Consider the following 144,179-nt stretch of genomic DNA (forward strand, 5'->3'; position numbering starts at 1 on the left):
ACACAAACTTTGATTCCTCTCGGACATATACCTAAGTGTTTGCTGAGTCTTACACTAAATATATACTTAATTTTATGTGAAACTGCCAAACTGTTTTCCAAAGTTGCTGTACAATTCTGAATTCCCACCAGCAATGAATGAGAGTTCCTGTTGGTTTGCATTCCCACCAGCATTTGGTATGATTGTTTTTATTTTCACCATTCTCATAGGAGTGTAGTAAGAATATATTACTTTTAAATTTAAGAAATGAAAAGAACTGAACAGCACTGGCAAGTATAAGGCAAATAGATTATCTCCTAAGCTGCAAGTAGGTGGAAATATAAATAAGAACTATTTTCGAAAAATTCCACTCCTACAACCAATATTTCCTGAGCACCTGTATCTGCTGTGCTCCTCGTATGCACGTTTCAAAGTCTTAGGAATGTTCATATACTTTATGATTTTACTTTTCATTTTGTCTACCCGATTTTCTACTTATCTATAATGCCCACAGTTTGTTTTTGTAACAACACTAAAACGTAATAAAAGTAGAGCTCAAAAAAGATAACATAACTCTATATAATTACTATTGATAGTAATAACTTGTTATTCGGAAAACATTGTCCTCTACAGACACAGAGGAGGAAGTCCAGATGGAGGGCTCTCGGTTACAGAACTGAGCCTGATGTTCCACCCTCCATCTTTGTTTTGTCATCCATCAAAATCAGGTAGAACAGTTTACTGCCTACAAATGCCTTGTGAGTACTTGACAATGAGAAATTAATTAGAGAAGATATAAGGGCCAATTGATTTTCTGGCTGCCAATTGTCCACTTTGCAGATTATTTATGGGAGCCAGAAAGAAAACAGAAAAAAGGCAAAGAAGTGCGCCTGGGCTGGAAGGCAACAAGGGGCTGCCCAGGAATTCAATTACAATAATCCCTGCTGGCTCAGGACTTCCCTGCAGCTTTGCCATGTCCTTCTTGCCAAACCCGGGCCACCTGGGCCAAGACTAGGCATGTAATGCATTAGCATCCCAAACACCTCTTTCTCCTGATTTTGTATAGATTGTCAACATCTTCAATGGCACAGAGAGAGCAGCCGCAAGGAAGTCTCCTTTGAAAACAGAAATTCATATAACAAAAAGGCTGACCAACAGGGTCCCAGAATGAAGGAAAATCAGGAATTATTCTCAGGAATTCTATTTATCCCAGGAAAGTGTTATATTCAAAGAAAGGCTTACATTTCTCCCCAGGGCAGTCTTATGTTGGCTCCTGACCCCAATGCTCCTAAACCAGGTGAAATTTAACTAATTGGCTAGAAATGCTTCTTGTAATTCTTTTGTACAGGGTTCTAATCATAAAGGCCTAGGATTTGAAGTTTGGTTGAATATAGGGTTTTAGATTTTAGTCACATTTCACACTTAGGACATAGAGGCCTAGAAAAGGAAAGGACAAGAAATGACAATGATGTCAGAGCAGAATCACAATCAGAAAGCATAGTTTCAGACATCCAGTCTATAACATGGGTCAAATTTATTTATTTTACACATTTTTTATGTCCTCCTCAAGGACAGCTATTCAAATTGCATTGCTTTGGAGATTACTGCCCTCACCTACAACAAATTGTGTTTTTAATGACATTCCCCTGCAGAAATGCCCTTTAAGAAAGGAAAAGAAACAGGGAAAGGAAGGGGGGGGAGGAGGAGAAAAACCTCCAAAATGCACATGAAAAACTGTTGCAAAGTAACTGGGGGAAAACACTTTTTCTTTAAAGCTGTTTTTAAGAATAAACATCTCATTCATCTCATTCTTAATGAGTTCCAGCTGATCCTAAATATTTCCTAGTTTCACCGTATCTTAATTGTATTCTAGTATTCCCGTTGTATGGAGCAAGATACATAATAGAGCTGCAAATTAACTTCAATTCCTCAATCAATTTTTAAAGAATCAAATTCAGCCACACTACTTCAACTACCAGTATTTACCCAAAAACTACTGTTGTGAGTTTGGCCTTCAAAGTAAGTGAAACTAAAAAGGGTCCAAGAAAATAGATGAGATTTCCAGAAGCAAAATAATGGATTTTTCTAATTTCCAAAGAGTTCAATCCTGGCTCTATGAAAATACATTGAAGTCCATTTATGACTACTTAAAATCCTATTTAATTTTTATGTTATTACCCACATTTAAGGTAGGGAACACCTAAAAATAATAGGTCTGACTGATGCAACCCGTCTTCTTTGAGTACTAGCAGAGTGACTTCGAATGCTGGATAAATCCTCCTGGTTTCCCTATGTTTCCTTAAAATACCTGAATGAATAATTTTATTTCAGGACTTCATAAATAATAATAACCAATAATTATTATGCCCTAGCTACGTGCCAGGCACTCTTTTAAGAGAATAACGTACTAATTCACTTAATTCTCAAGCCTATGAGGTAAGTACTACTGTTATCCCCAATTTACAGCTAAAGAAACCGAGGCAAAGTAAGGCTCTTAGATACAGGTTGTCGAAGTCATGCAGCCTATAAAAGTAGAGCTGGAAAACAAGCCCATGCTCGGGAAGAAACAAAACCCATTTGTGGACAAATTGTATAGAGTTTATTAAAGAGTTAAGTATGCATGTGAATAGAGAAGGATATTCAGTAAATGACTAAGAATTAACATGGATAACCATGGTCTGGATTTCTTGTTCACTCCACATCACTGATAGCTTTTGTTAAAGCTATGAGCAAAAAGTGATTAAGAGCAGATCTTTATCCTGAGCCACACTCCTGTCTTCTCCCTGATGCTTACTGTAGCTCTTTTTCTGAAGCTCCCCATCGGCTACTCATCCATGCCACCCTTGTTTGGACCACTGAGCACCTTTTTTTAATAACGAGATCTCCTGCAAAGAGTTTTAACTCCTTTCTACTACTGCTCAAATTTCAGTCATTAGAGGAGAGAGCTTTATTGTCATAACTACAACAGTGTCGTGTAAGCTGCTAGTGCTCTAGCTATTGGTTTCTACCTTCACCAGCACTGAATGTGTAATTCCTTCAACGGGCATGCCCTTTGCAAATGCCTTCTGAGAACCTGTGACTATCCTCTGGGTTTTACAGTCTCCCTGGCTTTGATAGCACCCAGCTGAAGGGCTGCTCATAGACCAGAGCTTCGTAAACACTAATAATGTTCAAAAGAATCACCAGTGGCTCTCATTAAAATGCAGATTCCAACTCAGTACCTATGGGGTAATGCCTGAGATTCTGCATTTCTAACAAGCCTCCAGGTGATACTTAACACTGCTTTAAAGACCACACTGTAAGAAGGATTTGTCATTTCCTCCTTAGCAGTTTTTTTTTTTTAATCTATTAATGCCCCAATATCCTCCTTCCATCTCCTGCCCTGGCTGCAATACAGGGGTTAGAGTATTTTCACATGCAACAAATGCTGTCTCATCAGGGTTTTTTTCCCCCATTTCTATGGTCACCAACATGTATGTTTCTATGACCAAATAATCTAGAAATTTTCTCAAGGTAGTAATTCAAGGCAAATGAAAGAGTGAGAAAACCACCAGAAAGATTACCCTTAGAAATATTTAATCCATAAATAGATAGGCTGGGAGGCTGCCCTCTCCTCAGCTCATATTTATTCTTCTCTAGCAGCTGAAAGTGTAACCAGGAGGAAATGGAAAATAGATGCAAGGAGGGCTTTGCCCAAGAGAGCTTTCATCAGTGAAGTACCCAAGTAATTACTGCACCTGACAAATTTCTACTCCTTGTTTTAGCCCAGTTTTAATAAAAGATTCAACAAATGGTTTGTATTACCTGGCATTGCCTTTAATTTCATCAAGCTCCAATATGAAGACTTGCCACATTTACGCTAAACTGCTTTTTTCTCCTGAAATTCATTTGTGAAGGCAGCCGCTGGGGCTTTAATCATCTTTGCTGCAATCTTTCATTTCTAACCCACTGTGACTGATCATGGCTCTCCCAGGCCCCCCTGCAAAGTAGGCAAATTCTCCTCCACGTCAGTCCCAGGTAGTCAAAGGTAGAGGAAGCATCTACTAATTAATGAACTGAAAGGCCATTTCAAATGCTCTGGCTATAAAGACTTAGCATTTCACATTCACCGTAGGCCACATCTAAAAGGTAAGGTCCTCCCACCTCCTGGACCAGCCTATATTTCACTGAGACTGGGAATAGCAGGCAAACTCTTGGCATTTCAGAGGTTCTGTTGAAATCTGGGGTAATGAAATGCTGCTCATGTTTGAGAGCACAAAGCCCTTAGAATAACCTTGTCAGTATTAAAGCAGATCACAGGAGTTCAAATCTCAATCACTGAGGTGCCATTGTCTCAAGAAGCACTTAGGAAACCCCCGAAAATGTTTTATGCCTCCAGGATAACTCTTTCAGTATTGACGCTACTTTAAAAGTTCATTTCCTAGGACTTTCTCTAAAAACCCGTAGGCAGCAGGCTCATCCTTTTTGCGTGATTTGAAGAGTATGTAAAACTCAACCTAAGTTCTGGTTCAAGATGGTGAGGGAGGAAGATCCTGAGCTCACCTCCTCCCACGGACACACTCAGGCTGCAGCTAGGTAGGGACAAATTTCCTCTTAACCTAAATTAGGGGGCACCTGGGTGGCACAGTTGGTTAAGCAACTGATTCTTGGTTTCTCAGGGTCCTCAGATCGAGCCCCGCCACAGGCTCCACGCTCAGCAGAGTCGGCTTAAGGCGGTCTCCTCTCCCTTTGCCCCTCCCCCTCTCTAAAAAATGTATCTTTAAAAAACCACCACCACCTAAAGGCAGGCTGAGTAAACCACACAGCAGACAAAGGGGAAGAAAACCACACGGAAGTGGGTAGGAGAGTCTGGGACACAGTCTCATCATAACCGCCCCCCCTCCCTCCCCCGGCATAGAGACCCATAATCAGGAGAAAACCCCAAACCTAGAGCTTCTCAGGAGCAAAGGGTTCGAACCCCACGTTGCCTACCTCAACTTTTAGGGCCTGCCGCCGAGAGACGAGCCCCCAAGACATCTACCTCTGAAAAGCAATGGGGCTCACATCCCAAGACTCGGAAGACTGAAGTGATAAGAGGAACTTCTCTGCTCGGGCTGGCACTTGGGCACCCACGCGCCCGGGTTTCCCGCCCAGACTTCGGCTCACCGGCTTACACTGAAGCCGCGGCGGGAGGGGCAGGCATCTCACTGACCACACCCATCTCGGACCGGGAAGCGCTCGCACATGCCCACTGGCGGGCGCCACGTTGGCGCTCTCCCCTGCCCGCGCGCCAGGCCCCCCCCCCCGAGGGGAGCGGGCACACAGTCGCGCCTCCGATGTTTGCGGCTGCCCCCTAGGGGACGCCTCTTGATTGCATGGCTCTGGAGGTCAGGAGAGCTTGCATTCCCAGTCCCCGGGCACTTGTAACTATCAGTGCCACCCAGAAAGAAGTTCATACGTCTGTCCGGCACCTTGATTTTTGCAGGTGTTGCCAGGGGACGCCTCGACCTCCTCCGGCTCCGGTGGCCACTGGGGTTTATGCTCCCGCGTAGAAAGTTCTTGAGCAGCTACCAGCTCCGCGGCACAGCCGATACAGGAGCTCCTTCTTTAAGGCCTACTAGCTAATCATCATGACTGCAGCCTGAAGGGCAGGCTTCTAATTAAACACCCATTTGGGAACTGATTGTCATTCTTTTCCGGAGCCCCTCAGAGGGTGGGCGCTATCTTGATGCTCTCCCTCTGCCTGGCTCCAGAGGGCCGTGTCTCCTGGAGTGGAGCTTTACACACAGCTGGTGCCCTGGTGTTTACATCTGGCACCCCAGTTTTTGCAGTTGTTACCCAAGAAACATCTCTTAAAAGCCTGGATCGGGTGGCTGGGGTGGGGGGGGACTTGCATTCCTGGGTCCTACAGGACTGTAGCAATTGGAGAGATGGTTCTTGGCAAACTGCCACCCCAAGACACTGCACAGACAGCAGATTGAGTCTTTCCGGGAAGGCAGTGTCTTGGTCTGGCCTGGGGCTTCAGCCTGAAGGGCAGCCTCAGGTTTGGCACACATGTAGCAGACAGCAGAGTTGCTTCCATGGGGCCAAGGACCTTCCTTTGAGCACACACTCATCAGAGAACTGTTTGGATGAGGCCAAGAAACAACAGTTGGTATTCAACATATATACTTGGCCAAATGCATCTGTCCATTTACAAGTGACCTGAATTGTCTTTGTTTACACCTATTTATGGACATAAATAAAGTTCTAAATAGGTTAGGAAGCAAAAAAAATGCTGGTTTATAGCTCTTGCAACACGGTAGTCTCCTTACATACACACGGACTGAGTCTTTCCAGTACTTTCTGGGCATCCTCAGAGATGTCTTGCATGGGTTCCAAAAACATGTTCCATTTGTTCTTCCACTGTGGCAGCCAGTGGAACGTCAGATGTCAGCTAAGACATCTGAAGATGGCTCTGCGGCACTGACACTGCTGTGTGCCCCGTTAGAGAGCCATCTTTTCTAGTGCTCAGTCCTCCAGGAAACCGTGAAGCTTCACATCCCAAAGTGTGGTTCATATCCTGAAGACGGCATGAGAGCCCTGTGTGCCCTTTGCTCTCCTTTGGGCCATGTTCCAGGCAGAAATGCAGAGATGCTCTCTCTTTCCTTAGAACACAAACCTAGTGTGTGATGGACTGAACTGAGGGGTCAAAGCTTCTTGCCTCCTTCATTTCTCCATCTGCGATCCAGGTATCTGAATCAAAGTCATTGCAAAATCCAAAAACATTTGTGACATTATTATATGTAATTTGGGGCCTGATATTAATAAGGTGGATTAAAGATCTCTTCTAAGAGCTTAAATTTTGAGAGAGAGCACCCAGAATGGTAACTCAGATATAGATTCGGTGGCTATGTTCTCAAGGTGTAGTGGGCAGTTCCTACATCAAGCAGTCTGCCTGATAAACATGCTCATCTTTAGGCAATGTAAAAATAAAATGAACAGAATACTGTGAAGCAAGGAGTACAGGAAGGCTCAGCAGGGTCACATCATAACAAGGCAGAAAGGACATAGAGATTTTGTTTTTAACATTTCTTCTTTTCCTTTCCTTTATGGAAAAATTTGCTAAAGAATATGAACTTCTAAGTGCTCCTTCAGGCAAAAGTACTGTACATGTTCATATTTGAATTTGATACTAAATGCATCCCATACTTAAATTCTTTCCTAGAGAATTGAATTTCTAGGAAATTCATACCCATGCCCATACAAAATTATGGGTTAATTTTGGGCTAGCCAGTTGTAGCCTTTTTTCCTAAGTACTGACTGGCCAGACATCCAGAAGGAGAAGGGGGGGGAGGACACAGGAGGCGGCAGCTTTCTCTCCTCCCCAAGACAGGCAGGACCTATTGATACTATGGACTCTTCTATAACAGAAGCCTACATATTTTCAAAAATGAGGCAAAATCTAAACATTTCTTCTGCCCTAATTACATTTATTCATAGAGATCCCCCCCCAAAAAAACAAGACTCTCTGGAGAGCAAATACCCACCTCATAGGACATTTTGTAATCCTCACTTGAAGTGAATTCAGTATTAATAGTTTTGACATTTATTGCTGACTTGAGAATCTGTGGGGAAGGAGACTACAAAAAAATAAACAAAATACATCTGACGCTTCTCAAGAACGGGGGTCATAAGAGCCACCTGAGCAGTTTATAGGAATAGAGATTGGTCTTGCTGAGCTTTAATGTCTATTTGCAATTATTATCATAGTATAATTCTATGCATCTATGGCTTTTGCGATGCAGCTCAGAATTCCTGTTCTGCTGCATTCAGCAGAGCGTCATCCTGCAACTTGCAAATGAATTGTGGGTGTAAGAGACAGCGTGAGAGTTAAGGGTTAAGAACTCCGGTGGTATCACTTGTTTCCACTCGCTATCTTGCATTCCTGCCATTTGACATTTGAAGAGCAGACTCTGGATAGCTGTTGGCCCAAGGAGGATGAGAAACTCATGGAGCAGACCCAAACCCAACCTGAACCACAGCCTGTAGCCTGCAAACCAAAGTCTAGCCTCCCCCAGTCAAAGTGCACCAAACCAACAGACCTGTGAGCAAGTCTGGAGGATGCTCAAAATGCAAGACTATTGCCGAAATAGCTGAGCAATACACTCCACACCCCTACCCTCATATAAGACATACATAGTCCTTCACCCTCAGAGGCTGAATCCATGGAATGTGATTGGAATTAATTTATGATCTACCTAAAAGGGTCTAGAACAAGCTTCTCAAATTTATGCAGCAGTGGGCAGGCTCCAACTACTTTAATTCTACAGCACAAACTTGCAGAATGGTACAGAAATTTACTGTATGATTGTCTATTTATAATTTCCACTTTGTGCCAGTATATAAATTCTATTCATCTCTCCATTACTAGCTCATCATGAGATTACATGATCACTTAACACATCAATTCTTCAAAGGGGACAATTTCAATTACATGGAAGCCTCCCAACATTGTCATTAAGAAGGAAGCATAGTAGGCGGCAAAATCCCAGGCTAGATATTCATACAGAAGAACTAATGATTACCTCCGAAGTCCACATTTCCTTAATTATAGCATCACGTTCAGTAAAGTTAAAGCTTTGTCAGCCATCTGCCAGAATCTCTGAGCTGGAAAGGTTTATGCATTGATGGGGGGAAGGGAATTTGTATCATTCAAAATTGATATGTTGTACAAGGGAAGGTTACCATCAAAAGGCAATGAAATAGATTTGCACTAGTCTTCCTTTTTAAAATAACAAATTCTCCCAAAAGAGAGAAAATAAATAGAAGAGCAAATCATCTCTGTCATTACATTTTCCTAAATTCTGCACTCTTGTGATACCCAAGAAGAATTCACTCTACAGAATGTACACTCAAACATGAAACAGCTTGATTGCTAGTCCTGAAAAATGTGTAAGTTAATGACAATTCTCTATCAAGCAAAGATCAGGTTCAATGATGTTTCAAAACAATGTCTAATTTTTTTTGCAGGGCCCAGATAAGATATCAAAAATAATTTCAGCTAGTGTTCCTTGGGCTGGATGTGATAAGCTATGACCTAAATGAAAGAAATACTACAGTTTTTCTGTGATTATTTCCCCTCTGAAAGATAAATAAATCTAATCTAGACCTTTTACAAGACACACTATTAAGCTGGGCTCAATACTGCTCTATAAACTGGAGAGGGTTGGCCTGTGGGGCTGGGAGGGGGAGAATGATGGGGACCAAGAGATTATCCAAAGTCTTTTCCTATCAGTACCAGACGGCCCTGTCACTCAACTGACTGTATTTTCTCTCCATATTTGGGAAGGAGAGATATATTTTCCAGGGAAAGCATTCTGGGTAAAATATTATTAGACAGCATAGCTCAATGGAGAAGAATGTCAGCCTGGGGCTGAGAAATCTTGCTTCCTGTCCTAGCTTCACCACTAATTTTCCCTGTAGCTTTGGAAATGCCTGACCCCTCTGGGTCGCCATTTTATCACCTGTAAAATGGATAACCCCTAAACTACCTCCCTCTAATGAGTGTGGATAATTAGCATAAAAAGATGTAGAGACAATGCTATGCAAACAATATTATACCAGCTAAGTGATGCTCACCAAAGAAAAATGTGTCCTCCTCCCTATTTGTATTTATTATTTGCTTAAATATAATTATTAATAAGGTGGTAGGTAATACTGGCCAAAAGACAAATGAGCCACTCTAAATGGTTCTGGCTGACTTTTGTCAGAATCGCTTTTTCAAGAACAGACAGCCAGTGGGTTTTACAATCTGTCTGAGTTTACCCTTCTGGAGTCACTATCCCAAACTGTCCACCATCTTTCTAGTCACAACCAGCCCTCTCATACTGCAACTGTACATTTTCCATTTTGGTTCATGCTCGTTTCTCTATCTAGAACCCTTCTACATTACAGGCCGAGGCAGAAGTCTCTGGTGGGGACCCTCTTCCCAACCCTGGCACACACAGACTCCTTGAATGTGCTTCCTGTGTCTAAATTCCAGCCCCTCCCCAAATTCTTTCCCAACTTCTCTGGCAGTAGGCTTTCTCAGCCTTCCTCCTGGTGTCACTTACCCTCCCTCAGGACACACCAAACTAGCCCCCACCTTGCCACTCAATTTAGACCAGCCCATTCCAGGACCTCTACACCTGACTGCCTTTGGCTTCAGCTGATCCCAATGGTGGCTTCTTCAGAGTCAATCTGGAAGGAAGAGTGGTTCTCCTTGAGGGAAAGGGTGATTAACTCCCTTCACTTCTTCCCGCCAGCTGGGGGGTATCCTCCTGAGGAACCCAGAGGAAAACACAGCTGGTCTCCACTATGAGTCATCACCTTTTGGAAGTCTCCTGGACCAGTGTCTCTGAAGACCCTGTTCTCTACCCACAGTTTCCTCCACAGTCTTATGTATTATTTTTACTATTAATATTTTAATAAGAATTCATTGCTACATCACACAACCTAGGAATCAACTCAAAGGACTGCTTTTAGGAGCCCAGCTTAATCCAATACCCAAATTACTTCCCCCTGGCCATATTATTCTGAAAGCACACTTGCTGCTGCCCTGGATCAGTTTTTATATAATAGAAATTTGTATTAACTCCTGGAGACAACTAAGATGCTGACTGGTGCAAAGTTCACCCCAACTCTCTGATCACCAAGTTTCTGCCATGGTAGAGGGGATGGGAGCTTTGGTTCATTCCACCAACGAAGAATAATTCTAAGTGTGAGTGTGTGTGTTTCATAAGAAAGCACATGACTAAAATCACTTGCATTTATAAACAAAGTCCCCCAAAGACCTAAAGTGGAAAAAAAAAACCTGTGAATTTTCACAAGTGCACTTACTTGATGAATTGAGAGTCCCAATAGGTTCAGCGAGGGTGTGAGTATCTCAGGAGAGTCGAGCTAATGTGATTCACCTTATCTGACTCTTTCCCATTGAATTAATGGAGGATTTAATTTAGATTTTGAAAAACATAATTGAAATATTCTTATGCACAGAATGATCCAATAAAAACAAATTCATTGCTATATCACACAAGTCTGAGATAGGCAAATCTAAAACCTTTCTATGGGCCCTGTGCACATTTTTATAAAAACAAAGCAGACAAAAAGAGCATTTCTGTATCTTTCTCATAGAACGGAAACAGATGGTTTGTACACAGGCATTTTATAAGTACTACATTCTTCACAGATATGAAAATTTAGGCTCACTGGTGAGGGATTGATTATCCTGTTAATATCCCTGTTATATTTCTATTTTTCAAACTTTTTAATTTTGTCTTTTTCCCTATTACAAAAATTGAATCTTTGGAATTCCAAAATGCCTAAATCTGTTAAGTCGACAAATAAGTGTCCTGGATTTTCAGAACTTGTTTTTAATGCAAAGGGATAGATGAATCTGAGATAAAACCCTTCAACCCAGGCTTTACTGTTAACAACTTCGCCACTGACCCAGTGTGTGACCCAGGGCACATCACTTACCCTTTTGGCGCTGTGTTTCTTCACCTGGAAAATGAAGGTACCAAAATCAGGGCTCGCTGCTTCACAGGGCTGCGAGGAAAAGTCATGATTAATTCATTTCCCACACTCAAAACCAGAATATATATATTTTATATATAAGCAATGAAGACACAGGTGTTTGAGGATTCTTAAGTTAATGAGCTAAAGTATTACTCAGCTTTCAAACGAAATTGCAGACATATTTCAAGACTTGGGAATTATCAACCCTTAAAGAGGAAAGAAGATTCTCATTGGAACTTCACGTGTATGACCGTCTCATCATGCACTAACTGCCTGAGCTCAGAAAAGACACTAACCCTACCAATCTTTCATTTTCTCCATCTTCAAAATGATGTGGTTGGATTTGCCGTTGCTATGTTCCCTGCCATGCCGGAAGTTCAAGGATTTCTATCATCGTGAAGCATCTAGTCCTCTCCTCCATACACATCCTTAGAAATTGCTTTATTTTACCTTACAGCTTACTTTTTGGTGGTCACATTTCTAATGGTACACCAGAATTATTTCTATATGCAGTAAGTTGGGATCCCTTTTGAAGAATATTTACTATGTTTTTTTATTGTAAAATCCACAAGAAAATTATATGGAAATGAATTTAAAGAGATAGTAACCTATTATCTTACGTATCTTGTGAAAATAATTTGGTGCAGTTTCCTCCACAGTCTTATGTATTATTTTTACTATTAATGGTTTAATAAGAATGGGTTTCTGCTATATATTTTTTACAAAATTGTCTTTGTTTTTATGGTCAGCAAGCATAGATCTATCTCATTCTTTCTTAGCGACTGTATTAGATTCCTCTATGAGCCTGGACATGCTTTTGGTAATTTTTTTGGTCTGATTTTCCCTAATCAAAAATCTCCTATTCAGAATACCCCTATATACATCTTTGTATAAGTAAATGAGTATTGCAGAATAATTAACCCAAAATGGGAACTTAAAATCATATTTTAGGATGTGTTTTGGTTTATTAATAAACCAACATGTGAGGGGCGCCTGGGTGGATCAGTCATTAAGCGTCTGCCTTCAGCTCAGGTCATGATCCCAGGGTCCTGGGATCGAGCTTTCTGCTCGGCAGGGAGCTTGCTTCCCCCTCTCCCTCTGCCTGCCGATCTGCCTACTTGTGCTCTCTGTCAAATAAATAAATAAAATCTTTAAAAAAATAAAAATAAAAAAATAAAATAAATAAACCAACATGTCAGTATCCACCCTTGAGTCAAATATGGCACAACATACTGTCCTATAAGGCAAATGAGGGGTATGCAGAATGCAAGTTGTTATATATGATAAATATATAATAGCCAGTTGCCTCAAAATGATTATATCTTTTTTAAAATGTCTACCCCCTTTGTTTGCTATAAATATTCATTTGGATACATAAAATATACTAAGCAGCATTTTGTCTGCATCCCATCAAGCAAATTCACTGAGGCGTGAGGGCTATATAAGCAGTGGAGTGGAAGACCATGCTATTACATGGATAAATGCTCCAGAGCTACTGAAGCAAGACAAAAACAATCACGGGAACATGGATTTCAAAATATGCTGAAGCAACCATATTTGGGGGATTGGGGGAAAGGAAGGGGATTGCTCATAAATAGGAAAAACACAGATGCCATGATATTCCATGAAACTGAGTGTGTTTAGTCTGATTCAGATAAATTGTTACTGTTATGCTATCTGCCTCTCAGATATTTTAAATTCATCAAGAAGCCATGGTCAGTTAACAGATGTATATAATGGAACGTTTTATAGGATGATTTTCTTTTAATCACCCAAAGGTCTAATAGGGTGGTTGGCCTGCTTCCCTAATAAAATTTAAAGAGCTTTGCCTCAGGTCAAAGTGAAGTCGGCCATCCTATGAGGAGTTCATCTGTGACATCCATAATAGCTGCCCAGTCTCAAGAGACTATTTGAGATTACTGCTTCTGACAGAAAATAAATAAATAATCACACACACACACACACACACACACACACACACACACACACACACACACACGGAGGGAGGGGGAGAGAGAGAGAAAGAAGCATTGCCAGCAGCCGCAGTTTCCTGACCAAACAAATTTCAGCCTGTAGCCTGTGCCTTTGCCTTATTAAGGCCTGAAAGAGCAACACAGCTCCTTCTATGTCCTCCTGGCTTGGCACATCGCATGACTCCTTCCTCACCCAGCGCAAAGGCCAGAGAGTTTTCCCATGGAAGAGACCACAGCCAGACTCCAGCAGCTCCAAGACTCTCTGCGGTCTCCATCCTTAGCCCTTGGCCTGTGGCCTTGACTCTCTAGTGTGGTCCTGTCTGGTCCCTTTCCTACCTCTCTGCCTCATCCATGCCTCTGTTGTATTTTACGCTTGGTTCCTAGTGGCAGTTTCAGCCTTGAATTCTCGTGAATTAATCCCTCAGGCTCATTCTCCAATGCTGAGCCCAGGTCCCCATCTGGGAGAAGATTGAAACTGCAGAGTTGTCAAGTCTTTCATTGGCCAGTCACACATGGTGCATGACTGCAAGGGCACATACACACACACACACACACACACACAAGTTAATAAATGTACCTGACCATGTATGGGTGAACCTGCCGACTTACTTTGACAAGTAAAGCTCCAAAGACTTCCCCAGGTTTTGGTGTCTCTCCCTCTGTCTTACACTTATTTTCTCTGTGTGGGCACCTTACTATGCTCCTGGTGATAAGGTGAGATGGACGTGGAAGCTCCAGTCCTTCAAGTTCAAGGCCAGCAGGTAAACATCTCTGACTCTGTCCCTGTGTTCTCAGGAACACATTTGATTATATTTTACTGGTTTTCAATCTGCCTCAAGACATTCCCTGATCCAACGGTTGTGGCCAGAAAATTTTAAGCACTGATGCCTCCCAAATTCACGGGCACTGAAGCACAGGGATTGAGGATTGGAGAAAATCTCCAGGGAAACTCTAAATTTCTTGCTGGAAGAGAATGAATACTGGGCTGAATGATCAAGGACCTGTACATGAAGATCACCAGATCAATCGCTTCATATTTTTGCGCCAATTATATAAATTAAGAAGCAGTTCTATCAAGGCCGTCTAACAACTTGCAGAATCAGATAGTACGAAGCCTTAGCAATCATCTAGCTCCTGGCTATTCAAAATGTGCTCCCCAGACCAGCAACAACATCACCAGGAAGCTTGTTAGAATTGCAGAATCTCAGGCCCCCCGGACCTACTGTATCCGGATCTGCATTTTAACAAGACCGCCAGTATGTAAGGTTTAAAATTAATGGTCCAAACTTAACTCTCAATTTACAGATATGGAAACTGGGACAAGGCAAATGAAGAGCCTTGCCCAAAGTCATACAATGAGTAAGTGTACAACCGGCGTGCAAAACAGAAGCCAGATCTCCAGACAGGTGTGGGAGGATTTACTTCAAGTTCACACCACCTTGCAGGGTGAACTTTTCAATCAATCATAATTACGTTTTAAGTTATTTTTTGATATTAAAACATACAAATCAGGATATAAGTCAGTATAGCATAACGCTTCAGAAGCACAACTCTGCAATCAAAAAGGCCTTGACTTGAATCTCGGCTCTAGCATTTTCTACCTCATAAACTTGGGAAAGTTATTTGACTGCTACAAAACGCAGTTTCCTCAGGGCACCTGGGTGGCTCAGTCGGTTAAGCATCTGCCCTCGGCTCCGACTGTGATCCCAGGGTCCTGGGATGGAGCCCAAAGTTGGGCTCCCTGCTCATAGGGGAGTCTGCTTCTCCCTCTGCTTGCTCTTCTCCCTGCTCGTGCTTTCCTCCCCCTCCCTATCAAATAAATAAATAAAATATTTAAAAATAAATAAATTCAGTTTCCTCATCTATCTACCTTATAGAATTATTATAGGAATTGAAAGAGATGGGGTACCTATGCATATGACATACACTTAAAGCTTAATATTTTGAATACATAGAGCTCAAAAATATTATTTCTATCATTATTTTTCATAGATTAACTTTTTTATCCATTTATTATTTGTGTTTATGTCTTTTCAGACATTCACTTCAAAGATGGATAAAAATGAGTGCCTGCCTGGGCCTCTGAGTGGCACAGTCGGTTAAGCATCCGACTCTTGGTTTCAGCTCAGGTCGTGATCTCAAGGTCTTGAGATCAAGCCCCACATCAGGCTCCATGTTCAGCATGGAGTCTGCTTGAAATTCTCTCTCCCTCTCCTTCTGCCCCTCCCACTCATGCTTGCTCTCTCTCACAAATAAATAAACAAATCTTTAAAAAACAAAGATGAGTGCCTGCCATCAAGGAGACTATATTCTATCAGAGTAGATAGAATAGCAACAAATTGGACTGTGGCAAATGCAAAACCATCAGCATGAACAAAGTGCCACAAAAGCACAGAGAAGCAGCAATTAATTTCGTCTAGAAAAGGAGAGTAAGCGTCCTCAGAAAAAATCACATAGCCTTTACCTCAGTGGGGGTTTGGGAGTTCATCAAGGTATTCAATTAAATTTAGTTTTAGAGGAATTGACATACACTTGATATTGATGGTTGAGGGCATTAAAATATAAATAAGCTAGCACCCCAACAGAAGTATAGAATCAGGAAATACAGAGCTGAAAGGGACATAGGCTGGAGGCTGAGATGTTAACCCAATACTTCCCCCACTCCCTTGCTGTTGAGTGCATCCATATAACTAGTTTTAAGTGATGAATGGGGCAGAAGTGATGTGAACATTCCAGAACAGAGCATAGAAAAGAAAGCCCAAGGGCACAAATTCCCCTGGTGCAAATACAAGATGGTAGAACTTCCGTGATAGTGTGGAGCAGGGTCCCTGTTAGACACCTTGTATGAGTGGGGAATACATTTGGGTGGTGGTAAATCACTCAGACTTGGGAGTTGCTCGTTACCATACGATAACCCAGAACATCCTGACGCACGCAGAATGATGTTTATCGAGAGTGACTCCTCATTTTAAAGTGGAAGAAACCATGGTGTCAGAAGAAGGAGTAGGAGAAAAGATTGGCCTCAGGTAAAGTGGGAGGTGGGGGCTGTTGCTAAACCTACACAAACGTGCAACTAAGCTGCACTTTCTAATATTTTCCCTGCTCACACGTCAGTATTTTCCAGAATTTAATCTTAAGATCATACTAAGGACATACACCCTCCCTTGGCCAACAAAACCACAATATGTCATTGGGTCATAGTGCATTTCAAGGTTACAAAAACAGTTATGAATCGCCTTAAGAAAAACAAATCCATCTGTGTGTCTTTGCGCGCTACTTCAAAGCCACTCGACCATCTGAAATCAAACTTCTAAGGATTAAATAGGCTACAAGTTTGAGACCTAGAGAATGTCACTTTTAACCTCTAGCAAATTTTCACAGCCAAATGGTAAACTCTTCCCAAACGACATTTCTAACGGGAGGCCGACAGACTTCTAACTAAAGCAGTTACAGTGTGCCACTATAATAACCTACTTCTTTTGATTGCATTTATTTTTAATGATTATTTTCCCTGCATGCCAAGCCAACCTGTGCTGCCAACTCAGAACGAGGGGGAGGGGAGGAAGCAGAGGACCATGCACGTTGTCTTGGGCTGCACTGCCACCTAGAGGTTGCGCTGGAGAACTGACGCATTGCTCTTCAGAAAGACCTGTGGTCGCCGTTAAAAGGGGACCTTTCTCCGCTGCACCCTGCTGGCTCAAGGAACTGAAATAATTCCCTAAATTCACTGAAACAAAATACATTATGAAAAAAAAGCATGACCCTGCGTGTTTTCGGTGACAAATTATGGTCTTAAAGAAGGAGCCCCTTTAAGTCATAGTTGCAACCGGCACTTGGGAACTGCTTTTCTCTCAACAGTTATTTTCAGCACGACAGTTACATTTGATTTGCAACCTGAACTGAATTGACAGAAAATCATTTGGAAGTGGATTGTTACGAAAATCTGAATAGGTCTATATGGTCGGAACTACAATTCAATTGCAAAAATAAAATTTATTCAGAACTTATTGAGGCTTGACTCAAGCCAGGAGGTGTATTGTGGGGATGGAAAGGAGGACACGGCCAACACCAACTTGGTGAGAGCCTAAGTTCTGCAAAGGAGAGAGTTTGACGGGAATATTCTTAATTGTCACAATTTTGAGGACAAATTCAAAATTCTTTTGTTGTTGATGGCAATGTCTTTGACTTTCTCCTCAGGCAATGTCAACTTGTATACAATGCAAACCATTTTGAATAAACGCGAAGGACCTGTATTTCATGAGGAAATTATTTTCAACTGATTAATACAAGGAGCACACAGGTTCAGGGGAAAAGATAATTTAGGCAGGTTTGGGGAAAGATAATGATTTAGCCAACATTGTCAATACTTTCTTTTCTTAAGACTTTATTTATTAGAGAGAGAGAGAGAGAGAGAGAGAGAGAGCAGGGGGAGGGGCAGAGAGAGGGAGAAGCAGGCTCCCTGATGAGCAGGGAGCCCGATTTGGGGCTCAATCCCAGTACCCCAAGATCATGAGCTGAGCCGAAGGCAGTCGCTTAACTGACTGAGCCACCCAGGTGTCCCTCAATGATACTTTCAATATGAGAGGGGCAGAAATCTGAGAGGAATCATTCAAGAGCTCAGGGGTTTTTCAGCTGCAACCTCTTTGTGACATTTTAAGCCAATAACGATGGGCTCCTCTTCAAATTTAAGGAGCACATCTATGTTCAAACTCTGGGGATGACAGATCACATGGCTGTCGTCATTTGCATCATCTGCCTGAGATCAAAAAGTGACGTGGAAAGGACAACAGAGAAAAGCCACAAAAGGGGGAGGGGAATGTATTTCGCAGCACAAAAAGCTTATTGCCCATACAAGGACAAAATTCAAAAGTAGGCAAATTGTTAATTCCACTCATTGGAAGACATGGTCATTTCCAGAAGGGCACAGTTAAAATAACTATTTTCATTTTCGAGTACTTGTTATGGTTCCTTTACTATCTTAGTGCTTTACTCATTTCGTCCTCAAACAAGCCTATGTGGTGGGTACTCTCAATATCCCCATTTTACAGATGAAGACAGTGAGGTCCCGAGAAACTAAGCAAACTTACAGGGAGAGCCTGAATCCAAACCCAGGTAGTTAGTCTGTCTTCAGAGTCTGTACTATACTATTAAACTGTCTCATTCAAGAACACTTTCTATAAGGAAGGCAACTCAAGAAACCTGCTGCTTTTTTCTGTGCAGTTGTTGAAGATGGTTCCTCCACTTAATGAAACCCATTGCCTTCCTGAGGACCATTCCGGCTGCCACTCTGTAGCTTTCCTTTACTGCTTGGATGACCATTCAGGTCCGAACACCTCTGCTAACAGGAGCTATAAGCCCCATCAGTGTTCTGGGACCTAATGGCTTTTTCCCCTGGATCCTTCTCTGGAGCTGAGCCAGCCCATTCTTCAGCCACCCCACCAGGAACTTCCCTTTCCTGCCCCGTGTACGTGTGTGCCTTCCCCTCTGAGGCCTTGGGCCAAGGTGACTTTTCTGAGGTCAATTAGTATACCCTGTCTGAGGGAGACGTTCAATAAATACTTGAATAGGATCAATGAAGGTATTTCTGAAGCTTAATCAAGCCAGAGGCATTTTCGATATTGATGGAGTTCCTGGCAGCACTTCTAACCTCACCCAAGATCCCCGGTGGCTGAAGATGGAAAGTGGTCAATTGCCTACACGCATTCATTGTTCTCCCTAAGATGTCCTCTGGGAGAATTGGAACACTAAAAAGCTTCAATAATAAGGATTTTATTGGTTCCAAAAAAAAAAATTTTTTTTTTCAGCCAAGGGAAATAAGGCTCATCTGCAAATGTCATTAAACTAAATGTCCCTTTGTTGTACCTTTTAGATCCTTTCTGGTGAGGGTGAAAGGGAGGTCATTTAATTGTAATTCCCAGAAGCTGCCACTCTGCATACAACATGTTCAGTTGCTTTAATTATTAAATCTCATGCTATCAGGACATAATAAAATCTAAATTATCCATGGGGCTGGGGAAAAGGAAAGTAGAGGGCTATGAAATCTTTCCCTTGGCACACCCCTAATATTATCTATCAGGTTCAGGAGTATTGAATAAACAAAAGAATGAACAAAAGAACCCACAAATCAACCAATGAAGACACAAGTGAATGAAGGAACCACATATTCTGGGCCAACCGAAGGTCAAATGTTGTTAAGAGGCAGCCGCACTACTACATCCAGACAATGGACAACCATGTAGACCATTCCCTTCTCATACCTAGGCAATGTCTGCAGCCAGGTGCATGCTGTCTAGTGACCTGGCTGGCCTGACCAGGAGTTGGCGCGCTCCAGCAAGCTGAGCTCCAGAGAGTCCGAGAGCATTCATGGCACTGTGCCCAAGAGAAGTGCCAGAGATAGAAGCCAGAGGAGTCTGTCTAAAGTAGGTTGTCAGGACAAAGGAGGCTGGTGGTGGGTATTGAGAGTCAAGAGAGAGCCAGGGTGAGGATCCAAAATGCAGCAAGCCAGAGAAGATGAGCCAAGCAGATTGGAATTGATGGGTAAAAGGGCCGTTTTTGCCAGCACCAAGACCACTGGTATTTTGTTTGGCTGGGTTTTCTTTTTGCTTTGTGATTTTTTTTTTTAAATGGGCAATACATGTACATGAAGCAAACCTCAAAATGCTCCAAAGGGTATACTGAGGGATAAGCTCAGTCTCACCCTTGTTTCCTAGCTCCCCAATTTTCTTCCCCCGATTTTCTTTTGGATCTTTCCACAGGTAACCTGTACCTATATAAACATATATGTATCTATAACCTTTATATCACAAACCATATCATATTATACGTATCAGTCTATATCTTTCTTTTTCACTTAACAATGTCTTAGAAATGATTCCATAGCAGTATATTCAGAGTTGGGTTATTCTTCTTGAAGGCTACATAATATTCCATTGTACAGGCACACCATAATTTATTTAACCCATTTTTAAACGTATTTTTTTTAAGATTTTATTTATTTACTTGACAGAGAGAGAGACAGCAAGAGAGGGAACACAAGCAGGAGGAGTGGAAGAGGGAGAAGCAGGCTTCCCGCCAAGGAGGGAACCCAATGCAGAGCTGGATCCCAGGACCCTGGGATCATGACCTGAGCCGAAGGCAGACGCTTAACGACTGAGCCACTCAGGCGCCCATAAATGTATATTCAGTTCCCATTCCAAACTTTGTTACAGCAGATAACGTCGCAATGGTAAGCATTTTTCATGTGTGTGAATATATCTGTAAAAGGGAAACTTCCAGGTAAAAGAGTGTATTCAGGTTCTTGAGAGCCCGTGATCTCCATACCACATTTTCCCCTTGAATCCTGGCTGGAAGTATTTCAGAGAACTTTCCTACTCTCTTCTGTTTGATTTATTCAGCTCTATTCATCTTGGCCAAGGACCCCAAAATAACCCAAAACAGAACCCTCAAGATCACTCATTCTTTTAATAATTTAAAATTTTGGCTTTCAGTTCTCTGAAGCCAATCTAAATTATTGCCTGATTCTAAAGACTTATTCACATTTCCTCTCCTCACAGTTTTGCCTATGATCAGTTTCCTGCATTGAAAGTATAACACAAAGTTGTCACCGTAGATGTCACCTGTCCTTGATGGCCTGTTCTGAAAAGTGGATATACCTGTGGGTGGGATGGGGAAATCACAAAGGTTCCTAACTTAACTGCTAGACTGTGAGTTCCTAGAGGTTAAAAAATTGTATCATATTCACCTGTTTCTTTCTCTCCTCCCCACCACCCACCCTACTCAACACTACTGGCTATAGCAGAAATTCTGGAAATGTTTGGTGTCTATATTATTCTCCCAGGGCAACTGTAATAAATTACCATAAACTAGGTGGCTTAAAACAACATAAATTTATTCTCTTACAGTTCTGGAGACCAGAAGTCCAAAATCAAGGTGTTGGTAGGCGCATGTTATCTCTAAAGGTTCTAGAGGAGAATTTGCCCTATACCTTCATCTTAGCCTCTGGTGTTGCTGGAAATCCTTGGTGTTCCTTGGCTTGTAGACACATCTCTCTAATCTCAGACTGCATCATCACATGAAGTTCTTCCTGTGTGTCTGTCTTCTCTTCTTATAAGGACACCAGACACATTGGATTAAGGACCACCCTCTCCAAGTATGACCTCATCTTAATCTGAGTACATCTGCAAAGACCCTATTTCCAAGTAAGTTCACACTGAAAGTTAGGATTTCAACATATATTTTAGGGGGATACAATTCAACCCACAACAGTGACTTAATGGAAAAAAATAAGTAAGTCCATATTTCATAGAAAGAAGAAGAGAAGGAAGGAAATTAAAAAGGAAGGAAGGAGGGAAGGCAAAAAGAAAGGAAAAAAACTGGATTTTTTTTTAAGACTTGAAGTATATCAGTAGGAAAAAAGCCACATTGAGTAGGTTTTCTTTTTCTTTTTTTTTTAAAGATTAAATTTATTTATTTGACAGAGAGCGAGATAGCGAGAGCAGGAACACAAGCAGGGGGAGTGGGAGGGGGAGAAGCAGGCTTCCCGCTGAGCAGGAAGCCCGATGTGGGACGCGATCTCAGGACCCTGGGATCATGACCTGAGCCGAAGGCTTAATGACTGAGCCACCCACGCGCCCAGGTTTTCTGAATTTACGTTGTGATGAGTCACTATGTGATTTGTATTCCTTCATATAACAGATTTACATGCACAGTTCTTTCCCAAGACCAATAGTTAATTTCCTAAGTCTTTGCCATTACATGGCTTACTTTTAAAAAATTACCTGATGGTTAATACATTTATGTTAAAAAAAAGAAACGCTCAAAAAAAAATTACCTGATGGCAAGTACTTTGCATTAAATACCCAGAGTACAGTAGGTTAGGGTCCTATTTACTTGTTTGTTTTTGAGGGAAAGAATTTTACTTCTATGCCTAACAGGGGAGTCGCTAATGACAAGACCATATGCCTCTAGTTCTTTTCTCCTCTTTCTGCCTTGAAGCAGAGCCCCGACGCCCTCACGCCCTCATCTCTGCACCCAAGAGAAAGAAAGAGGAAAGGAAAGAAGAGAAAAGAAAAAAAGAGAGAAAGGAAGGGAAGGGAAGGGAAGGGAAGGGGAGGAGAGGGGAGGGGAGGGGAGGAAGGAAGGGGGGAGGAAGGGAAGGAGGGAGGGAGGTAGGGGGAGGGTGGGCAGGAGGGGAAGAGGGGGTGGGAGGGAGGGAGGGAGGGACCCTGTGTCCAGCTCTGAAGCCACACAGATAATCACGAGGCTATCCCTGAACACAGACTATTACCTCACCAATTAAAAACAAAGTGTCACCAGCTAGACCCCAAGACACGACTTTTACTGCCCACCTGCTAGTACTCATTGACCTTGGTCCCACATTCTTCCTTAAGCTCTTCTTTCTAGATTATCTCTTAGGTAGATGGAAAGTGAAGCTGCCCCTGGAGCGAGGGCGACTGCCTCGACAGAACCTCCGGCCAGTCCAGACCACCCAGACCAGTTTGAGCTTAACCCCTGACTCCCACCTGCACAGATGGACCATGGAGTGACCTCTAGAATGACCAACAACTACCTTTACCTCATTGTAATACTAAAATCTCTGCCCAACAAGGAGCACAAGCCTCATTTACATAACATACTACGTTTGTATAGGCATGTTTCTTTAAGGTGCATGCGACCTTATGCCTGCCTCTACATACAATGACAAGGCTTCTCTATCTAAATATTCATCCTAACCCTAAATAAAAGAACCCCATCCACCCTTGCTCAGGGAGTCACAACTTTGGAAGTCATTCCCCATGATCTCCTTATTTGCTGCAAATCGTTTTCTTTGTGTAACAACTCAACCTGGTACAGTTTCTGACTCACCAAGGAGTGAAATTACGTTGGTTTGTTTACAGAGGTGCTTAGCACGGATAATCTCCAAAATCCCACTCAGCACTGGCATTAATCCTATCCCGGACATCCATTCACTGGATTAGGTCCACAGACAGGATAGTGTTTCTTCTGCTCACTATCCAGTTGGGAAATCAAGAACCAGTTCTTAGGAGAACTTGAAGGCTTCCGATACTCAAGACTTCCAATACCCAAAACCCTATACAAACCATCCTCATTCTAAAACAACTGTTAAGAGTCCTGGCCTGCCACAGGGAAAAAGGCACTCAGTTAGCTTCTTGAATTTGAATCAGAACAGTAGCCACAGTACAATGTTATCTGCTCTTTCTGGGTTCAGTGAGTCAAGACAATAGAAAGAAGTTTCCTGTTGCTGTGCCTTTCTTTTTTTTAAGTGAGATATTTTCTTCTCCAAGACCATTTAGACTCAATAAATTTGGGTGACCTTTGAGACTTACATTGTCTGAGATAGGGTGCTATCGTGGAAAGACTCAAACAGACCAGGGTTGGAATCCCAGCTCCGTCACTTAGACCCTGAATCCATTTAGCTAAGTCACTTGGCTTGGTTACACCCATTTCCTCATCTGCTAAAACAGGAGTTACTGCAAGGAAAACAGGAGAAAATTTGTAGAAAGCTTGTAGGACACAGAAAACACTTAGGAAATATGAGTTTTCCTATCTACAATAAGAAATATATATCCTCTCTGTGACTTGCCCAAATCTGAGCTGACCACAGGTTTGGTTGATGCTCCATTAGTATGCTCTGGTAAATATCTTTCAGCCCTTAGGATAGACCATCTGCACCAGGTCAGTTATACATGCTATATGTTTTTAGTAATTTATCTGTGTACTTGCTCAGTGCTCCCACTGAAATTCCATCAAGTCTACAATCTCAGGAGTTTTAAACTCCTCAAAGGGCCATATCTGTTTACAGCCATTTGAATAGCCTCTAAAATGGTAAGAGGACAGAATACACAACCCAGTAGCTGATGGAGAAACCCGTGGGAATGCATATTCTCCCTTGCTACACAGCTGGAATTTCCAATGGCTCCATTGTCTCCAGTACTGAGGGGACGGCCTCTTTTGTGATCTTGTTAACTAAATGATGTTCTTCAGGAAGAGGGAATATACCTTTTTTTTCCTTTCTGCCCAGACTTCCAGAGAGTACTCCCCCTAATCAGTGCTGTTGTGAAGACCGTTTTGTCTGTAGTTATACTGGAAACAGGGTTTACCAAAGATTGGCAATCTGGGAGGATATACTGTGAGCTGGGTACCGGATGTCTGCAGCAAATACAAATAGCAGCTCATATGCTCTCTCTCCCTCCCTTTTTTTTTTTTTTTCTAGCTCCCTATGGCCTCCCACCATTTCCCAAGAGAGGTAAAAATAGAACACTCCTATGGGATGGAATGAGCAGCTAATCCAAGCAGCAGGGCATGAAGGAGCAAGCAGGAACTTCACCAGCACAAGGCAAGGACAGGAATACACAGATGAGGATCAGGGCTGGGTTTACCCTACCATTCTGTCCTCAAATAGATGATGTAATGGCACTCCGTGGTGACAGCTCTCTTAAGTCACACTGCTCCAACATAGACCAGTATCCTCTACATCTGGTGACATCTCTCAGCCTGGGATCTTCCTTCACCATCTGTCTCCCTGGGGACTGGACTTTATATCATCCTGTGCTGAAGGTCTTATCTCCTGTGTTCCATGTCACATACTCTTCCTTTGTTGGAGCAAGTTCTCCTCAAGCTTCTTTGAAAAGGTGTATAGTGTATGAGAGAGAAGGTTTTTGAGACCTTAAATATCTTGAAAATGTCATTATTACTGACCTAGTTTAGCTAGGTATAGAATTACAGTTTAGAAATAATTTTCCTTTGGAAATTTAAAGGCATTGCTACAATGTCGTTTTGCTTCTGGTATTTCTGTTGAAAAATGAATAACAATTCTTATTTCTGTTTCCTATTTTTTTTCCTATCTGCAAACTTGGGGAGCGTTTTTTCACTGGGCAAAGGGCCCTAATGACAATATGCTCTATGTCCATCCGTTCTTCTGGGTTTTAGATAGGCTTTTTCAATCTAGCAACTCATGCCTTTCAGTTCTGGAAATTTGTCTTGAATTATTTGACCATGTCATCCTGTTTTCTCTGATGTCTCCTTGTGGAATAGCTATTTTTTGGATGTTGGATTTCCTTCCTCTCCTGGTTTCTCTTTCTTGTATGTTTCTTTCTGAATGACTCCTCAAATTTATCTTCTAAACTCTATAATTTACTTTTTTTCATACTTCTGCTCCCATGTTTTTAATTTCAAAGAGCTTACTTTTGTTCTTTAAATGTTCCTTATTGATAGTAAGTTGTTCTCATTTCATGGCTGCAAATAGCTTTGTCTATCTCTCTAAATATATTCATGATAGTTTTTTTCCTTTTTCTGCATGGGCTCCATTTCCCCAAGTTGATATTTTCCTGTCTTATTTGGTCTCCATTTTCCAAGATAGAGACTTGCCACAAATATCTGGTGATCCTTGGATTGTTCAGGGGAACTAAAATCCTGACAGAAAGTGTGGGGAGTGACTTGCCAACTTTGAACTTTACTGTAGGGTGATGTGGCAGGTTTGTATTTGCTGGAAGGATGTCTGATGTCAGTATCTTAAAGTCTTCCCCCTTGGCTGGTCATACTCCAGGGAAAAGTCTTTCAATCTTGGGAAGATAAAGGTGTCAGTGTCCTGAAAGCTAAGTTAGGAACATCAGCTTTTGGCACCAAGCACCCAGAATATGTAGTGTCACTTAATTCCCTCATTTTTTGAATAGTACCAATACTCAGCTGTGTCTGGCATCCATGCCCCAATCTAGCAGCTCTGTTTTACTCCAGAAAAATACATCTCCAGATTTTGGTCTGGATAGTAGTGGCATAGCATGAGAGAACAATACTTAAGGACAGAACTGCTTCTCCAACTGCTTTCACCCCACCTTCCCACCTCCCACCAGTTACAGAGGTACCTGCTTCCCTAGTTCCTCAGCCTTTTGGGTAATTCACAATGTAAATCTAGATTATTCTCAGCTTTCTCCCACTGCTGGTTTAGGATTCAGCTTCCTTAGGTTGTTAATTCAGTTCCTAGTTTTCCTTCTGCTTTTCAGCTTCACAATTTTGTTGTAATTGTCTTCTGTCCTTGTGGGTCTAACTATCTGAAAGAATATCCATATGACTCTAGTTTTAATGATACTTTAAAGAGGAGAAAATTTATATGCTTTCACACCCCAGAAAACATTCAATATTTATGATTTTTAACCCCATCTTATCCTCAATCTTATGCACCCTTTGCCAACTTGTGGAGGTTTTGCTGTCAATTTATTTTTGCTTTTATTTTGAGGGTTTAAGGGCTTTATACCTTCCTTACTTCCTCAGCCAGTATTCATGGCTATAAGAAGAATCATTAAATCAAGCTAGTTTCAGAACTGCGGTTTTGAGGCAGGAGTTGGGCTCCAAACACATTCCTGCGAGGGTCATATTTTATCCTTAAACTTCAGCATACTTGATGGTCAAGAATGGCTGGGCACATGCATCCCTTTTCTTCTGTGAGATTTATCTTGCTAACACGTAAAACAGTATCCATGGTGTAAGCACCATGCTTCCCTTGCCTGGAGCCTTCAGAGTGTATCAGTAGTAAGTAGTACATCAGGGATATAGGGCAGACCAGGGCAACCAAACCCCTCTTCCCATGCCAGGCTTCCAGGATGAAGCAGGACTGAGCTGGAGTAGAGAGAAGACTAACACCACTAGGTCAAACTTGGAGTTTTGATTGCTTTATGGGAATTCTCATCTGAATATATCTTCTTATCCAAGGCCAGAGGTTCTTACTTGGGGCCATGGGCCCATTGCCACTATAGGTAGAAATCCGTATTTCTAACTTGGGACAAAAATTCCATGTTTATTTTCACTAACTAAACTCTAACTGAAATTTAGCATTTCATTTCATATAAAATTCTGGCAACAAAATGCAATAATGTCATTGCTACCTGTGACTGTGCTATCAACAAAACCATGGATATTCATAATTTAGATTGGTGCAGACATCTCAAAACACAGTTTACTTTCATCACTACATCATAAGTATGGTGGCTACTAGATCTATCACCAGATCTTGTGCCAATAAAGCAATACAAATATTGTGTTATCACAAAATTTTTAAAATATCTTGGGAATAGTCTTTCAATAGCATTGGTTTCCTTTATTAGAAACATTATTCTGAGGGGTTCCTGGGCTTCAAAGGAGTCTGTGGCACAGGAAAGCTGAGACCCTGATCCACAGGACTCAGAAGAGTCATGAGTCTGATGAAGTGTACTCCAGGGTGGAGAAATTTTACTTCCACTCAGTCAAGTTTAAAGGGCTGCAGGAGGCCATCAAAAAAAAAAAAAAGAAATCTTCCATTTGCAACAACGTGGATGGAACTAGAGGGTATTATGCTAAGTGAAATAAGTCAATCAGAGAAAGACATGTATCATATGATCTCACTGATAATGAGGAATTTGAGAAACAAGACAGAGGGATTATAGGGGAAGGGAGGGCAAAATGAAACACGATGAGAGAGGGAGACAAACCATAAGAGACTCTTAATCTCAGGAAACAAACTGAGGGCTGCTGGAGTGGAGGGGGATGAGAGGGACGGGGTGGCTGGGTGATGGACATTGGGGAGGGTATGTGCTATGGTGAGCGCTGTGAATTGTGCAAGACTGCTGAAACAAATACATTCTATGTTAATTAAAAAAAAAAAAAAAAAAAAAGGGCTGACGGAGGCAGAAATCATCCAGCATGGCAGGTACACAAGTCAGCTGAGGTAAAGTGCTATGATGGGCACTCCAGGGAGGCATCATGGAGGAGAGCTACAGCTCAGACTTCAGGCTCTGAGGAAACTGCCGGGAGGAACCGAGACACCCAGGGTGGACAGGAATTGGGTAAGCAAATGGACACGAGCAGACAGACGGTGGTGCTCCAGGCAGGAAGCAGAGCTGGAGTAAAGGGTGGGAGTGAGAGGGTACGGCATGTCTGAGAAGAGAGTTTCCCGAGCCCAAATGTAGACTTTGAAAAGGTGGGGACAGGGGAGGAGGAAGCAGAATGTGGATCTTCTTTGTTCACAAATTTGTTGTCAACCCCCCACTAGAATGTAATCTGCTTGAGGGTCTACCTTATTCATTCTCCATCCCCAGTGTCTAGAATCATAGTGAATGAACAGGTAGGAGCCAGATCACAGAGGGCCTTAGAGATCATGGAAAGTTTGGGAATCTCATCTAAGAGGGAAAACATCTGTTTCTGGAATCAAGAAAAGAAAATAGTTGTGGTGAATTAAAGAACCCACAAAATGACACTGGAACTACCCCTCAGATACCCCTGAAGGGATCTTCATCCAACTCTTGAGTTCTGCCCTGCTGCACAGCAATGGGACTATGTGCCAGAAAACTTGCATGGAAAATTTTCCAGAAAGCCAAAAGCCAAAGGTACAGTGAGAAACTCTACAAAAGTCGATGTCAAATGCTATGAAATGTGGCTCATGAACTGCCAGCCTGAGAGGTCACAAGTTAAAGGACCTTACAACTAAATCCCTATTCGACTGAAATTTAAGAAATATAAATTCATAAACCCAATACACAGATGCAGAAAAAATAAAGGAAATTGGGTAACTATTTATAGAATTTTGCGTTTGAAAATTCACCTTACCCTGCAATTTTGAGTTGAGGCATTTTTACCTGTTTTCCATTTTCGTCTATGAGAACATATCTTAACATCTAGATCTGGAAAGAAAAGATGTTATTTTTACTTCAAAGCTTGCAAAATAATATGCTTTCCTGGGAATTAATTCCCATCTTGTGGATGGTTGGATATATCCACCAGAGATCCTTCTCAACAGGCTACCTGTCATGGTATAAACATAAAGGTTACTTTCTATTTAGTTCAAGAGCCCCATTACCCACCACCATGTCTACTGTCATTTAGATTGACACTCTCAATCAGAGCTCTGGTGTTTCCTCCATCCCTTCAATACTTGATCCAATTAGACCTTAAGAAATGGAGGTCCTACACCTGTAAGGACTCCTTTCACAATTTTCCATTTTAACTTTCAGACCTTCATTTTTCCCTCAATGATTTCCTCCTCTTTCAATCCATCTACACAATATCCTATCCGATGTGATACCCAACTTCATGTCCATCGAAATACCAAGAATATATATGGGAAGTTGTCAATGAACTTATGTTAAAGTGAATCCTCTACAATGCCCCATGCCCCAAGTAATTTGGTAAATTTGAGTACTGCTACTCATTGATGGCAGTTCCTAGGGTCCCGAACAAAACCAATGCAATCAATGGTGCTTTAAAACATCTTTAAATAAAAAATAAGGTAAGATTTTATTATTTGAGAGAGAAAAAGAAGATGAGTGAGAGGAGTGGCAGAAGGAGAAGCAGACTCCCTGCTGAGCAGGGAGCCAGACACAGGGCTCATTCCAGGACCCTGGGATCATGACCCGAGCTGAAAGCAGACGCTTAACCCACTGAGCCACCCTGGTGCCCCCAAAACATCTTTTAATTGAGGGTGATCAAAGTGCCAGGTACTATTCCAAACCTTTTATATCCATTAACTCATTTAGTCCTCATAAGCAACCCATGAGAATGGTACTTTTATCCCTATTTTATCAAAGAAGCCCCAGGGGTACACAGAGGGTAAGCTGCTTTTTCAGTTATACCCCATTAGTAGGAGTATGAGGCTGGGTTCATACCCAGGCAGGCTGGCTGCAGAGCCCAGACCTGTGGCCATTAAAATATGCTGCCTCTTATTACACCATCCATGACTACTATGTATGTGCATCTGTGTGCAGAAACTCTTTGCAAAGCCTGTCTTATTTAAAGTTAATTATCTGCTTAGCCATTCTAGCACTGCATACAGCAGAAAGGAGCAGCAGCAGACAAAGGGCTCAGGGCTCGGGGCATGTATCTAGTTCAACAAGTACAAGGGCAATAATGATGCTGCTCAGTTAAAAAGAGTCCTATGCAAGTGAGAGCATGCAGCCTCAACCTAGTTTAGGGGCTGAGAGGGAAGACTTCCTGAAGGAAGTGATGTTTCAGCTAAAATAGGAGGATGAGCGGGAGTTGGCTGGGCAGTGTGGGGGATGGAAGGGGCAGAATGGGTGTCCCAGAGAAAGGGACTAACCTCTGAGGTCATGAGGATGGCCAGGGCACATCCTGAAATTTTTCTACACAAGCCTCACTATTTCTAGCTGCCACACCCCAAACTGGTCGACCTGATGCCCTGCTGGCCAAGAGGACATGGCTGGGCCATAGCACCAAATGCCACATATTCACTCTTTCCTCCAGCCAGCCAGCTGCCCAGGCCAGAGAAGACAAGTGTTTTAGAGGCATGGTTTCATCCAGGCACATCCTAGAATTAAAGTTACTTCAGGGATGCCTGCAGTAAAGCTGAAGGAAACACCCCAAAGGCCAAAGGAAGCGTGCTTTATTGAATTTACAATGCAGAAAATATTTGTAGTTCCTTAGACATTTGCATTGCTATAAAATTACACTTTATGGTATAATTATTAATGGTTTGAAGAGAAATAAACAGTATAAACGAAATACGGCTGATACTATGAAAATGTAAACCATATAAATCAAAATCATGAAATAATTATTCAATACTCAGAGGCCTACTTAATATATACATATGAAATTTCTTACACATATATACAAAAGCCCACAAAAGCCTTCACTCTGAAGCCAATCACTGTACAAATATGAAAATAAATCTTTATCTTTTAACCTCAATTTTATCTTCAGCAAGAGGGTTGTGTGACTTGGGTTTATGCAAATCACATTTGGTATTAAATAATCAAATGTCACATATGTCATATAAAGCAGCAAGTAGAAAAAATAAATTATGAAAATGCATGAGGCTAAAAGTTAACAGTGAAAAATGTCTCCTTATCCAACATTCTTTTCCATGATGAAATTAAAATATTATCCAATGTGTCAGGATACATAAAAAAAAAAAAAGGAGCACTGTATAATTGTGATTTTAAAAGCCCTCAAAGGAAAAAATGAGTCAAGATGAGTTAGTTGCACAGGACTATGTGGTCTCCTTCCCACTTGGTACAGTGCACCGAATCCGAGGGGACAAGGCCTGCAAGGCCAAGCTGCTTGTTTTGCAGATGAGGAAACAGATCTAACGTGGGCTGCTAACAGGTCTGAGACTACAGGCTAGTTAACAGCAAAGCTAGCATGATAATCCCCTTTGACTAGTATTCTAGTATCAAATATTTGAAAAAAAATGTTCTGGGTTATCTACAAAGTCAGCTACCATGTGAATCTTTGTCAGGGAGTTTCTTCTACAGCTTCGATCTGAGCATGTGATTTTTAAACATTTTTTTACACGTTATCTTTTGAGACTCTGCAAGGACAAGACAAGTACTTTTAACCAGGGGGTCTCAATCGTTCACTGAAACAGAGCAAAGAGCCGGGGCTCCAGAAGGATCTAAGAGCACAGTTCAGATTCCCACACTGTAACTTTCCACCTGGCTGTGTCTGGAGGATGCACCCCTCTGCGAGAAGCAAACAAGTCACAGACACTCAGTACTCTGGGACTGAAGACCTGACAGGCCAGGGATGTTTGGGATTTAACTATTGCAACAGTTCTTCATCTGGGTTGACTTTTTGGAACTGGTCCCCGTCAAATTGGTAATGGATTTGCTGTCATCTTCATCAGTCCTTTTTTTCACTTCCCTGGGGGGTGGGGGGGGGAGGGAGAAACAGAGACAGAGAGACAGAGAGAAAATGAATTACTGAGGTACAAAACTAAACCACAAATGGTTCTGTAAAATTAAAACAACACTGCTGAGCACTTGCTGTATGTCATCCAGACATTGTTCTAAATGCTTTGTAGGTATTGACCGTCTTAATCCTCACAGGACCATGTGAATTTGTTGGGCCCCATTTTATATGTAAGGAAGCAAAGGCAAAAAAAAAAAAAAGGTTAAGCAATTTCCCTTCAGTTACTGGAGAAGCTGCAGAACTGGGCCTGGAACCACGCCTGCGCTCTGAGTACCAGGCCACGCTCACCACGCACAAGGCAGGCACACACGAGACACGTGTGCACAGGTGCATGTACGCACACACGCACACACATAATCTACTATTGCTGTCTCCTGCAGTTTCACATGCTTTCCAGTCTGTCACACGCACAGCTCACTCCTTAGCACTCTGGGACCTGGCTTCCATCCCCGACTAGCGCTTGCTGACCTTAACAAAAGCAATGATGACTTTAAAATCACTCTTTAATTATACAAGATCATGAAGATAATGATAAATGATTAAAATCCAGGGGAAAAAAAAAAAATCTTCCTTTTGCCTCTTCCTAAATTTCTTTTAGAACTAACAGCCAGAGGCTACAATGGCAAAAGATCTCTAAGATCTTGGGAAGACCTCCTAGGGACAGTATCCTTCCAAGTATATTCCCAGGGATGCCCGTGAAACAAGCAGACCCTGAAGTCCCACCTTAGACAAGACCCTGAATGGCAATCTTGACGGTGACAGCTCATCCCCAAGAGGCCCCCAAACAATCCTACCTTCCCCAGCAGTGCTTGGGGCCCCCCATTAAGACTAGGGAGCCCCCACCAGGGGCTCTCCCTCCGCAGTACCAGCTCTGTGACTGCTTAGATCGAGAGAACGCGGAGGAACGGGTGGGCTGGGGCTCCTGGCCAGGTGTTAAAGCTGCTCTCGGCTGCCAGGGCTCCTCGGTGGAGAAGGCCACAGAGTGGCCCTGAGGACATGCTTAGCAGCCAGAAGGACTAGGACCCTGGTGGCAGACGCCCAGCCGGAGCCCTAGCCCCACGACCATCTGACCGAAAATGCACGAGACACTCCAGGCAAGAGCAGTCGAGGGACCTTCCAGCTGAGATCCAGCTTATTCCGGTAATCTCAAGAAATTAAAAAGTGGTAGCTGTTTTAAGCAAACACGTCTGAGTTTGTTACACAACGGCAAATACCTGAAGCTACTAAGAACTGGCATAGTCCTAGTACAGCAATGTGGTTCAGTGTAAATGTGATGTAATCCACATATGTGACCTTAAATTTTTTAGTAGCCACATTTAAAAATGTAAAAAGAAACAGGTAAATTTAATTTTATTAACATATTTTAACTCAGCATAACAGATATATTATCATTTTAGCATGTTCTCAATAAAAATAATAATGAAGTATTTTACGATTTTTATACTGTTTTCAAAATCTATACCTAGAACACATCTCGATTTGGGTTCGCCACACTTCATGTGGCTTGTGGCTACCAAATTGGTCAGCACGACTCCAGACAGTGTTGGTATGTGCTAACTTTTGAAAACCACTATACTGTGAGTTGGAAAGAAGACATCTCAGCAAAAGAAAAAAAAGAGGGAGGAATTAATTCTTGCTGAAGGCCAGCTAATAAATGCTATACTATACATTTTCACATTTTTCTTATTTAATACACATAAACAATCACACAACATACACACACACACAACCCTGACAGATGACAGGTGAGCATTATTGTCCTTACTTCACAGATGAGGAAACAAAGACTCAGGAAAAGAAGGAAGGTACACAATCCAACCTAGAACACTCCATAAGACTTCAGTCTCCTGACCTCCAGAACTGGAACGTGATACATGTGCATTGCTTAAGAGACTATGTTTGTGGGAATTTGTTAAGGCAACAACAGAAAACTAATACAACTTCCAACTGCATCATCTCAGACATTTGGTCATTCAACAAATGCCCAATTTATGCCAAACTCTGGGACCCTCTCTTAGTGAGCGTTGAGGGAGAGACAGAAGGCTAAACAAATCATTACAAGGTCCCTTGCACAGTGTGATGCATGAATACAAAGGGTACACCACAGTCGTGCTGGCCCTCAGGGAAGGAAGGCTTTGTGGAAATGGAGCTTCATGGACAGTTTGACACTGGAGGGACCTCCTGAAAGAACAGGAATTGACCTTCACTTAATGAGGAAAGAGATTCCAGGTGAAAGGAACAGCATGCATAAAGGCAAGGAGACATAAAAGAGCTTGGCCACAACTAGAAATAACGTTTGCTGTGTCTACAGATATCATTCCTTTGGGAAGCAAGATAAGAGATGCAACCAGAAAGGCAGGTGAGGCCAGACTGTGAAGGTTTGGACATGCTGGAGACAGTCACGCCTTTGGGATTCCCTCTTGTTGATGGGTGGGGATGTGGTTATAGAATTTTAAAAAGAGGTGGAGGTTAAAAATACAGAAATTGGAGAAGTCACCAGCAAGAGACAGTTCTAGAAACCCTGGGGGTAGAAGACAGTAGGCAGAGAGAGAGTAAAGAAGAAGAGAACGTGGAATGCAATCCTGACATTGCCAACACTGAAGCAGCAAGCTGATGCTCCAGAGTGGCAGCGACAAGTCCCAGTGTTGCCACTTAGCAGCTGTGTCACTTTGAGCAGGTTGATTAGCATTCTACTCCTCCACTTTCTTATCTGTACAATGGGTATAATAATCATAGCACCTTCACAAGACACCCCACATCTCTCCCTTCTGGGTGGTCCAATGGCCTCTATAAGCTACAATCATCTGGCTCCCTGGTCAAATGTCTTCTCTTTTCTTTTTCCTCTCGTTAAATTGCATGGCCTGCAAATATTTATTTCCTCAGTATCACTACTGAACCATGTATGTGGCCTCCACAGGCTGAGTGCTCACAATAATGCAGACATTTTATTGAACCTGAAAGCAAATATTAAGGAGGAAAAGTATGTACCCACGTTGTTCATCTGGCCTTTCGTTTCTTTAATCCACCATAAGTGCAGGCATGTCCTTCCCACTTCAAGGAAATCAGACAGATATTCCAAACACCTACAACAGGTTTAAGGCTGGGAATACTGGACTTTCTCACCAAAAACTACCACATGCTTGACAACTGCATGTTAGGTGACTCCGTCTCACGGGCAGATTTACGGGATCCCAACAGGCTCAGCTCCTGAGCTGAACAGATACATATATCAACCTGAGCTTTTTTTGTTTTGTTTTGTTTTCAAATCTCAGGCCATTAATCAATTAAATGCCTTTGGAAGTTGAATCTGCAAAATGTGTAAAGCTCGTGGTTCTGGTGATGGCAAATTCACTTGCCGATGGACAATGACTGTGATAAATGTCCTGTCAGCACTATGGGGAAATTGCATTTCTAGGAAACAGTTTTCTTGGGATTGAGAGGTTTCCAGAAAAAGTAGTACTCGTAGTTTCTAGTTTTGGGTGTTAACCAAACATTCATGGCCTCCCTTCAAAACAGAATTCTGTTTCGACAGTGTAAAGCCATAAACTCGTCTAGTTCACATTTTATGACATGACACAGCATGAAAGGTGCCCGTGATGGGAATTGTCCTACGAGATCTAAATCGAGAACATAACATATTTTACATTATACGTAACTTTCTAAAGGATGTAACACTTTTTTTAAATATTATTATTTGAGAGAGAGAGAGAGAGAGAGAGAGAGAGAGAGAGCATGAGCAGTAGGGAGAGGGAGAAGCAGACCCCCCCCACCCCACCCCACCCCACCCCCGCTGAGCAGGGAACCCGACACGGGGCTCGATCCCAGGACCCTGGGATCATGACCTGAGCCGAAAGCAGATGCTTAACAGACTGAGCCACCCAGGAGCCCCAGGATGTAAAACTTTTTCACCTGCGGCAACTCTACCATTTCCATGTAAGACTTAGGCACTTTAACAAGCAAATCTGAAGGCAGGATATAAAGCAAATTAAATTTTTTAAATATTTGCTGTATTTATAATTTTCCTATTTAACACATCGCTAACATGACAAAACCAGAGACCTCACACCAGGCCATCATGCAATAACAACGATAGAATAACTCCCTGATGAGTGATTCCCAAAGAGTGACCTCGTGATCAAAAGGCCTGTGCGCACAGGTGTGGTGAGTAAAGAAGCACAAGGCTGTGTGCAAGCTGCACTGAAAACAGGGCGCGGGGCAGGAGCAGGTGGAGGGAAGACAGCACAGGCGGCTCACAGCCTCTCCCACCTTTATGATACAATAAAGAGAATCAATTCGGCACTCTGGGTGTGACCATGGCAATCTGGCGTCATTTAACTTTAATATGACCCCATAAGACAATTCAGCATTAAATAGAGACCAGTATTCCGTGGGGTACCAGCAGTTCTATGTAGAACCACAGACCGGCAGAGCTAGAGAGGACCTTGGGGGTCGCTTTCTCCAGCCCCGTCCCTCATTTTACATATTAGAGATGTCGAGAGGGAGGCAGGGACTTGTCGGACTCCACAGCTGTTTGGGGGAGGCGGGGCGCGATTTAGGATCGCACTTTGAGCCTCCCGACACCACAGTCCTCCATTAAGCGGGGTAGGAGGCAACAGCCTCGCAGGGGGCCTGGCGTGCACCGTCCTTTTCTGCGCGGCTGGAGCAGCAAGCCAGCACCCCACTGCCAAAGCTAGGGTGCGCTTCTCCCTGCCTGCACCAGTTCAGCTTCGGGCCCAGTGATGCTCTGAAGACCTGCAGGCCCTTGCCAGACCCCTCTAGCCCAGCAAGCACATCACCTCCACCCAGGAATCCCCAGGTACGTTGTAGCAAAACACCAGTACGAACACCCAAGAAAGTATAAACACCTACCAATTCAGCAGTGAGTCCACCCTCAGTGTGTTGCACGGAATCTCCCCCCGCCTCTGCTGAATGAGCCTTCCTTGGCCAAAATGGCCGGCGGCCCCTTCGCACCAATAGGTGTACAGAGTTGATTACTTCACCCAGCTTATGAAGGTTTTACTTGGGTTGTTTGACAAATGTGGTATGAGCCCATGATTCTCCTACTAAAACCACGTCATTAACCTTGAACCTATATGTGCTTAAATGTTTACCTTTCTTCCACCTGTTCGAGGTCAAACTCACAGAACTGTCTTTGCTTTGCACAAAAAGGTGGTGGGGGCAGGTGGCTCTTTCTCTTGGACTGATATCAAAGGAGATAATGTCCAAAGACTCTGAGTTCGAGCCCAAGGCATGTGCCAAGCCCTGCTACAGACTAATGCCAAGCAGGCCGTTTAAAGTCCTGGGGCTCATTTCCTGATTTTCTCAAGTGAGGGCAAGGATCTCGCCCAAGGCCCCAGTCTAAGCAGCTAGTAAGCACTATAAATACCAAGTCATTGATAGAAAAACAGCACTGAAAACACTACTTGTCACTGTATATGAGCAGAAGAGGCCAACTATCATACTAAAGCTAAGATTTTTGTAAAATTTCACAAATGATCAGGAAAAAAACTACACACCCAAAATTATGGCTTCACTTTGTTGGCAATTAAAGATCATTGGCCTGAATTCTGTTCATGCTCATTTTCTTTTCTTTTTTTTTCCTTTCCTTTCTTTTTTTCTTTTGGATATTTAATCTCTTCAGGCCAGTAAAGAATCATCTTTTCATTTGTGGCAGAAAACTAGGCAGAAGACATAAATCTAACAGATAATGTTGTTATTTCCTAAAAATCAAATTTACTCCGAGGATTAAAAAACCCATTTATATCCAAGTTCCTCAAGGACGTAATTTTCATTCTAATCTACATCCCAAAATGTTATTTATTATTAACACCATTGCCTGAGCTTAATAATTACCTGAGTAATTATTTTAATAAAGTGCTTCCAACTGGCATGATATACAATTTGCTTTGTTGAGTTGTTTTTTTTTCCCTTTACCCCAGAAAATGTCATAATAGATAGTTAATTTCATAATAGTCTCTTGTGTTTAAAATCTGGTTCCTGGAAATGATTCATACAAGTCAACTATTAGCTCTGCGGTGACATTTTGCAGAAATGTCAACGACACCTCAGATGCACCTGCTTTGTTTGGTGGTAAAGGCACTTCGCCAACGTTCACAGTGAATAAGCAGCACTACTGGTTTTTATAAAATCCGTGTTCAATTGTTTCTCTAACCACTACTGAAATACAAGACAGTGTTTTCCAATGTATATTCATGTCATAGCCCAGAAATTTGATATATGCACCAACTACGTGAAAATTCAATCCTGTTTTCATTTTCCAAATATAAGACAACACTTTACCGAGCAAGATGGAGAACAGCTTCCACTATATTCGAGCCGTCTTTGGCGCTGGTTTCACAGAACAATGCCCCATAGGTCTGCAGAAAAGAAATAGACACAATTAAATGAAGCCTTTATTTAAGGCTCCTGGAATTTTAGCCTTTACAACCCACAAATAAAATAAACACATTCTCCTGTTGAGTATGCTAATAGCTAAGACACTGGATTCACAGTTTCGATACTTTAAAAAATAGTGAATTTGAGTGGAGTTATTCCAGACACAGCTCCTAGTCAGGGGATTTTTATTTTGCCTTAAAAGTAACAACAATACACAATTTCATGTTTCAAGGTTCTTATCCCCCACAGTCCTACCAGTTGCTACAAACGTTCTCCATCAGATAATCTGAGAGAGGTAAAAATGATAGCTTAAGGTAACCACTCACGAATCAAATGTCCATCAAAGGTATGTCTCCTTTGGGCTGGCAGCTAACATGCATCCCTTCACACTATCATCTTTTCCTATCAAGATTCAGCAACCTCCATGTTGCTAAAAACCAACGGACACTGTCTGGTGCTCTATTTTTTTTTTTAAGATTTTATTTATTTATTTGGGAGAGAGAGAATGAGAGATAGAGAGCACGAGAGGGAAGAGGGCCAGAGGGAGAAGCAGACTCCCTGCTGAGCAGGGAGCCCGATGTGGGACTCGATCCCAGGACCCCAGGATCATGACCTGAGCCGAAGGCAGTCGCTTAACCAACTGAGCCACCCAGGCGCCCTCTAGTGCTCTATTATTCTACCTCCCAGCGGTTATGTATATGACCATTGATGATATCACTCTCCTGCTTCAAGGCTTTCAATGCTTCCCGTTCCTCTCCAAGTAACGCTCAGATGCCTCCCCATGGCCGACAAGGCCTCTCGTCTGTGTAGCCCCGGCCCACCTCCTAGCTTTACCTGCCACCCTCCTCCCTCGCTCGCACTGCCTCGGTTACTCTGACCTTCCCTTTGTTTCTCCAATGTTCCAAATTCCTCCGACCTCATGATCTTTGCACCTGCTGCTCCCATTACATGCATTATGCCCTTCCCCGCACCAGTCCCCCTTCTCCAGGCTGATTCCTACCTATCTTTTTAATTTTTCCGTAATTCTCCCCTGAAGTTAAGATTCAGTGTTGTCTAAGCCTGACACGTCCCTGTTACGTTAGGTCTTGCTATTAGGAAACCTCACAGCCCTCTGTGTTTTTCCTGCATTGCACTTGCCAAACCGTAACTGATGAAGTTATTTGTGTGTGTCTGCCTCGAGACAATGTCCCTGCGGGAAGGAGAATTGCATGTGCCGTGGACCTGGGTGTGGGTGACACAGTATTGTGTGGGGCTAAGGGGAGGATGTCATGGCCGCTCCAGAGCATGGAGAGAGAGAACGAAACAAGGGGAAAGGACTCCACTGTGGGACCTTTACCCATGAGCCCCCGAATCCACAGAAAATATATAACAATCCTACAATGAACATGAATGGATTTCTAGTGGGAACGGGTAGTGCTGCTGCTGAGTTCTATTGCTAGGATGTTATGGGGTGACACGGAGACTGCCCCTGAGGGTACAGGAGGGTAGGGGTCATGAGATGCCTAAGTGAGCAAACGTTGGGAACTCAAAAATCCTGAGGAGGGGATAAACCCAGCGTGTGGCCGGGAATTATGTGCTCTCTAAGGGGGCGTGTGGGACAATGTGGCATGAGGATTACATACGTTTAATATGTATCTCCCCCAGAAATGAAATATATGAAGACAAGGACTGCCTGCTCTGTGCTCTAGTCTTTCCCCAGCACACAATGAAGTGCATAGGATTAAACGTGCGGAATGAATCTCTTCTGTGCCTCACTGCTTAGCTTTGATGTTTAGCATGTTTGGTCCATAGATTCTAAAATTTAACAAGAAAGATTTTCCAACTTAAAACAGTGACTGAAACTTCTTTTTACAGTCATGTGCACGCGCTACAGTGCAGTCTCTCCATGCGTCCACGCGCACCACCCAGGCAGCGGTATCAGATCAGATGGCGATGGCGTGGGCTTATCCGATCCCCCCCGTACCTCTGATGCCTTGTTTAGGAAAGACAGGTCCTAAGGGGGACCTGGAGCAGTCTCACACACTGGTTGTAACAGAGAATGAACGCTGCCCCCAGTAATCAAATGGATAGAAATGAGCTTCATTTCTATACAAGCGCATAACCAAAAAATAATTTTAGACTGTTCAACTAAGCATGAATCTTAGAGAAAGAAAAAAAAAACAAGTTTCCCAATTCTCTTCCACCCAGGTAGCACACTGTCCTTTGGCACAGTAACCCTCAGGAACTAAACCACATTTTCTAAACGTGACACCCGTTCTTTTGCCTTGACATGGATTCCAGAACCAGAGGAGTCCAGGAGCTGGCGGAGGGGGAGGGGGAAGGCAGGATAATTCTGGCTCCTCCTCGTCAACGCTCTTCAGTGGGGGAAAATGACCACGTGATCATTTTAGCTCCGTGAGAGGTTTAATCCTCGGTACAATTACATTCATACATTCCTTAAAGTGTGTGTAGCGGGGGTGGGGGTTGTGGGGGCACCTGGGTGGCTAAGCCCAGTTAAGTGTCTGCCTTTGCTCAGGTCCTGGGACCAAGCCCCGTGTCAGGCGCCCTGCTCAGTGGGGAGCCTGCTTCTTCCACTCCCTCTGCCCCTCCGCTCCTCCATTCATGCTCACATGTGCTCTCTCTCTCTCTCTCAAATAAATAAGATTTTAAAAATAAAATAAAGTGCAGGGAGGGGCAGCACTGGGAGTTCTGCCTGAATAAGAAGGCCAGGAGCCCCATCAAAAAGGGTGGAGGTTTGCCAAAGAACCTCTGAAAGCGAATGTAGACAAAGTGAAGGGCCGCTGACTGCAAAGCTCATGAACGGCTAAGGTCTATCCCAACAGACCCACTTTCGCCCTTACCATGGCCAGTTTTTCTCCCAAGTATCCTGGGACACACTTCTGTTCCTCTGCTGTGGCAGCATCACGGAGATCAGCCTTGTTTCCTACCAACATGATAGGAATACTCTCCTGGCTTGCATCCTGCCGGGGGAAAATAATTGTGTGCTCATCAAATAGTGAATAAGTTCCACTGACAAGAGCAGCCATACCAACAGCAGCTTCCACTCTCCAAATGCCCCATGGGAGCCACATGACCTGGAAGTAATATCTTCAAGCCTCAAAATCTCTCTACAAAAAAGCCAAACTTTTTCCCATCGCCAGGTGAGACCACTGAAATTCAGAGAGGTTAAACAAGATCTTACCTAGGCCGGGGCCACGGTCCAAATGCTCCCCATCATCCCTGCCACCATACGAACCAATATGAACTCAAGAGGCAAGAGCACAGAATTATACGTGGCTGTGGCACCCACACAATTTTCTGCGACTTTCACTCCAAATGGTGATGACAAGTCAACTTCATTATCTCAGGTACAAAACACACAGGAAATCCCTCAGGCATCAGGGGATAAAAACAGAGCTTGGAAGTTCCACACTCACTGCGATCTGGCTTACAACAAAAGCAAAATGTGAAGGTCCTAAAGGGCAAGCAACATTTTTCTTACGAGGAGTCAATTACCAATCATTTGAAGGAATCGATTCTAAGGCTAATGCTCTCAAACCAGCTTAGGCAAAGTCCCAGGTCCACAAGGGGCCTGAAATCAGGCGAAATGCTGCAGGTTTCTGCCTCAGTTTCCCCACTGGTAAAATGAAGGGGTTAGTGAGGGCACACCGCACCTCCGCAGGCTCTGAAGAGAACAGAGTATGATAACCTGACTGGCCCAGAAAAACAGGGTTCTGGTTCCTAGGCCAGGGCAGCGGCAGCCCTGACCAGGGCATGTGGAAGTGACCTTCCGCAGTGCCTACAGGTACCAGCTGTGCTTTCAGTTCGCTGCTACCCCTGCCCCAGGATCAAGAAATGAGCCTTCAAAATGATGGCATTACATTCGATTTCCTTTCTCTTCAGACCATTCTCCTCCAACTGAGGGCAACGGAGTGCAGTAACAGCAGAGGGGGGAAGGGAATGAAGGGCGTTCTCCAAAACTAGGTGTCCCGTCCATTGAGGTGTTCATTAACTGTGTTCTTTGGTAAACTGTTCAGGTTCCAAGGGGGCAACCTTTGGAAGCCACTCAACATATACTCCCTTAAGTGAGCCAAGAACCCAAGCATCTAAAGGATTTCCCAAAGTTATTCCAGTAAATACGGGCAAATCCTTAAAGTCTTGATTCAAACACCACCTTCCAGGAAGGCTGCCCTGACCACACCATCAGGCCCTTTACCCTGCCTTCTTCTTGTTTCCACAGTATTTGTCATATTCTATCATTCCATTTATTTGTTTGTTGCTTGTTATGTTTCCCCTATGCGAGTACAAGCTCCCTGACTATGGGCACATTGCAGGCTCTGGAACGTGCACAAAGCAGGCACTCCAAAAATTCTCCCGAATGTGTAAAAGTCGGGAAGAGATCTCACATCTCAAGTGTCTCCTCCATTCAATGTTCACCCAAGTATTCAACCAATACATTTTTTTATTCACAACAGGTAAGTAAATGGCCTTCGTTTTATTTTACCCATGATTTTATTGCAGGATTGTGTAATCCAGTGGTTTTTATCGAAGTGTATTAATTATTAATTCATCACTGACCTTCTACTACCCCTCAGCCCTCCAGCCTACCCCAACAATCACACTCTCAGTTTACACCCATATTTATAGTGGCCACCTATAGAATTTCCTCACAGAATTTCCTCAAATTAGAAAGGCTGAGCCATGGCAGAGGTTTATCATGCCCATTTTTCCCGAAGGTGAAAGTCAAATGCCAAGTGGTATCTAATTTTTCCCCATGGCAAATTCAAGAATTCTCTTGAACATAGTTTTCGTCCTTTTCAGACCATGTGAAAGGTGATCCACGGAGCTGAAAAGGTCACTTACCACGTGTAGGTGATTAGCAAATGATGGTAAATTACGGGGTCCCGGCACACACCGTGGCTGGTCACTAAGGGCTATTTCAACACTGGCTGACCTTGCCTTTGGGCCTCCTGGCCTTGCGCATAATCCAAGGACTTAAAATGCAGACTAAGTACAAAAGTTTTAACAATAAAAAGTTTTGCCGTGGATTTTAAATATCTGTGGGTACGAGTCTGTGGGGATTATGTTACTCTCTGGACTCATCGCTCTATCCCAGGGAGGTCCGTCTGTTCCCTTGAGCAGATGCTTTTCCTCTGTGCACTAAATGCACCTTGGAACTCCTCTCTGGACACCAAAACCTTCTTTTCTCAACCCACTGCTTCCTCTGGTGCTCTATCAGAGCAGCAACCAGGGCTGAATCAGGAGATCCAAGGCCCCATTCAACCCCTGCCCTCTAAATAACCACAAGCCAGGACCATATACTTTCTCCGCCTCAAGGTTTCTCATAAAAAGTGAGAGTAACATTACACTTCTCACTTCTTTCCTCAGATATGTTACAGAGATGAATATAACATGTGGCTATTTTGTGAAATAAAAATGCTACATAAATGTCAACACACTTCCATCATATTTATAATAATTTTAGGTCATGATATTTCAGTAGAACAAAATGCACATCTCACAACACTTCTTTAGTTAGAAAGAGAACATTCTATTTTTTTTACAGGGTATGAAATAAGCCCAAAAGAAGAATCTAGAAGCTAACCTGATATATAGCAATCAGTTCTGTTTAGCCAACATTGCACTGTTTAATGACTGTTAAAAATTAGAGATAATACACTTAATTGAAAAATTATATTAGCCACTATTTTTTTTCCAAGAGAGTATACTGAACCACAGCTTGAACTGTAGTTTTATGTTAATTATTAACTGTTGGCAGCATACTAACTGTGGTCAAAATCATTTCCTACTTTTAGAAATTATTTACCATGAAACCAAAGGATATGAAAGCTCCTCAGATGAAAGACACCATCTCATTTAACCAAAGAAAAAAAAAGCACAGATGTTACCATGTTTAAAATACCATAAGGGGTTCTGATTTTATCTGTAAGAAAACCGGAAGTTTTATTCCCAGAAACTCCCTTCTGTGGTATCCATGGCTCTGTGGAAACTCGCCCAGCTAGTGAGGAAGAGATCAATACTGCCAAGTCCCACGAGACACACCCCCTCTCACATCCAGTCCTTCCTGACGAGCCTGGATCTCTAATGGTGTGCACTTCAACAAAGAAGAAAAATCGCGTTTTCTAAGATGGTCTGTGACACCGTGTAATTTTTTGTTTCTCGGTTTTGATGTCTTACCTCAATCATGTCCACCCATTCTCGTACATTGAGAAAGCTTTTCTCGCATGTAACATCATACAGTAGCAGAACACCATCTGCTCTTCTGAAGTAAGACTTGGCGATACTTCTGAATCTGGCAGAGAGAAAAGCATGTAAATAATGGTTCTAATCAGTCTGTTGGTCAGGTGCTGCCCCTTCTTCATCTCTTTTATGCTCGCTTTTTTCTCATCTTCTAAGATAAGCCCCCACCTGCAAGAATCTAATGGCAACCTGGCACTGTGACAGAGCTACCTTGGACGACTGGAATGACTCAGTGGAAGCTAACAGAATAATGTGGGGCGTGATCTACGAGAGCCAAGCAGTTTCTCCATCAAACAATCCCAAGAATGTCTACAAATCCCAAAGGATAACCAGAACAAGGTTGAGAGCGTAATTTCTTAAAAATTTCAGCCCCGGCAGAAAGCTTCCAAACCCACACGTGGAACACAGGGCAGGAGATGCACAAGAGAGAACATCGTGGTTTGGGGGGTGGGAAGGGAGTACTGTGGGGGGTGCTGTGGAAGACGACCTAACCATGTGGAGTACCACAGCATGCCAGAAGCTTTATACCTATGGGGTGCGGGGCGGTTCGCTAGGGGAAGAGCATACCTCAACATATATGTCCCAACTCTAAGCCAACCGCAATATTTTATAGCATCTTAAAAAAGGCCATGTTGACCACGAATGTTTTTTAAATGTTGAAAGTCTCAGTCTGTTACAGAATGTGAGCTCCATGTGAGCAGCTTTTGTGGATTTGTGTCTGCTGCCTGTGGAATCTTCGCAGCCTGAACAGTGCCTGCTACAGGGGCAGGCTGCAACCCATACTCACTAGTGGAACAAGTGGAGAGATGCTCTTTCCAAAGAGTTAGGCAGGATTAAAACGTATGCTTGATGCTTCCGGTCATCGGCAATGAATGCAAGAGAAGGCAACATCACCAGACGTGAGTCTTCTGTTTAGTTTGTGCCTCTGCCCTTGAACTGAGGGGAGCTGACAGATTCCCTCTTCCATCTTTTATTGAGCTTGGCTAAGTACTCTTCACACTGACACGTAATCTAAATTCTCTTGTTCAGAGAGGGCACTCTCCTTTTCCCAACTGAACAGCAGCTCAGAGGAAGCCTAACGATCTCCACACACAACTGACATGTAAATGAAGGAGGAAAGAATGTGGGGGCATGCAAGCATTCCTGAAATCCTAATATACTATGTAATTATACGGTGTATTATCATTATAGGATTATGAGCATTAAAAACTACCAAGTGTGCCACGAGGCCCGTCTATGCAAACCAAAGCCAAGCCCGCTGCGCTGTGGAAAGCACTTGCCTCTCCTGACCCGCGGTGTCCCAGAGCTGCAGGACTATTCGCTCTCCGTCCACAATGAAAGTTTTCATCTGAAAATCGACTCCTGAAAAGGAATTACAAGAGAACATGGGGAACATGATGTAAATAATTCCATTGGGTTTTACTCTCAAGCCCTCTGTAGATAAAACAAAAGCTGGTAAGCCAAAGCTGAGTGAGGTAGAGAGGGAGGAATGTGGCCTTCAAGGAGGGTGACCTTCAACTACTAATTGCAAGTCAGACCACACATGTGCGCACAGATGCACCATCTGCAGGGTGGCTAACTTGGGGAAGGATTTAATCTATGGACAAAAGGAAAACCTATGTTCTATTTGCCCATGTAATTAGATGAACTCGGTTATGTCTTCGTGTTTACATGTGTGTGCTTGTGTACACATTAATATGTGTATGTGTGTGGATACATATGAGATATGTACATATGCCATGCTCTTTAGCAACTGAACAAAACACAGTGGTCTTTTTATGAATCAAATTAAAGTGAACTTTCAGCTTTGTTATCTTGAAGGGTATCATGAAGAACCATAAATTTACAAAGACGCCCATTGTGAAGAGGGTAATCAATCTGTTCTAATATTTCTAGTCATCAAAATAAGAACTCTTTAGATAAAGAAGAAAGGTGAATGATAATTTGCATACCTTCAACTCCTTTTACTTACGCAAATTTGGGAAATCAGGACACTTCTTCTCTTGTTCTCATGAGTGTTTACTCATGTATTCCATTGTAAAGGAGGGGGAGGGATCATACACCTGGCTATGATCGTGACCATGACAAAGTGGCCATCAAGAATGTCACTTTATCAACATCAAATGACGTCTTATCAGAAAAGCTTTCCCTGGCCACCCTGTGTAAAAACTGCACCTCTCTCCAAATCTCATATTCTTTTATTTTCACCCATTGCCCTCCTTTGGGATAAAGTTTCCTTGCAGGCTGGGATTTAGTTGACTCTGTTCATTGTGTGTCCTTAGCACCTACAACAGTATCCAGCTCACAGGAGAACTCAGGAAATGTTTGCTGAATAAATGAATCTGTCACCTCTGGTTCTAAACTTGGTCTGGTTGCTCTGACTGGCTAAGTGGATACCTTTGTCCTTTGTTGGTTTTCTTTTCCTAAAGTTGGGCCTTCGCCAAAACAGAAGACCATGCTATAGACAAGGGCGCGCGCACACGCACACACACACACACACACACACACACACATCCCTATATATTATATATGTATACAGAGAGATCTGTGTATATGTGTATCTAATCTCTAAGGAAAACAAGATCAAGCTAAAAGAAGGTCATTTCCCCCTTACTGACTGAAGAATGAACCATACCCAGGGTGGCACTGGTATTTCCTCGAAATTCATTCTTGCAGAGCCTCATGAGGAAACTAGACTTCCCCACTGCGGCATCCCCAGCGAGCACAATCTTGTAAGCCTTCTGTAAGCTGGAAGATTTAGGGTCGCCATCCACCATGTCTGTCTAGGGGGAAAAAGCCACAGGGAGTGACAAAGGTCGTGCCAATGTTCTTCCTAGTCAGTTATACAGCACCGAAAATTCACAGTGTTCATGAATAAAATAACTCTGAAACTACCTACCTGTGGTGACAGAGCCGAGATGGGCTTTCTTGAAGAACTGACGATGCTGCCCTCACTAGCGGACCCCTGGGGTTTCCAGTCTAACATGGCGGCCACACCATCTGCACCAAACGTCTCTTCATCCCTTAGATCAGGAACCTGGTTTGTTTGGTTTTTTTGTTTTTTTTTTTTAGTCAGCCATTAAAAAACAAAGTCTCTCATTACACATATACATCATGGATTAAAGAGAAGAAAAATATGCAGCTGAATCTATAGTCATTGCTGTTACAGAACAGAGTAGCCCCAAATGGCAAACTGTGGAAATATCTCCCTACCCTGGTGGAGAAAAAAAAAACATTCTACTGACTATGTTTCATATTTATAACCTTTAGGTCATATTCCCATGACAGATACAAGTCAAACAGGGTGACAGATTTCTATTGAAGGTACGGCCCAGGAGACAGTGATTTCTGGGGCTTACGTCTATGTCTGAAGCATCACCCCCAAGGCTCTCCTGTGTGCCGTGTGACCTCTGAAGTCCCCTCTGGTGCTTGTATTCCACCTCTGAGTCGTACTCGTTGGAGTCTCTCAGCGTAGACAAGCCGCTGTCGAAGCAGCTCTCGGGAAGGCTGTCCACCTCACAATTCACCCTCTGCATAGGGTCACAGAGGGCCAACGAGTCACAGTCCTCATCCACATAGGAGGAGCGTGATGACCTGGTGATAAAGGAGAAGAGAGCTTTACCTGAGGGTTCACAAAGCTCAGGACTACACACAGCAGTGGACTCAAGAAGACCAACACTCTCACTTTTGCCAAGAACCACAATGTAGTCCATGATTATTCATCAGGGGAAACAAAATGTTCAAAGCCACATCAGCTCATTCTGTGCAACAATTAATTAAGATGAAGACACTCAAGTCTAACATTTAATAAAAATGAAGCCATTTTTAAAATCACTTTATTTCCTGATACAAAAGGAATTGCAGTGTCCAGAGCATGAATGCAATCTCAAGTTAAGAAAAATGTATGCAGAAGATGTGAACCTTTTTACTTTAATGTGGTCAGACCATATTCCAAACAGCTCATCCGTTTCTAGATAACAGCTCTACTTTTTAAAAGGGATGCTGAGAACCTGGATGGGAAAGGGAACCATGATGATGTAAGCCCAAACCCTCAGACACAAGAAATGGTTCCATGAACTCAGCTTAAGTCTTCACGGTTTCCCTCTTCAAATATGCAGAGAGCTGAGGCATGAAGAAGAAGAATACATTCTCCCAGGAGGCACAAGACAAAATAAGGGCCAGCCGAAACTTTTCTAGGAGTCATATTTCTAATCAATATGGTAAAAAATGACAGGCAATTAGAAAGGTGTGGTACCAAAATACGACATACGAGTTTTCTGCCACTGGGTGTTGATACATAGTCTAGAAAGACCATTATAGGAGAGGTTTCACAGGGAGGTGCTCTGGATAAAGGCTGCAACCCCTGACTTCTATGGACATTTCCACTTGTAAAACTTTCTAACATCTTAAGTATGAGGGAGAAATTAACATCAAAAAAGAGAATCAAAAGAAACCACATCATTTCCCTATTTACTTTTGTTTTTCCATCTGATTTTCACAAAAACCTAAGTTTATACTGAAATATTGGGGCGCCTGGCTGGTTCAGTCGGTTAAGTGTCCGACTCTTGATTTTGGCTCAGGTCATGATCTCAGGGTTGTGAGATCGAGCCCCACGTTGGGCTCCACGCTCAGGTCTGAGTCTGCTTGAAGCTCTCTCTCCCTCTCCCTCTGCCCCTCCCACTGATGCTCTCTCTCCCTAAAATAAATAAATCTTAAAAAAAATATTTTAGTGCCATTAGCAAATGCTTAAAATTAACTAAAAAAATAAGAACTTTACCACCAAACTCTCTCTAAATATGTTTACTCAATTACAAATTCTTTATCCTGGGGGCGCGTATTCAAACCATATCGCTAGTCTAGCTCTGTGTGTTTGTGTGTATACATTTTTTTTTGTTTCATCATTTATGAAATTCTCCTTCTAAAACTGATTTTAGCCACACTATAAGGAACCTAAGAAAACCGTTCTCATTATAATATATACAAACTACTTCAGCTCCATGTCATTATTAGTTAGAACTTTTTTTTTAAAACTTACTCAGATTTTTGATGAGGAAAGAAGTGAAATACAGAATTAAGAAATCACTTCCATGAATATCTAGACTCCAAATTAAAAATATAGGTATAGATGTGGTACTTTGTCAAATGCTTTGTTGGCATCTACTGAAAGGATCGTATGGTTCTTATCCTTTCTTTTATTAATTGATGGATTTGTGAATACTGAACACCTCTGCAGCCCAGGAATAAATCCCACTTGATCGTGATGAGTAATTCTTTTAATGTACTGTTGGATTCAGTTTTGGTAGTTTGTATGTTTCTAGGAATTTATCTATTTCATCCAGATTGCCCAATTTGTTGGCATATAATTTTGCATAATATTCTCTTATAATTATTTCTATTCCTGTGTGTTGGTTGTGATCTCTCCTCTTTCTTTCGTGATTTTATTTATTTGGGTCTTTTTTCTTTTTGATAAGTCTGGATAGGAGTTTATCAACTTGATTAATTCTTTCAAAGAACTAGCTCTTAGTTTTGTTGATCTGTTCTACTGTTTTTTGTTTGTTTCTATATCATTTATTTCTGCTCTCATCTTTATTATTTCCCTTCTTCTGATGGATTTAGGCTTTATTTCCTGTTCCTTTTCTAGCTCCATTAGGTATAAAGTTAGGTTGTGTATTTGAAACTTTTCTTGCTTCTTAAGATAGGCCTGTATTGCTATGTACTTCCCTCTTAGCACCACTTTTGCTGCATCCCAAAGGTTTTGGACTGCCATGTTTTCATTTTCATTTGCTTCCAAGCATTTTTTTATTTCTTCTTTAATTTCCTGGTTAACCTATTCATTCTTTAGTAGGATGCTCTTTAACCACCATGTATTTGTGGTCTTTCCAAGTTTTTTCTTGTGGTTGACTTCAAGTTTTACAGCATTGTGATCTGAAATATGAATGGTATGATCTCAATCTTTTTGTACTTGTTGAGGCCTGATTTGTGACCCAGTATGTGATCTATTCTGGAGAATGTTCCATGTGCACTCGAAAAGAATGTGTATTATGCTGCTTTAGGATGAAATGTTCTGAATATACCTGTTAAGTCCATCTGGTCCAGTGCATCATTCAAAGCCACTGTTTCCTTGTTGATTTTCTGCGTAGATGATCTGCCCATTGCTGCATGAGGGTTCTTAGAGTCCCCTACTATTATTATATATTATCAATGAGTTTCTTTATGTTTGTTATTAACTGATTCATATATTTGGGTACCCCCAGCTTGGGGGCATAAATATTTATAATTGTTGGATCTTCTTGTTGGATAGACCCCTTAATTATGATATAGTACCCTTCTTCATCTCTTGTTACAGTCTTTGGTTTAATATCTAGTTTGTCTGATATAAGTATGGCTACTCCGGCTTTCTTTTGATGTCCGTTAGCATGATAGATGGTTCTCCAGCCCCTCATTTTCAATCTGGAGGTGTCTTTAGGTCTAAAATGGGTCTCTTGGAAGCAGCATATAGATGGATCTTGTTATTTTTTATCCCTTCTGATACCCTATATCTTTTGATTGGAGCATTTAGTCCACTTACATTCAGAGTAATTATTGATAAGAATTCAGTGCCATTGTCTTCCTGTAAAGTCACTATTTCTGGAGATTTTCCCTGTTCCTTTCTAGTCTTTGTTGCTTTTGGTCTTTCCTTCCCACAGAAAGGGTCCCCTTTAATATTTCTTGCAGGACAGTTTTAGTGGTCAGGAACTCCTTTGGGTTTTGTTTGTATGGGAAACTTTTTATCTCTCCTTCTATTTTGAATGACAGCCTTGCTGGATAAAGTATTCTTGGCTGCATTATTTTTTCCCTTCAGTATGTTAAATATACCATGCCACTCTCTTGCCAGATTTCTGTGGACAAATCTGCTGCTAGCCTGATTTGTCTTCCCTTGTAGGTTAGGGATTTCTTTTCCCTTTCTCTTTCAGGATTCTTTCCTTATCTCTATATTTTGCAGATTTTGCTAAGATATGTCTTGGTGTTGGCTGGCTTTTGTTGAATTTCTTGGGAGTTCTCTGTGCCTCCTGGATTTGGATGTCTGTTTTCTTCCCCAGATTAGGGAAGTTTTCATCTATAATTTGCTTAAATAAACCTTCTGCCCCCTTTTCCCTCTCTTCTCCTGGGACTCCTATGATAGGAATGTTATCACACTTTATGGCGTCACTGAGTTCCCTAAGTCTATATTTGTGATCCAATACTTTTCTTTCCCTCTTCTTTTCAGCTTTATTATTTTCCATAATTTTATCTTCTTTTTTTAAAAAAGATTTTATTTATTCATTTGAGAGAGAGAGGAAGAGAGAGAGAGCAAGGGGGCAGAGGGAGCGAGAATCTTAAGCAGACTCTGCACTGAGTGTGGAGCCCAATGCATGGCTTGATCTCAAGACCTGAGCTGAAACCAAGAGTCAGAAGCTTAACCGACTGCACCACCCAGGTACCCCTATAATTTTATCTTCTATTATCACTGATTCATTCCTCTTCTTTGTCCGTCCTTGTTGTCATTACAACCAATTGGTTTTGTATCTTGGTTATAGCATTTTTTTTATTTCAGCCTAACTAGTTTTTAGTTCTTTTATCTCTGGAGTAAGGGATTCCCTAGTGTCTTCTATGCTTTTCTCAAGCCCAGCCAGTATCCTTATTATTGTTGTTTTAAATTCTGGTCCAGGCATGTTACTTATATCTGTTTTGATTAGATCTCTAGCTGTCACTTCTTGTTCTTTCTTTTGGGGTGAATTCCTCCATCTTGTCATTTTGTCTAGGTCACTACTTCTTTGTGTGTGTTAGGAAAGCCTGTTTATATTTCTTGCTCCTGAGACTAATGACTGTACTAAGAAAAGGTCCTATACTGTCCAGGGCCTGGTGCTTCAGGAAGTGTTTCAGAGTATGCACTCTGCTCTTCTATTTTGGCTGCTCTTTCCCTCAAGTCAGTCCTCTGCAGAGTTTCTCCTTGCTCGCTGTGGGGAGTGTTTGGACCTTGTTCAGTATGTGGCATTTTAACTAGGTGTGCTAAAGAAGCCTGATCCTATTGCCACGGGAGCTGAAGCTCTGCAACACTCTATGATCAGGAAACTTGGTGCATGCAAGGGGTTTGTGCTGGTCTTCGGGGGGAGGGGCCTGCTGCACTGGTTCTCAGGTTGACTTGCCCTAGTACAAATGCACCTGCGGGCTGATGGCTCCAGCCTCCACTGAGGGCGCTGTGTTGCACACTGAAGTCTGTCAGTGTTGATGGGTGGGGGGGAAATGGCATTGCCCCACTCTCTTGTCTCTGGAGCAGGGAGTGTGCACCTGCTACTCTTCAGAAAGCCCTCACAGAAGAGCAAACTTTTTCCCCTTTCGTGTCCCCAGCTTCCATGAGATCTCTGCCTTCACCCTGTCAGCATCCACACTGTCTGCCTGCCAGGTGGCACAGTACTCCTGTGTTTTATCTCTCAGGAGTGTGGCTGGGTTTCAAAACTCCAAATTTTAGGGGCCCAGTGCTATGCGGATCCATGCTGATCATCTGCAGGAGGGTCTCACCATGCTGTAGCTGGTGCCAGTTTGTCCCAGAAAAGCAGCCATATAATCGCATGGGCGCTTGGAGTTTATGGTAAAGTGCAGCAAAAAGCTGGCCCCAAGGTTTGCTGCCCTCAGCAGATGTCTCTGTTTCTATGCTAGTGAACGGGGCAGTACATTGGTGCCCACCAGCACTTTGTCCCCTGAGAGGCCATGCCACGTCTCCCAAATGCACTCCAAGAAGGGGAACTGTTTCTCCCCCAGCAACCCAGGGGATCTTCAGACCATGCTGTCCACTCCCAGACTTCTGCCCTTCTTCCCCACAGGACCACTGCTATGCCCACCAGGCTCTACCCGGCAGTGGAAGGGACTTCTAAAACTTCGGACTTTGAACTCTCTGCTTGTAAAAACTTGCCACTCTAGTTTTCCCAGTCAGTGCTTTTGGGGAAGTGTTTGTCTTGCACAATCCCCAGAGCGCTGACTTCCATCTATATCTTCTCTCTCTCTCCTCTCTCTGAGATCAAGGCTCCCTCCCCTCTGCAGCACCCGCGATTCTTTCTCCCTAGAATCATGTCTCTGCACCTCCGACCTTCCATGATATGGCTTCTTTTCTCCCTCTAGTTCTGCATTTTGTTCTCTCAGCATTCAGATCAATTCTCAGATATTTGGAAGATTTTATATTTATCTAGCTGTGTTCGAGGGACGAGGCAAGCATAGGGTCCCCCTATTGCTCTGCCATCTTAACTCTCTGTACATTATTCTTTAGAACAAAAGATCTCAAATGCAAAGGGAATGAATATGAATTGGAAAGGTGCATTGGAAATGGAGAGCTGGAAGCCCATAGTTTATGCATTCACTTCTACTTTCAAGGTTTGATATGCTCCAAATTTAACTTTTTAAGTAACAACAATGGACATATGTATTTATACACACATGTGATCTTTCAGTCCTTGTCGCTAGATCTCAAGTTACGGCAGGACCAATATATCCTTCATTTGATTCAAAATAGAGCTAAATTCTCACTTCTGTTAAGCCTCTCTGACTCCTTCAATACAACAGCTCACAAACATCTACTAGTCATATTTCTATTTGTTTTGAAAGTTTCCCTGTCCTCGAACACAGCTTACATAATACTATGCTGAGCTATTAAACATCTGCAGATCATGCCAAGAGTCTCAACATCATATCCCGCATATATGGCAACATCCTACACTATAGTTTTGCTTGTTTCCCTGTAAGAGTTCTCACAGAGTTCACTTCTGAGGAACAAGACGTAACGAGGGAATGAGGTCAGGGGAAGCATACGTAAAATCAAGTCATAACAATGTCTTAAGGAAATCACTTTGCCCTCTCTGAAACATTTCTACTTTGAATGTTTATATGTTTCAGAAAATTAAAATAACATAGTAGAAAATTGAAATTAGTGCCCAAAGTAGATTCTACTGTTTTAATTCACCTCTAAGGAAATTTACTTTCCTTTTCACTCTGATCCAGAATTCAAACGAAAAGTAAGTAGGTGTTCCCATACCTGTCATAGCCCAGAGGATGAGGAGAATGACCATCAAATTTGGGACTGCTTCTAGAAATTGTATTCCCTGGTGATATATTATTTATGCGCTGTAATACACAAAATATATAAGCAACATTTGGTTACTCCATATTTATACATAACACATATACACATATACATATATATAGCACACTAATTAACTTCTAATGTAATTAAAAGTTTGGTATCCTACATGAGCAAATGTGAGCACAGACACCAAGGTAACTGCCCATAGTACTCTCTCCTCATTGTGTCTTAGATCCAAACACCACTGCATAAGCCATAAAGGGGTATCCTGGTTCCCCACATTGGCCAGGACCCTGCAATACCAACTTCTTTGGATTTATCTCTTCTCAAACTATAATTTGGCTCAGTGACTGACTTGTCCATACTTAAAGCTATGGCAAAGGAACCCCAAACTCGAAGCTGACCCCCAAAAGTGGGAGAAGAGGATTTCTGGCACATGTAGTCTGGGGAAGTTCCTCAAAATTCCAAGAGGGGCTTAGCTTGTTTCTGTAGCAGGGTTTTAAATCCAAGGACTCCACTCTGATCATCTCACGACCATAAAGAATACTCAGTGTGTCTAAGTGCACTCCTCAGCCAGAAGCACCTTCTCGCTCCTCTGAAATGGGAAGTATTTCTTCCTACTTCCATGAGATTTCCCAATTTTTCTTATATCACTGCTATCTGTGCACATCCTAACTCCCTACACTAAACTATAAACTCCTCCAGGACCCAGGTCACACCTTATATGTCTTTCTCTGGTTTCCCTGAACAGCTAACAGAGAGTTGGTGAACATCTAGGCATTTATTTCTGCAGAGGGGTGGCATATTCTTTAATTTGGGAAAATATTGCCTCCTCTTATTAAATGAAATAGTTTCTCATTATTGTAAGCTCCCCCTTTAAGAAAATACATGATCTTCATCAAAATACTCTACTACAAGAAAGAACAAAATGTATTATAAAATTCTACTGCATACCAAAGATCTGTTGAACTTGCTGTAACTGTTTTCAAGGGCACTCCTAAGGCCATCATTACTGTCATGTAACTTCCGGTTAGCTGTTCTACAGAGCAAATAAACAAACAAACACATAAGGAAAGTTGGGGTAAAAGCCACTTTCTTTGCAGGCTGTGAAGTTCAGAACACGGAATTACTTACCACCTCTTGCAATTTTCTACCACTTCCCTTCAAACCTCATTAACCAAGATCATAATTCATTACTAGAACTATAACTTAATTGAGGGATCCCCTCTCTTTTAAAGGTCTCCAGGCATTTCAGGAATTAGCTATACTCTTGGAACCCACTGTTCCCTCAGGTAGCTTCAAGGTACGAACAGGTTTCCTGCGGGTCTCTGCTTCCTAAATGCCTGGCCCCAGCTGGCCCCATGTGTTGCTGCTCTCTGTCCCCCTGCACGTGTCCCAGCCAGGCGTGGAAGCCATGTGTTATGTCACACTTCTTTCTCCTGGCTACTCCCACATCTTCCTTGTGGCCTGATACTGTCCACCAGGGTACCGATGAAAGGTTCTGATGTTGACTCTAGGTTCAAACCCCATGCAGGCATGTACTTTCCATATCATTGATGGGAGTCATCTGACCTGTCAGAGCCTCAGCAACCTCTTCTACAAATGGAGGACAATGCCACCTGAGAGTGGCGCATCTTTCCATCCTTCAGATCTCAGCTCAGTTGTTGTATCTGCCAGAACACTTCCTGGACCTTCCTGGGTAGGAGGAATCTCTGTACTATATGCCCCAGCAGGTATGCCCCTTCCCTCTGTCCCACTTCTCCTTTGGCATTTTATGTTTATTTCTATAATTAGTGATCAGTTTCCATCTTCTTCCCCTAGATGAGCCCCATAAAGAGACTTTTTTTTTCTTTTCTTTTTACCTGCCGCTCTATCCTCAGCTCCTGGCATACCTGACCTGTAGAAGTTGCTGAATGAAAACGTGCTGGATGAATGAATAACTGAATGAGCAGGATTATTGTAATATGTCAACTCTGTAACTGCCACCGGTGAGACTTAACAGGCATGGTGAAAACAAACTTGCCAAGCCTGACCTTACTTCTTTGGGAGGACAAACCAGAAGAACGTCCATGAGTAAAATAGAGCGTGGGAGTAGAGGAGGGGGAGGGTTTGTGGAGAAGGCTCTCAGAGGCTGGAATTATGCCAACACGGGTGTGAAGTTGACAGAGCAGGTATAATATTTCCAGTAGGGTTTAAAAAAAAAAAAAAAACTAAGAAAAATAGCCGTCTCACCAAGAACAATACATTGGGCAAGAACGATCGCGTGTGTCCAGTGCTGTGACGTGAGCTAACAGGAGATTCCTGACAGCCTCCTGGCGTGCTGGGCTGTAGAGACAGCCGCTGAGGTCAGAGCCGAGTCTTTATGGAGGTATAATAACATCTCACCTGACTTGCGAGGACTTTGAGAGAATCAGACTCTAGTCCCTGGATTTGAATAGTTTATTTAGGATTAAAAGCAGGAGAAAGCCAAGTGCTGAATGCACCACAGTGAGAAGAAACATGCACGGACCTGCAAACCCAGTCTTGAGAATAAGGCAACTCGTGTGACATGGGGCATGTGTCTTATTCACAAAACATCAGGAAAATGTAAATGTAATGAGCGTTTTATATGAGAACTTACTGGAGTATTTCAATTTGCCTCTCAAGACTATTTCGATCTTCTGTGTACTCTCGGATTATTTCCAGATCCCTGCAAAACCATATTTTATGTTTGAACGAGAATTAGGTATCCAGTCCTGCCTTACACCTACCCTCCCAGACCCCCTTTCACCTTCCTCAAAGACCTGTGTCCTTGGCCACGGTCTTCTATCTCCCGGGGCTCCCACTGAGTCCCTCTGTGCCTTCAGCAGCCCCACACGCCTGCACACCACCCCCCCCGCCACTTCCTGTGCGAGGTCCTGCTCTCCCTCCCAAACCCAGCTCTGCTCCTCACAGGACGTCTTGACCCTTCACCTTCTGCTAAGCCCCCTCTCCCCAGGGACTCATTGTCAGTCCCTTCAGTGCAGCGTGCTCTCTCCCCTCCGACCCTTCCCTGCTCCTTCCCTGCCTCACACAATCCTAACCCAGCTATTTTCCTCCTTCCTGGTGATTCCTTCTCCTCTCCCCACCTGGCCCTCCCTGCCTCACCCTAAACCACAGAGGAGTCCACAGGACCGGCTTTCTCCGTCTGCCATAAACCCATGCGCAGCGATTCCTGCTGCTTTATTACAAAGCCCTGGTCTCCTCCCTATAACGTCCCCTGAGAACACTAGCCACTCACCACCAGCCCCTATTCCGCCTCAGCCCCATTTCTAAGCAGACAAACCAAAGACTCTCAGGCTCTCAACTGTTATCTACAATAACCTGTCTGCTCACTCTCTTGATGATAAAGCTAAGAGGTTCCCAACTGATGATAGGAATTTAAGTTTCTTAGCCAAAAATGCTGGGCCCTTCCATTATAACCTTAAACTAGCTTTTAAATTTTTAAATTTTGTTTAACTTTTACTTTGCCATTCAAAATACTTTTTCCTGTCCAGAGGTCTGACCACTGTTCCCCAAACCAGTCTTGTATCTGTCTCTCTGTTCTTGCCTCTGCCTTGCTTACTGCCTCACCTGGAACAGCTCTGAGACTCTCTTCTCCCCTCTGAAATGGGGAGACTAAAAGTCCCTATCTCACAGGGTATTCTGTGGATCATAAGAGTTGATGCTAGGAAAGTTCTACGCACATTACCCCTGCCCCCCGCTTGACCAACACAAATCAGCTCCTCCCAAGCCAACCTCAAGCGTCTCCTCTTTAATGAAGCTCTTCACTGCTCCTGAATCAAAAGGACACTATCTACCATCACATGACAAAGGACCCAACCTGCGCCACTGCTGCTGGGATTGTTTCTGACACTGCTGAGCTCCTACATGAACTCCATAACCCTTCAGCTTTGTAACTTTCTCCACAAATCTGAAGTTCTCACAGAGCAGAGATCACATCTTTGCTTATATATATATATATTTATTTCACACTCATAACTCCTTCTGTAGCTCAGGAACCTGTATACAGTAAGTACTTAAATGTTTCACTGCTGACCATTACAGGACCTTAATTGTGATTAAAGTTTACAAGCAAACAAAACAAAAAGCATATTTTTCCCAAGTGTACGTTTATACACACACGCACACACACACACACGTGTATGTATGTATTTTGTAGGCATATATATCCATATATGCATTTACATGCAAATATGTGAATGTAAATACCTTTATAAATATCCATATATATATATTCAAGTATTTATATAGGTATTTGCATATATACATAAATGCATGCCTGCATGTGTGCACTTCAATTAGCACTGATTCCCGACACTTTAGGTATATTCTTCTGTTCCTAGTAATTCAAACATCTATTAAGCCCTGCACTCTCCAAAGCAGTCAATAATTAAACTAATTAGTATTTTTTGTAAAAAAAAATTTAAAACACAAAAATGACCAGGAAATAGGACACTGAAAGTGGTATCTTTGGAAAGCAAAGAACATACCAGCAAGGTCAATAAATAACCCTTTATGATTACGTAGCTGACTTCATTCACACAGATGGTCATCTGAATAAACATTCCAAAGTTTCATACCTTTCTGAAATGCAAAGTTTCATACCTTTCTGAATTCAGAGTCTGATCGGCATAATCACTTTTCAAAGCATCTAATTCACTCTGAAGAAAGGCTATGTTTGTCTGTGCTTCTAAAAGATCTTTCTTAACTTTCTGATTTTCCTGGAGAAAAGGAACAGCACAGGCCATTAGATTTGGGGCATCTTCCACCCAGGAGAGTCAAGTGTAGCAGAACCTCGCACCCCAAACCTGTATCTCCATAGTTCTTCAAATCTTGGTGTTCAAAGAACTAGTTACCAATTCAAGGTGATTTGAAATTATCATAAAGTATTAAAGTCGCAAAAAGCTAAATCCTTGAAGTTGTTCTCTTTTTTAATGTTTGACATTTGGTGCCAAAAAACACCAGTCAAGACATGATCATGACATATTTTAACATGTTACTGGCAAATTAACTCAGATCAAATATGTAAACATCTGTTTTACTCAATGAGAGCTATGAATCTACTGAAAATATTCTGTGGAATTAATAGTACCTATCACCAGGCAGACCGGCTAGTTTTTACAATAAATCCTATCACCTAACATCTGTAAGTTTTGTGCTTAAAATAAACTAGTGTAGTTTTAAAAATGTCTATGTTTTTCTAAAAACAGAAAACAAAAAAGCATTGGAGGCTTCTGGTGCAAAATGATGGACTGAGCACTCTTCTTTCCCTTTGGAGACCCCATTCACATGAAATGCCAAATAACATGAAATAAACCAATACAAGTTACAAGAACGCAAGAAGGGCCCCCCAACAGTCAAATGAATTAAATACATTTATGGAAGATGGAAACTGGGTGGAAATGTGCTGACAAAAGAGAAGAGAGCAGGAGCACAGGAGGTCTGGAAGAGGCATGGGGGAAGACTGTACTATAGAGCAAAGGAGGCAATTAGCCAGGCAGAACCCCCAAACAGTCAGAAATGGGGCTTAAAAACAGAGGTTAAATTTGTGTATTAAGGAACAGGGCCACCAGCCCCAGGCCATCCCCTCTAATACTCACAAAGAATAGCAGATAGAGTCGATTCCCAAGGCTGTAAGACAGGGCTTGTCTTTTTAAAGAGAACTGAATTGGTTGCCTGGGTGGCGCTGTCAGTTAAGCATCCAACTCCTGGTTTGGGCTCAAGTCCTGATCTCAGGGTCATGAGACAGAGCCCCACTCAGGCTCTGTGCTCAGCATGGAGTCTGTTTCAGATTCTCTGCCTCTCCCTCTGCCCTCACTTGCTCTCTCTCTTTCAAACAAATAAATAAAATCTTAAAAAAAAAAAAAATAGAAAAAGAACCGAATGATCCCTATACGGTGCGCTGAGGCTTCTCTCTGAATATCCATATCCCACTCCTTCTGGTCATCAGGGGTCCCCCGGCCTGACAGCCAGCTTCACACACACAGCTCCTAGGAAGACACTCTCTCAGGGAGGAGGCCCCGAGGTAAACAGATCTATTTATCTAGCTGCACAGGAATCCTACACCAGCTACCTAAAATGCTCGGAAATTCCAGGATGACATATGGGTAGTGAGTTTAAAAAACTATTGGTCCAGTAAGAACAGAAATTTTGTAGACTCCAGAATTAACATTTTCAAGGAGAAAAAACAAATTCCATGCTTTGGGAAGAATTTAAAAGAAAAAAAAAAGTTGGAAGGCATCAGTGGATGATATCCTGAGGATGCCAGAGTTTCTTTTTACAAGAAACCAAAAACTCAACCAGGAAATGCAAGAAAAATAAGCAATTCTACAAGAAAGTCATGATCCAAATACAGAGCCAACTAAGAAGTGGCAGAATCTGGAACTCCAACTTGACCATGAGGCTGGGCACCTTCTCTTCTGAGTGGTGCGGGGATAATATAATGACTGGAGAGAAAGAAACACACTTATAGCACAGCTGGCTCACTTCTGGGCTCTGCAATGAGAATATTTAGAGTCCTAATAAAGGAAATGTTCACTAGTGGCTTTAAACTTCTAGAGTCCTCCTACAAACAAAATAAAGACAACTTAATGATGATGAAAAAACAGATGCAAATGCTGACAACCTGGCAACAGAAAGACCAAAGATCGGGTCATCAAGGTGGGAAATGGGCAGAAAGAGGAACGCTGGAGGAAGAAAAGGGCAATTATAACCTCATCTCACAAAGCCAGGGACACAGACCAGAGCTGAAGTTGCAGGAATGCAGGGTTAACTATGTGAAGTGCAAGGGCCATGCCGTCATTGCTTTGAGTAAGAAATAAATAAAAGCATTCACAATAGGTGGGGTATCCTTGAGGGTAAAAGCCTGAATAACACCTTTGGTCAAAGGTACGTCAAAGGTTTCTCTAACTGCAGTACTAATTTCTCTCCATCCCCAGAACACTGATAAACAGCATGATTATGTCAGTTATGTTAGTAATTGAAGAGGAAATGTATTTCTGTAAATGAAAGGTGATTCTTACCATTGATAAATCATAAATTTGCTTTTTTAATGCAGCCACATCTTCTTTTTGACTTACGTGTTTCGACTGTTCTTCTAGCTGAAAGAGCAAATAAAGGCTGTGCATTTACAAACTCACTTTGGATTGATTCAGTTAAGTTTATGAGTATCCTTGAATATACAGATATGGGAATTCTAAAAGTCTTCAATTTTCAACATTTTACAACTTTGTAAATCATTAAGCTACATATAATCCATGAGGATTTGAAAATTTGCTTTCAATAATTTAAGCATTTAAAAAGGGGGTTTTATCGCTTAATGAATTTCTTTCGAAACAACTGAAAAGTCCTTTTGGGAAACCATTCAACTATTAAGTGATTTAATTTTGCCCTTTCAGTTATGTTGCCTATGAGTCTGGACCTTTATATTCTCCTAGAAATTTATCTGCGCTTAACGCTTTCTATCCTGTATTATAATTATTTATGAATGCCTTACTTCTCCTACCAGAGTCTAAGATTTTTAACAGCAGAGTTAGTGTCAGATTCACCTGTTTTCTTCACAGTGACTCCAGTAAATGCTTATTAAAATAACTGAAATCAATAACATTTAAGTGTGATAGGAAGCTAGTGACATACACACACAATTCTCTATGAATATATACCGGAGCTTTGCTTTCTGGTTGACTTGTTAGTATTACCAGACTTTAAACCAGCTCAGGAGATCTCTAACATGGGCAACAAAAATGTCTTTTTGTTTCCTGACAGTCCCTGAGAACGGTGAGAATCCGTGGGTTTCCATTAACTGAGTAGTTATGCACTGACCAAAATGAATGCTGTATTTCATCAATTCTAAGTCAAAGCCTAAGTAATCTGATGCTGGATTTTCTTCATCTTACCAGATGCGTCAACTAAAGGTTTTCACACACTGAGGTCATGACTGCCACGTGGCTGACTCTGAGAAGAGCCCTTGATTTTTTCAGATGCATGCTAATTTCAGAGAAAAAAAAACTAGAGGGAAAAAACTAGTTCCTCAGAATCCATGGCATAGGGTAATGGCAGTCATAGCAATTTGTAAACTTTTCCAGTTTAAGCCTTTAACATTCCCTCACGTAAATCACCATCTGTTCTCTCGCAGAACAAGCCTCCCGAGCCAGCAGGAAGTCTGGTACAAGTGAGAAAGTACAAACTGGGTAGCAAGACAACTCCATGGCTTATGAGCTCTGTGACTCGAGAACTCAGTGTCCTCAGCTGTAAAAGCAGGAGACTTAACCTATCCTCAGAAAACGTTTGAGAATTAAATTTAAAAATTATGAAAAAGAGCTGAAGAAACTATAAAATCAGTAACATCTCAGCGATTATGGTTAAGCAGGACAGTCAATTATTAATCCCATTTTACAAATGAGAAACGAAATGGTAAAATAATGAAGCCAATTGTCCCAGGTACAGCGGGAAGAAAGTAGCATCGTCTCGATGAGAACTCCGGTCCCATCACTTCTGACTCTCACTGTTCAGGGCCTATGTGGTCGTCATCATATGCCTCACCGTGGCAAGAAATTTTGCATCTTTTCTGCCTAACTTGCTTCTAGCCTAAAGATGTGGGAAGACAGGAAAATAACTGAGAACCGGGGTTAGGACAATCTGTGACTCTGGCATCAACAAGGGACTAGTCCGTTCAAATTCTGCAATTCAAGTATCTTATGTCTCGTCTAATGGCCTCTGTCAATTAGAGAAAAGGTTGACAGTGATAATTTCCTAAGAAGGTTACTGGGGATATTTTTAATAATCCCAGAGGTTTGAATTGCAATAGTCTACAAAATACAGCTAATCGTGCCTTAATCTCACTGAATATAAACATTGGAGACAGCATTAAAGGTTATCACATGAACAACCAGAGAAGCAAAGTGATGTGCCCAAAGTCACAATGCCACTTTCAAGGATGATTCTTTTTTAAGTATCTATTTTCAGTTTAGCCAAGGTATTTCCACTCATTATAGAGACGATCCACATGCAAGAGGTGGATCCAGTACCACGCAGCAGAGAGCCCGTGCCGGCCGGGAGAGCCAATGTGACGCATCTCTTCCCAAACTCTGCACTCAGTCATGTCAACTTGGTAGCTTGAAATTGTTAATGGTGAGAGCATTAACACCGTGGAAATCAGCAAATATTGCAGATTCCTCCCTGACCCCCTTCCCCCTCCAGAGCCCATTGTTAAGTAGCTACCAGCATACCACTGGGTGAAACACACCCTACTCATTAGAAACCAAACACAGCAAAGGCCAAACCCAATCAAACTTTTGCTCACATTTCAGCAAGTTCTCTCCCACCTCCTGCTGATCAGGGGTCCCCTAGATCTGGAACTTTCTGCATAGAAGAAGAGCATTTACTTCATTTAATAAATATTCACTGAATACTGACCATGTACCTTGCGGTTAGCTGGGGGCAAGGATACAGGCACACGTGACCAGTAAAGACAGGATCCCTCTGTCATGAGCAGAGCTGAACATGTGGGCATTGAGGGCACCTGAGGAAGGAAAACTAGGGTTTGATGGACAACTGTTCAAGGGGTCAGAAATATTTATTAGACCTGTGCAGAAGATAGGTTGCCCTTGAAACGGAAAAGAAAATCAGGGACCTTTAAAAATCCATCTTTCCAGGGAGCCCAGTTTGACTCTGAAATCTGATTCCAAATGCTGCTTTAATATGATTCCCAATGCCTTTAGTTGCTAATAACTTAAACACACTCATACACCAAGGCTCTTCCTAGAAGCCTCGCTGCCACAAACATACCTTTTTGAGTTTCTTTATTGTCACCTGTAGATCCCCTACTTCTGTTTCATACTGACGTCTGAGGTCACTGAGGGCTTCCTCAGCCTTACGTTTTTCCTAAAAAAAAAAAAAAAGATTGTACTGATTTAAACAGTTTCTTCAAAGCCCCACAGAGCAAGAAATGTTTTGTGTCAAAGTAAGGCTGATCCCCAGTCTCCCACACAGGGAGGGCAAGAAGGGATGGCGGAAGTAAACCAAATGACTTTGGAGGTACAGCTCTTTTGGAATTGAAACCTGCGGAAGTGAAAGCCGACATGCACACATCACCTGGAGAGACGCCTCTAAGACTATTACTCATGTTGTGACAGGAGGCCAGGGCACATCTATTAACTAGTTTAAGTAGTTATTGCTGTTATTAATTAAAAGATATGGCAAGAGCCAAGGGCCCAAGTGCTTGCCTGAACCCTATCATGTCATCAGGGCCCAGGAAGGTCCGGTGGGTTTGTCTTTTCCAAGAGCTTACACCTTTACCTGAATTCAAATCACATCACCTGCAAATTTCTATGCTAAGTGCTTCCACATGGGCTGGTTCTTCTCAAATGTGTCCTGCCTGGATCAGTGAATGGCAAGGGGCACCCCAGGAGGTCAGGGGCTGCAGGTCCCAGGAGCCCAGACATCTTTAAATGTCCTTTTTCTCTTCGCAAAGTATGGAACTTTGTGCCCTATGTTTAGTATTCAAATAAATTATGTTAAAAGCCAGTGAAATTGAGTGTGCAGCTATCCCGATAGCCTACTATATACCAACAGACCTGAGCACAGGGGGACAGAGCAGGAGCAAGGCAGACAAATGTGCATGCCGGTGGGGGAAGACAGGAGGTAAAGACGATCTCAGGAAGTAATACAGGGAGAAACTGACAGGGAGATGTGACAGGAACTGAGTTAGACAGGGGTAAGGTAAGGCCTCTCTGCAGGGGAGACATGACCCCTGTCTGAACACCTGCCTGAGTTACGGGGTCTTGCGACCCACTTACTGGCTGTCTAGTAAATGAAGGCTACTTGGAGCCTTCATTTCCTTATTGGATTAATGTGAGGATTATATTAAATTACCCAAGTAAATTAAATAATCCATATAAATTAAATAATCCATGTAAATTAAATATTCTATGCTTAGGAGGAAATGTGTAGGAAAAGAGTAACATCTTCACTCATGGTAACCTTTTTTAAGCACATCTCTTGACTTTGTCCAGCTCTACAGGTGAGGCAGCAAATGTTGCCACTTCACAGGTGGATGAAGACGGGAAGCCTCCCAATGAGGCACTACCTCGGACAGCCTTCCTGGCATTGAAGTGGACCCTGATGTAACTAGGCAAGTCTTCTCACTAAATCCAGGGCCACAACCCTAAACAACTTTTATGGTTTAAAAATATTTTATTCAGAGCTCAATAAAGGAAATTATCACCATGTAGCTCTTTCCATTCCCAACCTGTCAAGATGCCAAGAGATCGGGTAGGGGGTCACTACAGTAACTTAGGTAGATGGTAGTGGTTCACACCAACTCATCACAAACTTCCAGGAAAGTGAAAGGGAGGGAAGCTTTCCCAAATCATTCTATGAGACCAGCACTGGCCTGATTACAAAAACCTAACACATTAAGAGAAAACCACAAACCAGTATCTTTTATGAGTATGGATGCAAAAATAATAAACAAAATTTAGCAAAATGAATTCAACAAGATTCAAAAATGAAAATACATCATAAATAAATGAGGTTTATCCCCAGAGTACAAGTGTATTTTAATACTTGAAAATCAATGTAATTCACCACATTGATGTTCTAAAAAAGAAAAAAGCCATGGTCATTTCAAAAGATACAGAAAAACATCTGATGAAATCCAACATTCCATTCCTAATTAAAGCAACTCTTAGCCAACCAGGAACATGCGCAAAATTCAATAAAGGGCTTCTATGAACAGCATGCCATCAACATCATACTTCTTGTTGAGAGAGAAATTACAGACGAGGATGTCTGCTCTCCCTTTTCTTGTTCTAACCAGTGCAATAAGGAGAGAAAAATAAAGTGATCATTCACGCCAGAAAGAGAGAAGTAAAGCTGTTCTTTATTCATAGATTACATACCATTTACCTAGAAAATCTGATGGAATCTACCACAAAAGCTGCTGAGTGTGAACAATGTAAACAAATAAGATAGGGCATAAGATCTATATGTAAAAATCAAGTGTATTTCTATATATTCACAATGGACAACCAGAAATTGAAAGTTTTAACAACACTGTTTAGAGTAGCATTAAAATATCAAATAGTTAGGAAGAATCTGAGGAAAGATTTATAAGATCTTTATGTTGTATACTACAGAACATTGCTAAGAGAAATTAAAGAAGACCTAAATAAATGAAGAATACACCCAGTTTATGGATCAAATTATTCATTACTGTTAAGATGCCACTTCTCCCCAAATTGATCTATAAATGCAATGAAACCAAATCAACCCCCCAGAATGTTTGGGTTTTTGTTTTTTTGTTTTTGTTTTTAAGAAACTGACAAGCTGAATCTATGGAAATTAAAGGATCTAAAATAGCCAAGACAATTTTGAAAAACAACAAAGTTCTTTCAACCTAAATGTGAGACAGGAGTCCATCAAAATCCTAAAGGAGAACACAACAGCAACCTCTTCGACCTCAGCGGCAGCAACTTCTTCACAGAAACATCGCCAAAGGCAAGGGAAGCAAGGGCAAAAATGAACTACTGGGACTTCATCAGGATAAAAAGCTTTTGCACAGCAAAGGAAACAGTCAACAAAACCAAAAGACAACCAACAGAATGGGAGAAGATATTTGCAAATGACATATCAGATAAAGGGCTAGTATCCAAAATCTATAAAGAACTTATCAAATTCAACGCCCAAAGAACAAATAATCCAATCAAGAAATAGGCAGAAGACACGAACAGACATTTCTGCAAAGAAGACATCCAAATGGCCAACAGACACACGAAAAAGTGCTCAACTTCACTCGGCATCAGGGAAATCCAAATCAAAACCTCAATGAGATACCACCTCACACCCGTCAGAATGGCTAAAATTAACAAGTCAGGAAACAACAGATGTTGGCGAGGATGCAGAGAAAGGGGAACCCTCCTACACCGTTGGTGGGAATGCAAGCTGGTGCAGCCACTCTGGAAAACAGTATGGAGGTTCCTCAAACAGTTGAAAATAGAGCTACCCTATGATCCAGCAATTGCACTACTGGGTATTTACCCCAAAGATACAAATGTAGTGATCTGAAGGGGTACGTGCACTCCGATGTTTACAGCAGCAACGTCCACGATAGCCAAACTATGGAAGAGCCAAGATGTCCATCGACAGAAAAATGGATAAAGAAGATGTGGTCTATATATACAATGGAATATTATGCAGCCATCAAAAGGAATGAAATCTTGCCATTTGCAACGATGTGGATGGAACTGGAGGGTGTTATGCTGAGCGAAATAAGTCAATCAGAGAAAGACATGTATCATATGACCTCACTGATATGAGGAATTCTTAATCTCAGGAAACAAACTGAGGGTTGCTGGAGTGGTGGGGGGTGGGAGGGACGGGGTGGCTGGGTGATAGACATTGGGGAGGGTATGTGCTATGGTGAGTGCTGTGAAGTGTGCAAGACTGTTGAATCACAGATCTGTACCTCTGAAGCAAATAATGCATTATATGTTAAAAAAAAAAAAGGAAAGAAGAAGACAGCAGGAGGGGAAGAATGAAGGGGGGGAAATCGGAGGAGGGAGACGAACCATGAGAGATGATGGACTCTGAGAAACAAACTGAGGGTTCTAGAAGGGAGGGGGTAGGGGGATGTGTTAGCCTGGTGATGGGTACTAAAGAGGGCACATATTGAATGGAGCACTGGGTGTTATACGCAAACAATGAATCACGGAACACTACATCAAAAACTAATGATGTAATGTAATGTATGGTGATTAACATAATAAAATTTTTAAAAAAGAAAAGAAAAACAACAAAGTTGAACTAATATTACGTGATTTCAAGACTTATTATAAAACAATAGTCACCAAAACAATGTAATATTGGCATAAAGTAATCAATGGAACAAACCAGAGAGCCCAGAAATAAAGCCACACAAATACAGTAAACCAATTTGGGACAAAGTGCAAAGGCAATTCAATGGAGAACAAACAGTCTTTTCAACAAACAGTGCTAGAACAACTGGATATCCGCTTGCAAAATAATATGAACTTCGATCCATATCTTGCAAAAATGGATCCTAAATGTAAAATCTAAAACAAATAAAACTTACAGAAGGAAACAGCAGAAAAATCTTTGTGACCTTGGATTAGGCAAAGATTCCTTAGATGCCAAAAAGCCTGATCCATTAAAGAAAAATTGACAAATTGGACTTCATCAAAATGAAAACTTTCTACTCTTCAAAATACACTGTTAGGAGACTGAAAAGACAAGTCACAGTGTGGAAGAGAATTTTAAAAACAGAATATATAAAGAGCTCTCAAAACTCCCTAACAGGGGCGCCTGGGTGGCGTAGTCGATTAAGCATCTGACTCTTGGTTTTGGCTCAGGTCATGATCTCAAGGTCGTCAGGCTCTGTGTGGAGTTGGCTTGAGATTCTCTCCCCTCTCCCTTTGTCCCTCTTGCTCAATTGCTCAATTGCGTGCGTGCTCTCTCTCTAAAATAAATAAATCAATCTTAAAAAAACCTGTATTTAAAACAAAACAAACAAAAAAAACCCTTCCATAACAAGAAAACTACCTAATTTTTAAAGTGAACAAAAGATGTTAACAGATATTTCACCAAAGAAGATACCCAGTGGTTTCCTAGCAAGGAGGGCAGAGGAGGGAGGAAGGGAGGCATGCGGAAGGGGCCTGAGGAAACCTAGACAGTGGACTGATCCACCCATGGTGTTGGCTGTGGTGGGGGTTTCACGGTGCATGGGTCCACCCAGCGTTACCATCTTCGATACTGTAAACCTGTGCAGCTCCTTGAATGTCAATTCTACTTCACACCTAAAATACTTACCCGGAGCAATGGAGTAACACTGTAGGTACAACAGGAGTCAAGGTCAGGAAGAGCTGAATAAGGCCAGAGGACTGCGAGGGAGCATTAAGGGGAGATTTTCTCTGCGCTTGGCAGAGTTGGGGAACACGGGAAGGAGGGGCAAAGAAAACAGATGGAGCGAAGTAAGAGGGACGATCATGCCGGACCAGTGCTGCGCAGCCAAGAGTCGCAGGGAGCCGAGCAGAGCCAGATGTTATAACGAGCCGCACGTGAAGTTACAAGGGGAGGGAGCCCCGGTCAGGGCTCCAACACCAACCACAGGCCTGCTCCTCATGTACTTGGTCGGAAGAAGTGGTGGGACTGATGGCAGCAGAGCACGTGTGCCTGGTAAGTGTACGACGAAGGAAGGAGCGCACAGATTAAATGGATGGAGAGGGGAAAAGGGCAGAAAAGAGTCTATGATATTCCTGTTTCTCGACTACAACAAATGGAGTGCTCACAGGAGAATGGGCTCTCCACTGCACTAACGCAGGCCCATGGACTCCGAGCCACTCACTCTGTTGAATATGACCTCCAAACAGTTACTAAACTGGTCATTAAGAGGTAAGACGACAAAGAGACCCGAAGTCATATATGTAACAAAGCGGTCTGAGGCAAAGGATCTGGAAGGACACGAAGCACGAAGAGCAACAGAAAAGAGCAAGCCGGCCACAGCCATGGTGCCAGGCACTCATACACATCACCAGGCTGGACCTCCGTGAAGCAGGTTGGTGGCATTACCCCATTCTAAAAATGGTACCACAAAGGTCAGAGGTCCGGTTATTTTCCCAGGACCACCTGCCCAGGCAAAGGCAGAGCCAGGAAGCACACTAAAGGCCTATCAGATGTCAATGCTCGGGCCCTTCTCACTCCATCCTGCTGCCTCTCAGATGCAACAGGACAAATGAATAGAAAACGTCCACCCGAACATTAGCCTTCACCCAGCTATAGTTTATAAGGAAAACAGACAAGTATTGCTTCTACAGAAATCATTGAAGGTAACAACTTTCAACCGTAAGAGTTCCTTCAGTGATGAATAAAGTACATTCCATTATAAAACACTGAAGTTCACAGAGAGAATTTTAATTTCCCGGCAATCTAGAAATTTAAAGTTGGCAGTGGACATGGTCAGGGAGACTGTGGCATAAAAGCTGAGCCACCCTCCTCTACCCAAGGGGGGCTCTGCCTTCCTCCTCGGGCCTCAGCTCCCATGGCACCCCCACAAAGAGGCCCCTGACCTCCCGACCTCTTCTCCCCACGGCTGTCGACCACACTTGCTCTTCACTCATAGCTACTGAAATTATCTACTTTATTTGATTATTTATTATCTCTCTCCTTAATCTCCCCCCGAAACCACAACCACCAAAAATGCCCTCATTGAGAGCCCCTGCCCAGTGGCCGGTCTGTAAAAGGCACTCCATCAGGATTCGCAGAAAGAATGGGCCAATCCCACAAACTCACATCTTTCCGCGTCTTGTGTTCTGCTGCCTGAATCCTCTGATCCATCTCCTCCTCCAGCTCACTCAACTGCAGGGCTGCCTTGTCCTGGGCTCTGAAATGTAAGAGGACGCACACCTTTTCACTGCAGAGACAGCTTCAACCTCATCTATTGCAAGCCCTATTTTACAGATGAGGAGAAACACACCATTTAAAATAATAGTCCCTGTTCCTTCCACATAATAAGACAGGATTGGCACTTTGACCATTTGGCTGTAAAATAACATTAAAACTAGATATTTAGTAAATGGTATAAATTAGACAAAATAGTATTAAACTAGATTGTGGCAAAGAACAGCTAAAGATATCAAAATCACTGGGAAGCTCTCAATAAATTCTGAAAATCCTTTTTGCTCCCATGACTGAGCGACAATCCTGGACAAAAAAAAAAAAAAAAAAGAACCCCATGGCAAACAGATCTTTAGATAGAATTCCGAAATGTTATCATACAAAACACACAATGTTATATGCTACAGTTAGAAAGGGGGGAAAGAAATCTCAAAAATTATTTCTAATCAGTTCCCTAAAGTTCTAGAATAAAAATACAGTATTTACATTGTAGAAAAATTCTGTTTCTTTTACTAATGTCATCCCTAAATCACCTCTCTATAGAGGCAGAGCACACTGATTTGCCAAAAAGTTAGAAATGGGAACGTTTCATTGAGGAGAGTTCTGGGATAGTTTTCCTGAGCAATTGGCTAGTATAGAGACATCTGTCACTTTACAATGGTGGAGGCTGCAGATTAAACCCTAAAAAAAGTATTTTTAGTATTTTTTTTGTTCTCTCTCTGCTGTACATCTATCTAAATTTTCTCATACATACGTCTTGCCTATTCAACTAGATGACAAGAGACTTGAAAGCAGCCACCACGGGATTTGGAGGGTCAATGACACACTGCCAATAAAAAGTAGAGAACAGGACCTAAACAGAAGACCTCCTGTCTTCCGATTTGATGGCTTCTGAGACACCATCTTATCTCCTGCTTTCTACTTGCTGACTCCCTTGTAACAGTCTGTGCATACATTACTTTAATTCCTATATAAAGTTCCAAATGAGTCCTGAGGGGTGGGGAGAAGGCTCCAAAATAAAATTTTGAGTGACTTACTACTATTTTCCGCTTGTGTTTTCTTCATCCTTACCTGACAGCCTGCCCGAAGGGATGTCAACCTCGTTTGGAAAGTTAGCTATTTCTGGTTCATTTATAAGCACTTGCTATCTGAAATCTAGGAATTACATATCTCCACAGCAAGTTTGTTTTGTTGGTCTACTCTGGGACTGTAAAATAGCCAAGTCCGTTCTCTCCCTATGACCATTTTTCCGACCGCTCCTTCATGACATCCAGGACTGTTCCTGAATGTGTTCTTCCTGCCTTCCTCACTCCTGAACAATGGTTTTTTTGTTTTGTTTTGGTTTGGTTTTTTTGGTAAGTCAGGGTAGTCTATGATGCCACCATGTTTGCCCCAGCAACTCCTAACCCCTAGTGAAATGTCTGGTGCGAGGAAGACTGTCCACTCTAACCCAATCCAGACATTCGGACCATCCTTCAGGTGCAAGCACAGAGCGAAAAGCTAGAGACCCACCCCCATCCAAAATCCCAGGTGAGGGTGGATGGTCCTCCGCTAAGAACATAAGAGAACTTCACAGTCATCACGGAAGCACGTCAGCGAGGTCTCTGACAGCTGGGACAGAGCCTGACTTTGGCTCCCACCCTGACCACAAAGCAGCAGGAAGGAGACAAGCAGGGCATGGCTCAGTACAGGTAACACACTCACTCCACGGGGGTGCACAGCAGCTTGGCTGGTGATGAGAACATGAGGAATGCCATTCTTTTTTCCCTTGTGGGTTTACATGGTACTATCCTTAAAGGTCACATATATATGTGTGTGTGTGGGTGTGTGTGTGTGTATGGAAGTTTGTCTGTTTTAACAGGTATTCCTGGACACTTCAAAAACGCAACATGTGTGTCTGTGAATCACCCCCAGTTTACAGAATCTGGAGTTCATAGGACCCTACTATCCTACTGAAAGCCCCTAGCAGACAAACTTGAAGGAAAATTTCAGAGTCGGGAACTGAAAATGTTCTTAAGAAACTCCCTGTGAATAGCTCCACTCTTGCATGACTCCAGAACTATAAAAAGTCCTATGAAGCATCGTTTTAAAACACTCCTATATTTTAATTCCCTTCACTTAAACTCCAAAAGGTTAACTAGATAGTCTGATCATCATTTGGAAGGAAAGAATAAAGAGAGGAGTACCCTCTCCCCTCCCCCTTGCAGATGGGGTGCATCCTATCAAAGGGGCCTTCACAAGTTCTGGGTAGAGACCAGCAGGATGCACCACACATTCAGAGATCTGGTGAAACAGATGGCAGCGAGAAGCATCTTTGGGGCAGAACAGCCGGGAATTACAGCAAACAAAACGCTCTCTTTCCCACTAATGCCGAAGGACTGTGGTCCTTCCGGGGAGCAAAAAGGCTGATGTTTGGACTGTAACACATGTAAACTCTTCCTCTGCACTGGGCTGCTGGTAAAGCCAGTAAGATATCGATGTGAACCAGCCATGGCTTATACAAACCGTATGACAGTACAGGTTTCAAGCTTTTTGGCTTCCAGTTCAGGCTGGGTGAGGAAGGCCAGAGACAGGAAGGCCCACCACTGAACACCCACCATGTGGTTGGTCTGGTGCGGGGGTTTCCACCCAGCACATCATCTCCTGTGCCTCCACACCCTGAGAACGTGAATATTTACAGTCTCATTCTGCAGATACAGAAACCTGCCCGAAGTCACACACCTGTCCATCACAAGGCCAGGCTTCAAGTACAGTCCTGTCCACCTCTCTGGAAAAGAAGTTTCCTGTATGTTTCAAGTGGCTGGATATAAGATAACAAACCTCTTTGAACTGTTCTGTAGGGAATCACTGGTCTTGAAAAGTTTATAGGATAGGATCACAGTGACCTACTGATGGACTGCTGGCTGCCCCTACAGAGTACTGCCCGACTCAGCTTTTCTCGTGCTGGTTCAGTTTAGGAAGCTCCAGATGCCCGAGGTTCGGGAAGTCCATCCACATCATAACATGATCGTGCAGTTCAGTCCACGTGCCACCTGGACACAGAGCCAGTTGAAGTAACCCACGTGCCACTGAGAAAGGAAGGGCTTCGGGCACCCGGGTGGCTCAGTCGGTTAAGCATCCAACTCTTGATTTCAGCTCAGGTCATGATCTCAGGGTCATGAGATCGAGCCCCGTGTTGGACTCCATGCTCGCATATGAGCCTGCTTAAGATTCTCTCTCCCTCTGTCCCTCCCCTCACCCCCACTCAACTCACATTCTCTCTCTCTCTCTAAAAAAAAAAAAAAAGAAAGACAGTAAGGGCTTCAATACCTCTTCACTGCAATGGCCAGGTTTTCCATTTCTGTGCTCTGCAGTTTGATCTCGCGGATAAAGTTCCTTATAACGTGTTCGTACGGCTGAATTAGTCTTGGCTCCACAAGGTTGATGTTTAGATACAAGGTACTAACTTGCTCTTTTCTGCCAAGAAAACAAAAACAAAAAAACCCCTAAAATTAAAAGCTAAATTAAACCAAGTAAAAAATAAAAAGGCAAATTTTCAGAATACTTTTAGGAATGAGACATATAAGAATGAAGAAAAGAGAAAACAATACTAGAAGGACCAGAAGCAGTCAGAGATGCTGTGGCATTATTCTCTGTATTATTTTTAAAATGTAACAGCAAGTTTATTTTTTCCCAGATTTATTGAGGCATTACTGATAAATAAAAACTGTATATATTTAGGTTTCCAAGTCATGATTTAGTGTTAGAAGATGTAGACTGGTGAGGGAAGAGAAATGCATAGGGAGGGATTGACAGGTAGGGGCATTCTTTGTTATTACTGTAGGATTTTTTTAAAAGAAAGGTAAATAGGGGGCATCTGGTTGGCTCAGTCAGTACAAGAGTTCCAGCTGCACTTTGGACATGGAGAGAAAGAGAAAGAAAGGAAGGAAGGAAGGAAGGAAGGAAGGAAGGAAGGAAGGAAGGAAGGAAGGAAGGAAGGAAGGAAGGAAGGAAAGAAAGAAAGAAAAAGAAAAGAGAAGAAAGAAAAGAGAAGAAAGAAAGTAGAAATAGAAATAGAAATAGAAAATGAAAAAAGAAAGGTAACAAGACGTACAGAAAAACATTAGGTAACCATTAAACTGATGAATAACATGTTCCACCAATCCTTAATAAGACATATTTCAGCCTTTGATCATAAGAGTGAATGTACCTATTATTTTATAGTCAAAAATTACTTCATATAAATTCACATTTATATGTGACAATCCTCATACTTGTCATTATTAACTTTTATTAAAAGACATATATTCCAGAGTCGTTTCAAAAGAAAAACTGGGCAGCTGAGCTCCTGGAGGACAAAGGTGTGAGTCAGTGGGGTTAGCAGTACTACCGACTCAAGTTCAGTGGCTGACACGCTAAGTGTACAGAGAGGAGACTCTGTGAAGACATGGGAAGGTAGCCATCGAAAAGCCAAGGAGACAGGCCTCATTAAGAACCAACTCCACGGGTGCCTTGACCTGAGACTTCTGGCCTCAGAACTGTATGAAAATAAATTTCAGTTGTTTAAGCCACCAGTCTGGTATTTGTTACTAGAAATTCCTAGGCAACCACAGCAAACAATAAAAGGCCCAATGTCCCACAGTGACTGAGTGACAGAGCTGAGATTCCACCCCACTCTGATGTCACAGACCACATGATCCGCCATAACATTATTTTGCTCCCCAATTGTGTTAAAGCATCTGAACCGTGGCAGAAGAAATGGGATTCAAAATTAATTCACAGAACTATGAAACACTGCAAAATGTGAGGTATATATTAATCTAGAGGCTTAGTTAGGCATGGCCTCAAGGTGTGTCCATGAGCTATAAACTCCCCCAGGTTTGCGCTTAAAAATAAACTGCTCAGTCTGTGCAGAGGCCAATTATGATTGAAAAGAACTGCTCAAGTGAAATATTATTAATAAAGCTGCAGGATTAAGTCACTTTATTTGATATAAGACGCAGGAAGTGGCCACCATCCTTCCCATCAGAGCTGAGTACAAACACTAGTCGCAAGAGTGAGCCGTATTTACTAGAGCAATAAACAAAACAAAACAAAACTACTCTTAGATTGTCCCATGCAACTTCAATGCATAACAGGATCATTAATTTCTTTGCCTTTCGTCAGTTACTGATCACCAGCAGGATACAAAACATAAAAACTTTCTCCTTTACAGGAATCTGCCTGTCAGAGATGGCCATTAAGATACTGTCACCTAGAGTCCTTGCTTATTGGCCAACAGCACAATAAAATGCTCACAAGTAGAGATCAGCAGCTTTCCTGACTTTCTGCAAATTTCAAAAATAAGAAAGAAACAATGATTTGTAAATTTTTTTGCTGGTCTTGACATTATAAAGAATTTCAGAAATGGTTTACAGTGCAATATACAAACAAATAAATTATGGAAAATATCTGCATTAGCAGAAAATATGTGATATGGTTAACCACTGTGCTACAGGCTAGCTGAATAGTCATCTATCCTGCCTCTTATTACAGGGCACACAGGGAGAAATGACTTCCAGGAACTGCAGGCAGGAAGACTAGAGTCATGTGACTAGTTCTGGTCAATGGAACGGGAACAGAAATGCTGTGTTGGCCACTTCCACGCTTGTCCCCAAAAATCCTTTGTAAGATCCTCAGCTTCTATTCATTCGTATTCTCCCTCTCTCTGTCTCTCTCTTTCTCTGTCTCTCTCTCTCTCAGCATCTCTCCCTCCAACCCCCTTCCCTCTCTCTCTTCCTGCTCCTTCCCTACCTCCCTCCATCTCTCTTCCTCATCCCCACACCTGAAGTGAAGAACTCCAATATGGCGAAGCCATGGGATAGAATGCGCTTGGCTTCCTGAATCACCACACTGAGCTTAACTGCTCAGCGGGCCGCCTGACCACTTCAATCTGAATGACACACAAGAAAAATGTTTGTATTTTGTAAAGCCACTAGGACTTGGAACTTTGTTACAGTCAGTTTGAACTTAAAAGGTTGGCAAAAAGTTTCCTATTTTTTTTTATTATCCTCATCCAGATTAAATTACTTCCTCATCTTTTTCCTTGATAGCTTTATATTAACTATGTAAAAGTTTCTACGACCAGGGTAAGTCTTTAGCACCACCACCCACTCTCTCTCAACAGAACAAAAGACTACTGCGAAACATCATATACTGAGGCAGACACTTATTAAGCACCTTACATATGTAGTCCAGGCAGTGATCCACCAGTTACATGTACTATTCACTTAATCCTCATAGCAACTCTATAAAGAAGTTATCACCAGTATCCTGTTTACCAAAGAGGAAACTGAGGCAGAGATAGCTAAGTACTGTCCTGGTAGCAGAGCCAGGATTCCAACTCAGCCTATCTGGCTCCAGAGTCCAGCTGCCCATGGAAGAACTAGCTCTTAGGGCCAAAAGTAAATGCTGAACTGGTCTTTATGGGCCCCAAGGGTGTGTCTCCAATTAAGAAAACTTAACATATCAAGATTTTTTAAAAATTGCTTTGGAGGAGGCTATGCATTATTGCTGCAAGGACTGTCCACATTATAGTCTCCCTTAAAGAATGATGGCATGATGAAGATTAAAATGAGACAATCTTATAAAATTTGGTTTACTTAAAGCTATTTCGGGAAAGCACAGTTGTAGACAATAAGGCCCCCTCCCACCTTCCCCGGCCCCCATATGCCTGTGTGCTTCATTTGGTCTGGTTCTGTGAAACTAGAGAACCATCTGGCTTATGCCGAGAGACAGCCAACAGAACACACTTGGCAATTCTGACATCTGATGGAGAAAACAAAACAAAAATTTAAAAAACCTTACTGTAACAAGAGATAATACCTGGCCCTTCTCTGTGAGCTTTAAAGGCTGTGCCCTGCCCGGGAAGCTAAACACATGTGGATTCTTCAGCTCAACAGACTTGGTGCCAAGACAATCTTTGTTCTGCTCCTAAGAGTGCCACAGTCACTGGCCTCCCCCGGTGTCCTTGCTCCCCCCATCAAATGTTAAGTAAACAGAGAATGCACAACGCCACAAACAAGCTCTGTTTCCTTCTGGCTTGACCCCAGGTGGCATATGTTAGGACTGAGAATGATGCCCGGTGGTGACAAGTCCTGAAGCACTCTTAATTCCTTGAGTCTGGGGCCTCACCTCATGCAGTTACACTTGGATTCACAAATACCACGTAAACCTGCTTACAGATGCACTTGACAAATGTTCAGTGAAAATTAAGGGTCAAGCCATAGGCTTTAGTCAGCCAAGACAAAACACAGTATCTACCCTTCTGTGCCAAGAGAACCCCTAACACTAAAAATAATCTCATTTATGTCTGAAGGAAAAGAGATAGAACGAAAGGCAGAGAAAGATATCAGAGAAATGCAGATCAAAGAAAAACACACCCTGAATTACCAACCAACTTTAGATGTTTAAATCCTGAGCCTATGCATCTTATTTGATAAATTACAAGATGATTTGTTAAAAAAAAAAAAAAGACAGTGGTGGTGGGTAATTACTGATGTTTTAAAATGGTCCCTGGGACATAAGCATTTTACATCACAAATATTCCCACTGAAGCTGAAAGGGCTATTACATGAACTTAAAAGAAAAACAGGTCCACTTAGGATGTGTACAAATTATAAAAGAGTCACACATTTTCACAGGATTAACACTTTACTTAGAGGAGCACAGAAATACTGGGATAGTTTTGGTCTTGAGAATGCTTGGACACCTCTGCTCCAAGGACACTTCTGGGAAATAGTCAAGCACAGACACACACTCCACACTAAGGAACACGGCGACCCAGTAAGATCATTAGGAAAACCGTCTCTTAGATCCCAAGTCTCGCTGCATTAAGCCTTAAATGGGGGGCTAACCTAGTCATTCAAACAGATCTAAAACCCAAGACAGTTTTCTAAGAACAAAAGCTAACAGTATAAAGTACCAATGTCCGCACCATCCTACACTAGGGTCTGGCATAAGAAAATTGACATTATGACCCTAACATCTGAGTACAGGAAATTAAAACATCCATGCCATCCAAGGCATGGATGCTAGATACTGAAGTAAAATGCTAAGAAACAGACTGGGTTCCTTCCCCCATTAGACCTGCCATGAAGATTAAGTACAAGATATTCTGGCAGCATAGACAGGGGAACATGACCAGCACTTGGGGGATAGCCTAAGGGATGAGTAGATGTCAACTAGGCAGCGAGTGGGAAAAGGGTGAAGGAGTGGTGGCCTGTCCCAGGCTGAAGGGGCAGCAGGTAAGGCAGCTGCTCCTGTAACCAGAAGAAGCTGGTGGGGCTGGAGAGCTGGGAGTAGGGGAGGCGGCAGCAGCATCAGATGTGGATGTGGGGTGAGAAGTTAGCAGGAGCCAGAAGGCACAGCAAAGACACAGGAGGAGACAGTTATCGAGAGGGAGGGAAGCCACTGGTATGGTTAAATGGAAGCAATGACACAACCAAGTTTGCATCTTAACTACTCCCATCTTCATAAAGTGTTGGCTGAAGCAGAAAAATAAACACAGGATTTTGAAACAAGTCTGTGGAGATAAAGGTAAATCTAAGTCCAATGTCATTTAATCCAGAAATATACAACTTCAGAAGTTTTCATGAACTTCGACTTTCCTTTGCTACAGAATGTATAAAATTATAGACAATTTGAATCTGATTGTACAGACAAACAGATCACCTGAACAGAGGAGAGAGCCCATAAAGAGACCCACCTGAATACAATCAACAGATCCCTGACAATGGAGCAAAGATAGTCTTTTCAACAAATGCTGCTGGAACAACTGAGCTTTCTCTTGCAAAAGAACAAATATAGACACAGAACTTACACCATTCACCAAAATGAAGTCAAAATGGATCACAGACCTAAACATAAATGCAAAACTATAAAACTTCTAGAAGATAAGGAGAAAACTTAGATGACCATGAGTATGGCAGCAACTCCTTAGATAAAACACCAAAGGCATAATCCATGAGAAAAAGAATTGATAAGCCAGACTTCACTAAAATTAAAAACTGCTCTATGAAAGACAGTGCCAGGGTGCCTCGGTGGCTCAGTTGTTAAGCTTCTGCCTTCGGCTCAGGTCATGATCCCAGGGTCCTAGGATTAAGCCTCGCATCAGGCTCCCTGCTCGGCAGAGAGCCTGCTTCTCCCTCTCCCACTCCCCCTGCCTGTGTTCCCTCTCTCACTGTGTCTCTCTCTGTCAAATAAATAAATAAAATCTTAAAAAAAATAAGTGCCAAGAAAATGAGAAGATAAGCCACAGACTGGAGGTTATCTGTATGTATGATGTATCTGTAAAAGACACATCTGATAATGTACTGTCATATAAAAATATACCCCCAGAAACCCTTAAAACTCAACAATAAGAAAACAAACAACCTGATTTAAAAACTGGGTCAAAGACCTTAACAGACACTTCACCAAAGAAGATATACAGATGACAAATAAGCATATGAAAAAATGCTCCACATCATATGGCATCAGGGAAATGCCAATTAAAACAATGAGATAGCACCATAATACACCTATAAGAATGGGCAAAACCCAGAACACTGACAACATCAAATGCTGGTGAGGATGTGGAGCAACAGGAACTCTCATTCATTGCTGGCAGGAAGGCAAAATCGTAATCATTTGGGAGGACAGTGTGACAGTTTCTTAGACCAAACATACTCTTAACCATACAATCCAGCAATCAATGCTTCTTGGTATTTATCCAAAGAAGTTGAAAACTTATGTCTACACAAAAACAGGCACTTTGGTCATAACTGCCAAAACTGGGAAGCAACCAAGATGTTCTTCAGTAGGGGAGTGGAAAAACTATGGTACACCCAGGCAAGGAAATACTAACCAACACTTGAAAAAAATGAGCTACCAAGCCATGAGAAGATATAGAGGAACTTTAAATGCGTATTACTATGCAAAAGCATCCAATCTGAAAAGATTATATACTACACAATTCCAACTCTCTGACATTCTGGAAAAGGCAAAACTTGGAGACAGTAAAGAGATCAGTGGCTGTCAGGGATTGGAGGGGAGAGGGTAAGGATGAATAGGTGGAACACAGGATTTTTATGGCAATGAAAATACTCTAAGATAATATAATAATGGGTCTATGTCACCATTACCTTTGCCCAAACCCATATAATGTACATGAGTGAACCCTAATGTAAACTGAGGAATTTGGGTGGTTATAACGTGTACATATAGGTTCATTATTTGTAACAAATATACCATTCTGATAGGGGTTTGCTGGTAATGGGGAAGGTTGTGCAGGTGTGGGGGCAGGGGGTACATGGGAAATCTCTGTACCTTCTTAATTCTTCTATAAACCTAAAACTGCTTTTTTGTAAAAAAATCTGATAGTTTATTTCTCTTTTGGGGTAAGAAAAATGGATATATGCCTACTCAGGTGACACCAGCTGATCTTCCTAGAAGCCCTGAGCCAACTGCATGGTCATTTGGTAAGTGGAAAGCCTTACCCTTTTACCCCCACACAAGTTAGAGAAAAGTTACCGACTTCAAAACATACTTTTATTACATAGTACACATACTTTCAGAACAAATCCCAACTAACTGGAAAATAAATTCCAACAACCAAATCTAGCTCTGCTCCTAGAATAGGATCGCATTAGCTCCCTTTGTGAAGTGCACCTCTTTCTTTCCAGACACGGTGCGCGGTGTGTGCCCACTAACCACCTGATGCTGGCCGCCTCTAACTGGAAGTGATTCCAGTCTGTGTTCTCACAAAAGCTCTCGCTCTTCATTAACTCAGTCACAAAGTGATTATCTGACTCTCCCTTCTAGAGAAAACAGTGGTCTCTTCAACTTGGTTCTACCATCCCACAAATGGAAAGACAAGCCAGTCCAGTGGCCTGGGCCTTCCTTGGCTCTGCTTTCTGCTCCTTGATCAGAAGATGATCCAGCCCAGGTGTTCAACCACCAGTGCCTCATCCAGGGCCCCCTGCCCAAATACATCTCCCACAGGTAAAATTCCTTCAGAATTCTCATTGCCCTGAGAAGTATTTTACTTCCCTAAGTACTGAGATGGGTAGCATTCCCACCAAGATTTTAAAATGGAAACTCCCTGGGAGATGATTCAAAGTCTAGAAACATTTCAAATTGCAAACTGCTTCCTATTTGAAACCACTGACATTTAGTGACTGGGAGTTTGCCAATGGAGGGAGGAAGACAAAAACAGCAAGAGGCACTGTGCTAAAGGTTTGGGGAGGGCACACTCCGCACAGCTGAGGGCTGCTTGAGTGAATAGCGCATGGGGGAAGTGTAATGGTCTGGCTAAATCAAATGCTTGCTTACCACAGCCTGGCTTTGCAACCCAGGGCAAAACACTTAGCCTCCTGAGCTTCAGTTTCCTCAGACATAAAGTGTGGAGAGTGATGGAACCTACCACATGACATGAGGATTCACCCAGACTGAAGCACACACAACAATACCAGGCACACTGTAGGGAATCGATAAATGTTGGCCATTATTATGATCCGTTATTGTTCTTGACTCCTCTACCCCAATGTGTTAGAAGTAGGTGTTTATCTCCTGTGTACCTCTGGGGTGTGTTTTGGGGAAAAGGGCAAAAGGGAGAAAGTAGCGTGGTGTGGAAACTTCATGGAGAGACTTCTTCATGGAGAGACTTCACCTCTGTTGTCTTACGGGTGTCAGTGCAGGGGAAACTGAGAAATGAAAATTGGGTCATGCCTGAGGTCAGTCTGCGGAGCTCACAATCCAGAGGTGTGACAGCATGGTTTATAAGAAATATATATTTGGTCATTCAGATGACCAAAAAAATACATTTCTTAGATAGATTTGGTCTTTATCCATAATTCCTGAAAACCTTCAAAGCCATAAGGGTGAAAAGGAAATCTTTTTATTAATGAAGGTGGCTAGTTGCCAAGAGGACCAACCCTGTGATTAAAGGGTTGAAACTTTCAATCCCACCCACCCCACACCCTGACCTCCAGGGAGGGGACAAGGGCTGGAGGTTGAATCAGCCAATGGCCAACAACTTAGTTTACCATGACTACGTAGTGAACCCTCCATATAAAACCCAAGAGAACATCTTTTTGGTCCTTTGGGGAGAGTTTGCATGCTTACCAGAACACTTCCAGGTGTCACCGAGCCAGCCCCCAAGCTCCATGAGGACAGAAACACCTTAGGCCAGGACCTCATCCTATGTATCTCTTCACGTGGCTATTGATTCATACTCTGTCGTACCCTTTAATAAACTGGTAAATATAAGTAGATGTGTCCCTGAGTTCTGTGAGTCTCTCTAGTGAATTAACTTAAGGAGGAGGCTGTTGGAACCTCCGATCAGTCGGAAGCACAGGTAACAGCCTGGGGCTTGTGACTGGCAACTGAAGTGGGGGATGGGGGCAGTCTTGTAGGACTGAACCCTTAACCTATGGAATCTGATGCTATCTCCAAGTCGATAGTGTCAAAATTGAGTTGAATTCTTGAACACCTTGCTGGTGTCCAAGGACTGCTTGGTTGGGGGGGGGGGTAGGCTCATCCCCACCCATGCTGGAATTGGGTCCAAGCACTCCAAAAGAAGGGGTCAGTAAAAGTCTTCTGTAAAGCACTAGTCAGAAAATACAATTTCTGTTGCAAATACTCAACACTACCACTGTAGCATGAAAATAGACATAGACAACACACAAATGAATGAGCTTAACTGTGCTCCAATCAAACTTTATTTACACAAACAGGCCGAGGGCCAAATGGGCCCTCCGTGGATCCCTGTTCTAGTCTGTGAACATAAGGAAGGCCCTTAGCACAGTAATGAGGATGCAGCAATGCAGGCCTAGCCTTCTATACACAAGGAAACAGGCCTTTGGTTCTAAATGCATATCAGCTTATTTTTATATACAGACACCACATTGTCAGTGTGCTCTGTATGTGTACACATATATGTGAGAATATGTACCTCTCTACTGAAGAGTACTGACGATGTACAGTCATGCTCCCGGTATTTCTCTTCTATCAATTTACCTGGAGTCAAGTTAAATTACGTGGCATAATCTAGTAATGTTAGCACAAGTTGGTATATTTTCACAGAAAATTTCTATTTTGGTAAGAAAGGTAGGAAATTGGGAGGAAAATAAAAGAGTGCCACATCAGTTCCTGTACAAAATTTTCCTTTCGATGACATCTGTCACCGGGTTACCTGGGACAATCTCATGCTATTGTCCTGTATTTTGTCCACTTTGACTTAAGAAAATGAAAATTCTGGATAAATGCTCATCAAAAAGCTACATTAACAGTAGGTAACTGTTACATGTCTTTCTCTGATTGAATTATTTCGCTCAGCATAACACTCTCCAGTTCCATCCATGTCATTGCAAATGGCAAGATTTCATTCCTTTTGATGGGTGCGTAATATTCCATTGTATATACATATATACACCACATCTTCTTTATCTATTCATCTGTCGATGGACATCTTGGCTCTTTCCACAGTTTGGCTATTGTGGACATTGCTGCTATAAACATCGGGGTGCACATACCCCTTCGGATCCCTACATTTGTATCTTTGGGGTAAATATCCAGTAGTGCAATTGCTGGATCATATGGTAGCTCTATTTTCAACTTTTTGAAGAACCTCCATACTGTTTTCCAGAGTGGCTGCACCAGCTTGCATTCCCACCAACAGCCTGGTGATGGGTATTAAAGAGGGCACGTCTGCATGGAGCACTGGATGTTATACACAAATAATCAATCATGGAACACTACATCAAAAACTAATGATGTAATGTATGGTGATTAACATAACATAATAATAAAAAAAAACAGTAGGTAACTGTTACTGAACTCTGTACTAACTATACATGAAAGTTATTAACAGCTGCATTACAATAAGCCAAGGGGAGTTGGTGGATCTGCACCTTTTACCTCCAGCTTTTACTCACCCAGGAGTGTATGACAGATCCTTGCAGTGGTGAGACTTCTCATGAACACATGGCTAAATGGGAAGACAATCAGTGATAAACCCAGCCTTCCTTTCCTGACCCTTTTCAGACACAGCATAATGAGGCCTTTCCTTTCAGGAGCCAGGAATAGAATACTCACCGATAAAACAAATTAGGCTCGGATAAGAGAAGCTGGAGACAGATAACTCCGCAGGTCTCAGAGGATGGGGGAGAAAGTCTGGGGATGACTGCCCTGCTGGCCGCCTGGGCAACCAGCCCGCTGTGCCGCTACCCTGCCAGGTAGCCGTTTGACCAAATCAAAGGGAAACTGGGAAATCAGAGGCACAGGGTACATAAAGTGGGTACAGAAACAGAAGTCGGACCAGCCTGCCACACAACAATAGAAAGTAACCGGAATGCTCTTGCTACTGGAATTTAACCATGTTGGTAAGTACAATTTAAACGTATAACTAGTTATTTTATTGAATGGAAATGCTTTAATATTTTGCAATAAACCCTTCTGGCAACCATGACCTTAAGGAACAACAAAGGTGCATGCTTAATAAAAAAATTAAGTACCAAATTTCCCTCTACAAGAACGATGGTGATAAATGTGTAAATTGCTCAAAATGTTTGTCAAATGTCACTGCCGAGAGGAGCCCAGGGACACATGATACCTGAATGGAATGTGGCATCCTGGATGGGATGCTAGAACACAAAAAGGACATTAGGGGAAAACTGAGGAAATATTAATAAACTATGGACTTAAATTAACAATAATGTACCAATATCACTTCACTGATTGTGACAAGTGTATGGCACCAATACAAGATGCTAATCACGGCGGAAGGTGGGTACACGTTATAGGGGAACTCTGTATTATCTTCACAATTTTTCTGTAAATGTAAAACTATTCCAAATGAAATACGTTTTGTGGTTTTGTTTTTTTTTAAGTTTGTCAACATTTAGCCTCCATCATGGTGGACCAGAGTGATACCATTAACCACATGAAAACCAGATGAAAACAAGTCTCCTGAAAAAGCATCAGCATCTACATCTTTTAGGAAAACTGTTTGGGGTCTATGATGTCACTCATGCAGCTGCAGAATGAGAGCATGTAAATAGGACCTTTCCCTCCCATCAAAAGACTGTGCTTCTATATTGATTCTGTGCATTTTCATTTCCAAGTTTTCTTATACAAATACACACGGTGAAGTGACAGGTGCTTATGTACCTCCATTAGCCGAAAAACAACTTTGCAGAGGTAAGTCAGGCCAGTTTGATATCATTCTGATCAATGCTTCAGAAAGAAAATCAGTTGAGTTAATTCTAATAATGGTTTGGTTTTTTTTTTCCATCCACATCATGGCATCATAGTAAAGTTTTTGGAAGTTCATTCTATTGAAGGTAAAACTTCTGAACTTATTACAAATGTCACTATAAATTTTGTGAAATATAAAAGTAAAGCACTGTAGTTAAAAATTATAATTTTTACTAAATTAAGCCATCTATGAAGTAGAAATACATGTGGAACTGGGGCGGGTGCATTTGATGGCATCCAGACAGGCTTTGATATTCTACCAACTGAAAGAGAAGCTGTTGCTATCAGAATTTCAAATATATTCACACATATAATTACAGCATCTAAACATTTTTGTGGTGATTACTTTTTTTCTCTGTGGCTTCTCACATTCAGGCTTTGGAAACATTTGAACCTTTGAAGAACTACTTAGCAAATCGTCCTCTGTTTGTTGTAAACCTGCCCCCTAAGTTGGCATTGCATTTCATTCAGAATCTGTTGGAAAACTTTTATCAAATTAGTCAACGATGGGAGCTGTAAAGCTGTCTTCGGCTTTTGAAGCTGTTAGCAGATTGGAATTAATTGAAAAATAAGCCTTGAAAACAGGAAGGCACTGATGAACTAAACAGATGAAATGAGAGCTCAAATGTTGCACAAATTCAATCCCAAAATTCTGTAATTATGATTTGGAATATCTCAACCTCCTATTTTTACTTGATTAAATTTATACTCTGTACCAAAATGAAATGAAATTGAAAAGGCCTACAATTCTGAAGCATCTTAGTATGGGAAAACATTCCTAACAGTCATAAATGGAGACAAACTTATCTGATAGGTCTTGTCTTATAAAACTTAAGAAACCTGTCAAAGTGTTTGTCAAAGAAAGCACTTTGAAGGGAGGCAGAAAACATAGACCTTGTGACCATCAAGGGCGGAAATATTTACATATGTCAACAGCTACGCTTCTTAATACCAAAACTAAATAGAATTGAGAACATCCTCCATTTATCAGAATTTGTTCTAAGCTTATTGCTGAGTTTTCTTTATGATTGTATGTCAGCACTTGGACAGAGAATGTTTTCTCCGTTAAAAACATGGTGACCTGCAGAGAAGAGTTAATTGCTGATGTCAATAATTTCAAATTTAATCATCGTAATCTTCTAAAGAACGTTACAAGCAATTTCATGGGGTGGAAAAAGCATAAAAGACCACAATGAAAAAAGACATATTCTTCAAGAAAGTACTACAAGTAGAGATAAGAAACTGATTAAAATACTTAAATATTTTCCAAAAGTAACTATTCCACTTATACAATTTTTTTAATCTCCACACAGTTGGTAGAAAGATTTTCTTATCCTTAATATATATTAAATGTGTATGTATTTTAGAAATAACTTTATTTTTAAAACTTTTTTGTTAAAACTATGTCAGGACCACACGTAAAATAAAAGCATAATTTGTCAGACAATAAAATAATATTCCAATAAAGTTACATAATTTTAAGTATATTGACATTGTTCAGATCAAATATGTCACGGGAAACACCTTCACCCCCTCCTGGGTGAAGTATATTTTGATATTGATCAAAATCACAACCTTTTTTTTTAAGATTTTATTTATTTATTTGACAGAGAGAGACACAGCAAGAGAGGGAACACAAGCAGGGGAAGTGGGAGAGGGAGAAGCAGGCTTCCCGCAGAGCAGGGAGCCCAATGAGGGGCTCGATCCCAGGACCCTGTGATCACGACCTGAGCCGAAGGCAGACGCTTAATGACTGAGCCACCCAGACACCCCCAAAAATCACAACCTTCTGTACTTCCTGTCTAGAAACCAAACCCTGCACATCAGTCAAGACTCTCCCCAAAGCTGCCTCCTCCATGAAGCCTGCTCTGACTGTTCCAAATATAAGAAATCTTCCCCTTCAAATCTCCTGCCACACTTAATCTGAAGCCCTGTGGACTGAGTTTTCTGCGGATGCTTACCTTTCCAGTTACCCTATCAGCCTCCATTTCCCTTGCAGCACCAGAGATCTGACCCAACGCAGATCCTGCATTAATGAATGAAGGAGGCCAGAGCCTGGAGGACTCAGTGGGAGCTAAAGCAGAGAGGGTAGAGTTCTGTGCTGGATCTGAGGCTGGCCAAGGAAGGCTGTAGTAAGGAGGGAGCAGATGAACTTTGTTGGTCACAGGGTCGAGGACGAGACTAACTGTGGGAAATTGGACTGCCATGCTGAGAAGAGCCAGTTCCCTCTGAACACTGAGAAAGCAGGGCATTCCAGAAAACACATTGAGCTCTACAGGAAAGAGCATACACTTCCTCTCAACAGTGAGGTTGCTCAAATCAGAACTCCAGCTGAATGGCTGAACTAATGTTGTGAATCCTGAATATATTTCCTCAATAATAAACAAGGATGCATTTGTAACAGAGGAATATGTACATTTAAGTTTCTAAACATTATGATACACATGCGAGTCCTCAAAACACAAATTAAATCGCAGGATTTTACATAGATCAACACAGATTTAAAATATCGTGTTACCCACCACCAGCCTCTATAAAAGATAAGGATTTGCCTGTCTTTTTAAAAAATCTCCAGGGGCACCTGAGTGGCTCAGTCGTTAAGCATCTGCCTTCGGCTCAGGTCATTATCCCAGGGTCCTGGGATCCAGCCCCGCATCGGGCTCCCTGCTCGGCGGGAAGCCTGCTTCTCCCTCTCCCACTCGCCCTGCTTGTGTTCCCTCTCTAGCTGTCTCTCCCTCTCTGTCAAATAAATAAAAAATCTTAAAAAAAATAATAAAATAAAAAATATAAAAATAAAAAATCTCCAAAAGACTTCTTAATATCCTACAGAATCATGAGTACCACTAAAGAGCACATTTTTCTCTCCTAAAATTAGCATATTCTGGGATATAAGTGCGACCTACCTGTTCACTCTGCAGCAAACTTATTTCTTGAGTTCGTATTTAATAGGTACTGAAAAAACCTACTACTGATTATTGATTGGTTGGCATTTAATGCTAAATTATTACAGGTATCACAAAAAGATAACCGTTTGGTGCCTAGGCTGCAGTCACATTTTCTTCAACAGTTAAATTTGACCTTATGCTGCAGTATGGATGATACGGTCATAGGTCGTACACAGCTTGCCCGTGGCTTTCTTAGAAACCTCTCTTGAGGGTTATAAGAGTTTGCTCTGAGAGATCATGTAATTAAACGAGAAAGTTTTTTCTACGGCGTCCTCAAACTATCTTAAATTAAAACTATTTGTACACACAGTAGTGTTTGTTGAGTTACTGCACAAAAAGCATATCAAAGAATTTTTTAATGTACTTTTTTTAAAGAATCACTGATTTTTACCTACCTCCCTTCCTACCCGACTGTCAAACATAAAGATAAATCAATGGCTTTCCACTCTCTCTGTTTTATTTAGCAATGGATCAAAAAGCCCAAACTAAAGTCAAATTAGCTCTAGAGATTTCCTTATAAATTTTCTTGAACACTTTAAAGTAAAATGTTGTTGACATCATTAATTCGACATTTCAACAGTTAAGACCTTCTGAGACCCTGATCTCATTCAGTGGTGCCTGGAGCATATTTTCCACAAGGTAGAAGCTTCCTGAAATACACTTCACTGCTCATCAACTGTCCACTTCATTGCTTTCCCAGCATCTAGCAGGTAAGTTTAATTACCTTTTCATTTGATTTTCTCAACAACCGAAGGGTGATTTTCTGGAATGTGATTTAAAAAAAAGAAGGTAGCCAAAAATCCTATTAAAATCTGACTTTTTCACTTTATACCAGGATCAATTGTCCTGAAAACTAATCCACTTTTGAGTTCCCAGAGCTGCAGCCCACTAAAAGAGCAAACAACCTTCAGATTTGCAAACACCATCTCCTGAAGGAATCTGACCTCAACCCCTCAGGAGAGCTGAGAAAAGAAAAACTGGTCTCTTAATTGAGTCATCAACTTAACTCACCGGTTCATCAGATTAAAAAAAAGCAATTTCAGTGAGCTGTGTATTTACATTTACCTCAGTTTATATTTTTCATCCCAAACCTTTACTCTTCCCTGGTTTGCTGTTCCAGTTCCCTGTGGCATGAGCTGCCCTCCGCTCTTATCTGTGTGGATAACATCCCTCCCGGGCAGTACAACTGGCCCAAAAGCCACTAGACAAAATGGAAATAAATGTTGAAGAGTTGCTTTCAATCCAAGTACTAAAGAAGGAGCTATCATAGAGTTATTATAATAATCCATTTGAGTGGACAGGGAGAACCCACAAAGCTACAGTATCTGTTTACCTCCATGAATAGTTTTTGTAGCATTTCCCCAAGACTCATAAAAAAGAGCATTACAAATAATTTCACTGACCATCTGTTGGGCTGGGAGCCCATGACACAGGTGCAAGCCCACACCTTGCCAGACTCTCATGGGTTCATCCAAGCATAAGCCCACGCCCGCTCATGGCTAGACACCTACTTCTCACATGTATTCATAATAATGTAAATAAATGTTCGTGCTTATCTAAATGGTGTAATTTCTACAAAGATAATTTAGAACTATCATGTCTACTTTGAGGAACTTTCAAAATGAACAGAGGGGGAAAGGAATTAACATAGGAATAAAAATTAGCAAGACTGCAAAAAATAATGATAATTCAAAATGGCAGCAGCACCCCAGCCACCTAAAACTTGGGGATCTGGCACCAAGAAGAATCCAAAAGAAGGTTAAAAGCCAAGAAAGAATGAAAACCAGCCTCTGAGACACCCCTGCTCAGTACAGGAATAACCAGCATTAAAACAGGGGTTTGAAAACGTCATTCTAATATATGTGATCATGTGCTTTCTGAATCTTTAGCAGACGAAGGTACCCACGAAGGAAGGAAGAACTGACAATAATGGAGCGTAACCTCCCAGATTGACAGCAAGAACAGAAAACGTATACAGGAACTCAAAAAGACAAGCTGAATGACCATCTCCACAAATCCTGGGGATATTGCTCTTCTACAGCCCAGGATGAAAGCTTCACGATGATGACCCTGAGTTAGCAAGGAAATCTTAAATTATTTTGAAGTTATTAAAAGCAATGCATTGTATGTATCCATACGCTTACCAAAAGACATGTGACAGACTGCTCATTACAGCGGTAACAGCCACAAAGCAGAAATTTCCCAAATGACCATTAGTAATAATTGTCGTATCTTCACACAGAGGTATACCCTACAGCAATGGAAATGACCGATGTACAACTCCAAGCTCATGAACATACGGTTGAGGACAGGAGGGTAAATACACTGTTTGAGCCCCTGTATGTAAGTTTAAAAAAAAAAAAAAAAACAGGCAAAGGATAACGACTAAACTGTAGGTGAGGGCAACAGGGATCAGAAGGGAGCACTGAGGATTTCTGCAAATGTGGTAAAACGTTCTGTTTCTTGATCTGCATGCCAATTATGGGGATGTTCCATCGGGGAAGATTCAGCAAGGTGTGTGCACTTAAGCTCTGTGCACTATGCTGTATGCCTGTCTGTCTTTGAAGAATACATTCACAAAATACACCATATCCTCGGTGAAGTATCAGTTACTTATCTTTGGGGTCAATTCAGTCATGAATGCTTCAAAACTCAGATTTCAGGCAACCAGAGGCAACCCAAGGCAGAATTCTGGAGTATGTGAAGTTCATCTTTTCTACCTTCTACCTCTTCAACATGCTCTTTCTGGGTCTCTTCTATCTCTTTATAAGCAACTCCCAACCCAATGTGGCCACATCCCATACTCATTTCTCATTTCCCTGGCGGACTTAAATACACGCACAAATCACCCAGGGACCTTGTTAAAATGCAGGTCCTTCCGCTGGTTTATGGTGGGGCTCAGAAGTCCACAGTTCTAGAACCACTGCCAGGTGCTGCCAATGCTGAGGTCTGAGGCCCTTGAGTAGCAATGCCTGAGAAAAGATGGGATTTAAAAGCAGTGTCTGCTGAATTCTTAGGAACTGAAAAATGCCTCGTCCTAGGAATATGAGCATGGAACCATTGGCTTTCTTATGGCTGAATTTTAGAACCTCTATCTGGTAGAACATGTCTGGGCTTCCCTATGCCTCTCAAATTGCATCTGTTACCAAATACCAACTCAGAGACCAAAACTAGTAGTTGGAGATGGTAGAGTAAAAACGTGTCCCTACTCTAAGGAATTTCCTACTGTTTCTCATTAAAACTTCAGCCTTTGGGCTTCCTGGCATAATTTCTTTCCAACAGCATTTGCAGGAGGCAATGTGGGGAAGAGGGAGAAGAAGGAGAAGGAAGAAAGAAGTGAGCAAGCACGCGGATGGTTTGCTTGAGCAAGGGCAGCAGCATGGAACGTTGGCATGGCTTGCCACAGGGCGAAGGCTGCTTCAAATCCAAAATGCCTCTTTCGTCAGCTGCTCAGTTCAGACTTAGCGATACTGTGATAAAGGGTGGGACTGCAGGGTAAGGATGGAGGGGTAGAGATGAACTTGAAAAATAAGCCCATTTGGGGGCACCTGGGTGGCTCAGTGGGTTAAGTGTCTGACTCTTAGTTTCAGCTCAGGTCATGATCTCAGGGTCTTGGGACTGAGCCCCGAGTCAGGCTCCCCACGCACCCCACTATGTCCCTCCTCCCACTCGTGTGCACACTCTCTCTCGCTCTCTCTAAAATGAATGAATATATCTTTAAAAAAAGAAAGAAAAGAAAAATAAGCCCATTTCTCCTAGGGGGCATCTTAGAGCCATAAACACATGTAAGGCAAGCAAGTCACCACAGAAATGTGGTATGCTGTTTTGGAGTGTTCAGGCATTTGGAAGGGGTACAGGAGGAACATAACATATGTACAGGGATCTTTCTAGATTCAAATAAATATCTGAAAGTTTTTTGGTACATATTTTACAACCTAGAAGCATTTTAAAAAAATGCTCTCTGAGATTCCCAAGACACAGGGAATCTCAAAAACTGAGAATATACGCAAAAGATTCTTAATGGCTGTGGTTCATTTTATGTGTCAACTTGGTGAGGCTACTGTACTCAAGTACTTGGTCATACATGTCTGCATACTGCTGTGAAGGTATTTTGTAAATGAGACTAGCATTTAAATCAGTAGACTCTGAGTAAAGCACATTACCCTCCATAATGTGGGCACGCCTCATCTCATTAACTGAAGACAGTATGATAAAAACTGACCTCCACCAAGGAAGAATGCATTCTGCCACGAGACTGCCTTCACACTCCAGCTGCCACACTCATTCTTCCCTGGTCTCCAGCCTCCTGGGCTACACCCCCCTGCAAAACTGGGACTCACCTGCTTCCACAATCAATAAGTCAATTCCCTACAATAAATTTCTCTCTCTCTCTCTCTCTCTCTCTCTCACACACACACACACACACACATTGTTTCTGTTTCTCTAGGGAACCTTAAATAATATGATGGCTTAAATCACTGCACTCTGGGGCTAAAAACACACACAAAAATGTACCAGCTTCACAGCATATATAAGCTAGGACTGCCTAAAAGAGTTAAATAAATTATTCAACTTATTCAGTTGAATAAATTGAATTCAATAAGAACTGAATTACTTTTCAGTTGCTGAGTAAGAACTTTAAGTGTTGTTTGACGAAGTAGGTCACTTTTTAAGGCCCCAAACACTTAGCTAGATCATAATATTTTAATTGTCGCCAGGGCTCATTAGGATTGTTAACAACCTGTCTGAAAGATCTGCAGACTTTCGCGGACTGACAGATTTTTACTGGCCTGGAGACAGCTTATTCACTGTAATCTATTAGCAGCAAGGCAATGCATTGTCCCTTTAGACCAGTACAAAGCCTCCAAATCTATCCACATGGAACTAGCCTCACTCAGGGTCATGGCTTTGTGACTTGCTCTAGACCCTCAAGACCCCTTGAGACTATACTCAAGACTAGGACTGCTCGGCCACAATTGTGTTCCTAGAGCATTAATTAGCTCGCTCCCTAGGTCAATAGGTGAGCGATGCTAAAGTAGAAGCTGTGTTTCCCAGCATATTAATGCTGTGCCTCCCCTTCCCCCCCGGCCACAAGTAACAGCCACCAAAGGCAAGTCCATCCCCAAAGCTTCACAGCAGGTTGCAGGTGAATACAGCGTGGGACACTGAGCCCGGGGACTTCCTCTTGGCACAGACTATCCACATGCTTTGTCTCATTCTTTCAGAGCTTTATGCATTTTGTCCTTGGCCTTATAACTCAGCAGCCACAACCTATATACGTCCCTCCATCAAACTTCCTTCATCCATCTTCCAAAAAAATAACCTACAAAATCCTAGATTTTCATTTTTTAATACTCTCTACAGGTATTCCTAGACTGTTTTATTTCTGTGTCTATTAAGACTCTAACATGACTTTTTTTTTTATTGTCCTAGGACCTTATTAGGATTGTTACTGTTATTTTTTTGCGTGTTCTGGTTACAAATGTGTACAATACTGAGTGGTCGGCCCCATCCCTTTTTTTCCTTTTTCCATACGTCCCGTGTGTTTGCAGAATATTACGTTTTTCTGGAATGCATGCACCGTGTTGGAGCAGGAATCCCTGCACTGTAATCCATTTGTCAACATCCCCAAGCGAACCCTACCTGCCAGATGTACAAGCTATGTCATGTATCCCCAAGGAGGAGAAGAAAAATATTTTGCATCACACACACTAACACTGGTTTATAGCATTTCTGTCAGAAAACATAACATACGAACGTCCTCAAACATGGATTTTCCAAGCAAATGTCAGGTGACTCTTCTGGAATTCTTCCACCCGAGCCCAGAGCAGACTGTGACTCTGTTCTACGGAGGCAACAATTATGAAGTGACTGTCCCATCGAGCAATGCAACGGCCAGCCGCTGCCGCAACCTCAGTGAGCCCTTCTACTGCTGACAGCAGGGGACCCTTTCACGCCTGCACTCAGGTTTCCGAATAACTCACTTGCATTTTTTGCTTTATATCCAGACATTTAAAAGACATTCTTGATCAAAGGTATCACTATAACCAAATGGCCACTTGAACATGCTCCATAATTTTATAATTGTAAATAATCACAATGGGGTTTCTTGGCTGAACATCTCATAATATGTCCCCAAACTAAATTTTAAAAAATTGAAATTGAAGGGAGTGGTTGCCCTTGGTGTGTGTGTGGGGGGGGGTTGCCCATAAAATGTGTCATTATCTTGAAGTGCCTGGGTGGCTCAGCCAGTTAAGCGTCTGCCTTCAGCTCAGGTCATGATCCCAGGGTCCTGGGATCTAGTCCCACATCAGGCTCCCTGCTCTGAGGGGCACCTACTTCTCCCACAGCTTGCCGTTCCTCCCCCCTACTCATGCCCTTTCTCTCAAAAAAATAAAATCATTTAAATAAATAAATAAAAGAATGTGTCATTATCTCAAGTGTTTCTGCTTGCTCACCTAGAAACAGCAGGTAAGAGTACATTAAAGGGGCAAAGCTTGAAAGAACCTGTATTTGGGACTGCTCAAAAACAGAAGACAAAAACTAAGACACAGAGGTTTGGTACCTTCTCAAATTTCTCATCTTTGTAAAAAATTCCTAATTCTATAGGTTTTTTTTCTTGTCGTGAGAAACATACATGAACTCTACCTTCTTAATAAAATTTTTACAGGACCAAAGGGGGGCGGAGCAAGATGGCGGAGGAGTAGGAGACCTGGATTTCGTTTGGTCTCAGGAATTCAGCTGAATGGGGATCAAACCATTCTGAACACCTACAAACTCAACAAAAGATCAAAGAAGAGAGTAGCAACAACTCTCTGAACAGAGAAGCGACCACTTTCTGGAAGGTAGGACGTGCGGAGAAGTGAATCCGAGGCGATATTCGGGAGGATAGACGGCGGGGGAGGGGCCTCCGTCGGCCACTTCTGGAAAGTGCTAGAGCCGCGGAGCACAAAATCGGAACTTTTAGAAGTCGGCTCCGCGGCGGGACGTCGCTTCAGTGGCTAAGCGGGGGTGGAACCCTCGCGGGACAGTGTGGTCTCAGGACCCTCCGGGTCACAGAAAGACCGGGGATGCCTGAGTGCGCCAGAGCTCCCAGGTATCGGAGCGGGGAAGCCAGCTGCAGAGACGGAGCCGAGGTGCGGACTCTCAGCTCCGAGTTGCCATAAACAGTGATCCGTGACACAGTCGGGCCACTGCTCCTCCAGCAGGGACCCAACGAGCGGCAGAGCCGGGGAGACTCCCCTTCCTCCTCGGGGAGGAGCAGTGCAGGAGCGCACCGCAGGGATCTGCTGGGTTTAGAGACTCCACACAGGGTCGGGTGCCAGAGATAGAAACGCTCGGTCACAGGCCGGGTGAGCGCGGAGTGCGGCCAGAGACCGGGGAGACGGGAGTGACTGCTTTTCTCTGGGGGTGCACTGAGGAGCGGGGCCCTGAGTTCTCAGCTCCTCTGGGACGGAGATTGGGAGGCCGCCATTTTCACTCTCGTCCTCCAAAGCTGTACCGAGAGCTTGCAGGGAACAAAAGCTCCCAAGAGCAAACCCGAGCAGATTACTTAGCCCAGACCGACAAGGGCGGGGCAATTCTGCCTCCGGCAAAGACATTTGGGAACCACGGCAACAGGTCCCTCCCCCAGAAGATCAGCAAGAACAGCCAGCCAAGACACAGTTTACCGATCAAAGAGAACGGGAGAACTCCAGCGATAGGGGAATACGGCACATAGAATGCATGGCTTTTTTACCATGATTCTTTAGTCTTTCAAAGTTAATTTTTTTAATTTTTTTAATTTTTCTTTTTCCCTTTTTCAACAAACATCAATCCATTTTTTAAAAAACATTTTTCTTTTTCATTTTTAGAGTCATATTCTATCCCTTCATAGTAGTTACCCTTATTTTTGGCATATATATATATATATATATGAGTTGTTCTCTCTACAATTTTGAGATACAACTCCTTCTGACAGATAAAATATACCCTAAATCTCTAGTGTATGGCTTTGTGCTAGTCTCCTGCCTGATCACATTCTCTCCCTATTTTTCTTTTTTTTAAATCCTCTTCTTTCTTTTTTCAAACAATTTATCAATTCCTTTTATAAAATCTTTTTAATTTTCATCTTTACAGTCATTCCATCCCTTCATCATATTTACCCTTATTTTGTACATATATAAGTTTTCTTTCTTTAAAATTTTGGGAGGCACTCTCTTCTCTCAGACCAAAATACACCCAAAATCTAGAGTGTGGCACTGATCTATGCACCAGGCTGATCATACTTGATCATATTCTGGGTTTTTTTGTTTTGTTCTGTTCTTGTTTCTTTTTATCTTTTTCTTTTTTATTCTTTTTCTTTTTTCTTTCTTTCCCTTTCTTTTCCCCCGTTTTCAGGTTTTTTTTTTTTTTTTAAGATTTATTTATTCATGAGAGACAGACAGAGAGAGAGAAGCAGAGGGAGAAGCAGGCTCCCAAGGAGCAGGGAGCCCGATGCGGGACTCGATCCCAGGACCCTGGGATCATGACCTGAGCCGAAGGCAGACGCTTAACCATCTGAGCCACCCAGGTGCCCCCGTTTTCAGGTATTTTCTGATTTGTTTAGAGTATATGTTCTGGGGACACTGGTACCCTGTTAGCATTTTGTTTTCTCATTCATCTATTCTCCTCTGGACAAAGTGACAAGACGGAAAAAATCACCTCAACAAAAAGAACAAGAGGCAGTACCGACTGCCAGGGACCTACTCAATATGGGCATTAGTACAATTTCGGAACTAGAGTTCAGAATGATGATTTTAAAGATACTAGCTGGGCTTGAAAAAAGCATGGAAGTTATTAGAGAAACCCTTTCTGAAGAAATAAAAGAACTAAAATCTAACCAAGTTGAAATCAAAAAGCCTATTAATAAGGTGCAATATAAAACGGGGGCTCTAACTGCTAGGATAAATGAGGCAGAACAGAGAATTAGTGATACAGAAGACCAAATGATGGAAAATAAAGAAGCTGAGAAAAAGAGAGATAAACAACTACTGGATCACAAGGGCAGAATTTGAGAGATACACGATACCATAAGACGAAACATTAGAATAATTGGGATCCCAGAAGAAGAAGAGAGAGAGGGGCAGAAGGTATACTGAAGCAAATTATAGCAGAGAACTTCCCTAATTTGGAGAAGAAAATAGGCATCAAAATCCAGGAGGCACAGAGAACCACCCTCAAAATCAATAAAAATAGGTCAACACCCCGGCATCTAATAGTAAAACTTACGAGTCTCAGAGACAAAGAGAAAATCCTGAAAGCAGTTGAGGAGAAGAGATCTGTAACCAGAAAGGTAGAAACATCAGATTGGCAACAGACCTATCCACAGATACCTGCCAGGCCAGAAAGGACTGGCATGATATATTCAGAGCACTAAATGAGAAAAATATGCAGCCAAGAATACTATAGCCAGCCAGGCTGTCATCGAAAATAGAGATAAAAAGGTTCCAGGACAAACAAAAACTAAAGGAATTTGCAAACATGAAACCAGGCCTCCAAGAAATATTGAAAGGGGTCCTCTAAGCAAAGAGAGAGCCTAAAAGCAACATAGACGAGAAAGGAACACAGACAATAGACAGTAACAGTCACCTTACAGGCAATACAATGGCACTAAATTCGTATCTTTCAATAGTTACCCAGAATGTAAATAGGCTAAATGCCCCAATCAAAAGACACAGGCTATCAGATTGGATAAAAAGACAAGACCCATCGATATGCTGTCTGCAAGAGACTCATTTTAGACCCAAAGACACCTCCAGATTGAAAGTGAGGGGGTGGAAAACCATTTACCGTGCTAATGGACACCAAAACAAAGCTGGGTGGGAATCCTTCTATCAGACAAATTAGATTTTAAACCAAAGACTGTAATAAGAGATGAGGAAGGACACTATATCCTATTTAAAGGGTCTATCCAACAAGAAGATCTAACAATTGTAAATATCTATACCCCTAACATGGGAGCAGCCAATTATATAAGGTAATTAATAACAAAAGCAAAGAAACACATTGACAACAATACAATAATAGTGGGGGACTTTAACACCCCCTGACTGAAATGGACAGATCATCTAAGCAAAAGATCAACAAGGAAATAAAGACTTAAATGACACACTGGACCAAATGGACTTCTCAGACATATTCAGAACATTCCATCCCAAAGCAACAGAATACACATTCTTCTCTAGTGCCCATGGAACATTCTCCAGAATAGATCACATCCTAGGTCACAAATCAGGTCTCAACCGGTACCAAAAGATTGGCATTATTCCCTGCATATTTTCAGACCACAGTGCTTTGAAACTAGAACTCAATCACAAGAGGAAAGTCGAAAAGAACTCAAATACATGGAGGCTAAAGAACATCCTACTAAAGAATGAAAGTGTCAACCAGGAAATTAAAGAAGAATTAAAAAAATTCATGGAAACCAATGAAAATGAAAACACAACTGCTCAAATCTTTGGGATGCAGCAAAGGAAGTCCTGAGAGGAAAGTATATAGTAATACAAGTCTTTCTCAAGAAACAAGAAAGGTCTCAAATATACAACCTAACCCTACACCTAAAGGAGCTGGAGAAAAAAACAGCAAATAAAGCCTAAACCCAGCAGGAGAAGAGAAATAATAAAGATCAGAGCAGAAATCAATGAAACAGAAACCAAAAGAACAGTAGAACAGATCAACGAAACTAGGAGCTGGTTCTTTGAAAGAATTAACAAGATTGATAAACCCCTGGCCAGACTTATCAAAAAGAAAAGAGAAATGACCCAAATCAACAAAATCATGAATGTAAGAGGAGATCACAACCAACACCAAAGAAATACAAACAATTATAAGAATATATTATGAGCAACTCTATGCCAGCAAATTAGATAACCTGGAAGAAATGGGTGCATTCCTAGAGATGTATCAACTACCAAAACTGAACCAGGAAGAAATAGAAAACCTGAACAGCCCTATAACCACTAAGGAAATTGAAGCAGTAATCAGAAATCTCCCAACAAACAAAAAGCCCAGGGCCAGATGGCTTCCCAGCGGAATTCTACCGAACATTGAAAGAAGAATTAATACCTATTCTTCTGAAACTCTTGCAAAAAAGAGAAATGAAAGGAAAACTTCCAAACTCGTTTTATGAGGCCACCATTACCTTGATCCCCAAACCAAAGACCCCATCAAAAAGGAGAATTACAGACCAGTATCCTTGATGCCCACAGATGCAAAAATTCTCAACAAAAACTAGCCAATAGAATCCAACAGTACATTAAAAGGATTATTCACCATGACCAAGTGGGATTTATCCCTGGGCTTCAAGGCTGGCTCAACATCCGCAAATCAATCAATGTAATATGATACATTAATAAAAGAAAGAACAAGAACCGTATGATCCTCTCCATAGATGCAGAAAAAGCATTTGACAAAGTACAGCATCCTTTCTTGATCAAAACTCTTCAGAGTATAGGCATAGAGGGTACATACCTCAATATTATAAAAGCCATCTATGAAAAACCCACAGCAAATATCATTCTCAATGGGGAAAAACTGAGAGCTTTCCCCCTAAGGTCAGGAACGCGGCAGGGATGTCCACTCTCACCACTGCTATTCAACATAGTATTAGAAGTCCTAGCCACAGCAATCAGACAAAAAGAAAAATAAAAAATAAAAAGAAAGAAATGCATCCAAATTGGCAAAGAAGAAGTCAAACTCTCACTGTTTGCAGATGATATGATACTTTTTTATGTGGAAAACCCAAAAGACTCCACCCCAAAACTGCCAGAACTCATATAGGAATTCAGTAAAGTGGCAGGATATAAAATCAATGCACAGAAATCAGTGGCATTCCCATACACCAACAACAAGACAGATGAAAGAGAAATTAGGGAGTCGATCCCATTTACAGTTGCACCCAAAACCCTAAGATACCTAGGAATAAATCTAACCAAAGAGGCAGAGGATCTGTACTCAGAAAACTACAAAATACTCACGAAAGAAACTGAGGAAGACACAAAGAAATGGAAAAATGTTCCATGCTCATGGATTGGAAGAACAAATACTGTGAAGACGCCAATGCTACCTAGAGCAATCTACACACTCAAAGCAATCCCCATCAAAACACCATCCACTTTTTTCAAAGAAATGGAACAAATAATCCTAAAATTTGTATGGAACCAGAAAAGACCTCAAATAGCCAGAGGAATGTTGAAAAAGAAAAGCAAAGGGACTAGGAAAGATGGCGGAGGAGTAGGGGACCCTATTTCAGCTGGTCCCGGAATTGAGCTGGATATCAACCAGACCACTCTGAGCATCCACGAAACCAGCCTGAGATGTAAGAAGATCTGGATCTCTACAAACATAATATCGCAGGCGGTTGGTTTCAAGGTACGAAGCGGGGAGCCGTGATTCCGTGGGCAGATATCGGAGGATAAACGGCAGCGGGGGGGGGGGTGCCTGGCCATGGGGATCCTACACCGCGGGTGAGCGACAGCCTCACGCGCTGGGGACCGGGCATAGACTCGCAGACTGGTAGCGGCAGGTTTAGGGCAGCCCCTGGGGTTAGAAACCTGGAGCGGCGGAGTGGCGCATGTGGTGATCTGGGACTGGCTAGCGGTTTTAGAAGCACAAAGGCAGAGATGTGCACTGACCTGGAGGCAGGACGGGGAGTGATGCAGAGGGGCACACAACCCAGGATGCTGCAGTTTATAGCAGCACAGACAGAAATGGAGATGGTGTGGCCTGGAGAGCTCACTGAAGAACAGACTGTAGTCTCTCTGCTCTGAGGCAGAGGGTTGGAAATGGTCTCTTCTGCTCTGACTCACGGAAGAGACGTGGAAAGCCACCAGGGAAAGCCACCAGAGAACAAAAGCCCCAAAAACTGATTCCCGAGGAGCCCATCCCCCGCCACAGGGGGGCAGGGCAACGCCGCCCAAACAGAGTTGCCTGAGTAAAAGCGCGGCAGGCCCCTCCCGCAGAAGACAGGCTGGGAAAACAAGAGGCCAGCAACCCTAAGGTCCCAAGAAAACAGGTGCATCTTGCTTGGGGTCTGATCAATAATCTGGACTCTATACATTCCCTCAAACACCCATCAATAGAATGACTAGGAGGAGGAGCCCGCAAAATAGAAAACACTCAGAGATTATGACTTAAGCTGCAGATTTACAAATGGATGCAGATATAACCAAGATGTCGGAGATGGAAATTCAGGCTAGCAATTGTGAAGACAATGGCTAGAATGGAGAAATCAATTAATGGTAACATAGAGTCTCTAAGGGCAGAAATGAAAGCTGAATTGGCAGAACTTAAAAATGCTATCAGTGAGATCCAACCCAATCTAGATAATCTAACAGCTGGGGTAAGTGAGGCAGAAGAACGAATAAGCAACCTGGAAGACAATATAATAGATAAAAAGGGAAAAGAGGAGGCCAGGGAAAAACAACTCAGAATCCATGAAAATAGAATCAGCGAAATAAGTGACACTATGAAGCGTTCCAATGTCTGAATAATTGGAATCCCGGAGGGAGTGGAGAGAGAGAGAGGACTAGAAGATGTATTTGAGCAAATCATAGCTGAACTTCCCTAATCTGGGGAATGAAACAAACATTCACGTCCTAGAGGCAGAGAGGACCCCTCCCAAGATCAAGGAAAACAGGCCAACACCCCAGCATGTAATAGTAAAACTTGCAAATCTTAGAGCCAAGGAAACCATCTTAAGGGCAGTTAGGGGGAAGAGATTCCTTACATACAGAGGGAGGAACATCAGAATAACGTCAGACCTATCCACAGAGACCTGGCAAGCCAGAAAGGCCTGGCAAGACATATTCAGGGTACTAAACGAGAAGAACATGCAGCCAAGAATACTTTATCCGGCAAGGCTTTCATTTAGAATGGATAGAGAGATGCAGAGCTTCCACGACCAGCAGAAACTGAAACAATATGTGACCACTAAGCTGGCCCTGTAAGAAATATTAAGGGGGGTTCTATAAAAGGAGAAAGACCCCAAGAGTGTTATACAACAGAAATTTACAGGGACAATCTATAAAAACAACATCTTCACAGGCAACATGATGACAATTAATTCTTATCTTTCAATAATCACTCTCAACGTGAATGGCCTAAATGCTCCCATAAAACGGCACAGGGTTGCAGAATGGATAAAAAGACAGGACCCATCCATATGCTGCCTACAAGAGACTCATTTTGAACCTAAAGATACATCCAGACTGAAAGTGAAGGGATGGAGATCCATCTTCCATGCCAGCGGACCTCAAAAGAAAGCTTGGGTAGCAATTCTTATATCAAACAAATTAGATTTTAAACTAAAGTCTGTAATTAGAGACATAGAAGGATATTATATCATTCTTAAAGGGTCTATCCAACAAGAAGATCTAACAATTGTAAATATCTAGGCCCCCAACATGGAAGCAGCCATCTACATAAGCCAACTGTTAACCAAAATAGTCATATTGATAACAATACGTTAATTGTAGAAGACCTCAATACTCCACTCTCAGCAATGGACAGATCATCTAAGCAGAAAATCAACAAGGAAACAAGAGCTTTGAATGATACACTGGATCAGATGGACCTCATAGATACTTACAGAACATTCCACCCTAAAACAAAAGAATACTCATTCTTCTTGAGTGCACACAGACCACATACTGGGTCACAAGTCAGGTCTTAACTGATACCAAAAGACTGAGATTATTCCCTGCATATTCTCAGACCACAATCCTTTAAAACTGGAACTCAAACACAAGAAAAAATTTGGCAGAAATTCAAACACTTGAAGCTAAAGACCACTCTGCTCAACAATGTTTGGGTCAACCAGGAAATCAAAGAAGAACTTAAAACAATTCATGGAAATCAATGAGAACAAAAACACATCGGTCCAAAACCTATGTATGGGATACTGCAAAGGCAGTCCTAAGGCGGAAATACATAGCCATCCAAGCCTCACTCAAAAAAACAGAAAAATCCCGAATTCACCAACTAACTCTACACCTTAAAGAACTAGAGAAAAAGCAACAAACGATGCCTAAGCCACGCATTAGAGGAGAAATAATTAAAATTAAAGCAGAGATCAATGAATTAGAAACCAGAAACATAGTAGATCAGATCAACGAAACTAGAAGTTGGTTCTTGGAAAGAATTAATAAGATTGATAAACCACTGGCCAGACTTATCCAAAAGAAAAGAGAAAGGACCCAAATTAATAAAATTATGAATGAAAGGGAAGAGATCATGACTAACACCAAGGAAATAGAAACAATTATTAGAAATTATTATCAACAACTATATGCCAATAAACTGAGAAATCTGGATGAAATGGAGGCCTTCCTGGAAACCTATAAGCTGCCAAGACTGAAACAGGAAGAAATTGACAACATGAATAGGCCAATAAACAGTAACGAGATTGAAGCAGTGATCAAAAACCTCCCAAAAAACAAGAGTCCAGGGCCTGATGGATTCCCTGGGGAGTTCTACCAAACATTGAAAGAAGAAATAATATCTAGTCTCCTGAAACTGTTTCAAAAAGTAGAAACAGAAGGAAAACTTCCAAACTCATTCTATGAGGCCAGCATTACCTTAATCCTCAAACCAGGCAAAGACCCCATCAAAAAGGAGAATTTCAGACCGATATCCCTGATGAATATGGATTCCAAAATCCTCAACAAAATCCTAGCTAATAGGATCCAACAATACATTAAAAGGATCATCCACCACGACCAAGTGGGTTTTATCCCTGGGATGCAACAGTGGTTCAACATTCGCAAATCAATCAATGTATAAATGTGAAAGAACACATTAATAAGAGGTGGGAGAAGAACCACATGGTCCTCTCGATGCACAAAAAGCATTTGACAAAATACAACATCCTTTCCTGATTAAAACTCTTCAGAGTACAGGGATAGAGGGAACATTCCTCAAGTTCATAAAATCCATCTATGAAAAACCCACAGTGAATATCATCCTCAATGGGGAAAAGCTGAGAGCCTTTCCCTTAAGATCAGGAACACGTCAAGGATGCCCACTCCCACCACTATTGTTCAACATAGTACTAGAAGTCCTAGCAACAGCAATCAGACAACAAAAAGAAATAAAAGGTATTCAAATTGGCAAAGAAGAAGTCAAACTCTCTCTTTTCACAGACGACATGATACTTTATGTGGAAGACCCAAAAGGCTCCACCCCCAAATTACTAGAACTAATACAGCAATTCGGTAATGTGGTAGGATACAAAATCAATGCACAGAAATCAGTTGCTTTCTTATACACTAATAACACAACTGTAGAAAGAGAAATTAGAGAAACGATTCCATTTACAATAGCACCAAAAACCATAAGATACCTCGGAATAAGAATAAACCTAACCAAAGAGGTAAAGGATCTATTCTCTAGGAACTACAGAACACTCATGAAAGAAATTGAAGAAGACACAAAAAGATGGAAAAATAGTCCATGCTCATGGATCGGAAGAACAAACATTGTTAAAATGTCTATGCTACCCAGAGCAATCTATACCTTCAATGCCATCCCGATCAAAATTCCAATGACATTTTTCAAAGTGCTGGAACAAACAATCCTAAAATTTGTATGGAATCAGAGAAGACCCCGAATCGCCAAGGAAATGTTGAAAAGGAAAAACAAAGCTGGGAGCATCCCGTTGCCCGATTTCAAGCTATATTACAAAGCACTGATCACCAAGACAGCATGGTACTGGCACAAAAACAGACATATAGACCAATAGAACAGAACAGAGAACCCAGATATGGACCCTCAACTCTATGTCAAATAATCTTTGACAAAGCAGGAAAAAACATGCAATGGAAAAAAGACAGTCTCTTCAATAAATGGTGCTGGGAAAATTGGACAGCCACATGCAGAAGAATGAAACTCGACCATTCTCTTACACCATTCACAAAGATAAACTCAAAGTGGATGAAAGACCTCAATGTGAGACAGGAATCCATCAAAATCTTAGAGGAGAACATAGGCAGTAACCTCTTTGACATCGGCCACAGCAACTTCTTTCAAGATACATCTCCAAAAGCTAGTGAAACAAAAGCAAAAATGAACTTTTGGGACTTCATCAAGATAAAAAGCACCTGCACAGCAAAGGAAACAGTCAACAAAACAAAGAGGCAACCCACAAAATGGGAGAAGATATTTGCAAATGACACTACAGATAAAGGGCTGGTATCCAAGATCTATAAAGAACTTCTAAAACTCAACACTCAAAAAACAATCAAGTCAAAAAGTGGGCAGAAGATATGAAAAGACACTTCTCTGAAGAAGACATACAAATGGCTAACAGACACATGAAAAAATGTACATCATCATTAGCCATCAGGGAAATTCAAATCAAAACCACACCGAGATACCACCTTATACCAGTTAGAATGGCAAAAATGGACAGGGAAAGAAACAAATGTTGGAGAGGTTGTGGAGAAAGGGGAACCCTCTTACACTGTTGGTGGGAATGCAAGTGGGTACAGCCACTTTGGAAAACAGTGTGGAGGTTCCTCAAAAAGTTAAAAATAGAGCTACCCTATGACTCAGCAATGGCACTACTGGGTATTTACCCCAAAGACACAGATGTAGCGAAAAGAAGGGCATGTGCACCCCTATGTTCATAGCAGCGATGTCCACAAGAGCCAAACAGTGGAAAGAGCCGAGATGCCCTTCAAAAGACGAATGGATAAAGAAGATCTGGCCCATATATACAAGGGAATATTACTGAGCCATCAGAAAGGATGAATACCCAACTTTTACATCAACATGGATGGGACTGGAGGAGATGATGCTAAGTGAAATAAGTCAATCGATTATCGTATGATTTCACTTATTTGTGGAACAGAAGGAATAACATGGAGGACACTAGGAGAAGGAAGGGAAAAATGAGGGGGGGAAATCGGAGGGAGAGATGAACCATGAGAGACTATGGACTCTGAGAAACAAACAGGGTTTTAGAGGGGAGCGGGGAGGGGGGATCAGTTAGCCTGGTGATGGGTATTAAGGAGGGCATGTACTGCATGGAGCACTGGGTGTTATACGAAAACAATGGATCGTGGATCACCACATCAAAAACTAATGATGTATTGTATGGTGACTAACATGACATAATAAAATTAAGAAAAAGAAAAGCAAAGCTGGCAGCATCACAATTCCGGACTTCAAGCTCTATTACAAAGCTGTCATCATCAAGACAGTATGGTACTGGCACAAAAACAGACACATAGATCAATGGAACAGAATAGAGAGCCCAGAAATGGACCCTCAACTCCATGGCCAACTAATCTTTGACAAAGCAGGAAAGAATGTCCAATGGAAAAAAGACAGTCTCTTCAACAAATGGTGTTGGGAAAATTGGACAGCCACATGCAGAAGAATGAAACTAGACCATTTCCTTAAACCACACACAAAAATAGACTCAAAATGGTTGAGAGACCTCAATGTGAGACAAAGAGTCCATCAACATCCTAAAGGAGAACACAGGGAGCAACCTCTTCGACCTCAGCCGCAGCAACTTCTTCCTAGAAACATCCCCAAAGGCAAGGGAAGCAAGGGCGAAAATGAACTATTGGGACCTCATCAAGATAAAAAGCTTTTGCATAGCAAAAGAAACAGTCAACAAAACCAAAAGACAACTGACAGAATGGGAGAAGGTATTTGCAAATGACATATCAGATAAAGGGCTAGTATCCAAAATCTATAAAAAACTTCTTAAACTCAACACCCAAAGAACAAATGATCCAATCAAGAAATGGGCAGAAGACATGAACAGACATTTTTCCAAAGAAGACATCCAAACGGCCAACAGACACATGAAAAAGTGCTCAACTTCACTCGGCATCAGGGAAATCCAAATCAAAACCTCAATGAGATATCACCTCACACCAGTCAGAATGGCTAAAATTAACAAGTCAGGAAATGACAGATGTTGGTGGGGATGTGGAGAAAGGGGAAGCCTCCTACACTGTTGGTGGGAATGCAAGCTGGTGCAGCCACTCTGGAAAACAGTATGGAGGTTCTTCAAAAAGTTGAAAATAGAGTTATCATACAATCCAGCAATTGCACTACTCTGTATTTACCCTAAAGATACAAATGTAGGGATCCGAAGGGGTACGTGAACCCTGATGTTTACAGCAGCAATGTCCACAGTAGACAAACTGTGGAAAGAGCCAAGATGTCCATCAACAGATGAATGGATAAAGAAGATGTGGTGTGTATATATGTATATATATATACATACACACACACACACACACACACACACACACACACACACACACACAATGGAATATTATGCAGCTATCAAAAAGAATGAAATCTTGCCATTTGCAACGATGTGGATGGAACTGGAGGGTATTATGTTGAGCAAAGTAAGTCAATCAGAGAAAGACATGTATCATATGACCTCACTGATATGAGGAAATCTTAATCTCAGGAAACAAACAGGGTTGCTGGAGTGGTGGGGGGTGGGAGGGATGGGGTGGCTGGGTGATAGACATTGGGGAAGGTATGGGCTATGGTGAGCACTGTGAAGTGTGCAAGACTGTTGAATCACAGATCTGTACCTCTGAAACAAATAATACATTATATGTTAAGAAAAAATAAGAAGAAGATAGCAGGAAGGGAAGAATGAAGGGGAAGAAATCAGAGAGGGAGATGAACCATGAGAGACTATGGACTCTGAAAAACAAACTGAGGGTTCTAGAGGGGAGGGGGGTGGGAGGATGGGTTAGCCTCGTGATGGGTATTAAAGAGGGCACGTTCTGCATGGAGCACTGGGTGTTATATGCAAACAATGAATCATGGAACACTACATCAAAAACTAATGATATATGGTGATTAACATAGCATAATAAAAAAATGAAAAAAAATTTTTTATACGACCCTATTGCTGACTCATTATTGTAAAGCCAATCTCCAGGATTTTTTCATCTTGAATGACTGAGACGCTATACCCAGCAAACAGCATCTCCCCATTTTCCCCTCCCCTTGCCCCCACACCAACCATTCTATTTTCTCCTTCCAAGAGTTTGACTACTAAGGATACTTTATATAAGTAGAATCATGCAGTATTTGTCCTTCTATGACTAGCTTATTTCGCTTAGTATAATTCTTCAAGCTTCATCCATGGTGTTCAGCCTATTGTAGGAATTCCTTATATTTTAAAGCTGAATCCATTTTATATATATACTTTTCTTCATCCAGTCATCTGCCAATGGGCCCTTAGATTGCTTCCACCTCTGGTGAATAATGCTACAATGACCATGGGAGTACAGCTAATCTCTTCAATATCCTGATTTCAATCAATTCTCTTGGATACATACCCAGAAGTGGGACTACTGAATCACAGGGTAGTTCTATTTCTAACTTTCTGAGAAACCTCCATACTGTTTTCCACAGTGGCTGCACCATTTTATGTGCCCACCAACAGTGCACCAGGGTTCCATTTCTCCATGCTCACTAGGATGTGTTACTTTCTGGGGTTTTTTTGATAATAGCCATCCCAACAGGTATGAGATGGTATATCATTGTGGTTTTGATTTGCACTTCCCTGATGACTAGTGATGTTGAGCATCTTCTCATCCCCGTGAAAAATGTTTTGCCTGAAGAACAAAGTATTCCAACAATGAAAGAAAATACCACCGCAGTACCTCTTGTAACTACATTCCTTTATTTACAATCAGAAGTCATTTCATTCAGATAGATTTTGTTACAAGCCTTAAAAATTATGACATGCTTAAAAACTGACATGTCTTAAAAATTATTCCAGCTTCAAACAAAGAGAAAGACAGACATCAGGGTAAAAGGGGTTTTGGACATCCCAGTGCATTCAGAACTCAGCCCTCCTCTCCTAAGGAGGACCACATAATATTGCACAGCAACATCTTTTGAGCCTGAACAAGGTAACTCTGAAAAGTACAATAATATCCAAGAGCAAAAAAAAAAAAAAAAAAAAAGGAGTAAAGAGAGACTATCTTTGGGTCAAAAAATACTACGTACAAACTTGCAAGCAGAAGTAGGACAATTAAAGTCCTAATTTAGGGTACCATGCAATCACATGCTCACATCAACATGGATCTTCAAAGTGAAACTATACCTGACACTTCAATTTACCAGGGCACACTCACAGGTAGGAAACAAGCGATGCACACTGGGAATGGTATCTTTCCCACCTCCATGCTTTGACCTTCACAGAGGATGCAAAACAGCAACTTCCACTTAAAATCTGAATTTTTCACCCTCTTTTATAAGTTGGCATCACTGACAGCACTGGGCCTATCATCTAGTGTGTGCGCGCGCACGCACACACACACACACACACACCCCGTTTCCCTCTCCTTGCCAATCTTGGAACACCATGACCAGCTCATACCAGAACATTAAAAAAAAGAGAGAAAGAGAGAAAGAGCGTCAACAAAACAAATGAAGAAAATGCACATGACATCAACTGCATTCTCAGTATATGAATCAAGGAACAAAAGAACACCAGTTTATTCTGTTCATTTTGCAAACATTTACTGAACACGTTTACTAAGTACCTACTAGGTACAAAACTCCCTCTCATAATGCCCCGGCACAAGAAATTGGCCAGACTAGGTTATTACAAGTCTGTTCTCTATCTCTCACCCAACATTTTCTCCCCATTTCATGGAGTGTTCTTGGCCCTGTACAATCTTCCTTCCTGAATTCTCTTCTATAACCACACCACCTTGCCCATTCTGGTTTCACCTGTTGGCTGACCTAATTCCAGTTCACTAGGAAGTGATGATGGCCATCCTGACCCTGTAGACGATTTACACTTGCCCAGCTCAGGTTAACAGGTCACTTGACTACTAGGGACATTCCCCTTTAGGAGAAGGAGTCTTTCAATCTTCCAAGAAAAAACCAACTTGAGAGTGAGCTGACACACATCCCAGAGACCATTTTCATCCTTTTACAGTGCAACTTTATTTCTTCTCTAAGATCACAATATTGATGACTGGGGAGTTTAACCCAAACTTGCTTAATACTTTTAAACCAGGAACTTGAATGGTCTTACAAATGGAAATTCTGTCAACACCACCACATTTTGCCTTATAGGAGCCATTCTTTTTTTTTTTTTTTAAAGATTTTATTTATGTATTTGACAGAGAGAGACACAGTGAGAGAGAGGGAACACAAGCAGAGGGGTGTGGGCGAGGGATAAGCAGGCTTCCCGCGGAGCAGGGAGCCCGGTGCGGGGCTCGATCCCAGGGCCCTGGGATCAGGAGCCAAACATTCTTATATCTGATACCTGATCTTCTCAACCTGAACATGAAAACCCCCTACATAAGCATGGGACAAGAAGCCACCATGGGTAAAATGGTGTGTCAGATGAATAACAAAGCCACCAGATGAAATGGCACACTTTCCTAGAGAAACAATTTTCCCACTGGAGGAAAGCATAACGTTTTATATTAAAATAAGCCCCAATATATCATGGAGTAAAATGAACAAATACATGACCAAAGACAGCTCCTGGTTGCAGTAGTCTGTTGGGCTATGTCCGCTCTATATGGAATTTCATGCAAATAACCCTCTTGCCTTTAAATGTTCTTTGATAAAATTTTTGAGAAATGGTTCACCCACACTATAAACTTCCTGACAGCATGAACTACATCTCATCCTTCTCTTTGTCCCCAGGGACCTAGGGCAGGACCTACAACAGTGTCTGGCACAAAATAAGCACTCAATAACATCTGCAGAACTAATTTGACTGAAATAATGCCAATGGCCTTATCGATGACAAAAGATTTTTACCACATTTGGATGAGAGGAAGGGAAGGTGAACAGCTGTATGAGGAAGTGGAATAGAAGCAATTGAATTTACCAAAAACAGTTACTGGCTGCCATGGTAACAATCAGATGAAGCAACTCAGTTTAGTTCTTTTCCACTTGAACAAGCACAGGAAGGCAAATATTGTACTTGTTAATCTCCAATCACAAGGGGGTGTGGCTTAAAACACAAGTCTACCAGGTAACACTGGTGCCCATTAAACTTAATAATCTTTGAAGAGTTTGGAAAGACATCATGATAATAACAAAATCACCAGTTACATTAAATCCTGGTTTCCAAACTGATACTAAGAAGACCATCCTAATCATTTCAAGGTTAAGTGTCAAATATTTGTTGCTGACACTTGATAACTGTGAAAAGTAGATCTGTGTGTGGGTGTGCGTGTAAACCATGGCATGGGTTCACCTTTCCTGGTTCTTAAAACTGTTACCTTTTATAATTAGCTGGACCCAAACCAAGTTAAAGATAAAAGATAATTCCAAGAGTATAGTTTATGGCGATGCTACATTTTTCTACTTCCCTGGTAGAGACGTTGTATTTTAACTCGTTTGTAAATAATAGAAAAGATGGGTATCACACCCACTTTCTCTACACCATCCGTCTCATACTTGCAGTGAGTCACTCTCCATGCCTTAGTCTCCAAACTGGAGGGAGGAGCTGGGCAGAGGAGGAAGTGGGACTCCCAGGCCAGCAGGTCCAAGCTGTGAATGGGTGAGCAAGACCACTCACCCTGCAGGGCTATTTGCTTTTCTGAGTCTTATGACTAAGATATGCAAGCTGCCAGCCAAAATGATACGTTTCAGTTCCATAGGCTTTCAACCATAATCCAAACCAAGAGCAGAAATACATTTTATGGCATTTACATTTTGGAGTGCCTGAGGAAGAAGTGAAAATAGCAGTTCAAGACATACCATGACAGGAAGGCGAGGACAGATACAGATTACTCTTGAATAAAACCTGAGCATCTTTCTCTCCATGCTCTGCCCCTGCGGGCATTCCCTCTCCCCCTGAGAATTAAGTTAGTAACTTGATATCATTTCTGTCCGAGCCAGAGAGTAGAGAATTTATTGTATAATTTTATCATTTTCTTCCATTGTATAAAAAGCAAGCTTTTCAGTTCAACAACATATGGGATCAAATCCCTGCTCTTTCATTAACCAGTCAAGTTCCTTAATGTCTTAAAGGTCTAAATTTCTGGGTCTAAGTTTCTCCATCAATCAGAGAAGAAAATCCACCTCCCAGGGCTGTTGCAAAAATTAAATGAACGAACTCTGCTAGCAGGTAGGCATCAATGAATATATAAGTCCAGCATATAAATGCCCAACATGTTTCGTCTTCTATGTTGTAGGAAAACAACAAATACAAGAACTACTACATGTAAAGGACGCCAGTTTGGAAGTCCGCCACTCATAGCTCCGGGGTGCAGCCAGGGGGCCTTGATAGAAGGTGCGATGAGAGGTGGGGAGCGCTCCTAAACTTTTGTCTGGGAACCAAATCTGGACGCTGCGGATTTCACTGTGGCCCAGGTAATTAACAAAGTGACCTTTGCAGGGCTCAGAAATGAGCAAGTGAAACTTTCTCCCCAAACCCTGACTCTGAACGCACTCCCTTTCTTCAACTCTAGGGGATCTCCTCTTGGAATAGTTAGAGTCCGTGGACGGAGAAAAGCAACTCACAAAGCGTAAGGTCCAGTGGGTCTGCCCACTCCGCGGGTTAAGAGGGAGATGCCAGCGCACGGGGGAGGACAGATAACCCCATCCTCACCTCCCGCCCTCCAACCCACACACGCACCTGGGGATGAATTTGGCCTCGTCTCCAAGTCGCGCCTGAAAGTCCTGCCAAGCCTGGCCGGGGCTCGCCCGACCCCAGGGGGCTGCCAGCGCGTCCCCGTCGCCCGCGTCCTCTTCGCTGTCCGCGGAGTCGGGCCCCGCCTGGGCTGAGGCGGGCGCGGGCTCCCGGGGAGCCCAGCCTCGGCGCCGCCCCCCGCGGTGGAACCCACGGAAGCCGCGCGCGAACTCCTGGAAGGTGATGGCGCCGTCGCGGTCAGCGTCTAGCCGCTGGAACACGGCCTCGGCGTCGGCCGGCCGCACGCGCAGCTCCGCACACAGCGCGCCGAACTCCTCGCGCTCCAGGCGCCCCGAGTGGTTCGCGTCGCAGGCAGCGAAGACCGAGCGCAGGTGGGACAGCTCCTCCCGGTCCCCGTCCGCCTCCATCCCGTCCGGCGAGGGTAGCCCAGACGGCTCTGGGGCGCGACGGGGCGCGCGGCCCGCGGGGGCAGCGGCGACGGCGTGAAGTCCGGGGCCACCTGCTGCCGCAGGGAGCCGCGGCAAGTTGGCCTCGTCCAGCTGGTTCGGCCACTTGCAGGAATGTCCGGGCGGGGCGGGGCGCCCGGGCGGGCCGGGGGCGGGGCGCGCCGACGCCGGGCCGGCACGCAGCCCCCGCCCGGCCCGGGAGTCGGAGCGCCGCAACGCCTGCCCGAGACTGAGGGACCGGCGGGGCGGCCCAAACACTTTCCGGGCGGGCCCGGCTCCGCCCAGCCAGGTAGGAGGAGCGCGTGGCGCGGCTTCCCGCGCTTCCGAAGCCCGCTGTCCTTCCTGTGCCAGGTCCAAGCCCGCGGAGCATGGGTTGGGGCCTCTTGGACTTGGGATACCCGGCCAGAACCGGGGCTGCAGCGGTAGTGTTACCAGGCGCTTCGGAGTAAACACTCTTTGCTCGGGTAAAGGCAAGAGCTAGCAGGAGTGTGCAAAGCTAACTGGGCAAAAAGAGAAAAGGAAGATAGGGGTACGATTCCAAATTGGTTAACGTTATGTGTATTTTATTCTCTTGTAATTCCGGAACATGAGTAAACGTCCGCATATACAAGTTTTCTTACAAAATAAACTACAAGACCTACCAGAACACCCCATTTTCTGATTTTACTGGCTTTCCTTAACCCATGTCCTTCCAACATTAAGTTCCAACTGGTTAATACACATTAGAAATCACATAGATCTTCCAGATCCCCGCATCCAAATAATTTTTCTCAGTCCTTGTCTCCACAACCTGAGAAAGAATTAATAACCAAAATGCTTTGGCAGGCAACGACAGTTAAAGACTAGGGTAGCTTTTTTTTTTTTTCCAGATAAATCTTAGAGAAATCCTATATCCAAGTGCATGTTACCCTTTGATTTTAAACACTTATTTCATCAGGGCTATTGTTTCTTTAATACTGACTGCTTAATGGGTACAAGATCTTAAAAATTCAACCATTTTGATCTTTTCTTTTTTATCTTACCCTGTTTCCAAGAGACCCTCACTCTGTCATATGACTTATACATATGTTCTCTTAGGTGATTCTAATAACCTGTGAAAATGCATTTGGGTTGTTTTTACTTTATTTACATTATCCACCGGTCGGTGTTCTTAAACACAAGGCTAAGTGCTAACCATCTGAGGAACTGTTAGTTCTTTAATAGTACAATAAACAGGGTCAACGCTCAGCATCTATCAAGCCCTAAATACCACTGATAATCACCATCTGTAAATTTAACTGGTAAATTATGAGAGACATTCCATTCGAGGCCCTGGTCGTAGCAATCTAATTGCTAAGTGAATATAGTTCCATACAAGTGGATAGCTATTACATTGAAATGAATTTCATCATTAGTGCAATATAAATTGTTATTGATTTTGAGTTTATGTGCTTTCCTGTTTATTCTAAAGATTGATTTTTCCATATAAAGGAAGAGGTGGCTAGCTTGGTAATGCCTTTAAATACTTGTTAAACTGAACCTTTGAAGTATTATTATCATTATACTGTTAGCAATTACTAAGTGTAGTTTTCAAAATAGCTGAGTTACTATTTTTAACTGCTTAGACAGAAGTGCTTTCTTGAAGACTGCTCATGCAACTTCATTCCCGAATTCACTCTGACCTTTGCACTCAGTTTCTAAGTTCTTATCTTTTTTGACCCACTTTGCCCTTTCACTGAGTCCCTTCACTGAAAAGTCATCAAGAAATACGGATTCTTGCAAATGTCTTGTGTACACACCTTTTCATTTCCAGTGATAATGATCTACTCCAGACCTATAAGTTATCTATCACTGCATGACAATACGACAATCACTTAGTGATTTAAAACAGCAACCACTTCATTTGTTCATAATTTCATTGTCATTAACTTGCATGCGGTCAGGTAGGTAGTTTTTCTGCAGGCTTGCCTAAGATCACGCAGTCATGGTGGTTCCACTGTGGCTGCATGGCGTTAGAGGGCCTCACTCAAATCTGGAAGTTGGTGTTGGCTGTCAGTTGGACCGTGTGTCTTCAGGAGGCTAGCATGGGCTTTGTTACATGGGGGCAGTGTCCAAGAGGCTAAGTCCCAATGCACAAATGCTCTTCAAGCCTCAGCTTATGTCACGGTTACTGATATTCCATTGATCATGGCAAGTCAACATGGCCAAGCCCTACATCAGTGTGAGAGAGGACTATACAAGGTCACAGATACAAGGAGATGTACTTTATTAGAGGCCCTTACTGTAACAATATACCATACCTAGGGTACTGGGATAGTCTCTAAGACATTCTGTCAGGTTCCTGTCCTGCCGACCTTCTGTTCATTCTACACAACCACAACTGGACAGTCCTTCTCAAACACCAATTATTCTGTCTTCTTAGAGCTCAGTTGTTCTCAGTCTGTGATAATTTTGTTAACCAGGAGACATTTGGCAATGTTTGGAGACATTTTTGGTTGTCACAATTTGTAAAGGGCAAGATGCTACTAACATCTAGTAGGTAGAGGGCAGAGATGCTGCTAAGCATCCTGTCATATACAGGCTAGCTTCCCATGACAAAAAATTATCTGGCCAAAAAATGTCAATAAAGGTTAAGAAAACCTACATACTAGCTCATAAATTCCCAGAGGTTCCCCAATTAAAAGAGAACCAAGGGTAAACTCTTCATCTGGGCATTCAGAGTCCTCTATGATCTTGTCCCACTTCATAGACCCAAATATCTCTCCCTTAGTTTCCATCAGCGCTCCTGGTATCCCCAAATATGCCACCCTCGATTACATAATTAACATAATAGCTCCTTATTGTCGTCACAAAATGTAAATATCAAACTTCAGTTTTCCCCTCCTCTGTCTAACCAAACCATTTCCCAGCCTCAGTTAAAGAGTTGGATCCTTCCTACCAAAAGTTTCCACAATTACATTGTGACCTGTCACTTACAAAGACATTGCTTAGTATGGTTTATGTCAGCTCAAATAAACAGGCCACAGGAATGTTTTTTTTTTCATGGTTTAATTTTTCAAGTTAAAATTCTTTTCCATCTGGAATTTGGTTTGGGTTAGGTGTGAGTTGTAGATTTAACTTTTTTTTTTAAAGATTTTATTTATTTATTTGACAGAGAGAGACCCAGTGAGAGAGGGAACACAAGCAGGGGGAGTGGAAGGGGGAGAAGCAGGCTTCCCGCCGAGCAGGGAGCCTGATGTGGGGCTTGATCCCAGGACCCTGGGACCATGACCTGAGCCAAAGGCAGACGTAGGGTTAAGACAAAGTCTTAACGACTGAGCCACCGAGGCACCCCTAGATTTAACTTTACTATTTTTCTGGATTTCTACCTAGTTGTCTTAACACTGTTTATTCAACTATCCCTTCCCCATGGATTTAAATGTCACTTTTGGCATATACTTAATTCCTCTCTGTACTTGGGTTTATTTCTGGACTTTCTAGTCAGTTCTATTAAGGAATCACATTTTGAAAGGACTCTTGAGCTTATAAAAAGATTCCTAAAGTTCCTATTGGGTTGCCTTTCATATTTTGTTTGTTTATACATCATTAAGTATATGGCAGAGAAGATCAGGGAAAAGTGAGGAGAAGGCAATGAAGTTTAAGACTAATTTGTTAGGCACAAGTACAAATTGACAACCGTCTGAAATTGTTATGTAAATCAGCGAGAAAATAGTTGATTTATAGAAAGAGTAAGGAACCTCCTGTTTATGTAAAACGTGAGATGCTTCTGTAAAGCCACTCACAAGTTACTGAGGAATGCTTTTGAATATCCTCAGCAATATACTCAGGGGAAGGCCAGGGTTATATAATCTGTCTCTAATTTTTTCAAGAAAGAGGGAAAAGAAAGAAATAGGAAGCATTTCTTTTCTGTTCTAGCATCCAGAAACAGCAAGTGAGAAATTGGAGATAACAGAGCAACCTTTGAAAGCCAATGAAATGGTAGGTAAAGAGAGCTTGCCTGTATTTATCAGCATGACTTTGAGAAAGATCAGCTTGCTCTGTGGCTACCCAAGGATTTTAAAAATCAGAGATAATCTTGTTAGAGTGTGTTTCTCAAAACTGTGAAAAGATATTATGGTGATCAAATACACTTCTAAAACACAAATAAATTTGGAAAAGAATCCTACTCTATCTCTTCTTGGATGAGATAAAGAAAGCTGTTTATACTTGCTTAAGCTAAAATTTCCTAAATGTATTTGACTATGGAAGTAGGGTTTTTTGTTTGGTTTGGTTTCTGTTTCAATTTCTGAGGGCTTTCCACCAAGTTAGTGATCTTGAGAAAATACTTTGAGAAACCAATGACCAGAGTAACAAGTCATGAGAAATTATCCCTTTGCCACTATATCATAAATTGACCCAATTTCCTATAACGGGGAACGAGCACCACCCTTTAACCTCTTCACCCAGTAAAATGGGAGAGGCTTTTAATGGAAGCCTGTTGTAATCTACACTATAGGATTTCCTTCAGGTACAAGAGCCTTCCTCAAAGTCGCTTAACACTCCAGTTACTCTGCCTTAGAAAGATCCAATAAGCCTGTAAAGATGGAACAAGATATCCAAGTAATGGCATACCACTGAGGGACCAATTAGTAGATTCAGAAATTCTCAAACATAGGTGCCCTGCAAGACCTTGAGTCTTAGTTCTCTCATGAATATCTGCCATGGCTTGCTGTTCCTAAGGAAGTTACGAGAAAATTTTGAATATTTTACAAAAAAAGAATGTGTCAGCAACTTTACATCATAGTGATTCACTTACTCTTTATGTAAATCTGGAAAAAGGAGAAAAGAATAATGTAACACCCATATACCCAAAACTGCAAATATGAACATTTTATCAGATCTGTTTTTTTAGAAAATACAGCATTATGGATCAATCCAGATGAACTTCCTCTTTGATTGCATATTGTTTCTGTAATCAGTATATAGCATTGTTGCGTGTATGTGTACGTGTTGGCAGTTATCAGACTTTGGGAAATCTTGAATTATAAACAATTAAATAACTCTATAATACTCTAAACAGTATAAACATCATGTCACAAACCAGAGCAGGGTAGACATTCAGTGCTAGAACTGAGAAGTGTTGAGCTTCAGACTTCTGATCCCCTTTTTTGATGACCAAGCAAAGCTCCTATGTCATTTTCCCACATTAGAAAACTGTGTCTCATGCATACATCTTGCTTCATTCAGAACAAAAGTTTGCATTTCATATTATATATGCAGGTAATAGAGAGAGAGAAATTCAGTGCAGTGAAAACACATCCATCTCAGTTCAGCTTTTGGATAGTAAAACAAAAAGCAACCGTGGTAAGCAGAACTCTCCAGTGGCCCCAAATTCCCACTCCTTGGTGTACATGTTCTGTATAATCCCTTCCTTTTCAAAGTGAGCAGATCTTACGAATGCAATGGGATAGTCAGTCTTGTGATTACATTATGTTAAGAAGACTATCTATGCAGCCTGGAGTGAGATTCTCCTGCTGGTCTTGAAGAAGTAGCTGCCATGCTGTGAGAGAGCTCCGTGGCTAGGACCTCAGGGGTTAGATTTAATGTGATTAATTTGTCTTTTCTTGAGTTTCCTGTAAATCATTCAGCCTGTATCTAACATGCCTAGCTCCTTTTGCTCAGCATAATGATTTTAGATTGATTCATGTTGTTTCAGATTTTAGTAATTCATTCCTCTCTGGTAATGAGTAGGATTATGTCATACATATACACCACAGTGTGTTTATTCATTATTTTTTTATTGACATTTGGGATATTTCCAGGTTTTGACTATTATTAATAAAGCTACTATAACAATTACGTCCAAATTTTTGTATGAAGGAACATGTGTCCATTTCTCTTGGGTAAATTCCTAGGAGTGAGATTTCTGGATCACATGGTAGGTATATGTTTAGCTTTATAAGCAAATGAATAAGTGTTTTCCAAAGTGACTAAAATTTTACATTCCCACAGTAGTATAAGAGAGTTCTAGTTGCTCCACATTCTTGTCAACCCTTGGTGCTATCAGTCTTTTTAATTGAAGCAATTCTAATGGATGGGTATCGGTATCCCATTGTGCTTTTAATTTGCAGTTCCCTGATGACTGTGATGTTGTATAACTTTTCATATGCTTATCGGCCATTCTTGTATTTTCTTTAATGAAATGTCTGTTCAGATCATGTGCCATTTTTTACTACGTTGCCATCTTATTGAGTTGTACGTGTTCTTTCTGTATTCTGGAAACAAGTCTTCTGTCATTTATATGTACTTTGAAAATCTTCTCCCATTCTGTGCTTTGCCTTTTCATTTTCTTAATGGTGTCTTTTGAAGAGCAGATGGTTTTAGTTTTGATAAAATTCAATTTATCGATATTTTATTTTGTAGTTTATATTTTTGTGACCCATCCAGCAAACCTCTGTCTACCTAGAGTTGCAAAGATATTTATGTTTTCTTCTAGAAATGTAGATTTCTCATTTAGTATTGCATCTGTGATCCATTTTGAGTTAATTTGTGTATTGAGTGAGTTTAAAGTTGAATTTTATTTTTTTTCTATATGGATATCCAGGTCTTCCAGCACTACTTTTTGAAAAAATGATCCTCTCCCCATTGAATCACCTTTGTCAGAAATCAAATGATCATTCATGTGTGGGTCTATTTCTGGACTTTTTATTCTGCCCTATTGACTTGTACATTTATCCTTTCACCAACACCATATGGTCTTGATCACATTGCTTGATAGTAAGTCTCAAAATCATGTAGGATAAGTCCTACAGCTTCGTTATTCTTTTTCCAAATTGTTTTGGATATTCCTTGGTCTTCGGTATTTCCATATAAATTTTAAGATTGGTTTTTCAATATATATATATATATATATCTGGCATTGTGATTGTGTTGAATCTTATAGATCAATTTTAAGAGAATTGATATCTTAATATTAAGTCTGCCTATCAATGAACATGTTATATCCCTCATTTATTTGTTGCCAGCATATAAAATTCAATTGATTTTGGAATTATGACAAACTTGTATTCTGAGACCTTGCTCAACTCACTTATTAGTTCTAGTAGTGATTTGGTAGAATTCTTAGAATTTTCTCCTTACACAGTCATGTCATCTGTGGGAGAAAAAGGATAATTTTACTTCTTCATTTCCCATCTGTACTTGTTTTCTTTTTCTTGCTTTATTGCACTGGTTGAGACTTCTAGTACAATGTAGAATTACAGTAGTAAGAACAGATCTCCTTGCTTTGTTCCTAATCACAGGGGGAATCATTCACTCTTCCACTGTTAATTGTAATGTTAACAGTAGGGGTTTTTATCGATACTCTTCATAGGGTTTAGGAACTTCTCCTCTATTCCTACATTGCTGAGACTATTTATCATGGGTGGATTTTGGATTTTCTAGATGCTTCCAGCATCTATGTAGATGATCGTGTTTTTTTTCCTTCATTATCCTGTTAATGTGGTGAATTATATTGATGAATTTTCAAATTTTAGCCCAGCTCTTACTTTCATAGGGAGGGTCTCAGGGCTTCTTCACATGGTCCCTCCCTCAAGATAGTTGGACTTCTTACACAGTGCCTCAGGGCTCCAACAATGAGTGTTCAAAGAGTCTTGGGCCAGGGCTGCAAGGCTTCTTACAGCCTAGCCTCAGAAACTTTAAATGTTAGTTCAGCCACCTTCTATTGATCAAACTAATCACTAAGGCCAACCCAGACTCAAAAGGAGGGTAAATCATCACCATCTCTCAATGAGAGGAATAGTAAAGAATTTTTGGCCATCTTTAATCTACTACACCTTTTTTGCTTTGAGTTTGGCTTTATATTACACCCTTTTTGTTTTCTGTTTTTCTACATCTCTGTTTGAAGTGAGATGGGCTATTTCTCACTTCAGCTCAGTCTACCATATTCACCTGATATCCTCCTCCCCTGCTTTAGACCTCAACTTAGGTATCATTTCCCTGACCTTCCAAAAAGAAATTATGCTTCCCTCTTAAGTGTCCCCATAGGACCCCATTTCTACCCCATACCTACTGCATGTGTGGATCTGTCCCCCAGCCATACTGTTTCCCAAACATTAAGCATTCTTTTTAAGACTCTCTACTTCCTCCACAATATTCCCTTTGCCCAGGATCCTTTCCCTATTTTGCCACCATGCAAACAAATTTCGTCCTTTAAATATCCTTTCACAAGGTTAGGTTTCCCAATTTTAGAGACAAGAAAACTAAATCTGAGGTTGAATGATATGACTAAAATCACACAGCTACTAGACCTAGGATTCAAAGCCAGATCACCGGATTCAAGTGCTCCATGTTTCCCTCCATGGTGCAAGTAGCAAATGTTCTCTTGCTTTGCCCCATCCCCTATGCATTCCACCCAACAGTCAGCCCTTAGGCTGTTTCATTTTGCCTTGCCTGTGTGTCTAGTTAGCTGAGCAATTTGTATCTCCTCTGAAAGTAGTGGTGTTCAAGCCCCCTTGCCCTCGATGTAGAACAACTCTGAGTTGACCTGCACAGTTGACCTGCTGGAACATTGGGACTGAGAGTCACCCACTGGGTGACGTTGCTTGATGTCAGTGTTGCACTGTTGCTTATCATTCTTCCCTTGACTGTTCTACCTGCCCCACTTCCCTAACCTTCCACATCCACATGAATCCTCATGCCAGCCTCTGGGTAACTCTGGCAAAGACAGTGCACAGCTACTTCCTTGGCATGAAATAGTCACTACAGAGACTCAAGTCAAAGGGCGTGGGCTTGTCAGCAGTTTGTGAAAGGACCCTGTGGGATATATGGGCTCCCCAGAAGCCACCACAATGCCTTGACACAAGTCCTGAAGAAATCAACACATTTGACATTGCTGTATTACATATAAAACCATGGTGCATACAATGAAAATGTATGGCGTATAAGAGAAAATATTGCTTCCAGAGTTAACTGACATATTCTTCTCTCATAAAACATTGAGTGACTCAAGTAAAGTAGATTGCAATTTACCAATTAGGAATCTCAGGTAAAAGTTTAAATACCTTATAAACAAATAATACAAACTGGCAAGAAAATACCAATATTTAAAATTTTGTCCTTTTTTATTTTATCATTATGAGGGGGGTTAGAGGTGTTTGGCATACAAAAGTGTATTATTTTTGTATGAGATGCCAACACTTCACATGTAATTATTCCTTGCTTATCTGCCTCTTAACTCAAAAATAATTTATATCTCACTTTAAATGGGAAAATTTCTGGGCACATTTAACCTAGTGTTTTTTCAATGTCTTTATTACTAGAAATTCTATTTCCCTGAAAACATTAGCGGGTAAAGGCAGAAGTGTCATAAAATACTTTGACTCTTTTGTAAGTCTCTTTTATTTTGCACAGGTCAGAGTGATGGTGCAGCCATAAAGATGCAGAATCTTCAACCTAAAAAAAGTGAAGACAAGACCCCCGATTATGTGGAGCGGAGACAGTGGAGCCTAGATTCTAAGTAAGCATGGTAAGTGTATGAAAAGTCTTTATGTTAAGTACTTTATGTTTCTCAAGGAGAAGGATAGCATCAAACCTGAGAATATCAAGTACATTTTTAAATTTTGTCACATCAGTGAGGAATGGCAAGAATATCTGAATTTGAAGACCAGCTGTATTCTGAAGGAAAGGGTATGTTTGACACTACTGTGACACTCACTGTCCATAAATAAAGTTTTATTGGAACACAGTCCTGCCCATTCACTTTCACGCTAGAAGGGCACAGCTGAGTAGTTGCAATAGACTCATCTAACCTGCAAAACCTAAAATATTTATTCTCTGGCCCTTTACAGAAAGATTTTTTCCAACACTGCTCTACATGAAACAGTGAGGGAAGGACACGTTTCACTTATTCTCATAGCACAAGTTAATACACTGGCAAAGAATCTCCTTATTTTCACACCAGTCCTCTACCTTCATGTCTCTAAATATTCCTCAAATCCAATAAAAACATAACATTTCAAATTACAGGGAACGAAGTGCAATCATCCCACAGCAATGGTGGTAGCATGAAGGAAGAATGTGGAAAGCTCTATCAATGGTGACTTAGTAAACATTTCTTAAAATAAGGAAATATTGACCAACCAGAATCTTGTACAATTTGTCTGATGTGTGTGACAGTTAAGGTTTTCAGTTTCTCAGTATTTTAGAAGAATCAATGATAAATTCTTCTTAGAATGTATTAATTTTGCCTTTGATGAAGAATGGCCAGGCCTTGTTTTAGAGCTGTCTAAGACACACTCAACTTTTTCCCAAACTTATATTCTAACAAAAGACAGATCATGTTCTAAGATCACATTGGATTTCTTCTTAGGAAAGCCTATGAATTTGATCTCAAGTGCTCAAAAATTACTTTTAGCTCCAGGGAATGCAATGTGTACACTGTTAGATCAGAGACACATTTATATTCATCCAAAATAACGGAGAAATATACAGTCATCAATGTCAGAAACATGAGATGGTCCCATAGAGATAGAGTCATGCCAACGTTAAAGGCAAAGTAACTTTCAAACTTACATCCTAAGTATTATAATCTTTGCTCTCCAGATATAGACCCAGATAGTATGTATGGCCTGTACTCACTATCAAAGATGATCTGGGTTGGCGATTTTGAGTGTTTCACATAACATACCATGGAGAGTGCTCCTAATGTTAACAAGGGCAAGGGGAAAAGCTTCCTTAGACTGTACCTGAAATAATTCCCCAGGTTTCATACTGGTGAGAGTGCATGTCTCTAATAAGAAAAATACGCCTTTCAGTGTTAAAGAACATTATACATACAAAAAACTACAATTTCTGTCCCCATCTTTAAAATGGATGTTTTCTCGGGGGTGCCTGGGTGGCTCAATTAAGCATCTGCCTTCGGCTCAGGTCATAATCCCATGGTCCTGGGATTGAGCCCTGCATCAGACTTCCCTGCTCGGCTAGGAGTCTCCTTCTCCCTCTCCCTCTGCCCCTCCCCCCACTCATGTGCATGCTCTCTCTCTCTCAAATAAATAAATAAAATAGTTTTTAAAAAATAAAATAGACATTTTCTCTAACTAGAGAAATTAATAATTAATTAATTAATTACAGAAAAATTGGAAGACTTTAAATGTCATGATAATATCCATAAATACTGAAATTCTGGTATCTCTTTGGATTCCAGAGTGATTAGGCCAGTGCTATCTAAGGAATAAGTCTTCCCTATAATAATTATGAAAATTCAAAGTTCTTTATAATGGGTTTATTAAAATTGAGTAATGATAATTTTTGCTTTCTTTTTAATAAAATACTATTGAAAGAAGAAATAACCACCATAAATAAGAAGCATGAATGTATGTATAGTGATTAATACTTATTATTTGAATAAAGACAATTTTAATGGTAATGCTATTTATAAACAAATATTAATGCCTAACACAGAGTGCTTTTCATATGCTGGGCCCCTAAATCTTTTCCTGAGTTAACTCAGTTAATCCCCACAAAGATCCTGAGGCAGAAACTATCATTTTAATCTTCATGTTATTGATGAGGAAAGTGAGGCACAGAGAGGTTCAGTGTCTTACCCAAGGTCACCCAGGTAATAAAAGAGCTGGGGTTTAGGCCAGGGAATTGGGCTCCAAAGTCCATGCTAAATCAGTCCTGCCTCTCAAATGAAACAAATGATTTAGACTACTTGCACAAGAAGAATTAAATGAGTGTTTTCCTGAACATTTCAGAGATCTTATCGCTTCACAGAAAAAAAAAAAGTAATCTGTTTCTTATTCCTGAGAGTCTATTAGTAAATGAGTGGGCAAGACTCTGATAATCGTTCCTGTTCATTTCTGGCCCAAACCTCAATGATAATATAAAAGCCACATGACTGCACCACAGGATACAGACCCTGTGCGTGTTTTCATGAGCACAAGAACAGCGTTTCATGTTTTCTTCTAAGAAACCAAATTCACAACGGAAGGATAGATTTTATATTGCTGTAAATGTTTCTCTCAGGTTATTCAACTGCTTCCGGAAGTCCCCATCTCTTTCTTTTCTCTTCTAATTGAATAAATCCTGCTCAAATATGCTCTGCTGTAGAGGTACCTGTGCTCCGGGAGTTGCAGTAAAACAATGAGACACCAGAGTGTCCAGGTCCTGTCGTATATTTACCTACTTGATCACCTCTCTCTAAGTTAAACTACTGAACTACTGACTTGGGTGCAATAAACAAAGCAACATAACTGGTTTTGAATTCACATTTGAATTAATTGAACATTTTATTTAAGACATGGAAGTAAAATACAAAAGAAAGATCCTGAGGAGGCATGAAGCAGATAATCCAATAAGAAAGTGCCAGGAGAGCCAACAAAAATGGGGATGTTGCCATAGTTACCAAGAAACACACACACATACACACACACACACGCAGCCTACAGTCTCCATGTCGGTAAGATACTGAAAACCAGCAAAATAAGCTCTTAAGTCTGGGGTCGTTCTCTCCTCTGTACTTTAATTAGTATGATCCAGTCTTTGGAGACAAGCCAGAATGAAAAAAAAAAATGTCTCCAATTCTGCCTGTTAGTAAGTTCTAGCCTTATGAAACTCTCTCTGAAGTGAAGCCTCTGTTACATATCAGTGTAATTAGAGACACAGCATCCTTTTAACATGAAGATAGTCTCCTAATTAGGGAATTGACCTGAACTATCATCCATGGAGGCCCACCACCAATGGTAACACAAGAAAGACTCTGGTTCTGGTTGAATCGCACTTTTGTTAGTTCTGCATCACCCAGATGAGCGACTTTTGTCTCAGAGACAAAACCCGTAATAGTCTAACAGTGGCTTATCATTGGCGCCAGCACACTGTATATTCACTTTTTTCTTCGTTATATTTCAGTCAGACATTTATAAGTGAAATTCAAACACGCATAGTAAGCTCATCAATGGGATGATAAGCACAGTCTTTACCCAGATATTCATAGATGAAAGACAAAATGAAAGAAAGGCGGGGGTGGGGTGGGGTGGCAGTTTCCATCTGTAACACGACATAAGCATAAATAACAAATTGGGCCTGAAGGAAAAGTAGGCTTCAAGGCTATAATGAAGTACATTTATGATGTCTTCCTTTCTATTTGCTTTGACTGATTTTTCTCATATAAAAATCTGTAGGACTCTGACAGGTGTCCTCTGTCTACCAGCTGCTGCATCAATTATGAAGATCATGGATAGATGTGTAATTAGAAAGAGGGATGATACTGGTGAAGTTGCAAAGAGGAGAGGAAGCATGTCGGTTCTGTAAATCTAAGAGAAGTACGTGGGTCCAGTGATCTGCTAGTACAAGGGCATAGATCTGTGGTAAATACATCTGTAGTAAATGAATGGAAAAAATCTGGGTAGTTTAAGTTCATGTCTATTTTATATGCCCCTCTTTTTTCCACTTGGACCCATTTCCAGACCCTGTATCTATATATATATGCAGTTCCACAGGAGGAAACCAAGTATAAACTTTATATTTTTTCTAGAACATCAGTGGGTCACATCTTAAAACACCACCATAGAACAAATGAGTTCCATAAAAACAGCTTTGTGTGTGACTCTCCCAAATTGATAAATGATTGTCTCATATATTATCTTTAATCAGAGATTTTAAGTTTAACAGATATTAACCAGACTTATCGTGGTGATTATTTTGCAGTATATACAAATATTGAATCCTTATGTTATATGCCTGAAACTCATATAATGTTATTTATCAGTGATACCCCAATAAAAAATTAATAATAAGTAAATCAAGCAGCTTCGCTCTAGAAAAATAGAACAGTATGTGTTTATCATTGTAACACATTGTAAAGCATGTATATTCTTTACATATTCATGTGTTCTGCCTTAAAATGTATTCAGTGTATCAAGAAAACCTAAGAGCATCACCTGAAAGACTTTTCATGAAATGGTATACTTGGACAAATACTTACAAAATTTTTTTAAAACTGAGCATTAATACCATAATATCTATAAAGAATATTTACAAATCTATGAAGCTAGATATATGTTTCTTTTTATAAGATTTTATATATTTGAGAGAGAGAGACAGAGAAAGAGCACAAGCGGGGAGTGGGGGAGAACAGAGTAAGAGGGAGAAGCAGGTTCCCCACCCCAGCAGAGAGCCTGCCACAGGGCTCCATCCCAGACCTGAGCAGAAAGCAGATGCTTAACCAACTGAGCCACCCAGGCGCCCCACAAGATATATGTTTCAGTAGTAAAAAGGGCAAAAAACCTCCAGACTACCAAAAACCCACATACACAAAAATAAATAAATAAATCAAAAAATGCAAAATACCATTAAGAATATTAAAAAAGGGGGAGCCTGCTTCTCCCTCCCCCTCTGCTGCTCCCCCTGCTTGTGCTCTCTCTCTCTCTCTCAAATAAATGAATAGATATCTTAAAAAAGAATATTAAATAAATTTAATGTCAAGAAGCATCAGCAAAGCAAATTAAAATAAGATACTCCGTCCATCACGTTGGCTCTATATGTACGAGAGCACTGAGTTTTCCAGTGGTGAGGCAAGACAGACACTTCCGTACACTGCTATAGGAAGAATGCACTGTACAGCCTTTCAGACGGCAGTTTAGCAATACTTATTTGAAAGCCTTAAAAAGGTTAATTTCCTAATTTTTTGAACTAATGCTATTTTTAAGGCTTTATATGAATGAAATAGTCAAAGATACAAATATTTGTGTATAAGGATATTTTTACTGTGTTTTTTTATAAGGAAAATCAGAAGCAATCTCTATGCCCAACAATAAGATAATATTTAATTATATCACATTTATGTAATGGGATATCAAGCAAACATTAGAATAATGTTTTTGGAAAGATGATGGTTCATTAGGAGAACATGGCATAAGTTTAGATGGAAAAGTGACAAACACAAAACTATATTTATGGGATGATTCATATTTAAGTGTATTGTACTAGTGCCATATCTTGATTTTATTATAATAAACTAAAAATGTTTTCTTTTATTTTGAAGATCCTAAGTCAGTGGTCGGAACACTTCTTCTTAAAGGGCCACATAGCAAATATTTGAGGCTTTTCAGGATTTAATTTGCATTTAATCACAGGTTAAGGAGCAAAATCAAAGATATCATATAGGTTCTTACATATTTAAAGTTGCAAAATCATTTTTAGGTTGCAGGCCATTAAAAATACAGGCAGCTGGCTACAATTTTTCAAGCTCTCTCCTATATTCACAAACTTGGAAAGTTCTTAAGTAGCATTCTGGCTTAATATGTCTTATTCAGCCAAGTGGAACCGTTAACACCTGCCCTAAGCACCTCACAGGATTGCAGTGAGGATCTGATTTGTAGGGAAGCTTTTGGCAAATATAACCTGTTTTAAAAAAAAATCACAATGTGGAAGAATTTGTTCTTGCCCAGACTTCTTTTCCTCTCCTCTGCCCACCTAAATCCTACCCGTCCTTCAAGGATTATCTGAGGTTAAACCCTTTTCCAAAAGTAACCCCCCTCTTAAAGGATGTGTATGCCATTTAGATGTGTGTGTGTGTGTGTGTGATACTTTATCTTAAATTAGGTGATAAGTACCTTGAAAGAAGTACTTGTCTGGGATATTGTTTTGTTTTGTTTTTAAGATTTTATTTATTCATTTGAGACACAGAGATACACAGAGAGAAAGCATGAGCTGGGGGAGAGGCAGAGGGAGGAGAAGCAGACTCCCCGCTGAGCCAGGAGCCCAATAGGGGCTTCGACCTGAGCCGAAGGCAGATGCTTAACCATCTGAGCCACCCAGGCGTCCCTGGGATATTGTTTTCTATCCCTCACCGCAAACAGCTCACCTAATTATTTTGAATTTATTATATAGTTAAAGTACGCCAGTTAAACTCCATGACAGGAACTGTTTTGTCACGTCTATTCCCGGAATATTCAGCTTTTGTGATTCTAAGGATAAAGACTTAACCACAAAGCAATCTTTTATCTGCAAAATTTTAAAGATATGTACCAACAACAGCAAATAGGTACAAGAACATTATTTGATGTTTCCAGGAAATGCTTCCAGTAAACCATTACCCTGCCCTCCGACTTCACTGCAAACTAAAAATAATAATAGTAATAATATCTAGAAGCTGGAGAATCCATTGGCTTATTATAATCATTAGAAAGTTGATTCTCTATAAATTTGATTATTCTAATTATTATTTTGTAGATATAAAATCTCAATTTTCATGAGATGAAATAATTTAAGCATCCTTTATGATGTTGCAAAACTTCAGTGATTATTGATGTGCATGTGACCTTTCACATTTGTACACATTCCAAACCAATATCCTCTCTAGGTTTATTATTTTTATTTTTTAAAATATTTTCAGGTATCTTTGGCAAAGAAGATGCTTTAAGCAACCAAGACTGATTTAGAGCTTACACACTAATGACCCTGTGGTGTACTAAATGTGCTAGGAGTTATGAGAGATGTGAAGAAGTAGAATTAATCTCTTAAAATCATATTTTTACAAGATGGCCCATTCAGAGCTCAAGAACATATTTGTTAAAATATATAGCCATAAATGTGACCAGATGTGATATATGGGCTTAGGCAACAACTGTCCAGAGGTCATCAGTGTCTTTTACTCAGTAAGTGGAAATAATACCAGCTCTAAACACTTCTTCGTGTGTGTGAGTCACATGCTGTATACCAAATTACCCCAAAACTTAGCTTAAAATAATAATCATGTAATATCTTTGTTTCTCTGGGTCAGGAATTCAAGTACAGCTTAGTTGAGTGGTTCTGGCTCAAGGTGCCTCATGAGATTGTAGTCAAACTATTGGGAGGGCTGAGTCTCATCTACAGGCTTGGCTGTGGGAAGATTTGCTTCCAAGCTCACTCACATTGCTATTGTTCCTTCCCAGCTGCTGGCCAGAGAATTACTTCCTCACCATGTGGACCTCTTCCTAGATTGCCTGAGTGTCCTTATGATGTAACAGCTGGCTCTCCCACAAGAAATAATGAGAGAGGGAGAGAGAGACAGAAAGAGAGAAAGCTGCCCCAGATGGAAGGCTCAGTCTTTTATCACCTACTCTCAGATGTGGTCTGCTGTGTTCTCTTGGTCTCACAGACCAATGCTAATACAATGTTGGAAGGGACTATACACAGCATGAGTTCCAGGAGCTGGGAATCATCAGGGGCTAGTTTGGGAGCTAGCTACCATAATGATAGAATATTATCCATCTAGTATTAACTGTGATCAAATATTAAGAGTCACTAAAACAGGCATTTTGTCACATCCCTTGACTTGCTTGGGGCCCAGGAATGCAGTAAGCAAAAGTCAGATTCCTTTTGGCCTACCATATCATAGTCTGCATTATAGACTACATTTAAGGTGCCCTTAAAATGATGAACTTAAGTGGATAATTAACTCATGATTCATGTTTGTAAAGCAACTGGATAAAAAAGGATGATCTCATTTCCCTACTCTCTTTTGCTTATTCCTGTAGAGCTGAGGTCTAGATATTTGAGCTTGTGGCAGCTTCTTGCCAACACGGATTCCTGCATAGGTAACCTGTCGGCATCCACTCACATCGAGATACCTGTAGAGTTTAAGTAAAAAGGATTTAGTAGGGGCTTTTCATAAATTGGCACACTCAGTTTCCCCTTTCCTAGCTAGCAGATCAAGAGTTGGTGTTTCTATATGGAGAAACATTAGCTTCATATTTAACTGTGTAGCTGAGAAGAGAAGACATTTCAGGGGAATTTGCTTTTACAAAGAAGGCACACACCAACACAACTCAAATCACATTGTGCTTTGCCCAAGTCTGACTTTCCTAGAGAAAGAGCTCGGTCTCCACTGCCCCCCACATCTACTTAGTTAAGTACCATGAGCTCTAAGTATTTAAACAAGTTTAGTCTTACCTAGAATTTCATTGACTATTCTGATCATGAGAGTTATTTTAAAAGGTATTAAAGATAATATAAACAAGATTTCCATAACCAGAGTTCAAATAAAACTCAAATGTTTTTGCTGCTTTCTTTTAAGTATTTTTAACTATCAAAATCAAGACATAGAACAAAGAGTTTTCTAAATGAAAAACTATGACAAATCATTGTTAAACATTTGCAAGAGCAAAAACAGCTTCAGCTTTCATAATAAAGGAAGGGCTTGTAATATAAACATCTACACAGATATAACAGTAACTATATTTTAACTTTTTGTCATTTGTATTATTTATATTCTATGTTATTAATCTCTTTTTTTGTCATTTAATCTCAAGAGTCACCTTGGAGAGTCAGTTTATAACCCTTCAAGCTCATGAGACAAAAATCACCTCCAGGGTCTTCTCTTCTAGAGTCTTATTTCCAGAAAGCACCATACCTTACCTGCCTCACTTCTCCAAGGAAGCAAATAAACATTTCTGAATGCCTCTGCTTGGTTTGCGTGAAAGCCAACAGTAGGAGCCCATGAGAAGGGGTGCATTTCTAGCAGCAGGAATGGCACTACTTGCCTTTTACTCCCTTTTCCCTCTTCTAAAGGAAACAGGACATTCTTAAGAAATGGAAGTCTCACTAGACAGGTGCAGGTGCTGGAGTCAAAAGTGCTGGTTTTGTGTCCTTGTCCTCTGATGCATTCCATGACACCCACCCCCTCCCCTCGGAGAAGGCAAGCTTCCATAGAATTGGAATCCTATGCATATTAAAGATTAAAACAGATTTTCTGTTGGGGAAAATGCAGCATAGGATGTTCAGCCAGATGACTTGGTGTGGAGGCCTACAATGCCATTTACTAATTAAGCAAATTTAGACAAGTTACTTAATTCTTTTGAGCTCATTTCCCTTGGGGGAAAAAATGGGAATAACTGTTTATCATTTAGAGTTATTATGGTGATTCAATATAAGTGTCTGTGAAAGTGCTAACCAATAAGAGGCAGTATTATTAAAGAGGTGACATACTGCTGGATTTCCCAGCTGTTACTCTGTCCCCCATGTTTTTAGTAGTGGTGGCAGTCACTATTTTGTGCAATTATTGATGCTGCTGGTGTCATTTGCCATTCCAAAACTCTCTTCTGTCAGAGAGAGTTGTTTGTAGTGAGCGCTGCTCAGTTGCTAATACTCATTCAGTCTGATGGAGAGAGCGCTTGGTGGTCAGATGACCTGGGATCTGATCCCAGCCCTGCAGTTGCCCAGCTGTGTGAGCTTGGGCAAGTCACCGCACCCTCTCTGGGTCTTGACAATATCCTCATTATTTAAACAAGTGTTTGGATGAGGGGGATCTTCAAGGTTTTCTTCAGCTCAAAAATTCTAAATCTATAATTATTTTAGAAGTTATATGATAAGTTATTAATATTTCCTTAGGTGCCTTAACTATAGAATGGGCAGTGACCATTTTTTTTTTAATGGCCATAAAACTTTTTGACATTCCTCCAGTTGAGAGGTGAGATCTGTGTGCCCTCCCCCCTATGAAAGTGGGCACACTTATTAACTACTTCCATCACTAGAGTACAAGGGAAATGATACTGCGTGAATTCCAAGGCTAGCTCATACAGAGTGATGCAGCTTTCTCCTTGCTTCCTGGGGTACTCATGCTAGAGCCCTGAGCTGTCATGGAGGAAGTTCCACTGTCCTGGGGCTGCCGGGCCATGAGGAAGACCAAACCATATGGAGAGGCCATATGTAAACTCTTCAGTGGACAGTATTAGCTCAGTCCAGAGTTCAAGTCATCCCTATCCAGATGCCAAACATGTGAGTAAGAGATTATTCTAGACCCTTCCAGTCTTCCCAGCTGAGGCCCCAGACATTGTAGAACAGAGACGAGCAATCATTTCCATGCACGGTCCAAATTCACAAACCATAGATTCTGGGAATCTAATAAAATGGTTATTTTATACCACTTGATTCCGGGGAGGGGTTGTTATACAGAAATGATAACTGGAAGAAAGGCTAATAACACTATATTATATAAAGATAGGAGGTTGTCCTCCATGTCCTGTGCAGCTGTGTAATTTTGAGTTCAAAGAAAGTGGAGAAACTGGTCATGAGATGGGAATAAATTAAGTAAACAGTGTTGTGGCTCAAACCCTTCAGAGCATCAGCTTTAAGGCCATGCCTTTCTCCGGTGAACAGGTGTGGCTAAGTGGGCTTCTGTTAGGGAGGCCATTTTCTCTCTGACTGCTCTGCCTTCCCCTTACCTCTTCTCACCCTCCACTTTCTTGCTTACATTTGAGGGTGAAAGGAAGAAGAGGTTAGAACTATTTACTGCTGTTGTAAGACAGGCCCACTAGGAATGTAGAATGGTCACTGTATTGTTGTTGGAATCATATCCTAAATTTGCTCTTCAAGAAATCTTTGGTCAGACAAAATCTCACACATCCCCAAACCATGCATCCATTCCTTTCTGTTTTGTTCTATTCCAGTCAGTGCTGATGGGTCAGGTCACTTCACAGAATAATGCTGGCTGCACTACAAAATGTATCAGGCAGAACCCTGGCTTCTAATTCTTCCATCCACAAGCATGTATTGGTTCCATCAGTAATTTAAATAAAGAAAAACCCACAGACCAAAGCCACAGTCCTAAAGAACAATGTGACTGCTGCACTGGGGTCTGGTTACGATGCTCACAGAAGAGAGATTACCTGAGCGTTCTCAGATGGGCGCTGATTTCCACCAAGCTCCTGTCTGTTACCTGAGAGCAAGAGCTGAGGACCAGACTGTCCAGCTTAGGACACTGTGCCACAATGAGATGGACAATCCAATCTCTCACCTACGGGAGGAAACAAGCAAGAATTTATTTTCAAGCACAAGGCTCTCTGCCCAGCAAAGACAGGGCAATGAATCAAGAGTGTTCGTGATTAAAATGTGCATTTTTTTCAAATGCATTATCATTATCATCCTCATATTAGTCGTTCATTTGAGGAGTGCCTGAGGTGTATCAGATTATGAGCTAGTCACTTCGTGTGCACTCACTATACTCCTTGCAGTGGTCCTACAAAATAAACATCACTATCACCACTTTACAATAAGGAAAGTGCACACGGGAGTTAAACGTCTTGCTGAGCCTGCCCCTAAAGAAGTAGCAGAGCAAACGGTCAAGTCTAGAGCTGATGGTTCCGAAGCCCGTATTTTTTCCAAAGCACTTTTGGTTAAGAACTAAACCGGTAAGAGTCAGTCATCTATCTGATGCAAGCACCGAGGTTCCCTGTTAATAAAATCAGGCACTAAGAGAGACCTCGATAAACCAATGATAGAAAGTGGACTTAGTTGTAGGATTCTAAAATGAATGTCAGGTTTAGGCCTAGTAGGTTCAGTTTGAGGTTATTATTAGAATAAAATCAGTTGTGAAACGTTAAGAAATTGAGGTGTTATGAAGGATCTAAATGCATCAAACTGGAACTAGACAGGAAAATCAGACCTAACTTGTGATTAACGCCATGTATTTGTGTGATTTTTCTACTTATTTTAACCACACTCATTATGGTTTTGTCACCATAACATTAATGACTACTGAGTACTGTCTCACTAGGAAGATTTTATTCATCTCCCTGACATTATCATTATCAGGAAAAATCACTAATAATCACCTAATTGCAACGAGGGTGGTCCTAGGCACTGAATGAACACAGACTCGGCTTCTCCCTCTCATAATTTATAATAGACAGGATCTTGGAAGTCCTTTCCCTTTATATACAAATGAATGTACGCACCCACAGAGAAGGGAAAATCAAGTCCTACAATCCTCTCCCACCCTTATATCTATCCATCTCTGTGGTCTTTACCTAGATCCGCATCTATTCACGTCCTATCATCCATGCATTTATTATTTATTTATCATATTTGAGCTGTAATATTTATTGCCTTTACCCCTTATAGCCTGGTTTAAGTGCATATACACATTTATGCTCTTTATGTGAGTGAGTCCAAACCCCCCTTTTCAAACCTTGAGCTCTATCTGGACTACAAAGCCTATGTTTTAAGAACAAAGAGAGCTGCCCTACTTCCATGGCAACTCTCTTAAGAATTTACTGAAAGTCTTGATATTTAGAGAATATCATAAAGGGCCTTCAACTTTCCAGGACACAAGAAGATGGAAAATCACAGGAGAGATCCTATCTAGGATATCATGTTAGGCTAAGTGATTTTCTCATATACTTAGGTGACCTGTACTTTAAGGAAACCTTATATAAGAGAAAGTCAAACTTAAACAGAGGGAACATTAGGAAGTAGCTATTCATTTGAAAATAATTCTAGACAAAGTTCTTAAATATAAGAAGCCCCCACAAGGGCGCCTGGGTGGCTCAGTTGGTTAAGTGACTGCTTTCGGCTCAGGTCATGATCCTGGAGTCCCAGGATCGAGTCCCGCATCAGGGTCCCTGCTCAGCAGGGAGTCTGCTTCTCCCTCTGGCCCTCCCCCCTCTCATGTGCTCTCTCTATCTCTATCTCTCTCTCACTCTCTTTAATAAATAAAATCTTTAAAAAAAAAGAAACCCCCACAAAATGAGACTTGACTCACGAAATTTCAGTTGACACGATTTATTGTGACATAGCCTTCACAGCCTAGTCTTAGCCAAGTCATTAAGTGATCACACATTTACGGAGCACTGAGCAGATTTCAGCAACTGTGCCTGGCTTCATGATCAACACCCAGAGCCCCAAGACCTTTTGGGACTGGGCTCCAAATCTTTTATCTCGTATGTTTATTTTAGTGCCAGAATCTATAGAATCCCCAGTACACTAAAATATATAAATCAGAGAGTAATGGTAGTACTTATCCGACATTGTACTTAGATTAACTAAGTAACCTCAAAATTGATAGTGATACAGCATTTCTTCAACTAGACTCATATAATTTAAGTAATAGGCTCTGCCTTTGTACAACATCCATCATCTCATTCAGAATATCAAGTAATCCAACATGGCACATGGAATGCTAATTTGGGAGCTCTTCATGGATCAGAAGTAAAAGTCTAGAAATTAAGTAAGATTAAGCTATTGTTACTATGTGAGTTTGCTATTTTGAGTAAAAAGAGACTAAGAATTTTGAGTTTGGGAAAGACTTCCCCAAACATATCTAAATACATCATCAAGCAAGCCAAGAGCAGACTATCAACTTTCAATGGAGAATATTCTTCAAGCCATGATGTTTTGATTAAAAGAAAAAGAAATGCAGTATTGTCCTTCTATCATTACTTCATTCAGAGCAGTGTTCAAGGCAAGAACACTTCAGTGCTCAAGATGAAGCTTTACAGCTTAAAAGAGAAAACTGAGCACAAAAAAGTCTTAATTCAACTGCTTACAACAGATCACCTTTTCACTGGCTTCCAATCAACCAGTATCAAAAAGCATGACAGTATGTTCTCAGCCAGAAGTACTGTCCACTCCAAGTTCACGGAATTGCAGTCCACATTCAGTTTATGAAAATCAGCCTGTCCCAAAGTCATGTCACCTTTTAGCTCTTCATACCTGGAGGGAGAAGTCAGCCTTACTTGTCCTTCCTCATAGACAGAAACCAGAGGATATGGGAGGTGGAGAGGGCTGGAGAGAGGTAGGGAATCCACACACCTGGGTCCAGGCATACCAGCTTTATGACCTGTACCATATCTCTTGTTCAACACCCAGAACTTCAATGACTCCACTTGATAATTGGGGATAATGGTTCTTCTCCCACAGGGAAGATAAATGGGAAGCTAATGGAATAATGTGTGTAACAAGTGCCTTGTATAGTTCCTGGAATATGGGAAGGGCTCAATAAATGATAACTATTATCACTATCTCTTGTTTATTCAAGAGTTTTATTGAATTACTGTAAATATTAGTTCAGTTACAAAAATGGTAGAAGATCCAGTTAATGGGTCGACAAATTTTAAGTCTGTCACCTGCCCCATAACTACATGGCACTGTTTCCTGAAGGAGATATTCGCTTCTCCAGTTTAAAGCATTTTCTTTTGAGTAGAAAAAATAATCCAGTGTCCAAACCCCTTCTATCCCGGTACTATGGGATTCCTTCCCCCCCTCCTTAAATGCACATTTTGCCGCATTACTTCATGATGAGGCTGGAAAGCCACAGAAGCATTATGAGTTTTATGTTCTGGAAACAGGAACATGGAGACTTCATTAAAAGTCTGGGTCCTGTTGAGGCCAGCAACATTAAGTGTGGTTATTTCTCATTAAGTTCTCCAGGCTCCTGACCAGGCAGGCCTCAGAAACCTTGTGGATTCTCCCGATGTTCAGGGTCCTCAGATGTGGACATTGCAAGGCCAGGGGACCCACACTCTTGGCAGTAAGAGCAAGGCAGCCAAATACTTCTATTTTGTGGAGACTAAGGAAGGAAGAAAAAAAATCAGCAAAATATACCATGCTCCCTTATCCACTGCACATGAGAAGATCCTTAAAGTCACGTAAGTGATGTTTTTACTTTTTCAGGGTGGAAAGCCTGCATATTGAGAGGTGGTTATATAATGCTAACATGAAATGAGTTGGTAAATATGTGTGTTTTGGTTTAAAGACACCTATTTTATTTTTTTATTAAAGATTTTATTTATTTGAGAGAGAGAGCACACAAGAGCATGAGTGGGGGAGGGGCAGAGAGTGAGGGAGAAGCAGACTCCCCACTGAGCTGGGATCCCAACATGGGGCTCGATCCCAGGACCCTGAGACCATGACCTGAGCCGAACGCAGACGTTCAACTGACTGAGCCACCCAGGGACCCCTAAAGACACCTATTTTAATATATATTATTGATTAATCAACACTGGACTCGGCCAACGCTAGAACTCCTGCCAAAATAAATTAAGCTGACACATATATCTTCTCCATAAGACACTCCTCAGCCTCTTGCCCTTAGGAATACTACATAGCACCTCAGTAATATGCTTGGGGGCCATCTTAAGCAATGAAATCACCAACAACAAAAAAAAACACAAAAATGTGAAAAACATGGCATTAATTAGACTGCCTCAAGGACACTTTTATATTATGAGAACTGAAACAAGAAGGCAGAGCCTCGCCCTGTTGGATGTCAGCTGAGAACACGCACTGTGGGCAGCTCAAATTTATTACCGCTCCACGCATGTCCACACATGACCAGGGAAGCACCTTGATTATTGATTTGGGAGTTACAGATAAATTTTAGCAAATAGGCAAATTCACAAATATGGAATCCACAAATAATGAGGATCGACAATATCAATACACTAAAATCAGCAATAGTAGATATGGTTAAAGGCAGTTTCCGGGAGAAGTAGCATGACCTTAGCTTGTGCTAAGGACACCTGAATTACAGGGTAGCCATGCTCAAGGGCAGTGCAGGTTTATCAAAAATATCGTCACATTTCTAACAAATTGATGCTACACAGGAATATGGATCCATCCCTCATGCTTAAATTACTTACAGGACATATAAAGCCTGTCTGATTGCTTTAAAGCACTAAGGCTTGCAAGTATGAAGTATCTATTCTAGTAGCTGGTGCTTTGGTCTATTTTTCACACATATTTGTCTGCCCGCGGTTACTATCTGCCGTGTTTTAGGAGCCTCCTCTTAGAGAATTTCAGTTCAGGGCAGAAGCAGGAAAAGATAGTAAAACCTGTCTACTTGGTATAAGACTCCAAGCTCAAGAGTTGGCTCTGAAGGAATCAGGAACTTTCCACCAGCTCCTGTTGGCAACAGCTCTCCAAATGTGGTTCTTGAACCAGAAGGACCTTGTTAGAAATGCAGAAGGCTGGGACCTCCCCAGACCTATTGTCCTAGAAACTCTGAGGGTGGAGCCCAGCATTCGGTGGTTGAGCCAGCCCCTCTAGTTTGAGAATCACTGGCCTCAGGAATTTTCCTCATCATGTCCAGGTCACTTGAGTACTTAGCACAGGTCCTGGATCCATGGTTACATCTCAGATAAGTGAGTTCATGAGTAAATAATGAAGCTTTAATTATCTATTTCCCAGAACCAGAACAAAATAATAAACTACCTCAAATGATAGCATGCGTTTAGGACATTATTTCAAGATCAATTCGTATGAAAATTAATGAGTTATTGTGAAGTATTTTAACACATAGCCTATTAGTTTATTGCCCCATCAGTCAAGATAGGTTAATTTGAGTTAAGGAATCTTTTTTAAAAGGGGAAAAGGAGAGTGCGTATTCAGATGTGGGGGTGTGTTTATGTTGTATGTTAGTGAAATTTGCGAGTGTATTTGTGTAGATGGAAGCAAAAGTCAGAAAGAAAAACCTAGCATATTACAGTATCAGAATTATAATGAAATATGACATAAACCATTATAAGAACATTGTTTCATTAAGAAAGTCATTTCCACGGGCGCCTGGGTGGCTCAGTTGTTTAAGCAACTGCCTTCGGCTCAGGTCATGATCCTGGAGTCCCAGGATCGAGTCCCATATCGGGCTTCTTGCTCAGCAGGAAGTCTGCTTCTCCCTCTGACCCTCCCCCCTCATGTGCTCTCTCTCTCTCTCTCTCTCTCTCTCTCTCTCTCTCAAATAAATAAATAAAATCTTTAAAAAAAAAAAGAAAGTCATTTCCCAGCTACCTAAATAAATATTTATTATACTGATTGTGCTCTGGCCAACTAGTGGTCCCGCTAGAACTTGTTATTGTGAGATATGATCTAATTGAATAATAGTCAGATTTTACTGAAAATACCCAGCATAGTAAGAGAATGTATACTTCAGTGTCAAAGGCCTCTGCCTTCTTTGCAGCCTGTGTTCTTAGGACAAGTCCTTTACCTCTCTGAAGCTCACTTTCCTCATCTATAAAATGAGGATATTAGAGAAGTCTAGGGTGCCTGCTCTAAAATACTACCTGAGGTGGACACTGAGCTGGATATGCAAGCATTAGCTTGAGAACTCGAGTCTTAGAGAAGAGGAAACACTTGAGGTAGAGGCAGAAACTGAAAGCCTGAGATTCAGTTCTTCACTGCTGGCTATAGAAAGAGATAGGCAGAACCAGCAGGAATGGTAGCCTGAGGGAAGAAATACTGGGGAGACATCAACATCAGGGCACAAGGGAATGCTGCCTTTCTGGTCCTAAGGGAATGTATTTGAATGACATTCATACCTAAGGAAAAATATAATTCCCCCTGGAATTCAACCCACCTCAGGAAGCCAACAAAGTAACGAATGCCTATTACCATTCAATTATGATGTTGTTCTTGTGCATTTGACCTCATCATCTGTCCCTGTGGCTGTTCTTTCATAGAGTTTGATCTCCGACCTGTTTACCTGACCCTGGACCCTCACCTGCTTCCAGCTAAGCTTGTTTGATCTTAGAAAGGCCTTGATATTAGTCTCAGGAGATTTTACTCAGCTTTTACCATTTTGTTTGAAAATGTAGGTTTTATTATTATCCAAGTAGAGTGAGGCCAACAGACCGCCAGTTCCTAAGAGGAGGGGCATGCCACAGGACACTGGGCCACATGGGGAAACAACAGAAGGAAGGGAAAGGAAGATATAGTCAAGAGCCTTTATGGAGGTTTCCATGGGATGGAATGGGGGAGGCAGGGTAAGCAGGTTTATTATTAGTTAGTTTGGATCATTTTGGTGGGCTTTAGGGCACAGGGGCTGTTCCTAGTTGTCTGGTGCCTGGCCCTATGATGATTGGGACAGGCAAATAGTGGCATGGAGTGTAAGAGCAAGGTAAAGAATGCAGATTGGGGGATATGGGCTTTGGATTGGTTGGTTCACATATGAAAACCACACTGGCAAGTGAGTCCTTTACTCTCCCTCTGGTAACTGGAGCCCTGGGAACAGCAGTCTTTCCAGGGTCAGCAAGGCTCCAGATGTCAAAACATCAGAATAAAAAGTCGTATCTCCAATGACAACTTTCCCTCTGGCTACTCTCAGCCTCCTTTAGATGGTTCTCAGGTATCACAAGAGCAAAAGAAGGGAGTGTCTGCACAGAACAGGTGAAATCAAATACCCAAGGAGTAGGCTTGGACTTGATGTGGTCATATTCATGGCAAGAACAAAACAGAGCTATTTGTAGGAGACCCAAACTTCAAATCCATTGTCACTATTCAGCAGCCCCTGAGAATGTCATCAACACTCAAAACCTCTGCCTTGTTTTTTTTGTTGTTCTGTTTTGTAATATGCTAACTAGTAATAGTAATACATAACAAATGATTGTGATAACCCAATGAGATAAGGCACTTTAAAACCATAAAGCACTATATAAGCTTACTATGTAAGCATTTATAGTTATTTTAACAACATATAAATAGAGGCAAATACTGAAGTGTTTATGGGCAAAATAATGTATCTTGGATTTGCTCTAAATCACCCCAGAAGACAAAAAAGAAGTGGAGGGGATTGATGACACAAAATTGATAAAATATTGGTACTATTGAGGCTGAATGATGGGTATGTGGGAATTCTTTATATAATTTTGTGTATTTCTGATATTTTCATAACAAAAATTTTAAATACAAGTTGAGAAAGAGAAAAGAAGCATTAGACTTTAGCCATCATTTGGAAAATTGCTATTACATAAAATCACAAACTCTATTGTACAATATTTTTTTTGCTATCACGAATCAAAGGCCCTTCTTTCCTTGGACTCCTGGATTGCTAAAGCAGTTTGATCTTGTCAATGGTTCCAAGTATCTCCAGGCTAAAATTGACTTAGGTTAATCAAATTCTTGTTATAATCCATTTGTGTTAAGCAATGGAATTCCTAATGGTAAAACTATAATCAACATGTTATGACTGGTTTATGATGAGAGGTCCTATCCAATTAGGAAATTTCCTGAATCAAAGGCTCTTCACTCTCAAGAGAGCTTCACTGAATAGCAGTGGAGGTTGCTTAATTAGTAAGGTTAAAACATCCTTCAGAAACAAGGTCAAGATGACATTTCTATCTGTGCCAAGTTGATGAAAGAATCCTCCAAAGACAACACACAGAAATCTTGGAGTGAAAATTCCTGAAAGACTTACCCCACAGAAGGAAAAGGAAAATATGTTGATATTAATAGTATCAGTGGACTTCTTTAAGCACATTGTAGGCATAGGATTTACATAAGCATTTCCTTAAACTTTCCAAAAAGTGACCAAATTTTTCCCCAAATTCATTATTCTTGTTTGAAAAAATAAGAATCCTTAAAACAACAACAATCCCCCCAAAAACAAAACAAAAAAACTATAAACCATAATTCTAAGCCAATCAACAGAGGAAATTAAAAAAGAGGCAACTCTTGGAGAGTCTTCTTTTCATGATATGTACAAAGCCACTGAAAGAGATTGAAGAAACACTGAGTCAGTCTGTGTAATAAGAGGAGATGAACAACATAAGAGATCCCTTAATCAAAATGCTGTATGCAGTGACAAAGCACTTGATAATCAAGGTCTGCTAGAGAAAAGGAGAGAGGATGAATCTATACAAATATACTTGGTGCTATCGGTCCATTCAAACTATAAGGAATTATTTCCTTTTTCTTCCCATAACAAGAAAATCTCAGTGACAAATCCTAGAAAATTCTTTGCTTTATCTGACCAGACAATTCTGTTTTCCAAACAGTTACATTCTTGGTAGATGGCATCAACTGTCAAACCCCTCATTTAACTCTGCATACTTTTTTTTTTTTTAGCTAACTAAGGATTTA

The 144,179-nt window shown here is 41.5% G+C and overlaps 1 protein-coding gene across 1 annotated transcript; it reads right to left on the reverse strand.

Moving 5' to 3' along the window:
- Positions 1 to 32,008: 32,008 nt before the first annotated feature.
- RASEF (RAS and EF-hand domain containing) lies at positions 32,009 to 114,572 on the reverse strand. The gene is made up of 17 exons (XM_028122321.2): positions 114,151 to 114,572; positions 74,629 to 74,775; positions 71,215 to 71,305; positions 64,696 to 64,791; positions 61,932 to 62,009; positions 59,515 to 59,630; positions 57,509 to 57,577; positions 55,843 to 55,927; positions 54,841 to 54,929; positions 48,158 to 48,392; positions 47,698 to 47,835; positions 47,434 to 47,581; positions 46,079 to 46,160; positions 44,736 to 44,850; positions 41,399 to 41,518; positions 38,463 to 38,539; positions 32,009 to 32,114 (listed from the first exon to the last, which is right to left on the reverse strand). Exons 1-17 carry the CDS (start codon positions 114,570 to 114,572, stop codon positions 32,009 to 32,011), a joined length of 2,214 nt encoding a protein of 737 aa, XP_027978122.1.
- Positions 114,573 to 144,179: the final 29,607 nt, after the last annotated feature.

The sequence above is a fragment of the Eumetopias jubatus genome, unplaced genomic scaffold (genome assembly GCF_037043125.1).
Source record: "Eumetopias jubatus isolate StellerSeaLion01/CBP00866 unplaced genomic scaffold, mEumJub1_p1.0 scaffold_15, whole genome shotgun sequence".
Taxonomy (NCBI): Eukaryota; Metazoa; Chordata; class Mammalia; order Carnivora; family Otariidae; genus Eumetopias; species Eumetopias jubatus.

Coding starts and splice junctions, on each gene's coding strand:
- RASEF (XM_028122321.2), bottom strand. CDS start 114,572: ATGGAGGCGGACGGGGACCGGGAGGAGCTGTCCCACCTGCGCTCGGTC. Junction 55,928..57,508: donor AGGCAAATTGAAATACTCCA/GTAAGTTCTCAT, acceptor TTTGCTCTGTAG/AACAGCTAACCGGAAGTTAC. Junction 46,161..47,433: donor AAATACCAGTGCCACCCTGG/GTATGGTTCATT, acceptor ATTCCTTTTCAG/GAGTCGATTTTCAGATGAAA.